This window comes from Watersipora subatra, chromosome 11, assembly GCF_963576615.1.
Source record: "Watersipora subatra chromosome 11, tzWatSuba1.1, whole genome shotgun sequence".
Taxonomy (NCBI): Eukaryota; Metazoa; Bryozoa; class Gymnolaemata; order Cheilostomatida; family Watersiporidae; genus Watersipora; species Watersipora subatra.
Window position 1 is genome coordinate 2,440,978 of NC_088718.1, and position 121,896 is coordinate 2,562,873.

Here is a 121,896-nt window from a genome sequence, read left to right on the forward strand (position 1 = left end):
AGATCAACTGATAGAGAGAGTTTCTGAGTTTTATAGCATGTGTGTATTCCGTATTTTCATGATGTACCACGCCCCGCCCCCTCCCCCGTACATGTCCCTCCTGTACTATATGTCCTCTGGCTAGCTAAGACACTAGCTCAAGAGTTTGCGAGTTTGACCAAAGCAGCAAATGACAAATGTGTGAGGTTTTATAAAGAGTCCGACAGACCAGATGAGCCACTGACACACATTAGAAGATGTTTTCTATAAAGCATTTGATACTTCATTATTGGTGTTCTGTTGGAATCGTCAAATTATTGTTTAAATTTTGGAGTCATGTTCTCTTGCAATGATTCACAACATCGTGTCAATTTAAACTACATCGAAAGCTAAAAAAGCTATTTACCAATAAATAGCTTAATGATTAGTTTATGCTGGTAATCATCTGAACACAGAACTTGACAATGCAGCAATTGATGTCAGTCTCTAAATGAACACGAAAGTTAATTTTTATTTATTGCATGCTTTTGGCAGCAATAAAAGTTATGCCGCTGATCATCCTAATTATCTCACATGAATCTAAAGTTGATTCATGTTACTATGTGCATCTTTATGCAAAATAGTATTCTCATAGATGCTTTTTCAAAAGATAAATGCTGGTCAAGCACGTATCTATATCGATTGTTTTTATATAGTGTAAAAATCACATGCACCATAATTACTTTTTGTCTGTTACTATTGTGTAACGTACTGGGAAGGTGATAGCTGTATTGTACTGAAAGTAATTACAAATTCAATAGGTTGTATTGCAGACCAGAAGTGACAATCGTTTTAGAAACCTGTGAATGGTGTCATTGAGTTTTGACTATGATGAGAAATTTCAGCTCCGTGTGTCCTCTACCTAGGCCACCTCCACCAGGGGGTTCTAATCTTTTTCTTTTCGTTCCCCCTTATGCCTTATAATAAATTTGATTCCTACCAGCACTTTTAACTCACACGACTAAAAACAACTGATACAAATTATAATCCCATTTTATTGTACAATCTAAACATATAACAACATAATATAAATTTTTATACAGTACGCATACAACACACAACAATACATGACCTTCGGCATGGTGGTGAATTGGTTTATGACTAGGTTAACTTACTATTCAAGCAAAATATGGATGGATGTATTCACATATATCTGAGTTCTGACTAGTAGCTCATTATTAGCAACTAGTGTTACAGATAAAACCGAAATGAAACCCAAACTCACACTGCACTGCAGGATATAAATTGAAAGTTTATCAAATCTGACACCTCTCTGTTCTCCCTTCTATATTCAAAATTACCCCCTAGCGGAGAATTCCTTTTTGGTTGAGGAATCCCTGACCTAGGCAGTATGTGCTTTTTAGGTTTTTTAAGAAAGTGCAAACATGGCCCTGCAAATTTAGGTTACTTGGGGCAGCATTTTTAGAAGCCTATTTGTGGTTTCACTTTAGTCCAAAAATATTATGAACAATCTTATGAATTACCTTTTATTTTAAAGAAAAGACCAAAAACAAAATTTATTATTTGTCTGGATTGTATGTCAGGTTTACAAAAAAATATGTACAACTTGACATATTTTAAAAGTTGTTAGTGTGTATAAAACACAGATAATAGCATAATCCCATTGGATTTTGGTTATTTTCAAGTTAACCAACAGGTGCAGGGTCTGGCCTACAAAGTGCAGGATTTTCATCGAGCTTAATAGTATTGTAATCCTGTTTGCAACAAGCTGGACCTAACAGGAAGTGCTGTAGCCTTGAGTAGCCGTGTCATGAATTCATGAGCTAATCATGAAGTTACGGAAAGAAAGGAGGTAGGTGGTGCTACATGGCTACATGTAACCACTACATAGCCATGTAGCCTTGCCCACCGCCTAGCCTCGCCCACTGCTCTAGCCCCGCCTACATAGGCAGGGCTAGAGCAGTTGGCGAGGCTAGGTGGTGGGGCTCTGCAGGTAGCCCCGCCTACCTAGGCGGGGCTACCTGCAGAGTGTATAGTTACAAGTCTATCTTTGACTTTGATCTTTAACTGCGACGATTAACTGAAAGGAAGTGGTTATCAGAGGCACCATTGGTTGGTTTTATATAATCATTTCATTATTTTTGTCTATGATTTTGTACAAAATGAAAAAGTTACAGCTTTGTCAAAAGAGGCCTGGCTTAACGGTCTGGTTTGCCACAGTTTAAAACTAGTTGCCAAAAGTTGAGATTAGGCAGCAAATCCTTTCCTGTTTCCTACCACCTATTTGCGACCCCTTCTCACCTTTTTTTCCCTGTTACTTAGTGCTTTAAGGTATGTTTATCTGAATAACAAAAATTTTCTGAGCAAATCTTCTGCCAGTAAGATATGTCAGCAGAGCAGAACTTCATTTCTCAAACTGTTGTTTCTACATTTTAAGTTTACATGTTAATCTATAGAGGAATAAGTAATCTATAGAGGAGTAAGTAATCTATAGATGAGTAAGTAATCTATAGAGGAGTAAATAATTTATAGAGGAGTAAGTAATCTATAGAGGAGTAAGTAATCTATAAAGGAGTAAGTGATCTATAGAGGAGTAAGGGTTGATAAGCAGTCTGCTTGTAGTTTATTACCAAAACAAGTCCAAACGCAGAGGTTATAGCTGTCCTGCAGATTCTTGTTCACTAGCTCATAAGCTGTTAAAAAAATTTAAGATTATTGGCTATAAATTTTATTTCAACCAAAAAGGTTTTTGAATTGTGCCTTTTTGTTTTAAGTTGCATTGTTAGGAAGATTAGCAGTGAGCTACACAAAGCAGTAACAGCTTTATTTGAACATTCTGGAGTTGTCATCTCAATGCCACCTTAGTGCTATGTTGAAATTTGGCAAATTTTTTTTAAATATGCGAAGATTCAACAATTTCATTATCAAGATTTATTCTCTCCCTGCTGCATGTACGGCACTTTATTCCAAACCAGAGTTATCTTGGAGTTACTTATAAGGTGACTATCTGCACATGGGATTTGGCACAGGAGCAATTGTGGCTGGATGCCCTTCCTAACACCACCAGCAGTCCTTCTGTGATTCGATCCACTGACCTACTGATTATATCCTAGCGCACTAACCACTGCACCACGGCTGCTTCAATAAGCAAAGTACTATTTGTGTTGACGGAAAAACCATTAATCTCATTAAACTCATTAACCAGCCATCTAACAAGAATGTTGGTGCATTGCTACCTTGAAATTCACAATGATATTTGAGGCATTTGTTGTAGTTTGAAGTTGTTGCTAGATTTTAGATGTAGCTTGATTTTTCCCATTAGTGTGTTAAACGATGCAAACCCTCGTCAAGCTAATTCTGACATTTCCACTAGATTTTTCAAGAATTGTGATAATAATATCATAAGATTTGTCCTCACCTGGACTTGATTTTAACTTTATTTCACCAGCCAATGCTGACAAAAAGCAAATCAAGCAGTCTTTTGAAAAAAATGTTTCTGCTGAATAATTTTTTTTCAAATTATTTAGAAAAATAAAAAAAAATATTAGCATGGTAATTAAAATTTAAGAAAATTTTTTTATGATATATGACTGCTCTCGATATAGATTATGCTTTACTGTTGTATTTTTACAGCTTTTAAAAGATTTTTCATTTATATTTTTTTGATGATGTCACTGGAGTGAAGAATATTTTAGACAGCATTAAATCATGGTTTATCTTGTAACCAGCACATTTCAATGCTTTTGCATCTAGCGTACAACAAAGACATCTTGTTAGGTGTTATACATGTATGTAAGATAGTCAATATATTGTAACCCATCATTGTTTAATGAAGCTTGTATGTGGAGACAGTCTTAGCACTTTAGAGCCTGTATTTAGACTAGAGAGTTCATAAAAGCCTCTTCTTTATGTTACATTGTTACCACTAAATGTCAAGATTACCATTTTGTTCAGTTGGGAGCTTTTGATTTATCAGCTCTTGTTGTGGGACTCATTCTTATTCTTGTTAGTCTGGGTTATTCTTTAAAAGCCACGCGTGTTAAGTCATTTTGCTTTAGCACAGTGTTTTGGTTGCTGTTGTGTAGAGCCAGTGAGCTTTAATTGAAGTGGTCATGTTGATTTGGTATGAGCTAAGCTTGTTGTCACCATATAGTGATTAGATCATTTTGGGGCAACTGCATAGCACCACACTGCTATCCACCAACTATTTTATGATTGTGACTGTCTCCTCAATACCAAGGTACTTAAAATTTGACCTTGCATTCCAAAGTATTGAAAAATGGATAGGAAAATGTGATGCAGAGGTTCAGATCATTTCGGAAAATAAAATATTTTTATTTTCTTTGCGAAACTGCTTTACTTGGAATCATTTAGTGTTATAATTTATTGAATGATATACATTAGATTAAATGATGCTGGACTTTCTTTTGCCTTTTCAAAGTTTCTTTTTTCTGCAAAATTATAAGAAACAAGCTTAACCATGCCAACATATTTGTGTTGTTAGAAGGTTGACCACATAATACACCTGCTGTACTTGCCAAGAGTCACTATGTAGGCCTTCTCTTTGCTAACTGTTTTCGAAATGGGCACCCATGCAGTTGTTGAAATCCTAATTTTTTTCTCAGCGTATTCTCCACATGCCTCTCAAAAGTATGGAAAGCCTGAGACAAATAACATATGAAACCTGACAAGCAAAATCTTTTGTGAGGTGGTTGTGTTGGTCCCTGACCCTGCTGGTAACATGGTCAGTGTACCTTGGGTTACAAGAGCAATTTATAATCTTAGTGATACCAAACTTCATGATATCTGGTTATAGGTAGTTTACGACTAACAAGAATAAAACATAAAATACGAAGTTGTCTTTTCATTTCTCAAGACTGCTTCCCATAGCCTGACACAGCCCATGCATGATTGATAGGCAAAGGCGGTATCATGCACTCTAGTTGATTTGGTGTTGAATGGCAGATACAATGTAGACCTAAAAGGTAAATCATACAATGTAGACCTAAAAGGTAAGTCATGTAATGTAGACCTAAAGGGTAAGTTATACAGTGTAGACCTAAAAGGCAAGTCATACAATGTAGACCTAAAAAGTAAGTCATACAATTTAGTCCTCAAAGGTAAGTAATGCAATGTAGACCTAAAAGGTAAGTCATGCAATGTAGACCTAAAAGGTAAGTCATGCAATGTAGACCTAAAAGGTGAGTCATGCAATGTAGACCTAAAAGGTAAGTCATGCAATGTAGGCCTAAAAGGTAAGTCATGCAATGTAGACCTAAAAGGTAAGTCATGCAATGTAGACCTAAAAGGTAAGCCATACAATGTAGTCCTAAAAGGTAAGTCATGTAATGTAGACCTAAAGGGTAAGTTATACAGTGTAGACCTAAAAGGCAAGTCATACAATGTAGACCTAAAAGGTAAGTCATACAATTTAGTCCTCAAAGGTAAGTAATTCAATGTAGACCTAAAAGGTAAGTCATGCAATGTAGACCTAAAAGGTAATTAATGCAATGTAGACCTAAAAGGTGAGTCATGCAATGTAGACCTAAAAGGTAAGTCATGCAATGAAGGCCTAAAAGGTAAGTCATGCAATGTAGACCTAAAAGGTAAGTCATGCAATGTAGACCTAAAAGGTAAATCATACAATGTAGTCCTAAAAGGTAAGTCATGTAATGTAGACCTAAAGGGTAAGTTATACAGTGTAGACCTAAAAGGCAAGTCATACAATGTAGACCTAAAAGGTAAGTCATACAATTTAGTCCTCAAAGGTAAGTAATGCAATGTAGACCTAAAAGGTAAGTCATGCAATGTAGACCTAAAAGGTAAGTCATACAATGTAGTCCTAAAAGGTAAGTCATGCAATGTAGACCTAAAAGGTAAGTCATGCAATGTAGACCTAAAAGGTTAGTCATGCAATGTAGGCCTAAAAGGTAAGTCATGCAATGTAGACCTAAAAGGTAAGTCATGCAATGTAGACCTAAAAGGTAAGCCATGGGATGTAAATCTAATTAGTAAGTTATAATAGTGTGGCACTTATAAATACATCTTTTTAGGAAGCTTCTAGTTGTTAAACTTTGTTGCCCCAATTTCAAAAATTTTTATTTTTCTTGTTACTGTTTATTTATTTGTTCTTTTAGGATGTACAGACGCTATTTTATTAAAAAATATGTATTGGGCCAGGATACCTAAATTTAACATCATAATTACCTGTAAAATAGCTTTGGGTAGTAACCAATGGCATTCTCTGAACTAGTTCGCAGAGCAAATCTCATCAAACACGCTACAACCATTTACCAAGTCAGCATGGACATTTCCCAAAAACTGTTTTTCTTTTAGGAAATGAACAAACAATAAATACAGTTTGCAATTATTTTTGTGCTTATATATACGTAGATTAAATATTTAGCAATTTTTTATTCAGGGTTGACAAACATGTCTTGGCATAAACATATATATTAGATGGAACGATGTGGACAATACTCTAAAAACTGTTCGACACCCATTCATCGTTTTTTATCGCCTACAATATAAATTTGAAAACTGCTTACTGGGTTTTACATAACTTAATAGCTATGAAGATGTTGAAAAAGGTTTTACAAAACCCACTTTTTGAAATAAAAACTGATGTAGCATTTTTAACTCACAAACCATTTCGAGTAAAGAATACCACATTCTTGACTTTGAATTTGTATTTGATGTTATCGTTGCCATATCAGCACGATAACATCAAATACATCAAATATGCTGACAACACGGGGATCCTGAAGTTCCTGACAGGAAGGCAAACATCAAACCTTTAGAATGAAGCAGATAATCTCAGTAATTGGTGCGCTGACAGTGACCTTCTGCTAAACTCTAAAAAAACGAAAGAAATAATCTTTATTAACTGTCATGATAACTCTGCCGTTCATAATCTAGTCATAAACAACTCGACTATTGAGCAGGTGTCAGAATTCACCTATCCCGGCACAGTTCTGAACCAGAAATTAGACTCTAAAGCCAGCACTGAACAGTGAGTATTCAAAGCTTGCAAAAAACTACATATTATGAGTAAACTGCGGTATCTGTGTATCAACGCTAGTCTCATCACAGCATGCTATAAATCTTTTATCGAAAGTGTTCTGACTTACCATCTGATAGTTGTCTTCTCCCATCTAACCAATGACTAAGAAGTTACTAAAAAGGGAAGTAAAATCAGCTATGAAATTTAGTGGCGTTTCAGAGTTGCAGTCTGACCAACAACTATATGACTGCCGCCTAGCCAGTAAAAGCTTAAGGTTAATAACATTAGAAGCCACACCAATCTTAGTTTTTACAAAACTACCCTCAGAACATCTGTCTGTGTGTCTGTCTGTGTGTCTATCTACAATAAAAACTAGAGTGAACCTATGCAAACACTGTTTTAGATCTAAGTGTATATCATATTTTCATCACATTTTTACCAAATAATATGATTTTTTTTGTTGTACATTTTTTTCTTCATGTATTTTTTAGTCAGCATCATTTTTTATGAGCATACATGCAAACATTTTATTTCTCTTACTGAGACAGAATACACTCAATTACTTGCTTAACCCAAGTATTTTTCCTCCAAAAGCGATACAAAAGTGTAGAATTTTTGTTTTTAACATTTTGTACTCATGAAGGTCAACAATACAAAAAGACAGTTGAAATTTAGGATAGAAACACTGTAATAATTTCATTAAATTTATGCAATAAATTCTGCTGAACATTCATTTTCAATACTTGTTCAAGCATAACTATTATTGCTTGGCAATGTGATTTTACAAAGCAAATTATTAATACAATTCAGCTGATGGCCGGGTTGGGCTTCTTTTGTATTGCTAGTATATTAATAACTCTATTCTTCGGACAAAGGGTTTGATTTAAACTGCTTAAAACAAATTATTACTAACACAAAAGATAGACAATTATTTAAAATGTCTCTTGGCAACATTAAAATTTGCTGGTGGTAGAAGACTTTTCTTTGATCGCCACATAAATATTATGTAAGCGAAGTACAAAAAGAATTTGTGAAATCCAATTTGTACAAATTACAAGAATAATTTTTCAAAAATCTCAAACCAACAACTACATGGTTTGAGATTTGAGACGTGAAAGGTTTGAGACATACCTTTCACATACACTCATATTAATGTGAAAGGTATGTCAGGCAACCTTCATCATTAATAAAGCCTGGCAATATACCCAAGTGTATTGGGTACGCTTTTAGGCAACATATACAGGCATTACTTCATATATGTTGAACATATAAATTCGTCTCTCCGTGTTACCAATAAATTTATCATTGAACTATACCATGTGAGCAACCTCTCGAAGAGACTGCAAGCAGAAGTTCTTGCAGTGTTCTTAAAAAGTTCTGTTGTACACGCAATGACTGTGATCTTGACTGGGAATGTCCGAGTCCAGTGGCAATGTAGTCTCAACAACTAAAAACATGCCCTGATGTAGGAAGCAATTTAAGGTTGCATGTCATTGCTGTCACCACTAGTGCCCCTTTTTTTGTTAATTGAACTCCAACCTGTTGTTTGCAGGTCAGGGGTTCTAGACCACTAGTCTACGGCTGCTCTTTGTTCAGTTATACTAAAACAATGAAGGGTTGCCTACACTGGTGCCTCGATCATAGCACCAGTGTTAAATTCTTCTCCCATTGTTTAGACTGCCAACGACACTGCATGACACAATGAACTACGTTACGCCAACAAGAGGACTTGCTGCTAATCAGTGCGAATTAACAACTCGGAGAGGAAGGCTGATCAGCTTTTACAAGGTAGGTGATGCTATTTCAATTTTTATTCTTTACTTGTTGTAGTGTTGATTGTGTGGCATAACAAGTCATTATAAAATATTTTATTCCTGCTAACACTAATTCTCTATTGGACAATTCGGACCATTTTTGTCAAATATTTGCCTTATCACACATATAATGCTCGCAAAAACTGTTTTGGTTACATACAGAAATATCAGCGAACACTTTTCATAGCCACCAATATAGTAAGTTCTGATATTAGCTGAAACACAAACACTAAATTTCATCAAAATGATATTACAAATACTTTTAACGTAAAATGCTTGTGATAATCATGACATAAATATTGTGATATATAATTATACATACAACTCGCTGTAGATACATAAAAGTACAAATGAACTGTAGCAATGATTATAAAAAATGTTTGAAAAGTTATATATAACCTAAAAAAGTTAGATGCATAAATTAGGAAGACAAGCTAGCCAGACCTGCCAAGCTATAATAAACAGGTATGTAAGTGAAGAGTATGATCTTGTCTTTGTGATATATAGAGGTAACAGGTAAAACAATCACCAATTTTGGCCTGTTTGTCGGAAGACAGTCGTGTATCCCAGTTTTCAATTAGGTTACGAATTGTATAACCTTCGTCCACGCAGCTCTTGTAGAGCTCATTGGTAAGCCGAGCTTTCAGTTATTCTACGCGCCTCAGACATAGGGAGCCTACTCTATATATACTCTGGATCACTGCTAACCCAGTCATACGCATCTAAGTCTATGAGTTGTCTCCCTTTCAAATGCTTGGGCAGGTCACATGTTATGTGGAGTAGGTGGGGCTCCTCTACTCCGCCATTTACCAACCAAACCCTCAGCCAGTAGAGATGTCTGCAAATAAAAGGTATACCATGTCAGGCTGCAAAGTCATGAGTAAAACTTATAAACATGTAACTGCTTACAGGTATTAGATGGTCAAGTTCTTTTGAAACAAAACGAGGCAGTTATTTGTACCAATAGCCAAAAGATAATTATTTGATTTTGCTAGTATTACAGGTTAGTAGTAGAATGACAATTGCCGAGTTGTCAGCGACTAAACCGGCTCGGCATCAGCATTCCATTATGGATGAGGAGGGGGTTTAGTTCTAGCTTTTAGTTCTGCAGAGTTCTAGCAACTCTGCAGAACTAAAAACAAAACCTCAAAAAGGGCGGAAGAGCTTCTCTGCGAGCCAATGGCCAGCTAGCTAGTGATGGTGACTCAATAAAAACACCTGACAGAAGGCAATGGCAAACCACTGTAGAAACCTGCTAAAAAAAGTCCCGGGTTTAGGAAGTAGGGGGAACAATGATCGCCTACTTAGAGAGGGAGGGTAGAATGGTTTGTGATTGATTGTATATGCTTTTGCACTGTCAAAGGTCATTTAATGCAGCGGACCTATAGCCTCGTGACCTTCTAATTCCCATCTTGAATGATTAATTATTTTATTTGGAATTTTCACCATAGCTCTTCTAGTTTCAATTATTAATATTGTTGTAATAAAAAAGGTCCTATTTGGTCCCAAACTATGTAAACACATTTGTAGACAAGGACAACATTTTTAATTTTATTTTATTAGTAAACTAGCTGTGCTACCCGGCGTTGTCCAGGTATTAAAAATCAGCTTGTAAACAATGAGAATTGGCTGCCACTTGTTATTAGCCTGGCACATTGCAAATGGATTATTTGAGCAAGCGTACTAATAAGAGCTACCTGCTTTGCACGATGTTATGTATAACCTTTTGGCATGACGCAGAGCGGTAGCATATTTGCTCCCATATAGCGACATATATCGCCTAAAGAATACATCGAGCTTGTGTGGCTTAGTTAGTGAGGTGTCTGACTGGAGAGTCCGACATCAAATCTTTTGCGATACGTATTATTTATTCCAAGACTTTAATAGCTATAAGTGGAACTACACCCATACCCACATATCTACATGCACACAAACTTTGAGAAATATATATATATATATATATATATATATATATATATATATATATATATATATATATATAGATTGAAAGGCTCTAAACGAAAACATATAGATGCAATGCTAGAAGTTTTGGGTTAGTACTGACTGGTATGCATACCTGTTGCAGTTCCATGGGTTACTTGATAGCTGTATTCTTTGAAGGTTGGGGAGGAATTGTGGGAAGGTTGCTGGAAGAGTTCGAAGATTGTTTTGCATAATATTGAGGTACTCAACAGATTTGAGGCTATACATTTGAAGGTCATTCTCTAGTAATGACCTGGTAATAGACCGAGAGTTTTGAATATTTAGTGTTCGGAGCTGGGGGCTGTCAGGCAGAAGTACTCCTTGTGTCCTCACACTCTTGTCCATGTTATCTACAGACAAGGCAGCAGAGAAACGTGAGCTTACTCTCATTCAAAAGCCAGATGATAAAAACATTTGAAAGCCAGAGAAGAGTGATAAGAGGCTGAGAGAGTGGAGCGGAGCTGAAAAGTTAAGAGAGGAGAAAGTGGCATGGTGCGGAGGTGGAGATGTAAAGTGGGAGGGTGAGAGTGGCAAGGTAGAAGGGTGAGTGGTGTGATGCAGAGATGTTGAAGGCGGGGTGTTGAAAATGGAAGGGAATGGCATGGTGCAAAGATGTCTAGGAGGGAAGTGGACAGAGATGTAGAGAGATATAGGGGCAGTGGTGTGATACCGATATGTAGGGTGGTCGATGCAAAGATGTGAAAGAGAGGAACGATGCAGAGATGTATTGAGAAAGGGCGTGATGAGAGAATCGAAGAGAGGAAAGATGAGGTGTATGTGGTAAAAAAGCCATTTTAGAGTCCAGGAAGCAATATGGATGAAGGATGCCCATAAACCACATTGGCTTTTGTGCAAAGGCTGAAGAAATCTCTCTCACCTAAACTGAGTGTATCCAGACTCCAAAGGCCATCCATAGCCCCAGAATCTATAATTAGAAGGGGGTTGTGTGAGAGGTAGAGGTCCTTCAGTCCCACCAAATCACTGAACAGGTTGCTGCTTATCCTCGTGATGACATTCGAGCTTAGATCTAGAGTTCTCAGCTCTGTGAGTCCACTGAATGTCTTTTTATGGATGTACTCTGTAAAACATTTATTATATATATGACAATATATTGACAATAATTTCATTTCAAATAGGAATTTGTTTCAAATTTTGCAATACAGCAAAAATAAAACAAAAAGTAAAATACATATCAGGTGCTTTTTAGTTGTTTAAATAAGATAAATTAGCCATTTATAGTAAAAGTCAGCCATTTGGACAACGCATTATAAAGAATTGTAGAAATATAACTTACAACTCAGTCTTAAAATTGCAAATGTTACTGCTAACGGTGCAATAATTTTACAAACGTTCTACAGCAATAAATTTAAATATATAAAACTCAATGTTTGTTTTTTTTGTTAAACTCTGTGTCTAGTTATAACAAATGATATCTAGCAATGGAAAGTCTGAATAGCACTAGATTTGATCTAGTGCCGCTCAGATTTTTTGCCACCTCCAGATCTAGATGCGGCGAAATTAACCATTACGCTACACGGAATACAATGAGTTTATTGAGTAAATAGTCATTACATCGATTAAGATACTCAGGCTTAAAGCGCTTGCTTGGGGTTAATAACTAGCATTGTTGACATTACTCGTAATGACTGTTAAGCTGGCCCAAAACATGAATAGTATTTGAGCAAAGATTTTAGTAAAGATCTAGCTTTCTAGGTAAGTTACTCAAATTCATTAAGTAATTATTACATTACGCATGCCGATATATATAGCTGATATAATATTCTATTACACGTGCCGATGTATATTTATGATATATTACATGTGGTATATATATATATATATATATATATATATATATATATATATATATATATATATAACTAGTCAAGTTCCAGGCATTTGACTAGTTATCTATATATATATCTATATATATATTGCTCAAAGTCCGTGTGTTGGAATTCCTTCCCCGTCTGTTGGAAATCCGGCTATAGCTATTATTAGAACAGCTGAGCTGGACAACAATGAAGACTCAAAGTCATGGCTTACTGTCATTGGAAGCCATGACTTATTAACTAGCTTAGGGGAGTTTTCTATTGGCAGTGTGCCAGGCCACTAGCTTGAAAGGTACAGTTGTTTGACAAAGTTTTAAAACCTTTACAGTTGTTTTCATTTGTCTCTTAATTTAGTTCAACTACAAGACACACTTCTCTCATGATATGTACTTTGAAAGTTATAATGGCAAATGTCGTTATATATTAAAGACAAATCAATTTTCTGTCCAAAGACTTTTATTACACGGGCAACGCCGGGTGGCACAGCTAGTATATATATATCAATCTCAGTTATATCATCGGTCATTTAAATTTCCAGTTAAAGCGAGGCTGGGCATTCATCTAGTCCAGCAATAAATTTTTTCATATTCTGATTTGTGTTAAAGCCACAGCTAGTTTTCTCTCTCTTGACTAACAACAGCAGCATTCCACATTCTTATATCTTTATTGCTGGGTTAACTGTACATGATATTCTACCTGTTATTCAAATGGTAACTAGCCAATCGCATGCATCGACTTGACTCAAACTTGCATTTTATTGGTAGTTGGTAGTGAAAACTAACCAATCATATTGTTTTTAAGAGTGAGTGCCTGCAGGCGTTTGACTTTAACAAATGCCTCTTTAGGAAGGTCTGAGATGCGATTGTGATCCAAAGTAATCTGTTGCAGTTCGCCTGGCAGCTTTTTTGGCACTTCCTGCAGCTGATTGGTTCCCAGGTAAAGTAACTGTAACAAGAAAAATACCGCTTTGTTTGTTTATTTTCATTTTTGCACATGGAAATAAATTTGTGAACTTGAAAACTCTGAGTTTAACCAATTATTTTATATTATCAATTATTATATTATCAATCAAAATCGTTGTTGGTGTTTCCGTTTTTAGCTTTCAACATATTTTCCTTTCTGATTTAGACTTCTAGGTGTCAGGCTAAATTTCCGATGTCCAGTTATTGCAGAAATTTGCATCATGATAGTTAAACGTATTTCATTTTTCCAGTAAAAACTATTTGATACAGTCCAGATTTACTACTGGCTTTTTTGTGGTAGTTCAACACATGCCTGAAAATTAAATAAGATTATTGACTAAACGACAAGTATATAATAAGAAAGGTTAAGTCTTATACCAAACTAAACCGAGTGGACTTGACGATGACTCATGTTAGAAAGTGGTTTGGCTGGTAAATCTGAACAAATTGCTGAAGCAAACAAAATTTACCTTTAACTTGAGCAAGGGTCTGAACGCTCTTTCTGATATGTTGGCTAGCAAGTTTCTGGAGAGGTCAAGGCTCTGTAGACTTTTAAACATCGAAATATTGTTCTCTTCAAGAAGTGTTAGCCGGTTTCCTAGAAAACATGTATTCAGAGACTACAAACACTTCGTCTGTTGGAAGCTCAGCCAGTCAAAGTACAAGTTATAGAAGGACTTTTTTATTTTTTAGGCCAAAGCTATGTTAGCTTTATATCTTTTGTGTGCTGATCACAATATGGTACCAGTGATACATTTACTACAAAACAAACAGTTTATGCAACACAAATACATGTATATAGTCATTTTTATGTAGTCAAACCTTTTCTCATGATGATCATTATTATTATTATTCACAAATGCAATTTTGAACATATGGGTGGCTCTGCATGTAGAGCAAATTCCGAAATAGAACTTTTAAATTTCCTTGTAACATTTCAGCTTTATAAGTGTACATGTACAGTACAGTGTAAGTGAAAAGGCTGGGTGAAGTTTTATAACATAAACTAGGCTAGTTTAGACTTTACACCTAGTATATGTTAGAGTGTTCAAGTGTGTATCTCTATCAACACTTATTTTTTATGTGTTGCCGAGTTTGTGCTTTTCCTTTTTTTATTATAAATCTATAATTGGTCAAGTTTATTTCATATACTTCAATTTGTGTATAGTTACATTATATATAATACATTCATATTAATTCAATGAAGTAATTGTTAACTTTTTGGACTATTAAAAAAATCAAATAGAATTCAATTTGTTTTTATAGGAATATTTGCTTCAACAATAGATAATGGTTTTGACAAAATAAGTAAAATTTGAGATGAATAAACCACATATAAAGGTTCGACTGTATCTGATCTAGCAGCAAATGAAGGTTTTTTAAATTTGTCTTGCATGATAACTAAAACTAATAATGTTTCATTGATGCATAATTAAAATGAATATAACTGATTACCAGTAAGTACAGTAGATATTATGGAATATAATTTACCTTTTAATTTAATTTAACCTTGATTTTAGTTTGAAAGTTTCGAATAAGTTAGAGAAACTATGCAGCTGATATTGATTAATTACTATTATCAATTGATTAATTTTATCAAAGTGTCAACTGTGAAAGATATTGCGGATAATCACAAATAAATAAACTATTTTGAAAAAAAGTGAAGTTGTCTACTCTCAATCAATTTTTGCTTTTGCTTTTCTTGCAAATTTATTTAACAACAATTTACCAGCAATAGTATTTTTTGTATTTATTTACTGAGTGATCTCAGGTTTATGAGATAAAGTGTACTACTTAAAATCTTCAAAATAATCGATTACCATATCAAAATTGCTCACCAATTAAATGCGGACTTTAAAAATGGGTGATAATTATGAAAATCCCTTTTGGTTGGTGAGTTGATGCGGCATTGACATACTTTTAGACTGAATAAAACAGCAAAGTTAGCCTCAGTTCACACCTCTTTTAGGCTTTCAAAGCTTTCATATCTTTTCATGCAATGTTAAGCTACAGCATACAAGTGAGATAAGCTCCATATATTTACCTGCGAGATTAAGCTGTTGAACAGTACGAGAGACTCCTGTAGGAATTTCTTTGAGCTGGCAGTTGGACAAACTCACTGACTGAAGTTTTTTGCTTGGTATTTTAAAGACTGTTACATTTTCAAGGTTGTTGTTATCAAGGAACAAGTATTTCAGCTCTGTCTGAAATTGAAAGATACATGTAAATCTCATACTAATATTTGCTTTGTCATCTAAAACAGAAGTGTTTCTGCAATGTGCAATTACTACAATGTGTATTGTAGTAATTGTACATTGTAGTATTGTATTTAGATTTTGAAATAATATTACGACCAAAAATGCATTGTTTTATGGAAAGTGCATTGTATTTATTTAATGGTCAATGATTTATTAAATAGTAAGTAATGAAAAAAGTAATGTAATGAAAAAGTAATGAAAAAGTAATGAGACTTTTATTGCAGTGCTAAATATTTACAATTTATTCACAATTTGACTCTATCTCCTTCAAAGTATTTGCCTTGGCTAGCCACACATCGCATGAATCAGAGTTTCCATTCCTCATAGCAGTGCTGGAACTCAGAAACCGTCAGCGCCTTTAGTTGCTCCGTCACAGCTGCCTTTATAGTGTTGAAGTCACCAAAATTCTGTCCCTTGAGGTGTTTCTTGACTTTGGGGAATAGAAAAAAGTCACAGGGACTTAAATCTAGAGAGTATGGAGGATGTGGTACAACTGGTATGCTTTTCTGAGCCAAGAATTCTCTTACAGAGAGTGCGGTGTGGGAAGGAACATTGTCATGTTGCAACATCCAGTTGTCCTTGATGGCTGGCCTTGCACGAGCAACTCGTTTTCGTAACCTTTCTAGGACGGTTTGGTAGAATAGGGCATTGACAGTTTGCCCTTCAGGTACAAACTCTTTATGGATGATACCTTTGCTGTCAAAGAAGCAGATGAGCATGGTCTTCACTCTTGATTTGCTCATTCTTGCTTTTTTAGGTCGAGGTAAGGCTGAAGTGTGCCATTCGAGACTGACGTTTTGTTTCAGGATCATACTCAAAAATCCATGATTCATCCCCAGTAACAACATTGGAGAAAAGATTTGGGTCAGTGTCAATTCTCTCTAGAAGATCAGAGCAAATGGCTCGTCTGTTCTCTTTCTGTTCGAAAGTCAGATTCTTGGGAACAAACTTTGCCGAAATCTTCTTCATTTCCAGATCAACAATTAAAATTTGATGGACAGTCACAGGATTTAACTGCAACTGTTCAGCAATCATCCTGACAGTTAAACAGCGGTCTGAACAAACTAATTCTCTGATTCGCTCAACATTTGCATCATTGTGAATGGATGATGGCCTCCCTGGCCGAGTGTCATCTTCGACAGAGTCACCTTCAGAAAATGCCTTGAACCACTTAAAAACCTGTGCTCTTCACAAAGTTGTGTCTCCATAAGCTTGTTGAATCTTTGTGTAGGTTTCTGTGGCACTGTGTTGAAGTTTGACGCAAAACTTAATTGCACAGCGTTGCTCAACTCTGCTGTCGCTCATTTTTGGAACGCATCTAGCAAATGTCCCTTACAAAAAACTGCTCTCAGAGCCCACCTGTTACACCTATGAGTTTCCTAATTGCACTGCTGATAGATAAGCACCTGCACCATAGTAGTATAGCAAGGGAGTCCTCGAGGAATTCTCCATTCTAATGCTATCTGACTTGTCTCATTACTTAATTAACAGACCTCGTATGTCAGCATTTAATATTTTTGTAACTTTTAAAAGGATAAAAAACCTTTTTAAATGAATTATTCATTTTGTTCTGTTATTTTGTTTGCTTTGTATGTAATAGTAATATAAGTGAAACATCATTGTGTTTAGTAATGTAGCATGTTCTAGTTACTATAATATAATTATCTCAACTTTTTTATCAATAGTGAACAATGCAAGCTATGGAGTTTTCTCCTCTACCTGTAGACAACTTCAATATTAGCTTACATACCTGTCTTTTCAAAGAATCGGGTGATATGTAGTCTATCTCATTGTCTGCAAGCTGTAAATACCGTATTTTCCTGTTTTGGAATAGAGTTTCCGCAGTCAGCAGCTAAAATCGAAAAAAAAATTCACTATCTGATGCTTTAATTTTTTCATGTTTGCTGCCTTTATACAGCACACCATATCAAAGTAATGTATAGAAAATATTGACACCAAAAACGCACAGATGTGCTCAATAATTTGATAATTTTTGTGACATCGTTCTGTAAGACTGGACTGATGGTAACAAAAACATAATATTCATCTTTATTAAACAATGAAATAAAATATATTTTAAAGACCATTTTCAAAAATAGTTTCAAACAGCTCCATTATCAGCAGCAAAGTTAACTGTACATTTTTTGTAAACACAGTTTATGTCAGAGCAAAGTACAGAAGAAATATAAAGGAAATACAAGAACAGGATATTATGCCATTTGTGTTCTGTTGATGACATGCGTCTCTATCAAGTGCTCTACATTTCTAAGTGTTCAAATCAGATGTTGATATACTAGTTAAAGCTAACGTTTACGTCTTTAATTTAGTAAAAATAGCTTAACGGAAAAATTCATAGTTTATTTTAAATTTTAATTCATCAATAGGACATGTGTGAGAATAAAATATCTGTAAGAGTGATAGATACTGTTTTCTCACCAAATGGCATGACAATTCCTAAATGCATTTATAAATTCTTTGGATTGGCCATTTTATTACATATAGAATATAAAGTGGTCTGAAAAACAAACAAACCTTCCTAGAATTTTGACCAACTACCGTAAATGTTGTTATAGTTGTTAGCCAATGCTTTGAAGTTGCGCTTATTATTTATCAATTTAATGAAGCTCAGAGTCTCACTCTCTTCAAATATGTTATTAAAAACACATTTGAATTAGTTTACCAGTCAAAATGCAGACTTGTGCTGCTTGTTAGTAGAAAAACAGAAATTTTTTTATTAAAGAACGTATTAAGTTTATTACAGTTATCATTTGTTAAATTCGTTATAATTAGCCATGAACAAACTCTGCTGAAGTTGGTGGCACTGAATTGGGGCTTTGTGGTTGGTTTAGGATGCCTTTAGACTGAAAATGTCCTTAGTGACTGATTTACAGTACGGCGATCCAAAAGTCTGACATTTTTTTAGGCTGTTTTTAGTAACATATTTGAAGAGAGGAAACTCTGAGCTTCATTTTGATATATAATAGGTGCAACTTCAAAGGATTGGCTAACAACTATAACAACATTTACGGTAATTGGTCAAAATTCTAGGAAGGTTCGTTTATTTTTTACACAACGGTGTAAATGTACCTCCAAATTATGCAAAAAATTTTGTGTTTTGAGCAATGTTGAGGCAAATAATTCTGTGTATTTTCGATTCTTTGAATTCTTACAATAAAGCTACCTGATTCGAACCACGTTCAGCATTCTGAAGCTCAAATCGTGTGCACCTTGAACTTAGTTGGTTTCCTCGCAACCAACATGGTTTAGATTGAGTTACTTGCTGAAAAAACAACACTTTTTCCCAAAACCCATTTGCAGCTGTTTTCGTCATAAACGTAAACATTTGATTCTTACCTGTATTTTATTGTCTTTGAGGTTTAAAGTTTTCAGCACCCTCATTCTCTGAAAAGTTCCCTCTATTTTAACAATAGAATTTCCTTGCAAGGTCAAATGCTCCAGTTTCTTTCTTATTGGGTCAAATGCCATGACTGGAATCTACAACAAACAGTCATATCAGAGTATACCGCAAATCTGATTAAGTAGTTTAGTTTTTAGTTACAAAGCAACAAGATAAGGGTTGTCCTTCCATACAAAGGATTCATTTCGACCCAATTTAGTTCTACTGGCTGTGCAGGTGTTTCGTAATAATGTATACTTTTGATGTTTATTTTGTTGTAAAAATTATTTTTGATTTTTAGCTTTACACACCTGTTTAGAAATGGTTACAAAATTTACCAAAATGTAATATCTATCTAACGCATTGTGAAATTGACTTGCTTTTTTCCATGAATAGTTGATAATCAGAAATTGTTCTTTGTTTTTTGGTACAATGTTCATTGCATAATTGTAATGTGTTTGCTTTTTTCTGCCTTAATCCTACCTCATGGAAGAAAGGTGGCTTAAAATAAAAACCCATTTACCGCTAGTTTCAGGAAAAAATGGCTTTATTTGTGTTTTGCTGCAAGCATATTTCTGTAAAGTTACTCATGCTACAAATATAAATGGTTTGAGTGAAAAACTTGTTAGCAAGCTAAGGTGGTGAACTATGTGTTTCCTCAAAAAAGGAAACACAAGAATATTATTGTTTCACGCAATCACCAAATTTTGTTAATGGAATGATGAAAATGCCGGCCAATATGGGGCTTGAATTAATGACATTCAGCTTATTAGGTTAACCCTCTAACTCACTGAACCAATCAGCCACTTTCCTAACCATCATAATAATTGCATTGATTCTCATTGTCTGAAGTTTATGACAAAAAAGTAAACAGATGGACAGATAATAATAATAATAATATGATTGTGTTTTTCAATCTTCTAAAAAAATCTTATTTTTACCTTGTATTTTTGATATTACCTTATGGTGAGATGGTCAAAAAATGCAAACAAATTTTAAACATAAAGCAATCTAATACACTCAGTAGGCTGTAAAAAAGTCTGTTGGTGTTTTCAACTTCACGCTTTTAATTGGTAAATATTAAGAAATATAAAACTATCTCAGTTTATGCTAAAACAGTAGCGATACTAGCAGCTCACCGTATCATAGTTATAACGTAGCCTCAAACAAGTGTAGTTTACTAGAAATATATAGATATGCTGGAATATCTAGAGATGGCCCTTTGTAATTATCATTTTAAGAAATTGGAAGAAAAGTTATAGAGCTGTTCACTCAAGGATTTAGTAACATCCCATATGTTTACTTCTGCCATCAGCCTCAAAGAGAGTACCAGACAAAATAGTAATAAAAAACTATCAGCAAAAAAAAACTATAAAAAACTATAAAAAAACCATATCAGCATTTATTAAAGTTGTAATCTATCTATATAAATCTCAGTGTTTGTCTGTCAGTCTGTCATTTGTTTGTCCAGTGATAGCGATAATGTTTTAGGAACGAAGGATTTGCTTGACACTAGATTTGAACTCGGAACCTCCAGGTCTACAGACCGGTGAGGTTATCCACTACACTATCCTTGCCATACCAAGTAATAATAGAGCGCATACTTATGCACCGCTAGCACAATTTAAGTTCATGATTCCGTTAGAAATCATTACGTGCAATGTGACGTAACGCAACGCAAGCTGGCTTCAGATGTAGGACATGGTTCTTATTATCATAAGTTACTAGCTTTACTAGCTTAAGTTACTCAAATTTATTTGGTAATTATTTTATTACGCATGCAACGATAGACATTCAACTCGTCAACATTTCAACATTTTGCTATAACAAGAGCCGTGTCCATCTGTCTGTTTGTCCAAAATCATGCTCGGTGTGTTTAGAAACAAGATTGCATCACACAGAAATCGAATCCGAATATTCAGATTCCCAGCTGAGCTACAATCTGTACCACTCGACCTCCTTTCCATACCTAAGAATAATTGTGCACAAAATTATTACACATGACGATCTCTCACGGAACTGCGAGCGTACGAGTATTAAATTTACTTTCAACTTAAATTGGACATATCCCTAATTGAGAATGAATCGTTAAAGGTTTACTTGCAACAAAATTCCCATTACAGTTATTTGGTATCAAAATGTTCCCCATGTCTTACTCTGCTGTTTTGTAGGTGCAAAATATGTGGAAATGTGATTGCAAGCTCTTGAAAGCTCAAAAACGAACAGCTAATCCCAGCCATCACGAAAATGCCATAGTTTAGATTCTTTATTTTGATGACATAGTCAAACATTGTGGTTATTGTTTTGACACGTGATGTTGTCACTTGAAATTAAAAGCCAATAAAAGACTCAATATAAAACGTCTTGTATCACTAGTTTATGACACACTTTGGGTTTTACCAGAAAGCCCGTGTCAAATATAGATGCTCGCTACTTTACAGTTTCGTTTTAGCCTGATCTTATCATCTAGTCGTAATCTGATCATGTGACCCATACTTCCTGCCAAATAGCGCGAACAATTTCTGCAGCATTTTTCGACTATCGCAGGTGACCAACAGGCTCGTCATGTTTATCAGAAGATGATATGCACTCCTTCCAGCTAAGTTTAAAAAACTAAACAAATTTTTAAGGTAGGTTTTGAGATACCAGTGTTCAAAGTGACAGCATTACAACGATGATAAAATAGACTCGTAAGGACAATAGACATGGTTTTATTGAATGCGTGAAATATATTTGTGAAAATATTTCGACGAATGAGGTTGCGTGAAAGTGTAAACAGAAGCCAACATGTTTAACTGTGTCCCATTTGAGCCGTTTTGGAAAGGGATTCCAATCTAGGGCGTTTTTATGATGACAGCGATTAACTGTTAGTTTTTTAGCTTTTAAGAGCTTGTAACACATTTCTACAGATTTTGCACCTACAACACAGCAGAGTAAGATATGGTGAATCTTTTGATACCTAATAACTGTAATGCGAATTTTGTTGCAAGTCAACCTTTAAAAAAAATCCATCTGGATTTATTGGTGGCTATTTGAGCGTGAAAAACTGATTCAATTTCCCATGATTCTCACAAGAGCTTTTTGAGACTAGTGTGTTTCATAATTTAACGATGAGAAACCATTTACAAAATTAAACAGTGCAAACAACTTATAATGACCCCATCTCAACTTCGGCACCGATTCGATTCCGTGGGCTGCTTTGTGTAGCCGAGCATCTCATACCTTAGTCTGTCCGCAAACAATAGCTTGGAGTAAAACAAAGCTTTGACTAGATTTTAATTCAATAAAATCTGTTTACAAGACTTCATAACGCGCGCAGCTGATGAATCCGTGTTATTGCAGAGCATGTAAGCATGGAGTGCCTTAATTTCTATTGTTAGACATGATTAACGATGAAACTGACTAAAAAGAAAACAAAAGCGAGACAAAACTTCAGTAGGCTACAGTTCCATTGTCGTAACTCGGCAACTTGATTCTTATCTGTCAGAGGTAAAGTCATCAGACGCATCAATGCATAATAGAGGGACATTCTGCATTGTTGTTGTTTGCTTAGGTAAAACAATGGATAAACATATGCTTAACTAAGCCTTGACTGGTGCTAGAATAAAAGTCAATTGCCGTGATTTCTCAGGCAAAGGCTGGTTCACACAACATCGCCGTATGACGGCGTTTTCTTTTTGGCAACCGTCTTATTTTGTGAACCGTTAACTGATGGCATTGACGAAACAACGTGGATACGTCGGGAAAGTTTGCATCTGCCAAAATTTCCCGATATTTCGCCGAGCATCGATGACTACCTTTTTAATGTGAACCATTTCAGCAATAGCAATTCGCGGTCGCAGATAGCGTTATTTATTTATTTCCGTTTATGATAGTTTCTGCACGAATAATATTTGATTCAAGCATGCAAAAACAAAGATGTTTCTTAAATTTAAAAAGAAAAATAGGAACACTATGTCACGGAGTATTTGCTGATGCAAATGCGGATGGGTTTGTGATAGTGTGAACATTGTTATTATAGATGATCACCTAAGTATTGTGGGATCAATGTTGAGATATGGTGATATAATGTGAACCAGCCTATAGCAAGATGAGATATACATGTATATCCAAATTTGGCAAAATGATGAGATTTAGGTAATCATAGCAACATGGTGAAATATAGGTGAATGTAGCTAGATATGACAGAGAAATAAAATATATGTAATCATAGCACAACGTATAGCAAAATAGAGAAATACAGGTAACCATAGCAACATATAGCAAGTTAGTGAAATATAGTGACAGGCTTGGTCACCTCAACTGACCGCAAGAGAGAAATTTATCGAACACAGCGAAGCATAGATTGATAGTAGTGGTATTAGCTCATAGATTTATGAATTAGGTTACAGAAAGGACGGCAGGCTTCATGATAGAAGTTTAGCGTGTCCATGCATCTAGTGCACCCGCTACAAACATGTTATGATAATTGTCTAGGTTGTTGCTATAAGGGCATTGCACTGCTATTACAAAGCACGAAATCAAATCCGCCCTTTCAGTCGATAACAGGAATGCAGTGATTGAAGCTGTTATGATGAAGGGTGCATTTTCAAAAGTTGGGGAAACATCAAAGCTTTTTATTGTCAAAGGAACTGAGGTTAGTTCAGTAGGAAAAGAGCCATTAAGGAGAACACTTTGTCAGCAAGTTGAAGAGAAAGTAGATACAGAGTTGTCTGCACCACAGAAAAATGAGTCATTTTAGCGCCCCATCATTAAGGTCGTTGGAGTGTCATACTGTGACACTACTGACTCCTATCAAATTTCTACTAAAGGCTTTTATATCAATTTGTGGTTTTGGTATCCTTGTAATAAATTTTATTAAAATTGAAGATTTTAATAATTCTCTTTTTATAGAAAACCGCGTTAAAATAATGTGTTTGTTAGCTTGAACAACTAGAATAACCACAACTTTATAACTTCAGTTTCAATAATTAAAAAAATTCGCATTTTATTAGTAAAATTTTTAATTTTTAATGATTATATAAGCTAGTAAACACTCGGTATGTCAAATATTTAGGAATACATAAAGCTATCTAATTTCAGTATCTGCACCTGCCGATAGAAACATTATACCTCATTTTTGTCGGCACCATAGTAAATTCCCCCTTCACATTAGCCTATGAATATAATGTCTTTATTTTCAAGTGTTTTGATCTTTTACAGAATACAAATCCATTGTTGGATACACGAAGACCTTCTCTATGTTGGATAATGACAAACAATTTGTTTACCTGTTACCTGAATGACTTATTCATCTCTTCGTGGCTCTAGAACAATCAACTGCCCTAGTTTATCTCAGCCATTCAGAAATAGACAACAGTCATTCGGACTCGCTAGTCAATGAAAGGTCAAGACCAAAGAAAAGCAAAATTGCTCACCCGCGAGCAGGAATACTTCAGCTGATACTTGAAAATAATAATAATAATTAAGGTTATGATGCCGGCAGCAGTAGCTACTAAGTTACTTTAGGATTGCATCTAAGTGCTCTCGAGTGGATCACTGCGGTGTGTGCTGTATCAGCACGAGGTTAATGTCTAACACAAGGGAGCAGGAGTGTAGTTCTTGATGGTTTCATGCTCATGACATTTGGTTTAAACCCTGATGACAGTCATCCAATGTAAAAAAAAACTTAATGCTCAGTTCTTTTGTATGAAAAATTAATTATAACTTTATTCTATTCATTAGTAACTTTCACTTCCCCTGTAGTTTAAACTATTGTGTTGCATCACTCTATGGTTTCATGGCTTTATGGATTCACAACTTTTTTAGATCCGAGAGTTGCAGAAATGCTTACACTGCCCTAACATGGCTGTGAAGGCGGGTTGATTACACCTTAAATTAAAATGAATTTGAATAGATTTGGTAAATTTAAGTGAACGAGAAGAAATAGCCTGCTTGCACAACACTCAATAAACCAACTCAAATAATAAATCCTATTTTCTCATTGTCTGTCTGTCAGTCCGCAAAAAACGCTATGGATTTTCACATTTTTGGCCGATTTCATCCAAACTTCGCACGGATATGCACCGTGTCTTTTGCCAAGTCGTTAAAATATTTGGTTTCAAAAATTTGTTTGGTTCCTGAAAACCAGCCCCTTAAACGCCCACCTGCCGACTATTTAATTACAACTAAAAGAAACCTTGTACTGCCTTCGCCGGTCTTAGAACTACTGCTAGTCTTGAATAAATCGCAAAAAATAACAATTTACCAAGTTTCCATATAGGGATAGTGTAGTGACACCTGTGTGCGCCAGTGCCGAAGCACTCGGCTGGGTTGACAAGCAGATCAGGTTTCCATAGGGCGCTATGGTAGAAAAATGGTTGTGTGACATATTTTAGCAAGGTTGTATCTGTAAGAGGTCAAGGACAAAACAAACCATGGAGGATCAAATGAATAAAACTGCTAGGCCTACTTCTTATGCCGTTTTACTATTCACATGACACTAGTTAATGATTTCAGGGTTGGTCCATATAGCCTCTTCTGTCATTTTCAGTTTCAAGTAAAACAGGTAGATTTTACCGTTTTAACAACAAAAATTTCAGCATATGAAGCAACAGAAAGCGAGACTTTATGTGCATGCACAAGTGCATCACTTCACCGTTTCCATGACACAAAGATAGCGCATAGTGCAGGTGTTTCGATTCCAAACAGCAATGCCAAATCATGATAGAATGAAAGTGACACGGCTGTTTCCATGATGATATTGCAGCATCATGGAAACAGCCATATAGGGGTGTGTCGCTACACTAGCGCTGTCGCTGTATGAAAACCTAGTAAATATTACAAAAAATTATTAAAAATGCAAAACGATAGAATTGCTTAAGACAGATTAGTACAAATGAATTTGCTCAATAAGCAAAGTATTGCCCTATAAGCAGTAAAAGGTAAGGCTTGACCCTTAGACAGGCTGTTGGCTGCTCAATCGTTACCATTCATGTTTAATTTAAAGGTGTCAACTGTAACTAATGAATGTTGCCTTTCTAAATTGCAAGTTTGCGTCACTGCAATATTTCCACATCACCAATGACTTTACATTTCAGTGTATCTCTCTCATTCTGGCAAATAGGCAGCGCAAAAACCCTTTAAGCAAAATGATGTTCTCATCTAAGTACCTGCTCTTGAGTTAGCTAAATGAAGGTGGGATAATTATCTTTCGTTTGCTGACGCACTTTCAGGCAACTCCAATGTTGCTCGGCATACAAACACAGTAATCTTGTTAGGAAAAATATGAGCTATCAGTGATGGCTTTCTGAAAAAAAGCCATCTTACCGGTTTTTTCTCTTTATTTTACTGCTACCTTTCTTGTTCAGCACAACATGACTTACCTTGCTGAGTCTGTTTGCACTCAAGTCTAAAGCATTCAGAAGTTTCTGTTTCCTGAAAGCACCTTCGTCGATGTTGGAGATGTTATTCCCACCAAGTAGCAGCTTCCGCAGGTCCGGAAACTTAGCTAAGGTCTCGTTGCTAATTTCCTGGAGGTTGTTATCCTAACAATGACAAGAATGTTTTAACAGACCAAAGAATATTTCACCAAACCATTGCTTAGCTTAGCAAACACTAAAGAACTTAGGCTATATCTACCATGACAATGTTTACTCACTGACTACAGTTTCATATGCTTCGTATTTTCTGATTTGAGCAATATTTAGCGTTTTTCAGACTATGAATATCTCTCACTAAATACTAAAATATTTAGTATGTAACTTTTGATATATACTTTTAATTACAAATTCGATGCCATATCATAAAAACCACATCTTGAATTAAATTTTGATAAGGGATAGAAAACACAAATAACAAATTATACATCTTACAATTGTGTTAAAATATTCATTATAAACAAGCCACTAGAACTGGTCAAGCATTTTTTATTAAATAATGAGAAATATGCAACCGCTGCTGCTGCCCAATGTGATCTGCTGTTGGTTGTTTGTTCATCAAATAGGGTCAACCCAGCTCGTTGTCAGCGGCTGTAATCCATGATTTACAGGTTTTATACTCGGTATTTCTTGCTGACTTGACCACCTCAGCACTTCCTCATGACCTAATATGATGTCTCACATGCGTAACTATGAAGTCGTACAAACCTGAAAATCTATATTTTCTACATCGCTGCCGACATCAGCTGGAATACTGTTATAGTTGTAGCCTCGGCAGAAGAGACTTTGATAGTAGCAGTGACACAGTCTGCTGCATCTACTAGTAGTCCTTGAGGTATAGCCTGAGGCAGCTGCTGTCAGCAGCAGTAGAAGGAGCAGCCAAAAGTGCCGCATGTCTCTGTGCCACTCTACAACCATGCATTTTAAGGAACAGAGGTTAAGTATGAATGGGGGTAATTTGTTGGAAAACCTAGTGGAACACCCTTCATCGTACTACTTCACATGGTGCTGAATTATGGCTCACAGGCTAATTAAGAACAAAAGTTGTCAATAACTGCTACTGGGTTCGCCCTATACTTCTGCCTGAAAAATTCAGCTTCAATGTCAATTTTTTTTAATGAAATTTAATACATGTACTTCATTGACGAATAATAAAATAAGATTTTATGTTAAATAAAAAAACATTTACCTTAAAATAAGACAAACATTTCCACATGAACTTTATCTGCAGAATTTTAACTGCGCGCAAAAGGCACGGCTTGCGTAACATCATGTTATGTTCACGCTAAGTACTGGTTCCAACCAAGAATAAACCTAAACTACTACAATATGGCTGACTGGAAAATGTTGTTGGACTAAATTAGCATTTCATAAACAGGGCAAACTAAAAGATACCTTTAAATTAGATGGTGAACTTTCACTCACATGATTTTTAGTAATGAATACAACTAATTGGCGTCATGCCAAGTACATGAAATCCCATATTATTTACTTGCCTATCTCTTGTTTGCTAATTGTTTGTGTTATTGAACTGATTGATATAAAACAGGTGTTATTACTCTTTGCTAAAAATAGCTGCTTGTTATGCTGTTTGAAATTGGACTCCTGCATATTAAGATATTAGACAGATATTCCTTGCAACGAATGCATTAAGTATTGACCTGCACAATTCGTCCGGGTAATTTCCATAAACATAAGAAAGTACTAACTTTTAATTGGAGCAAATATAAAATTTGCGGCATAAAAGCCGTGTTTATTTTTGGATTGCCGTCATGCTTGACTGTTTGATCTGCCGGGCGTAGGCGAGGGGGCACTCAAGAGTCTGGCAAACAGGCTAGAGGCTAGGAGAACTTGAAGAGAGAATTAGCCAGCCCTACAAGTACTCAAGTGGCTAAGTATTTGGGATGTAAATGTATTTATAAATTCTTTCCTTAAAGCAGTATTTGTAATGAGAATTTGCATCTAGCAACTAGCAACAGGCAATTAGCAACAGGCAACTAGCAACCGGCAACTAGCAACCAGCAACTGGTAATTATCAATAAGAATTAAACTGCTGGTTTTATACCAAATGATAGCACTAACAACTTATGATTAGCAAAATTTTACCCTGAAACCAATAATTTAGTTTTAGTTTAACAATTTGAGTTTGACTAACACCTTCGTGTATGTATTATTATTTTTTAACAATTAGCATTTAGTATCTGTAACAAGCAAACTGCCAAACTAATAACTAACAACAATGAACAAGTGGCCATCTTTAATATCTCAGTACTAGTTTGGTCATAACAGACTTGTTATATAAAAAGCAAGAAATTCAATGTGTTCCAAATCACATCTACGTACGCCAGTTTTAGGGCTGCACCCGTGCATGCCATATTACGTAAAAATCAACATATGATCCTCCAGGTAAGTCATAATTCAGTATCAAAGAATTTATCCTCATAAGTGTTTACATAACCTACATTACAAAATAATTCGTGAACAGCAAAAGTGGTCTTACAAGCAAATGGGATATCAGGTTTCCATATCTCTCGCCATTCCTCCGACTAACTCTCAAATGTATTTCGGGGGAATAGAGTTGGGACTATCTCCAGATCAAAAAAAGAGATCCTTCATACAGAACTCTATACAAAGACTCATGTACTATCGATCACTTCCACTAACCACATCACAAAATCTTGTAACATATTGCTTTATCTGGAACTTGCTTCTTTCTGCGTTTGTGTTACAGGCTTCAAAATTCTATGCCTTGAATATTTGTATTTATCCTTCCACACACGACAAACATCGCTTTCTATTCCGAGACACTAACATACTACATTTACTATTGTATGTTTCATTTCATAAACATTCTGTTACTACCTACAATTCACCATCCAGACTCCTTCACAATACTATTAGATTACCAACTTTTGTAATACTTTTGTTCAACTCACTCAATCATTCATGATTTCTGTCTTCTCATTTTTGTTTTGGCATGTTACAAAAAATATTGATGCTAATAAAAAGTTATGCATGTACACGCACATATGTACATACGTACATATGTATATACATATGTACGTATGTACATTTGTACATACATAAATACATGCGGACATACGCACATGGATCAAATGCACCTGATCATGAACTGATACAGTTTATAAGGTAATATTATAGTAAAAACAGCCTTTTTATAGACACTCGAAGTCAGACTTCTGTTCTAATATGCTTTTAGTTTTTAATCGTTTCTCTGCTGCTTCAAATTCTGATCACTTTATTTTACGGAGATAACCAGAGTAGACAACACGGAGCCGAGCTTTCTTTTGATATCTAATACTAACTTCCTGAGCAAAAAATAATTCAAAGTCAATTTAGATTCATTGACTAAGTCTAGGTTCACCAGCTAAGTTAAGGTTTATTGGCTAAGTTAAAGTTGATTGGTTAATTTTGGGTTCATCCGCCATGTCTAGATTCATCGACTAAGTTAAGGTTTATTGGCTATGTTTAGGTTTATCGGCTATGTTTAGGTTCATCGGCTATGTTTAGGTTCACCGGCTAAGTTCTATTCAATAATGAATAAAGAATTCCCTATACTATCTTTTAAAGTTCGATGAAGGAATGTGTGTGATATCGCATCAAAAACTACCTATCAAGGAATTGGGTACACTATAAGAATTCGTTTAGTCCTCGAGTTACATTCTATAATAGAAAATGAAACATACTTTAGTTTATGGTGTATGCAACTAGAAGAGTATTTGTGGATTTCCTACCCATACCTTAGGAGGCATGGGTAAAAAACATCAAATAATGTTCTGTCATGGAATGAGGTAAGCAATAAGCATTTGTGTACCCTACATATACCCATAAGTGTGGGGTTACCTCCTCCTTATTGAGCAATACGAAGCCTGTACAATAATTATTCTATCGATGACCTGCAAGGAATCTAATGAAACCATTTTGCATATACGCTGAATGTGCTTATCAAAAGGCAAAGGCTCAGCGATCATAGCTTACAAGCATGGAGTTATTTCTAGAGACCTCGGGCTATGACTACTAGTGGCGCATCAACATGCTCTCATCCATTGCCAGGGTTACTAAGTCGGTTATTATGAACCCTTGTATGCTTCAATTTAGATAAAAACTATCATAACAGTCTGGTGTGCCGTGAGAGATCATCCGGTGTAATAGCTATACGCACAATTATTCCACAACGCTGGACGATGGCTGATTAGTGTAAGTGTTAGCACGCCAGTATAGGTAATGGAAGGGTGTGAGTTTGAATGCTGTACCATGAAATCTTCTTTCTCAAACACAGCTCTTATTATAGTGAAGGTTATTCTGAAATTGTGAGGTGTACATTAGAATTCAAAAGCAGCCAAGTTTCAGTTAGCTTTCGTATAAATTATTTGAGCACAACTTTCCCTCCGTAATCCCTGAAAGATCAAAGCTAGCAAACATATATATTGTTTTAGCTTTGGTATCGTAAGCGGCTGACAAACAGAAGATCAAACAATTTCTAAATATAGATTTCAATATTCTTTAAACTGCCAAAGCAAACATTTCGACGCTGTGAGTGTTTTGCAGGCAAAACGAAATTCCATAGCGCAGATATTGACTAGCATACCCTTGAGAAAAGGATGCAGTATTGACTAACATGCCGTTGAGAAAAAGATGCAGATTTAAGTAATAAAAACTTTATTATTTGTTGTAAAAACCAGCATGACCTAAACCAGCTTGAGGATGGTTTGTGGCAGCAATGGCATACTGTAGGAACACCAGGAGGCATATAAAAACATCATGATAGTCTGTAGCTACAAAGACTGATCTCTTCGTATTATGAATACATAAAACTCATGCCTTTTATCCTTCTTGCACATTGTTCACAACCAGATAAGCCCTATCAGAAACATTTCAAAGACTTTTTTATATTGCCCTTCTAATCTACTGCATTCCAACACATGCAGACGTTTCAATGGGTCTTCTTTGAACCTGCTATAAACAATTTATTTTTTTGAAAAATGATTAATACATGATTTCATATTTTCCTCACATTTCTTTGTTGGCTGCGCCGTCATCTAAGTTAATTCCTTTTCTTCAAAACCATATCTCTGTTCGCTGACCAGTGCAAGGGCTGACCGATGGATTAGTTGCTAATTTCAGCTGCACTTTCGTGTTTCTATGGATTGCGAAAGGAGAGGTCGATGAGGACACCTGAGCTAAACACCAACATCTGACTTGTCCGATTTATTTAGATGAACAATATGGTTATATGTCTATTGGTAGTATTAACTAACTCATTTCCAGAGAATACGCTCAAATGAAGATATTTTTCAAAAAGTTCCCATAGCTGAGTGAAGGTTACCAATGATTGGAATAAAAGAATAATTTTTCAAACAAGTGTTATGCATTAAAAATTATGAAACCATTGAGTTGTCAACCCATAGAGTAATGAAACCATAGAGAAATGTCACACGATAATTTAAACAGGCAGAGTGAAAGTCACTAATGAATAGAATAAAGTTATAATTAGTTTTTCATACAAAAGAGTTACGCATGAAGTTTTTTTTTTACATTGGGCGACTGTCATCAGGGTTTAAACCAAAGGTCTTTAATATAAAAACATCAAGAACTACATCCCAGCTCTCTTGTGAAGCAAGCAAATTTCCATTGATAAATGCCAGTAGAAGCTATGCAAGTTTTTATGTTCCAATCAAATTAACAATCTTCAACAAATGTCTATAACTAGATTAAACATAATAAAAACTCATCATAAAAATTCTTCTGCATTCTGATGGAAATTTTATGAATTGCTCATCACACAAATGTCCCGCTGTTAAGATAAAAACACTCTGCAATTAAAGACTTCAACAATCTCTTCTGTTATGGGAAGAGGCCAATAATTGGCTACAGCCAAATCAAGAGCCTAGGCCCCTAAAGCAATTACAATAATTGTTAGCAATGCGTATTGTTCCTCACTCGTGAAATCATATATTTTGTATCAAGATTTTCCCATTGATTGAGGCTGTCTTATAATCCTAGCCAAGGTACAATCAATTATCAATAGTTAATTGACAATAACATGTCTGTGATGCAATGAATAGGGTATTAACTCCTCTAACACTGATACCTTGGCATGCACACCAAGTGGCCTTTACGTAAATCAGTTTTAATAAGAAGCAAAGGAAATATCACACGGCTTTAAGGCCTAATCAAATATATTGAAACGGAGCTGCCAGTAGATTCTTCCTACCCAGCGAAGTCTAATCAATGATAAGGTTGAACATTATTGGAAATTATGTTCTTCTATTAGTTATAATATTATATATTAGTTTGTTTATCAACTTGTGATTATATAGAATGCAGCATCCGGTTGGCCAATACAAATTAATAAGATGCTGCATTGTGACTGGTCAACTTATGAAGGCCTTTCCAAGTATTTCTTATTTTAAATAATTTGTTGAAAGGTATTTTTAATGAATTGCAAACCGCAGTGACTACAAGATGCAGTTATAGTAACTTTAATTTATTTGATTCGTTTCTATTTATTTTTTCGTCAACAATAGTAATTAAACAAAAGAAAAAGCTGGAGGAGTGATGAAGCCCATAATCAGCATTAGCATAGCTAGTCATGGCGTCAGGCTTGTCATTGCATGATCAAGATCAATTTTTATGAGTAATTAGGTTTTATTCACTGTATTTAAGTTGTTTTTGATGTAATTTAAGTTGTTTTTTGGAACTGACCACCTGCTCTATGTTTTTTATAGTGTTGGCTACAGGTTGAGAGACAACTTGTAACCAACATCTGCAGTAGACAGCCAATTAATTCTGTACAATCAAAAGATTATGCATTTCAACTGATCTTATCGGGGTTAAATTTTCAAGACTCTCTGCACCAGGCTTTTGAAATCAAAAATATTAACATCGCAACATCATAATTATTCCTGCTTTAAATGGTGCCACATATAGTGAATTTTGTTCAATAAAAACTTCTGTTTTGTAGTCAAGTCTACTAAAAAATAGAATTTATTGGTGTGCAGCTGAATTATTAAAGCTAACAAGTTACTTTGTGGTATTGGCCAACAGAATTCACAACGAAACGGCCAACTAATTTGGTAATTGCAACTAGGAATAGGTTGTTATTAGGGAGTGAATATGATTTCCTGTTAGAAATCAATTCTCATACGCAAAGCTGTGCGAGAACAAAATGGCTATGCTAATAAATAAAAAGTGTAGACTTCCTGAAGAGCAATTGATAGATGATTCTTTTCAATACGATGTCAGAGTTACCGAGAATTAACCAAAATGGCTGTCAATGCAATTCAAAATTTGATGTTTATGCGTTAAAATAACTAGCTGTGCAGCGAGATGGTAAACAAAAACAAACAACAAATAAGAACGGTTTTTCTCTTGTTCCTTTTGCACAAAAATAGGAGCGGTTACTATTCCAGAGTTATGGTATTTTAATTTTTGCTTGTAGATTGCGCTGTGGTGTCGCATCACTATGATTTTATGAATATGTTTCAGTACCATTTCAGTGGAATGTTTAATGGCGTCATCATTTTATGGTTTAATAACCAAAAATCAACTTACCTCCTTGTTATGGAATTTAACTTGGTACAAATAACTTGCTTATCGTAAAGTTAAGAAAGTTTACAATTGGTCAAGCTGCCAACCAAAAGTTAATGGTACTAGAAATTCAATGATTCCTTTCCATCTGAAATACTCCATTACATTTGCTTATCGTACATCAACAATATTATATATCATAGTTTTTCATGTAGTGCAATGTTGTTAGCAATTTTTAAATCATTGAAAATAAAAAGTATCTGACATACTAATGAAAGAGAAACGTAGAAAGCTATTTTCTATAGCTACACTTGCAACATTTAAAACATTTAAATTTTTTAGAAAAAACAATTCTCTGAAGTTGTTAACCAGTACTTATCATTGAAAACTAATACTCTGCCAGTCTAGCAGTCTATGAGAGATCATCAGCTGTAACAACTAATCGAGCATTTTTTTCTAAATGCAGCAAGGCAGTCGATCGGTGCAGAAGGTAGAGTGGTGGTCTGATACGCCGGAAGCTGCAGGTTCAAATCCTGATGAAAGCAACTTTTTTCAGCTTTCAATCGTGCCTATAGACACACAGATGGACACTTATGGCTCTTAATGTATTAAAGATTAAACTGTGTTTTAATAGTGATAGCCCAATAACATCAGCTCATAAAAACTGAGGCCTTTTATAGCAACCACTCATACTGCACTTTTCAACAACAGAAAATTGAGGCTATTATTTACACCCTTCTACACTGTACTGTTTCAGCTATGCATTCAGCTCTAGTAAAACAAACACACTAGTTGAATGCTTTCAAATATAAGATGTCAAATAGTGTTTAAAAGTCTAAAGTAAATATTTCATTTGTTTACATTTCAATAGAAGGAATTCAACCTAGTTTGATAGAAAAATATTCCATATTAAATTACCTGACATTTACTTTTTACTAAATAAATTTCAGGTCTGTAGCTAAGCTTTAGCTCTGGTCAAAAAGCACATGATACAGTAGTCATAAGAAGGAGGTGGTTAGATAGTAACATAAGCAGCAATTTGTGGAGTTGTCAGCACACATATAAAGCTGTATTTCAGCCAAAAGGTCTCAATACATCTCACTGCCTGAAGATTAAACCTTGGTTTACAAACCCTTCAAAATATTTTTTGTAGTTGTCTGCTCATAGACAATCATAAGAAAACAGCTTACGAGGATAGCCGATAGTAATAGGATATGGACACTGATTCAATTAAGTTTATTTAATTATTTTTAACAAAATTCTTTCCCAGTAAAATGGCTCATCTTTTTTAAAGCACACCTGGGAACATACCTCGAGTATCAGTTTGACTGCCAACTGATAGACCGGGTTTGAATTTCTTGCATCACCTTGTTTTAAACAAACTTGTAAAACAATAAAAGTTAAAAAGACAAAAGGTCCTTATCAAATGAATGCTACAAAAGAGAGTCTGAATACCCCTCTTAGTGTTGACTTCATCTTCACCTCCTTTGTTGGCGAGTTTGAAATCGGACACGGAGTCAAGCGAAAACCTCGCAACTTTAAGGTTTTACTTTATATCAAATTTTAACTTTTGCACTTCGAAGCTTTCACATATTAATTGCGAATATGACACTTCTGTCTGCTAGCAAAGTGTTTTTTGGCTAGATTATAGATATGCATTCCATCCTTTTCCTTCTGGGCATAACCTTATTATAGTAGTACATCGCATGCTTACCTAATCTTATGAATGATCTCTCAAAAATGTGTTAAGTCTGCAGCCTCGTCCTTCAACCAAGTAGGAGTTAGTTTACCTTACCACTATCCCCTTTTCTAACTACTGTTTTTTTGCAATTGTTTGTACGCATGTAGGACCTTTTGTTGGCATTGGTAATCTTAAAAAATGATGTTTTTCATTACACACCAAAAGAAGGAAAATAAATGAAGACAGAAATCAGGAATGATCGAGTGAGTTGAATGAACGTGTTTTAAAAGTTGGTAATCTAATAGTATGGCAGAGAAGTTGGGATAGTGAATTGAAAATGGTAGTAACAGAAAGTTCATTAGCTGAGACATACAATGGCGGATGTAGCATGTTGGTGTCGCAAAATAGAAAACAATGGTTGTCATATGTGGAAGGATAAATATAAATATTTTGGGCATAATTTATGCAAGATTTTGAAACCTGTAACACAACTGAGGAAATGAGAAAGTTTTGGAATAAGGCAAAAATTTCTTACATGAATTTACACTAGTGGGTAGATCTTTGGTAAAAAAACTTTCACTGGAGGATTTTTCAGAGGAGGCGAGTACATGAGCGTGGAAAATATAACAAGGTATGTTCTCTTTAGCTAGCCTTTGATGTAAACATTTAAACATTGAGATGCTCAATAGGATTTGATGAAGACTAGCCTCGGTGTCCTAAATAAGTACCAATTATCTACTTGAAACCACTCAGGCTATATTTACTTATGCTAAGGTAAAATACAGACATACACATTTGCAACTTACATTTCCAAATGAACGGTATGTTTAAAGTATTTCTCCGACAAGGATCAGCAGACGTGAAATCTTTACTATAGACACTAGCAGAAATTGGCTAGTATCTCGCAGCGTCACTCTAATCCTTCTACTGTATAGCTGTACCCAAAACTGCAAGAGATACGCTAGATTTGAGATAAGCGATGTTGATTTCTCCTCAGACACGCACGCATCAATGAGTAGTGCGTGAGATTACTTTGCTATTCAGAGCCAAAACAAATACTTGAGTCTTAGCCAATCAGATCTCGAGAAGAGACACTCATTTATTTACGATACAGCAAAACTCTCAGGTGTAATTTGTGTCTATATCCAGAGAGGAGAGACTAATAAAATATTTACAAACATAAGTGTTTAATTATTTGGTTAGACTTGGGAATGATGAGTCGTGAACTGTCTCAGTATGAGGCAGCTGACTTCACCGAAAACCATGCAACAGTACGTAATATAACAAATATAACCCTTTCATGAATAGGCCTACATACTGCGTTAATAGAATTACATTAATTAATATGGAAAGCACTTTTATAATGAATGCAATATTACCATATTAATATCATTTTGAATAACATAACACCATATAGTAATTCTATAATTGTAACATGCAATACTATAAGAAATAAAACCTGGTTCCCAGATACCCCGCAAGCACCTATGACAGTACCACAGGCTATCAGCAGTGGAATGTGAACCTACGCGCCGAGCATCGTTGGTAGTTGCCGGCGATCAACGCAAAAGTTTAGCGCTGTTCAAATTTTCCAAAGAGCCGCAAGCAAAACCTTCCCGAAATGCACTGCACAGGTGAAGGTCAGCATTATCGAAATGGCATAGCGAGCGAACATTTTTACGCAATTATTAGCGATGCAGCTTTAAGGGAACAGAAACCGCCGAGCGTAGCAAGTTTTTTGCTGCGTAAGATTACCGTTGGGGTTTCGCAATCGATGTGGGAACCAGGTTTTACATAATATAATAGCAATAATATAAATACCATAATGCAACAGTAAACAGCAAGTTATAATAATGTTCAAAAATGATCATGTGGCACCCTCAGTAGCAGTCTTAGCAAGCATACCTTGTAATTATTGATTAGTTTGATAGAAAGCTGGAAATGGACAAAGATGTTGCTGTGGATTGTGTATACTTCCAGCTCAGATTTGCAAACAGCTCTGCAGGGCACGGTTAAGTTTTGCGACAACATTACTTCAATACTTGAAAACTTTCATTTGGAAAGTGAATTTTTTCAGAAGATGTTCTAATATCTAATATCAGAAATTACACTGGTTTTATAATGATAGCCCTACAACACAAACTCAAAAAAACTGAGGTGCTTTACAGCAACCACCCGTCATGTATAATTCATTTTTTAAACTGAATCTATGAATTACAACTATCTGAACTGTTAAGCTGTAGACTTGCATCTCAAATTTATATAACTTTATTATAATAGTTATAATATATAACTTATATTATATGGTATTTATAATATATTATGAATGTTATATAATAGCCATTTCAAACTCTACAGAAATAACTTTAGGGAGAAGTTTCTTTTCTCAGATGTTCCAGTTTTTTGCTTTTCACTGTTACAGCTGGTCAGTTCAGACTTTTCCAAGATTCATATTGATAAAACCCTTTGCTAGGCTGTACCACGGGATCTCAGGCTAGATCAATTCTGATGTAATTGGTCTGCTAGGAAAGTAATTGCCATTTGCCACTAATCAACAAACCTGACTCACATAAACTCCACTTAGTACCACTGCACTAAATGACTTCTACTTTAAAGTAATATAAAAAATATAATTCAATATTTTAAAAACAACATGTAAGCTTATAAGAGAAGTCTCTCAACCTCTGAAGAACTCACTATAACCAAATAACACAAACTTAGCCAGTACCCTGGATGAAACATTCACCTACTTGACATCTGTAGAAGTTGACCTTTAGCCTTTTACATATAAAAAATTTATTTCTTACCATCAGAGGTTTAACATACCTATTTATCTGAAAGTCAGTTTGTCTCATCAGAAGGTCTAAAGAACAGGTCAGAAATATTGTCGATGAAGAAAATCACCTGCGGCTTGTTAACTAATCTTTGGTCTGCAAAAGATAAAAGCGGTGAATTGTTCAGCTTCTTTCGTAAGACTGTTGCCAAATGAATGCCAGGCTTGGTTAATTGCTTAACCTGATCTCGTCTGCACTTTTGAAAAATCATTAGAAAGTCTTCAATTGAGTGAAGGGTTGAGGACCTCTTGAAGCCTCCCTTTTATTATTAGTTTAGTAAAAGCTTGCTTAGACTTGCAAAGGGCTATATGGTTGACAGTAGAATGTGACAACAAGGAACAGGTGGTAAGACTGAACTTCCATCTCACCGCCAAGCCTCTTTATCACATGAAAACGTCATTTTGTGCCACCATAGGATAATTTTATTGATCAGTATTTTCCGTCAGCTTGCCACTTGACAACAACCTGCTGGAGGGTGTCATTTGTTGAGAACTTGCTAAGGCATGTCAGCTAGTATGTAGATGCAGTATAATCTGTTATCATTATATTTGAAGAAGACTAAAAATAAACAGCAGTGGTAATAGAGCAACAGTATTAAAGTATAAAGGAGCGTTTATAAAAACTTTTGCAAGCCTTGTAACAGTAACAGACAACTCCAACTTGTGTGGTCATTGAAGTTGCCTAAAGGTGAGTGTATTTTGTACAAAGGGCTGTTATTGAGTTTTTATGGAACGATCTCAGAATTTATAACAAACAGAAGGTGAGGCAAAGTCATTTAGGCAAACAGCCAATCACAGACTAGCAGGTGTATCGAATTACAAATTTGTCACACTCTGTTGCTCAAAAGATGTCGTTTTAATTCAACGCTGGACAAAAGTGAAGCAGATATTGCTTCATACATGGTGTGTCAAAAATATGCTGCACTTGAGTGCCTTCACCTGCAGATGCTTGTCATATAGTCTACAATGACTGCAAAAAGGTGTTCCTTGTTGTCACTGCTGACCCACAGTTGCAGGGCTCTGGAGCAAGTCTAAAGTGGACGGTGCTCGCTACAAATGTTAAATTTTCCAGTTTTTTAATATACTGGCATTATTCATGTAGTTAAAAATTATATTCTACCATCTTCGTCAAAAAATGTGTGTGCATAAAAGTAGTGTATTAGCCGATGGCGTGTAGTCACAAGTTAGCGACTATGAGACGATGCAGCATCGCTGATCCAATTTGTCAACATATGGAAATGAATCCATTAGCCAAAGAATAGTTTGGCAAAGAGCTAAAGTTTTTTTACTGGAGTGAGTCCCAGAAAGCATTTTTGATCATAATATTATTTTTATACTCTGTGTATGTAGTTACATCACTCTAGGGCTTCAATCAACTCTTGTCATTAGTTCTCCTTCTAGAAGATTCTGACAGTTCCACGTTTATGAAAATTATTTGTTCAGCATAAAATTTGAATTGAAGGCATGAACATCACCTTATGGAAGCCTACATGCAGCACATGCAAGCTTTTTTAGACTATCTCAGCTTTGCCAACGTGGATGTCAATTGTTTTTTAACTCTTCTTCTTTTTAAGGTTATTACTCATAATATTTTTGTTACAAAATAATTCATTTTTATTCTATCATAATAAGTACTCTCTACGATGGGAACAACATGAATCTTAATTATTGTCTTACCCTTAAATCAAACCCTATGGTTGGTTACTAAATATAGAAATCAGGTTCATTAAATTATCCACTGTTTATGATTAGCCAAACAATCATGAAATCTGGAAAATGCTGCAAATTTTGAATTTATCATTTTAAACTTAACTATAAATGGATGGCAACTGATAGTGAAATATTCAAGAATGCTGTCAAACAGCTCAGACAAAATTTAAACCATTACTAAACAGAAAGTTGCCATAAGTTCGCTGTAGGCTACCTTTCTTGTTTGTTTGAGATGAAATTTCAAGTGAATGCATCGGTCAGCGGGGCCTTGATTGACATTGTCTAGGGTATCGGCCATTCCTCACTCCGAAAGACTCCTCTGTAAATCGTTCTATTCCCCTTCTAGGGGTAGAGTATATCTGTTACTTTTGTTTTAATGAACACCTTTATACTTTGTACACACTGTGGTAACATTTGTAAATATGTACAGAGCAGGTACACTGAAGCGTATCACCATTCTTATTTGTCCACAGAGTAAACAAGGTGTCAGAGCTAATGACCATTTTAGAAACGTAAATCTTTGCGGAGAATTGAATTGGCCGATCAAGTATTGAGGACTAGATTGCCTTCAGCTACTCGCTGTCAGACTTTGTCGATTGTTAAAGAGATTTTACTTACTCTTTTAGTTAAAGAGCTTAGGAGGGTATAACAGATATTTGTGGATGCAAAAATGATCAAATACAAAATTTCAAAAAATTATTGTCAATTTATTTAATTTATTATTGTTAATTTATTGCAACTAGTACTCTGGCAGCTCTGTGTGCCTTGAGAGATCGTCAGATGTAATAAATATGTGCATAGTTATACCGAAATGTAGCAAGGTGGTTGAGTAGTGCAGATGGTAGTCTGCCTGGCTGTTAAGTTAAATGTCAGAGTTCAAAACCTGTACGGTACAATTATTTTTTTCACAAAGTCGACTGTGGCTCCAGGCGTACAGACAGACTTGGCTTTTATTATAGTAAAGATCTAAGTGCAGGTATTATCCTATCAAGCATATTTTGTATACAGTAAAATTCTTGTTCGAAAATCAAGATCGCCATATTTTTTAGACAATCAATTTATCAATCGATAAAAAAAGGTAAATTATTAGGCAGTCTGAATTGAAGCATGGAAGCTCAAGTCAGGGCAGATTGGCTATAAACCTGTAATTACTGACACAGCAGCAAAATATGTAATCTAATTTAAATGAATTTTGTTGCCATAAAAGTTAAAATTTAATTTTGCAATGACCAGGCATGTTGTACATTTGTCTGAATCCCTATTTGCTGCTCTAGTATCCTTGCTGACTTGCATTGACACATGGGGCAGACAAATCCAAAAATTAGATATTTTATTTTTTTCACTCTGGTTAGGTGAATGGATGGGTACACAATAAAACAAAGCAAATTTTTGTTTTTAATTTTATTTTTAAAATGCTTAAAATCCAAGTTTTAATGAAAAAAGTCAGTGAGCTTTGGCTACAAAGTTAAAGGTCAATAGGTGTTTCAGATGAAGCAGGGAATTTAATTTTTCCAAGGAAACTGCATAATCAACCTGATTTCCTCAATAGTAATCCAACCCACTTCCTGTTACTTTCTGTGATCATTTTCCCTTGAGCAGATATGTGGAATGACTGTTGCCCCAGCTCTAATATTTTTCACTATTTTGTAACTTGGGTTTTTCTTAATCTAAATCTATCGATGCAACCAAAGAACTTTTCAGAACAAAACATAGAAATCTCGAAACAAGGCGCAAAAAAGCAACTGCAAGCTGTGTGCCTAAGGGAAGACGAATACAATAGTCGTCAGTGAATACGGATTATCTTAAGTACGACAATGACTAAGGGCGACGCTTGGAAGAGTTTGGTTAAAGACAATAGACAACAGCTTTGTGGTTAGCAACTCGTCTAGCCTCTGTTCCTAGCACACAAGTCAACAAACAAACACTTGAGTAGCCCTGAGTCAGCCACAAGTCTGTTTGAACAATGAATACTTAGCAGTTGTTGTAGAGCAGATCTTCGACCAATCAGATCCAGAATGACAAAATGTTTAGATGGATGAGAAGTAAAATAGTTGTTGCCATAGTCGCAAACATAGCTTGTGAACATTAAATATTCGATTCTCAGACTATTTCAACTACTGCCTAACTACAAATTCATAAAAAGGAAGGAAGAACTGCTGACACTAAATATGGTTACCTGAGACTCATTTGTAGTCGATAGTTCATTATTCATCCGTACAAACGTCTTCAGTTATTATTAGTTATTATATTAGCTCATAAAAATTTTGACCAAAACAATTTTTATCTGTCGTTACAAATTTAGTACTTACAATAAAACGCAATTCTCTCCATTAAGTTGATCAAACTTTTAGACAAAAAATTAAAAGTTTTTTAAAATTTGTGGCAAGTTCTTACCAAAAGATAATCTAAAAATAATGAAAAATGTGGAAAATGAAAAAAATCAAAATCCTCCCAGAGTTCAAACTCAAAGCAGTAATCGGTAATTTCAGTTTTGTCTAACCACACCAATGGTTGGAAAATTACAAGTTTTCATACATAATGTGCCAAAGGAAACACTCTTACGATTAGAAGGGCTCTGCTTCTTAAATAACTTCATTTAAGATAAAAATTAGTAGAACTAACAACTTAATATGACAACTACATCATTTGGGCAAAATTTTTATAGAACGACTAACAGTAGGCAGTCTGCAACTAATGTTTACACAAAAGGCTCTCTCTGGTGTTTTCTACCATCTAGCGGAAACCAAAATCCTATACGAACCTGCAAAGTCTTACGATTTCTCCAAGACTACAAAAGCTCATCCGTCAGCCATTGAGAACCAGAGCCCAACACCGCTTGCTCTTGCAACTATAAGAGTCCAACTCTGAGTTCAAAGGCTAATTGGGCGGGTGTAGAGATATTTTTATAGCTTTTACTATGAAAGCTTACAGCTTTAGTGATTGTTGGTCATTTTAAAGTCACTGCAGTAAGTCAATGCTGTTCGGATTGCTTGGCTGAATCCAATCGCTTGTTTTTTGCACACGATTACTCGAGCGAAAGACTAATTGTTGTGATTCATTCGCTGTCGGCAGTTCAGTGAGTCGCTTTTTGTCTCTGCTAATGATCAAGTGCTATTGTGGATGTTTCTGTCGGCCTGAGTCACTGCATTAATAAAAAAAGACACCTCAGGCTATGTTTTGTAACAAAGCCTTGTTTTATGATTCGAGCGTCTACCTGCAGGCTGTTCAGACGCCCGGTTTGACTATGTTACTATGTTACCTCTCTTGTTTAACAAATTTGTGATTTACCCTTTACATAGAAAATGCTAAAAAAACTTCTCTATGTCTATGATATAAATTACACTTCCGGCTGTTGTGAATTGAATAGTTTAAACTGAAGCCTCTTCTTTGGAGAAAGGGAATGCTAATAAGGGCTAGTCAAAACCTTCACAGACATTCATCATAACGTAGAGGCTTGACTGTTTGGTGCATGTTATAACTAAACTAGTACTTTACCAAAGACATCTTTTCAAAAAAAACAAAGTTTGGCAATAGACAATCTTAAAAATTAATGCCTGGAATATCACGGATTTTGCTAGGCAATTGTTCGGTAATGGCCAAGTGTTCTTATTTCTACAATTGCAGCCAGGTTTAGTTGTTTCTTGATTGTTCAGTGATAGTAGCTTCTGATTGTGAGAGTTGATAGTCTTCACAAATCGATGACCTTCACAAATCGACATTCAAGGACATTTCTAAATGCCATTCTACCGAGCTAAGCAGCTACGCATGGGACCTCAAAGAAAGCAGCACTAACTACCACATAACCTGGAAGATTTTATCCCACGCCAAGCCTTACTCTAAAATCAGTGGAAATTGCAAATTATGTACTTTGGAAAAATATTTCATCATTTACAGACCTGAGAAGGCAACTCTAAACAAACGTAGTGAACTAATATCTACATGTAGACATTCTAAGAAACATCTTTTACGAAATAGCGTTACATGATAGACCCTATCCATCTAGCTTTTAATACCTGAGCTTTTATTTCAGTTTACCAGCTAATGCAGAGTTTTGTGTATAGTCTTCACTAAGCATTTTATCCGATGAGTGTTACACACCTCTTGTGTAATATGAAACTTTTAGTAATTTTTATGCAAATTTTAGTAATTCTTAGTCAAATTTCAATAAATTTCTTAGCAAATTTTTAGTAAGCTCTACTTTAGTATTGAGCACTTTATGCTGACTTTTAGCCTAAAATTTATTGCAGATATATTTATATATATGTTCCCTCACTTCGGTTTGGTTGAGCACTCTGTGAGAGGTGCGGCACTATTAGCCTTTGTGCAAAGCTCATCACTTTTGTGATTTGAGCACTCTGGTGTCAGCACATTGGGTTTTTTAAAGTCTGTGAGGCAACTTAGTTGTTTCATGGCAGGAAGTCAACTCTCATTGGTAATGGGATTTGTGTTCCTTGCTTGAGCTCTGAGCTGCACTGATGAGGCTTCAATAGCCGAAACAGTACTGTCTGTAGCATGAGTATATGCTCCTTTACTTCGGTTTAGCTGAGCACTCTGTGAGAGGTGCGGCACTATTAGCCTTTGTGCAAAGCTCATCACTTTTGTGATTTGAGCACTCTGGTGTCAGCACATTGAGTTTTTTAAAGTCTGCGAGGCAACTTAGTTGTTTCATGGCAGGAAGTCAACTCTCATTGGTAATGGGATTTGTGTCCCTTGCCTAAGCTCTGAGCTGCACTGATGAGGCTTCAATAGCCGAAACAGTACTGTCTGTAGTATGAGTATATATATATATATATATATATATATATATATATATATATATATATATATATATATATATATATATATATATATATATATATAGAATCTTCTACCTGAAGATTGCAACACGATTGCATGAAACTAATAGTAGTAATGATTTTAACCTGTAGTTTTTAATAAACTTCATACACAGCTCTAATTGACTCGATTATTGAGCACTTTACTTTACAGTGTAAACCACATATACTATATATATATATATATGTATATATATATATATATATATATATATATACATGTAGGCTATATATATATATATAATCTCTTCTAAAGACATTAATGTTTATATCTAGAATATTAGATATAAATATATCGGTTCTAACATCCACCTGCATCTTCTAAAAACATAAATCTATTCAGAAACAATATGTACATCAGAGCTGCTTTCAAATCATGGTGATTTGAATATTCGAATATTTGAATATTTGAAACAAATCATATTGTACTGATTTGACACAAATGGTGATTTGATTCGATTTGAAAAGTTTTGGAAGTAACTTGATTTTATTTGAAGTTTCGGGCTGATTTGAAGACTTGATTTGAAAAATAAATCAAATCACATCGTTATCGATAGCCTTGTCTTCTGTAACCGATCGGAACGTTTTTATGACGTTTGCGAAGTTAGCCCAAACCTTGGCAAAAAATGCGCACCATCGATACCGAGGCTAAGCAACCGCATGCGCGTCCCTCTACAGAACAAAGAAAAGGACCGTGTGTTGTGTGTGTAAAAGAAATCAACATGAGCAGCTCTGGTAAGCTGTGGAAAAGGCATGTTTGTAGTTGTGGTGCTGGCATTGAATACTTTAATGTCAATTATTTGATTGCTAGAAATTGGTTGTGACTATTCCACTCTAACCTCACAGTCACTAGTCAAAATAAAAATTGCTTGTGCTGTGCCTACGGCATGAATGAATGAATAGAGTTTTATAATATATAATATTCTATACAATACTATTCCATGCCGCAGACACATTCAATATTCACAGTAATGACAGTGTTCATGAATATAAATATGCATTATATTTTAATTGGGTAGAATTTAATTAATAAATTAAAATTTTATTTGTTATATCAAATTTATCAGAATAATATTAAATAAAATTTTGATTTAATTTATTATTTTAAATTATAAATGAATAGCATAACAATAACATTCTATCCAAGTAAGTATAATAAATGCAATAATTATATATCATCCATAGTTTTAACATTACCATTTATGTAGTATACGTTTTTATTATATAATTGATTATATTATATGTATAATATTATAATTAATAATAATTTATACACAGTCACTTACTTACTAAGTGAAGTAAAATACTTAAAACGGGATTTCGATTTAAAAGGACGATGTACAGAAAGAGGAAGTCACATGCACTCAGCAAATACAAATATGTGATAATGAAGCTATGTTGGCTGATTTTCTGAATAGAGCACCTTTAGCTAGTACAAGTAACCTGGATTCAGTAAATCAGGTGATCGAAAAGTATATGGCGAAAAGCAGATCTTCTGGTAACACTCTAAGCTATTGGCAAGGTGAGACACAGTTACTGAGGCTTAGCAAGCTGGCGCTGAAGGTCCTTTCAGTACCAGCTTCATCAGCTCCCATAGAACGGGTTTTTAGTAAAAGTGGCTTCATCATGAGGCCACACAGGAGCTCCTTAACATCTGAAAACTTGTGCAAGGTAGTTTTTCTAAAACGCAACAAGTGTATTTAAGTAAATGTGTTAATATCATGTAACTGTTAATTATAAGCTCAATGCTTAGTTTTGTCTCTTTCAAGTTCAAGCCTCAGTAACTGTGTTTCACTTGCCAATATTTTCAGGTTTTATCTTATATTTGTATTTTATATTTTGTAACTTTAAACAAGTATCTAAAGTTTTTTTTTACATTTGTACATTCTTGCTTAAAAGCTTCAATAAAAGCAAAGTCACAGCCATGACCATATACTGTTACATAACCCTCTACTCATTCATTGATGTATCGAGCCAATGGTATGATGTGCTCTGCAATGATGTTTTAACATACCTCGCAGAACAATTAACAAAACCGTATCTAGGGATGAATTTAGCATACATAATACATATAGTGGTACAAAGATACAGCTATACTATTCCTATCCATAGAACCCAAAACGGGCAGGGGGGGCAAACCCCTTACCCTTTCTCTCTGGTTCAGGTCCTATGAATAGGAGTACAGGCTACGCCGCCACAGCTATACTGTAGATTGATCATACTATGCAACAATTGAGCGAACAATTTGAAAGAATATTTATAATCATTCTCAAATGATTCAGGATTTGAATTCGTTATTGGGCTGAATCGATTTGATTTGATTTGCTTCGAATCTGCTGACAAGTGTGGGGGATTTGATTTGATTTGTAGTTCGCGGGATATGATTTGATTTGATTTGAGTCATAAAAAAGTCATTTGAAAGCAGCTCTGATGTACATATCCTATATATAAAGGCTAATAAAATGTATTTTATATAATAGGTAACATAATGTGCTGATAAAGATTGTTAGATACAATGCTGGCCATGCCACTCTTAGTCGCACGGGCATTCCTCTCGATCTAGCATGGGGTTTGACAATACACAAGAGTCAAGGTCTTACCATGGTTAAGGCTGTCATTGATATAAGACACCACGAAATGACCGCTGGAATATCGTTTGTTGCTCACTCTCTCTCGAGTTCGAAACATTAATGACTTACTTGTTAACAACTTCGCTAGGGAGCGCATCACTCGATTAGCTATCAATGACCAAATCCTACAACGTAAAAGAGAGGAGACTAGATTGCGTGACCTTTAACAGAATGCTGAACTTATCTAACTTTTCTATATTTGTTGAAATTGTTAGTTGCACCTTTTTAGAGTCGTGCTCCCTCAAATTTATTTTATATCATCTCAAACAACTCTCATTTACATTATACTCTGCCAATTCCTGCTGACAATTACTTTTTCAACAACCAGCACTGCCATTTATTTTTTCCATTATCACTTATTCCATTATCAGGTCGTTGGCTATATGACAGGGGAATTTCTAATATAAAATGACTTCTTAACAGCGCTGACAGCATTGTACGACTTTTCCAAGGAATAATAATAAAACTTGTTATTTTTAATAAAAGTGCGCTCTTGGTTAGAAACAGACTCCATTTTAATTAGAATGCTCAGATATATTGGAGAGGCAACTATAATAGTATAATAGAATGGCATCAGGGTTCATTTAACGTCCTACACAAAGTACCAAACAGCTGAGTGAGTAGTATTTCAACATAGCGCTAGACACAGCTTCGGGTGTGCAAGCTCATCTGTTGAACTCCGTGTCTGACCATTTATAAAGCCAACCCGCTCCTTATTATTCTCGCAGATTGATTTGAAAGAAACAAACAGGTCTTTTTTATCTTACCATCTGTTGTTATTATATTGACTTGAATACGTAGCATACTTTCACCATTCAAAGCCTCAACAAGGTAATATTCATACAACTAGAAATTCCACTGTCATACAGCCCACGACCAAAGTGATATTGGAAAAAGAAAGGGTACTGATGGTTGAGAAATGCAATATTAGCAGTCAAATAGGATAACTGCAATGGTAGCTGTAATGTACTGGATGTGGGTGTTATTATATACAACAAATAGCAATAATGAAAGGAAAAGATTATATGTTTATATCTCTCCTGCAAAAAGAGAAATGCAATATTGGCCAATATTAGAAGTAAAATGCACTGATATTATTAGAATAACCAATATTATTTGTATAGTAATAATATAAACCCAAAGCACAATTTTTTTTACATTTCAAAACGGCATAGCTAACAATATCACAAAGTTGTGATATTTATAAAGATTTTTAGAAAATCTGTACTACGTAGTCATTGTTCCGTAGTCATCCAAACTTATAATTAATTATTGTAATAATCTCATTAGAACCGTTAGAAAAAATATCATCTTCATTTGCTTTACTTATACTGCGTTGGACATCAGTTAGAATGCGAAAGTATTCAAATATGTCGGCAAATGAAATTGAAAATGAAAAAATTGAAATCAGCAAGAATGAAACGATTTCTGTACTCCTATGTTAATTGCCGAAACCTTCGGCAATTCGACAATGCTATAGATTGGTGAAAAGTGCACGTTTTTTTTGTGAAACGCGCAAGACTTTATCGTTCTATTCTCTGTCGCCCGGCGTTTCAATTTCCAGTCTTAACTTTTATTAATCCAACCTTTTCAAGCGTTTTGTGGCGACTTTTGTCCAAAAGAATTTGTCTATTTGTGTAGAATCCGATCAGATGGGTTAGTTTTAGGAATTTGCGGTAACCTTTCAAAGGCTTGATAACATATTTAAATAGGTTTATATGCGTTTTGTATCATTATTATACTTAAACGACTTTACTGAAAAATAGTTAAATTTGTTGATAGGATTTCGTTGCAAGGGTTTGGTGACGGCCGTTAACGGATAATTTTTCGGGAGTTGTGTGCACATGTGCATTTATCATAATTCTCCCAATCAGTCGTTTCACTCTTGTTTGGTCGTAGGATAATATAAAGCAATACATAATATATATTATAACACGGTTTAGTTTGAGAAAACTACAGATGGCATCAACTCCTATTGGGTGTTGATGGGATATCAGAAAAAGTGAAAGGACAGAATTAAAAACTTGAATGTTACTCGAGTTGCTGTGTCCCTGTGTTGCTGTAATACTTGAGTGCTACTTGAAAACTTTGGTACTACCGGTTAACAGAGCAAAGACAGATTATTTTTGTGCTAATGAGGTAGGTAGGTATTGGTGGGTTACGTTGGTGAAAAGTGATAAAGCTCAACGCCTGAGCGCTATGGTGTAGGAAAGATGTGGAGTGGTCAAAGAGTGGATACAGGCAGGCTACAATGGATAGAGGAAGCTGTTAGGTGTTGCCTGTGATAGGAAGGTGTTAGCTACACTGTGAGTAAGTTGTATGAGATGGAAGTGAGACCACCCATGTTGTATGCTATGAAAAGAGAGAAAGAAAGAAGACCTCAAGCAGTCATAACTGAGGATTTTAAAAAAACTAGCCATATTTATCCAGAAGAGGAGTGAATACATCAGAAATAAGAGAATTGAGAAACTGTGGGCCAAGGTGGTATGGATGAATTGCAGAGAAATGAGTAGTTTGAAAAAAGGGTTCTGAGCCTAAAATTTCTAAAGACGAAGCGAAAAAGACTGAAGCTGTCATTGGAAAATCATTAAAAAGAACATAGAAGAAATAAAAACACAGAAAGCTATGGAAAAATGCTACTTACAGTGTCAAGAAGAATTAGCTGGAAAAGCAAGAAGGTGCAATGTTAGAGAAAAAATCAACTAATCCTAGTTTCACCTTAAAGACTGATACTGGGAACAAGTTAGTTTTGGTTGTTCAATAAAGGCTTGTAATTACAGCAGATTTATTGGTATTGTTTCAAGGACCCATGGTGCACTTACAGCTTACCTAGTAGAAGGCAATAAACATTGATATGTATTTATTAGGTATAATTTTTATTTAATTTTGTATTTCGTTACATGTCAAAATAAAAATTAAGAAGACAGAAATCAGAAGTTCATGAGTAAGTTGAACAAATGTGGTTTGAAGTTGGTAATCTAACGGTTTTGTGGAGGAGTCGGGATAGTGAATTGAAGGTTGTAGTAACAGAAAGTTCATGAACTGAAACATACTATGGTGGATGTAGCATGTTGGTGTCATGGAATAAAAAGTGATGTTTGTCATATGTGTGGAAGGATAAATATAAATATTCTGACATAGTTTGCATCGACCAATTTTTACGTTATCTTTACGTTAGCGACTAAAATATGCTTATTCTTTGCCTTTTGTGTTACATGTTACGTGTTGCTGAGCAACCAATTAGCACTGGCTAAGGTTTTTTGTTATCTGGTCATATATATATACATATATATATATATTTGAAAATTTTTTTTTAGTACAATCGCGTCTGATGAGTGCTCCGCACGAAACAAATTTGTAACGCAAATACTAAAAGTTTACTTTTTCCGCAATAATTTTTCAAATATTTCATACTCCACTAATAATCTTTTAGGTTTTTAGTGTAGAGTTCTCTTTTTATATGCTTTTGCACTTTCTTTTAGTTAATATATATATATATATATCTATATATATATATATATATATAAAATTGTTTCCTCACCCCGGACACCCCGTATGGGTGGTAAATTCTGCTCTAACTCGGGTCTCCTACCAGAGACCTGGGAGTTTGAGCACTCGCCTCAAGATCTTAGCCGTTCCCAATAGCGCACTTTTATGCAACTCACCTGAGTTGATTGCTGTTGATATTTGGGCAAGCCACATTTTATGCGCCGATGTTATTGCGCCCAGTGTCCCAATGACTACTGGGATTACAGTTGTTCTTACATTCCAGCATTTTTCAATCTCTTCTCCAAGAGGGAGATATTTCTCTACCTTTTCTTTTTTTTTGCTGGCTATATTGTAGTCATTGGGTACTGCTATATCTATTATAGTAGCCCTCTTGTTCTCCTTGTCTACCACCACTATATCTGGTTGGTTTGCTAAGACACGTTTGTCAGTTCGGATGTAAAAGTCCCAGAGGATCTTAGCGCGGTCATTTTCATTGAACTTACCAGGAGCTTTCCACCAGTGTTGTGGTTTATTAAGGCCATACTCATCACATAGACTTCTATACACAACACCTGCGACATGATTATGCCGCTCAGAGAATGTGTTTCCTGCTAGCTGCTTGCATCTACTGATGATGTGTTGGATGGTCTCAGGTGCATCTTTGCACAGTCTGCATCTAGGATCGTCTCTAGTGTGATAGATTTTTGTCTGGAGTTGCCTTGTTGGGAGCACTTGCTCCTGGGCTGCCATGATTAGCGACTCTGTATTGGCCGTTAGGTTTCCTTTGTTCAGCCACATATATGTCTGGTGAAGATCGCCAACCTTAGATATTTATCGGTAGTGAGTACCATGAAGAGGTTTCGTGTGCCAGTCAATTTCCTCATCATCAGGGCGAAGGTCCATTGTAAGAGCAGCCGATTGAAATTCAGCCAGGAACTTATCTGAAGTGGCCATGGATGCTGCATAGGCTTTGATGCTTTGCTCTTCCGCTTTCACTGTCTGCTGTACACTTTTGAGTCCCCTACCGCTATCTTTTCTATCGAGATACAATCTAGTAGTATCAGATTTTTGGTGGAGTGCTCCATGCATGGTCAGTTTATGAGTTGCTATATCTGTTTCCTTGATGGCTTCCTCAGTCCACTTTATTATGCCTGTTGAATATCTTATTACTGGCAGTGTGTAGGTATTTATTGCCATGACTTGGTTCTTGGCATTGAGCTGGCTCCATAGGACCTGCCGAAGGCGTTTCTTGTATTCAGTAATGGCTTTGTGACGTACTTCGGCTTCATGGTTGATGTTGCTTTGCATAATCCCCAAGTACTTGTACCCTTCTTCTATATCTTTGATGGTACCATTTGGCATTCTTAGGCCATCTGTGAGCATAGAATGGTCTTTCTTAAGAATTAGCCTTCCACATTTCTCAATACCGAAGGTCATTCCGATGTCCTTGCTGTATACCTGAGTGAGGTGTATTAGCGAATCAATGTCCCTTTCTTTGTTAGCGTACAGCTTGATGTCATCCATGTAGAAGAGGTGGTTTATCTTGGTGCCACTCTTAAACTGGTACCCATATTGAGTCTTCTCCAGCATACTGCTTAGAGGGTTTAGGCATATGCAGAAAAGAAGCGGTGATAAGGAGTCACCTTGATAGATGCCTCGCTTAATTTTTACACTCGCCTGCTTTTTGCCATTAGCCTCCAGTTCCGTCTTCCATTTGGTCATTGACATCTTGATGAATGCCACAAGAGCAGGGTGAACATTGTACATACTGAGGCACTCAAGTATCCAACTATGAGGAATTGAGTCATAGGCCTTTTTGTAGTCAATCCAAGCCATGGCAAGATTGGTATACCTTCTCCTGCTGTCTTGACAGACTGTCCGATCCACCAGTAACTGATGTTTGGCTCTTCGGGTGTTGCGCCCAATTCTTTTCTGAGCACTGGTCATATAGTGACTCATGTGCTCTTCCAGTTTGTCTGCAACTATTCCTGAGAGCAGTTTCCAGGTGGTGGGCAAGCACGTTATTGGTCGATAGTTTTTAGGAATCGGCCCCTGCTTTGGATCTTTTATCAGAAGTACAGTTCGTCCTTTGGTCAGCCATTCCGGATGGTCGCCTTCTTCTATTAGGCATTCCATCTGCTTTGCCATTCTAGTGTGAAGTGATGTAAATTTCTTCAACCATAAGGCTTGAATCATGTCATGGCCAGGTGCGGCCCAGTTCTTCATACGCTGCACTCTGCACTTGATGTCCACTTTGCTGATGGTGAGTCCTTGCTGAGCCACAGTGTGTTGGTGGCTCTCTTTAAGCCTCTTCAGCCAATTTGCAGTGGTGTTATGAGTAGTCTCTTTCTCCCAGTTGTCCTTCCAGAACTTTGAGGTGCTGGATTGGGGAGGATGTGACATTGGTCTCCGCAGTTCACCTTTGAACTGAGAATACACTTTAGATGGATTATTGATGAACAGTTTGTTCATTCTCTTGTTATTCCACTTTTTGGTGTACCGCTTCAGTCTTGCCGAGAGTGCTACTAGCTGCTGTTTGGCAGATTCTAGAGCTTCTATTGTGGCTTCCCTTTTTGGACGCTCCAAACTGTGGTTAGATCTCTCACTGAGCCTACTAACTTTTTTGCGCAAGTCTTTGATCTTATTTTGTAGCCTCAGCTGCCAAGATGGAATGGCTTGAAGTCTTTTTGACGGTGGCTTAATACCCATCTCCTCTTTGATGGTGGCTTAATAACCGTCCTCCAAGACGACGGTTGTCGTACTGTAGATTAAGGCATTAGTCTCACTGATCGATCCAGTTGAGATCGACTCCAGTGCCAAGTTAATGTCTTTTAACAGTTTCTTGGGTATGGTCTTGCTAACTCTCCGTAGTGGTACCCTACTTCCATAATCATTAGCAGCTGGCATCTTGTTGATGATATTTTCCGCAAGCTCCTTCACCCTTGGGTCAAGATCAAAGTGCATGTCTTCTTCAACTATAACTATAACTTGTGAGTCAACACACGATCGTGTATGTGTGACGGGGTGTGATGATATGCACTCCTCATTGGTTGAGGTTACCTGGGTGAACTGTTCCCTAATTTCATCTACCTCAAGTTCTGATATGAAGTGCCGCTTGATTATGTTACTCCTCTGAGCTACAAGTTGCTTAGCGGTTAGTGGCAATTCAGGAAGCATGTTTATCCACAGTTGACGCATCCTTCCCATATAGCCCCACTTTTGAGGTTCACTCATAAAGTAGCACTGCATGAGGTCTGTGTTATCAGTCCGAGTCCATTTCATCCGTTTTGAACCAGTAGCCCATTTTCCACTGCCTTGTCTTGGTTCACCTACAGGCAGAGCGAACCTTGTTTGACCGGGCGACGTCCGAGCTGGCACGGATTTGGTTATTGCACTCATCATAGAGGTTGTAGACATTATACAAGCAAGGGTCTTGTCTAAGGACCACCAGAAGGGTGCAGTTGTTGGGGTTTGAACCTAGGACCTAATGATCACTGTCCCGACACCTTACCAACTGCACTATCCGTCCTATATATATATATACATATATGTATATATATATACATATATATACATATATGTATATATATATTTACATATATGTATATATATACATATATATACATATATGTATATATATACATATATATATATATATATATATATATATATATATATATATATATATATATATATATATATATATATATATATATATATATATATATATATATATATATATATATATATATACACACACACCTCACACACCCGCCACACATACACACTTTGTAATGAAGTGAGTGGACCAAATGCAAAATAGACCTTGACCTTTTTGTCAAGGCATCTTAGGTGTGAATGCGAGGATAAAATGAATCACTTTCTTTGCTGTCAGAAACCATTAGCCTTGGAAATGTTGAATGTTCAGGTTTTCATGGCACATTTGGGGAAAACCGATAAGCTAAAGGTCACCTATAGGCACCCAGCTTCAAGTGTCTTTTTAGCAAGTCTGTAAATATATGCAAATTTTGTTGTATTGGCTGCATTTCTCTTGTCTGGCCAATATTGAGAACTTTTGATGCCCGTTTCAATAACTCTTCAGTTCCAGAGACGGCTAAGCCTTAAGAATAACAGGCTAAGTCAATTCTGACTACAAACTCTCATACTAGCGGATACATTGAAATGCTATTATAGCTGTTAGTGAGACCGTGTACCTCGAGAGATTATAGCAAGTAATCACTACATATATGTGCATAATAAATAAGGTGCCCGAGTGGTCTAGTGGTTGATGCACTGGCCTAAAAATTGGGGTATGCGAGTTCAATCCTTATTGGAAACAATTTCTTTGGAACATTCTTAGTGTGGCTTTAGACAGACAGATACCGCTCTTATTATAGTAATAAAGATTACTAAGTCACAAAGACCTGGCCCATACAATCACTGTGAAACATGCCACAGTATCACCCAAATCACCGATATAGATAAAACAAATGCCATATATTAAGGATCAGTGACTATGTAAAGCCATCGTTAGTGGGTGAGCAAAAATATCAGAATGATAGAATATAAAGAGTTTTTTATTTCTTATCAACATAATACAGATGTCGACAACAGAACAAAAACATGAGGAGAGTGGATCAGCAGAAGTCTCAAATCCAATTATATTAATAAAATGTGAATTTGATTAGATATCAGTTATATAACAATGCGATTTATTAAAAATATAGCTATTAACAATAGTAAAACATTGCAAAAACTGACAGTAAAATGCATAAAACGATTTCAGCCTTGTCCTGTGTTACACGATGATGCCGGAGGTAACCTAACCATGGTGCCGGTATCATCATTTTGCTCATGCCGATGATATCTAAGTTGAAAATCCAGTTTACTAATCTGGCACTGCATACGACTGTCGTCTCTGCCTCGTTCTTCTACTAAACTCTGAAGCTGCTCTAATGACCGCCGAAGACGCTCGTATTCCTGCGATAGTTTTCTTTTCTAAAATATTCACAAATGAGTAGGTATTTTACTTTGATGCATAAATTTACATTCAGTGTTTTAAACTGAATAATAATGGACTAGCTACTACACATGTATGTGTTTTTTTGCTTTTGTCAGATTTACAACTTTGCAACAACTCCGTAAACTTTGATAGTTGTCTTCTCCACAATTAGAAAAAACAACTCCAATAAAAGCCAGTGCAGCAAGTTAAAATAAATACAATTATAAACTTGGTGTAACACATAAAAGCAAGAATCTCTGCTATACCAAGCAGTAAGTAACTTTATGCATGTCTAATTTATCAAATTGCAAATTAGCAAATTGGAAGTAGAGTCTTACATGAATTTGCATAATTTTTTGCTCTTTTTTTAAGTATGAAAGATTTTTAGTGCTCCAAAACATCTTCATTTAAATGCATATAATTTTGTAATATGAAAAATTTGCATAATTCAGCAGCTATCGGTATACAACCACACAATGCACAAATCACATTTGTTCGTATTTTTCACAAATTACCTTCAATTAGACCTTTTTGAGAACACATAATTTTCTCTTAAGACATCCAAAAATTGTCAACACTTAAAATGAATGATTTTTAATTATTGCATCAATAGGAGTAAAATTATTCATTAATAAAATTACCAAAAACATTTCTCTGCTTCACAGCTAAAAGGTTGTACAGCTGCTTACCTCATTATAACAAGCGCAGAACAGAAAATCCTCGTCTTCAGCCTTGGGACAATCCGGCTGAAAATCGCATACCTGAGATTCGTGGATACACATTACCTCCTTCCGTTTCTTTGGTTTTGGACACACCCACTGGCCAACTGGGCATTCTATAAAAATAATGTGACTCATGAAAATCTCTGAATATCTGCGTTAAGTTATTTAATTCTAAATTTAGCTTCAATAACAGAAGTTGATCGCCTCGCCTCGTTGAATACACAGGAATGCCAGCAAATAAATATCAATTTTCAAGGTCAATGACACTTAGTTTTTCCCAAGATGAGAAATGCTTTTTCTTAACAGTAAAACTTCTAAATTATTCAGTTTGATAATTTATGTAGCTTTTAAAAGAAACACCATCTACCTGTGTTGCAAGAGATTTTTAGGACAATGTCTAAGCTAAAAAGGATGATGTTGGCACAAAAGAACGCAATTTCACTCAACGAAATCAAAGAGCATTTTGTGACTTTTCAAACATTTCAAGCTGTTTAAACTGATTGATCTATGATTCATTAGTTAGGACAAAATTTTGCATTTGTTTGATGAGCTATGATAAATTATATTGCATAAAGAATTGTCTACTCTTTTTCAAGTGACAGAATATAAGAAAAGACAACTCTATTTTGTGATCTGTCTTTAATTTTTAGTTCCAAACTAATGTCTGTATTTGTTAAAAAGCCATTTGTCAAGCGTTCGGTGAACCAGTCGCAAATTTATTCATGTTTGAATAAAACAAAAATGTGTGCTCTTCAAACTTGCGCTTTTCAACAATGCAATCTGCATGCTACACAAGAATCGCTGGAGTTGGTAATATGACAGAAAGAGAAACAATGACATGTCATACTTTAGACAAGAATTGCAGGTGAGTATTAAAGGCCATAAATGACAAAAAAGTATGACACATGTAGGTATAACATGACAGACTGATTAGCAACAGTACTTCAGCTGCTTCCAAGAATGATGCTGCAACTATGTTTATAGAGCAATAAAGGCATTTGCCAAAAACAATTAATCTTATGGTGGTTGCAGCAAGAGCTATGCAAAAAGAACATTGTTATGCCTTAAGAGACCTCATTTTTTTACAATTTGCAAATTAATAACAAGCTGCAGAAAAATGTTAAAAATACATTTTAAATTGGACATTAAAAATGAACTTACACAAAATTTTAATAGATTTTATTAGAAAGTATCAGTATTTTTCGATCATTTGTAATTATTTTTGATGTTTGAGTTGATCTGACTGTCAAGATGTTTCAAGATTAAAATCAACAAAACTTGATCATGGTTAAAAACACTCAGAAGAAAAATATGTGCGAAATGATGTCATTAGTTGTTATCGTTGCTATAATTGATATCAGCTATTGTGTTCAAGTTGCAGTGTTGCACGTCTCTATTCTGTCAGTCTTTTTACAACTAGAGACATTATAATCACACTTTCCTTGATCAGAGTGTTTTAACTACAATCAAGTTTGATCAATTTTAATCTTGAAACATCCTGGCAGTCAAATCACCTCAAACATAAAAACAATCACAAATGATAAAAAAATACAGATACTTTCTGATAATATCTACAAATGTTTTGCTCAAGTTTATTTTAAAAGAAAACATGACATTGGTCTGAAAAAACTGCTGGATTTGCAGTTTGAGAAACTTGTTATTTTTTTCTAAAGGCACCACATTGCAATATGGATGAACAACATTGCTGTTTTTGGCTCAGTGCTGTTTCTTGGAAAGAATATTAAAGCAACGCTGGCACCTGCCCAACATGTCATTATTTTAATTACTACAGTCTCTTGATGCAGTCCACTGAACCAGCAAATGCTTAATCAATTATCAATCAGCTCTGGTTTTGCTCTAAACAAAAGTATTGTTAGCTTTGAGCTTTACAATATAAAACAAGAGAACACAACTACTGTAAGACTACTACTATAAGGTTTTATTCGATACAAATATCAGCGATGGTCAACAAATGTTAACCCTTCCATTCTATTTTAAACTCTTACAACTCTATAAATTTCTCTGATTAGTGAAACTTATATCTAAAAAGTTCTTTACAATTAAAGCACAACTCTATTTAATCAAGAGAAATGAAGAGTACTGTAAGGAAAGATAACTCCAAGTAGAGAATGCTAGCAGTTCATTCATGCCAGAAGGTTATGAGTGCTTTAACAAGATACAGTGACAAGACCGGACAATTTACAATGTTAACAGTTTGTGTTAACAACTTATCTTGTTAACAGTTTTTAACATAACTAGTTTATTATGATAGGAGTTGATAGCGAAGGGTACAAAACCATTATACCAGTGGCTAAAATAAATATCATCTATATTAATATTCAAGCATAGTTACCGCAAAACCATTCAAGTACATCTGCTTGTAGAGCCATAATACATTACATACAGCTGTAACAAACAGAAAAATAAAATGAAAAAACCAGGAGTTGTCTAACCCTTTATGACATGGGATTTCCAAACTTTTTATCATAATAATTTTTCACATGTTGATTCATGTCAAAGCCAGGTTTATCTTTGATTCTGAAATTTTTTTTAGTCCATTCTATTATTTATTGAAATACTGTATATAACAAGTAATAAGATATAAAAATTTGAAGCCTGAACACGCTTCATATGGCTTGATAAAAAAAAACAAAAAGGTCATTGTGACATTTTTGTAAATATGTTTTGTGAAAGCAAAATTTGAATTTTAATTGACCATCTAAGAATGTCTATAAACAAAGCATTAGTGGCTCATATTATATGTAACGTTTCCAGAAACTTCTAATAACATTTCTATCACCCTTGTTATTCGATTTGATTGTTTATCCTACAGAAGACTGCCAGAATTAGAATTAGAAATAGCCACAGCACAAAGAAGTGCGATGATTCAAAAGAGTTTCAAAATACAAGCAATATTATTTTAATGAATAAAGTTCCTGTTGAGACACGCTGCTACCTTTGTGATATCACTGCTGCAATCATAATATTTTGGCTAATTTTTACCCAGTGAATCAATCTTTCTAGAATTTTCAACACTGTATTTTGTCAGCAAGTGCTCGTCTTTATCACTTTTACACCAGAGCCTCAACTGTCAAGATGTGAGTTCTCTGGCTTTACATATTTCTTACATATATATTTTATATCTGACAGTGACAATCGATTACATCTTACTCATATTATTCAAGCATATTATACATATATTCTGCAAGTATTTTATATGCAAGTATACGGAGTGTCTACAAGTACGTAACTAACTCTCTTCTGGAAAGGTGCAATAAGGTATGATTATACATTTTTGTCTTTTGAATTTGTTGTAATTGCATCTTAACTATTATCATAATGTTTTTGTTGTTATTTTAAACCCAAAACTACTGTAACTGTACTTGTACCTTGCTTGAAATGCTTTATTACTTATATCATTTCATGTAGCAACATTATGTTAGCCAAATGCATATATCTTTGTAGTTTCACGGTGTTCTGTGGTGTGTATAAATAAAGCTACATATATACATCCCAACATCAGTGTATCATACGCAACAAAATCCAGGGGAGCAGTTAAAGTGAAACTTATACACCAAGTGGAGTGTAACTTATGCCAAGCCAAGTGAGACTTGAACACAGTGCTGTATGTAAGAAAGAGTCTACAAGTGCCAGAGCCAAGAGTGACAAATCTCCGGAAAGAGTCTACAAGAGCCAGGGCCAAGAGTGACAAATCTTCATCAGCTTAACAGATAAGTTGGGCGCTCTAATCGATGTAACTAGTTACCTATCAGTCATCATTGAGCAAAGTAAAATTCTAGATCTAGACAGACAACTTTAACCATTTTAGTTATTTGTCAATTTTGGTTTTTCTCGGATTTGATAACCTTTTCTTTTATCATTTCATGCTTGTTTATTTTCCTTAGCCGACTTTGCAATTGTTATTGCAACAGTGATATCACGCGCGCAGCAGCCAGTCAGCGATCTATTCATAGCATTGCACTGATTTTTGTGGGTACAAAATTCTGACCTATGACCCCATCCACTGACTTTCAAGCAAGTTTTACTTCTGTCAGCTAATTTTAGAACACTGCCAAAGTAAGTCATTTTCATTGCAGTGTTTTGTTAGGTGTGATAGACTAGGCAAAACTGAACGCAGTCATAAACCACACCATTCAAAGGGAAATTACACTAACACTTGAAATTTTCTGCATCACACCTGTGCTAAAACGAGAAACTTAAATATTTTCTTCTCATTAGTTGTAACTGACACATTAACCTTTGACACCCTTTAGCGATTGGTTTACTTATTGCTTTCAACGCCTTATTCAATGTTTACACTGTGACATAGTGGATGGTAGTGCTTTTCTGAGCAATGGCAAGTACTGATGATATTGAATCTATTACTCAAACTGATGAGCCTATAGCTGCAACTAAAGAACTTACGACTGAAACTGGTGAACTTAGTACTGAAACTGGTGAACCTATTATTGAGACTGGTGTTCCTAGTGTTGAAACTGAACAGTCAAATGTATTTGATGAAGAGCAAACAGAAATGCCAGACTCAAGCAACACTAAACAGAGATCAAACAGGCTCGAATGCCAGCAAAAAACTTCAACCTTGAAACAGGCTATTAAAAATATAAGTGTAACCCACAAATCATGTTTGACTGAGTTGCAAAAGCAGACAACAGAGCTGTCATTTAGCAAACTAAGAGCCATGCATAAAGAGCTCACTGAAGGTATAGAACATATCACTGCATTACATGATGACCTAAAGAAGTCTCTTGGTGACATCACACCTGAACTTAAGCTAACAAATGAAATAGATAGAATAGGAGCTGATAATAGAAGTATTATAGGACATGTTTTATCTACAATGAGTAGCGCGAGCGTGAAGCAACGTACAAGTGGTACAAAAGCCACGCAATCAAGTCATGGCACAGATTTGGATGTTGAGAATTTTCAGCCGAACTTAACACAGTTGGCAAAGACACATTACTCGAGTCATATCAACCAACCACAAACTGATAGCCAACTCCACCCAAACAGGGAACCGTATGAACTGCAGCATTCACACGCACCAAGCAGGTCTAGATCATCAATAACATCTTATAGGTCATCCCAAAGATCTAGGTCTAGCAAGACAAGCCAGTCGTTACGCTTAAAACAGGCCGAAGCAGCGGCCGCTGCTGCTGCAAAGCATGCTCAACTACAAGCTGAGATTGAATCTCAAAAACTAAAAGAGCAACGTCTCAAATTACAGTCTCAAATGCAGAAAAATGAGAGCCTTATTACGCAAGCAAAAATGAAGGCAGAAATTCAAGCTGAAAACCAGCGGCAGAAAATCTTTGCACAAGCAATAGCAGAAGAAGAAAATGTGTTGATGAGACCACCCTCCCCTGTTGGTTATGAGGTGGAATATCAGCATCAAGCACCTATTGCCAATGAGGCTAGCTTAGCACCTGTGGTTGAGACGGACCGAATGGCCCACCAAATAGTTGAAACTCCAATCAACCCACAACGCATCACTCAAGAGAGAACCGCTACTCTGCCTGGCAATGGTTTTACATTGGATCAGTCTCCAAGTACAACAGCTAGTTCACAAGAGCTCTTTGCCGATGCTTTAGCATCAGCAATTAACACTATCAGGATGAAGCCTGCTGAACCGCCAGTCTTTTGTGGAGACCCTCTCCAATATATCGACTGGAAGGTAGCCTTTGAGGGGCTGGTAGAAACAGCAAAGCATAGTCCTTTGCAAAGGTTGACCCTTTTGCAACAATATCTGGGAGGCAAAGCCCAAGAAACTGTTGCAGGCTACTTTCGTGTGGGTACAGCTGACGCTTACAATGACGCAAAAAGAAAATTGGACCGAAGATTTGGTCAGCCTCATATTATTTCGGAGGCCTTCCGAAGCAAGTTAGAGCAATGGCCTAGAATTCATGAAAACGACGGTGAGGGATTAGAAAGAATCTCTGACTTCCTTGATTCATGCCGTACAGCCATGAAAAATGTAAAAGAGCTAGAATGTCTGAAGGATCGACGAGAAAATGCTAAAATTATTGAAAAGCTCCCACTTTCAGTAGGAAGAAAGTGGGTAGCAAAAGCAACCCAGTTAGAAAAGCAAACTAAAGCCTTTCCTTCCTTCAATGAATTTTGCAAATTCGTGGCAGATGAGGCTGATGTTGCCACTAACCCTCTAGCACAAGCCCTAGCTACACGAGCTCGTGGAAATTCACAAGTTAAACTTCAGCCAAAATCTAACAAACCTCAAGAAAGGAAAACCAGTGCATTGCAAACTCAAGCAAACACGAACGCAATGTCAACTGATGAGAAAGTAAAACAACACAAGAAAAAACCATGCCAGAAATGTGAGAGAATCAATCACAGCACCAGTGATTGCAATGAGCTAGCAAAGCTTTCTCGAGACAAACAGATGTCTTACATTAAGGAAAATTCTTTGTGTTTCAAATGCATAAAACCACGTCATGTAGCCAATGAATGCAATAATCCAGCAAGATGTCGTTCATGTCATGAGCAGCATCCTACAATATTTCATGAGTACATCACCTCAAAAGGGTCAAGTAAACAAAGTCCACAGTCTAAGCCAACTAAAACTGTACCACTAGCGAAAGAAAACAAAGACAGTAGGGCTGATATAAAGGAAGACAATACCAGGAAAAATGAAACAAATGACAAGTCAAAACAAGAAAGTGGACCCAGCAATCGTTCAGTGAACTCAAATAATGCAAATAGCCACAAGCAAAGTGCAGCTCGTGTTATGTCTTGGACAATTCCTGTGTATGTTTCAAGTAAGCAACGACCTAATCATGAAGTGCTGGTCTATGCATTGCTGGATTCTGGGTCTAATACTAGCTTTATTACAAATAAAACTCTGGATAATCTCACAGCAAAAGTTTCAGACACAAAAGTCAAACTCAGTACACTCACAGATGTTCAAGGTTCACATGTGCATTGCAAAGAAGTAAATGAATTAGTAATCCGAGGTTTCAAACGGCAGAAGCGTTTGGAACTTCCTGCCTGCATATCTCAAACAGAAATACCAGTCAATCCTGAGCACATCCCTAATGCAATGTCCATTCAAGACTGGTCCCATCTCAGGTGCATCTCACATGAACTTATCTCGCAAGAGGAAAGCGAGTCCGTTCATCTTGGTTTGTTGATTGGCAATGATCTTACACAAGCTTTCATACCTAGAAAGGTTATATCAAGAGCAGATCACGAGCCGTTTGCCAAATTGACAGATCTTGGTTGGTGTGTCATGGGTAACACAACCCAGACAAAAAGCAATTTGATTACGGTCCACAGGGCTGTCATCGAACCGATTGAGAGACAATATGTCACCTTTCAGGCTAATTCTGGTGAGATTCAAGATGACTTGTCCAGCAGAATTTTGAAGGTTCTTGGCTCTGATTTCAAGATCAATGAACATGACAACCATCACAATGCCATATCTCTTGAAGACAAAAGGTTTCTAGAAATTATGCACAAAGAAATCTATAAAGACCAAGAAGGGTATATGACCATGCCTCTACCTTTTAAGCAATACCCACCTGTCAATAATTCCAAAGCGCTGGCAACAAACAGGTTCAAACACCTAAAGAAAAAACTCCAAGACCCGGAATATTCTGAGCACTACTATTCGTTCATGAAACAAATTTTGGAAAATGGAGACGCTGAACTAGTTCCAGATTGTGAGCTAGATGATCCCCACTCGTGGTACATGCCACACTTTGGTGTGTACCACCCAAAGAAACCTGGAAAGATACGTATAGTCTTTGATGGTAGTGCTAAAGTAGGTGGCCAAAGTCTCAATGATTTTTTGATGCAAGGTCCTGATCAGCTCAGCAGTCTGATTGGGATACTAATGAGGTTCCGAAGGGAACAGGTCGGCATAGCGTGTGATGTGGAACGTATGTTTCACCAGTTTCGAGTTCATAAAGATGACAGAAACTACCTACGCTTCCTGTGGTTTGATGAAGAGGGTAAAGTAGTTACATACAGGATGAAAGTACACCTTTTTGGAGCAAAGTCTTCTCCGGGTTGTGCTACATTTGGGTTCAGAGCCTTGTGCAAACAAAGCGCTAATACCTATACCCCAGCTAAGCAATTTATTAATGCTGATTTCTATGTTGACGATGGACTTACTAGCGTATCCACACCGCAAGAGGCTGTAAAACTAGTGAATGAAGCCATATCAATATGCAGAGAGGGAAACTTACATCTGCATAAATTTGCATCAAACTCACAAGTCTTTCTGAGATCGCTTCCTGACACAGAGAGAAATTTAAAGGAAATACAACTGCTTGATGTGGATGGTGACTTTCAGCCAAATGAAAGAACTCTTGGTCTCATTTGGTCCATCAAGGCAGATTGTTTCAAATTTACCTCACAGATCAAAGAAAACCCAAACACAAGGAGAGGAGTTCTTTCCTCGATATCTTCAATTTTTGATCCTTTGGGTTTTGTGTCACCCTACATTCTACAAGGCAAAGGGATACTACAAGACATATGTAGGACATCTGCAGGTTGGGATGATCCTTTGACTACTAACATTTTGGCACGATGGGAGGACTGGAAATCTAGTCTTGATGATCTACCACTTGTTTCCATTGCCAGGTGTTATAAACCGACTGATTTTGGAACAATTTCAAAGGCTGAAGTTCATCACTTCTCAGACGCTAGCAACAGTGGCTATGGCGCAGTCAGCTACATCCGCTTAGTAAACAGTACCAGTAAGGTTCACTGCACTCTTCTCATCAGCAAAGCAAAAGTCACTCCTTTGAAAGCTGTGACTATCCCAAGGCTTGAACTGCAAGCAGCAGTTACAGCTACACAGATGAGTGCCATTATTAGGTGTGAACTTGGCATTGATGTCACTGAAACATTTTGGACTGACTCTCAAATAGTTTTAGGCTATATCAAGAATGAGACAAAAAAGTTTCATGTTTATGTGACGAACAGGATACAACAGATCAGAGATCGAAGCAACCCTTCAAGTTGGTTCTATGTTCCAACATCTGCAAACCCTGCTGACCACGCTTCTCGTGGCTTATCAGCTGGCCAACTAGCCACCTCTAATTGGTTTACAGGACCTGACTTTTTGTGGCATGAGCCTGTCCAGTTCCCTGAACAGCCACAACCTTCTGTGCAGGTTGATGATCCAGAAGTGAAATCTCACACCCTATTTGCCCAAAAGGACTACCCCAGTCTGGCCAAGCGCTTAGAGAGATTCTCTGACTGGAAGAAAGCTGTCAAGGTGGTATCTGTTTTCCTAAACAAGCTATTCTCTATAAGAAACACAGTTGCTAGTCTAACAGTTACACATCAGAAGGCACTCATTGTAATTGTTAGACTGACCCAAGAAGATTATCTGCAAGAAATCAAACTGCTGAAGCACCGGAAGCCAATTCCTCAGAACAGCCCCCTCTTCAAACTGAACCCCTTTCTAGATAAGTCTGGACTTATGAGAGTTGGGGGTCGGTTGGTCAACGATGACACAATATGTTTTGAAGAGAAACACCCTGCAATTCTCCCACGAAAAAGTCATGTAACCAAGCTGCTTCTGCGACATTTTCACCAGGAAGTAGCACATCAAGGTAGAAGCATCACGCTATCAAAGATTAGATCTGCAGGTTTTTGGGTAGTCAATGCCCATGCTGCAGTTTCATCACTGATATACCACTGCACTACTTGCAGAGAGTTACGCCCCAAACTAATGACTCCACAGATGGCAGCTTTGCCTGAAGCCAGAGTCACTGCTCAACCTCCTTTCACAGCAGTTGGGGTGGATTGCTTCGGTCCTTTCACTGTGAAAGAGAGGCGAACAGAGCTGAAGAGATATGGCTTAATGGTAACTTGTTTAGCAAGCAGAGCCATACATATAGAAGTGCCTGATGACCTCAGTTCCTCAGCCTTTATAAATGGACTCAGAAATGTCATAGCTATTAGAGGTCCAATTAGAGTAGTACATTGTGATAGAGGAACAAACTTTGTTGGCGCCATTTCTGAGATATCTGAAAAGGGCACCCTGGAGTTCAAGCTTAATCCACCTAACGCTAGCCATATGGGAGGCGTGTGGGAGAGAATGATTAGAACTGCCAGGAACGTCCTTAAAGGCCTATTGAAGAACCATGGTGGGAGGCTAGACACCAGCGGCCTTCGAACCTTGCTATACGAGGTTATGGCTATTGTAAATTCGAGACCACTATCTCCAGTAACAGACGAGGACAAACCTCTTACACCAAACATGCTTCTGACAATGAAGTCAGATGTCGTGCTTCCCCCACCAGGTAGATATGAAGACGCAGACATCTATTGCAGGAAACGCTGGCGTGCAGTCCAGCACTTAGCTAATGTCTTTTGGCATCGTTGGAGGGGTGAATATCTGACACAACTCCAAGCTCGCCAAAAATGGGTGAAAGAAACCCCAAACTTAACAGTAGGTAGCATTGTCCTCATTAAGGATGAGGATCTAATTCGAAATAATTGGACCAAGTGTAGAGTTGTAGAGTGCATTAAGTCTCCTGACAATCGAGTTCGCTCTGTAAAGCTTTTGCTTGGAAACCAGAAGTCACCCACTAAGTCTAACAAATACCTTACAAGGCCAGTGTCAAAGGTTGTAGTGTTGGTGGAAGACTCTGATAATGCAAACAAAGGTTAAAAATGTAGTCATTGGTTGGCTAAATATTTTGTTAAAATTCTAGAGAAATTTTAGGTGGGAGTGTAACGTTTCCAGAAACTTCTAATAACATTTCTATCACCCTTGTTATTCGATTTGATTGTTTATCCTACAGAAGACTGCCAGAATTAGAATTAGAAATAGCCACAGCACAAAGAAGTGCGATGATTCAAAAGAGTTTCAAAATACAAGCAATATTATTTTAATGAATAAAGTTCCTGTTGAGACACGCTGCTACCTTTGTGATATCACTGCTGCAATCATAATATTTTGGCTAATTTTTACCCAGTGAATCAATCTTTCTAGAATTTTCAACACTGTATTTTGTCAGCAAGTGCTCGTCTTTATCACTTTTACACCAGAGCCTCAACTGTCAAGATGTGAGTTCTCTGGCTTTACATATTTCTTACATATATATTTTATATCTGACAGTGACAATCGATTACATCTTACTCATATTATTCAAGCATATTATACATATATTCTGCAAGTATTTTATATGCAAGTATACGGAGTGTCTACAAGTACGTAACTAACTCTCTTCTGGAAAGGTGCAATAAGGTATGATTATACATTTTTGTCTTTTGAATTTGTTGTAATTGCATCTTAACTATTATCATAATGTTTTTGTTGTTATTTTAAACCCAAAACTACTGTAACTGTACTTGTACCTTGCTTGAAATGCTTTATTACTTATATCATTTCATGTAGCAACATTATGTTAGCCAAATGCATATATCTTTGTAGTTTCACGGTGTTCTGTGGTGTGTATAAATAAAGCTACATATATACATCCCAACATCAGTGTATCATACGCAACAAAATCCAGGGGAGCAGTTAAATTATAAATACTGTCACAGCTACAGCAATTCGCACTTATAAAATTAGCTTCAAGAATCTAGCACACAATGAGTCAGTTACAGATATCGTTTTAATGATGAACTTACAAAGTTTTTGCAGGTTTTACCAGAAAGTATCGGTATTTTTCTATCACTTGCAATTGTTTTTGATGTTTGAGGTGATCTCATTGTTAGGATGTTTCAAGGATGTTACGATGCTCTAACAAATGCATGATGAAATAAGATAAGTTTTCTTAAAGCCAATAGTTTCCTTTTCCCTAATGGCGTTAAGAAACTGGTCAACTAGTTTTGATAAATTTAGTGCAACTACCATGTGTAGACAACTCCATGTATAATACTAGCTCTTTAGACTGTTTGCGTTTGAAACGAACCAGTGTACTACAGCTGGAGGCAAGTTGCACCAAAAGCTGTGACAGTTGCGTGGGAATTAAGCTGATAAAAGCTGCAGCTTGGAGATAGACAGTACGTCACATTAAGGCAGCAACGTCAGCATATTAACTTACAGTACATTAGCGCAACAAGAGTATGTTCCAGAATTTATCATTACCTTCTCCGGTCTTCCTATAGCTATTAAGAAATAAAGATTAGTGTTGCGATGCAAATCAAGTAGTGCTTATCGCAAATTGATCAAGGAATCATTTATTCTAATACAGTAATCCCATCTTTTCGCGATTAATGGAGATCGGCATCTCCGGCGATGAGTATTAATCCGTAAAATAGAAAGTAATTTTGTAAAGTATATGTATGAAACAAAATTTAACTTCAGAATACCTAAACTGCTTTCTAAAATCATTGTATTTATTTCCTATATAATAAGTTAATTGAAGTTATCGATTGATTGGCTGTCAGTTTATATTACAACTTCAGTCCCAGTATTTTAAGCCAGAGAATGCAGTTACATAATACAGGCGTAGTTTGGACTTTATCTGGCCCGAATATTCATACTTTTGATTGCTACTTTATGATGTAGCAAAGAAATATTGAATAAAACTTCGCAACGCTACTCAATGAACACGACTCAAGATCACATAGCTTCCCGCTTTAAAACCATCAACATTTACACCTTCTTCTGTCAAGCTTATCTATGTCTTGACAAATCAACCTTTCTTCTGCGAGACTGCGTTGTCGAACACTTCCCAAAGCATCCAACTCTGCTAGTTTATTTTTAACCTAGACTTGGCAATCATGCAAGGATTTCGTCGTTGCCAAGTCTGCGACAACAAATATTGTTTATATCAAAAGGAAATCTACTCAATGAATTGGCGCGCTTTATTTGCCATGATTCCAGGATCAGCACAAATGACCTTCAACAAAATATTCTCAGCTGTCATCATTTCACAATAGTTCATTGACTAGTTAATTTTGTTTGTAACCTTTGACAACTCGTCCTTTGAGCTAGGAGCATATTATGATAATGTAGTCATATGGAAAAGTGTTGAGCCACCCCATAATTTTTCATACATTTGAAATTTAGGACTCTATAAGCCCAATAATGTCAACTTCAATATAACGAAGTTATATTTCATTTTAAAGTTCTAAATTTATTACTTTCTGTGATGTTATTGAATCATCCTAATTACGTACTAGACTTACCAACAGATCTGCTCTCAATGAAATAAACATTAGCAAAAGTTAATAGATGTTAATTCTTTCTCTTAAGCCATTGTGTTAAATTCTTCAAAGTTTTTTGGACTTTTTGAGAATTTGATTTCCCTAGCGGTATAAATTCAGTTATTTTTAACATTTATAGGATACATTTCTCAAAATAGTATTTGAGAAAAAAACGAATAGAAATAAACTTACACAAAATGTTTGTAGGTTTTATCAGGAAGTATCAGTATTATTCTACCATTTGCGATTGTTTTTAGTGTTTGAGGTGATCTGACTACCAGGATCTATCAAGATTAAAACTAATAAAACTTGATCATGATTAAAACGCTCAGAAGAGAAATACGTCACTAGATGTTATCGTCGCTATAGTTGAAATCGGCTATTGTGGTCAAGTTGAAATGTTACGCTTATTTATTCTGTTGGTCTCTTTGCAATTATAGCCATCGTCATGGCACTTCCACTTAATCTGAGCGTTTAACACGATTAATCGCGTTTAATCGCAATTAAGTTTTATTGATTTTGATCTTAAAACATCCTGGCTATCAGATCCCCTCAAAACTCAAAAACAATCGCAAATAATAGAAAAATACCGATAATTTTTGTTCATATTATCTAAAAGTTTTGTGTAAGTTTATTTTTAGGAGTATGACTATATAGTTGGAGAAATTGGTAGATCAGCAATGTAATTATTTTAGAGAGCCGCTGACCTAAAGCTGACTTACCGTAGCGTGGCAACAGATTCGGCTCCATATAAATCGTAGCAGTTCCATTTCTGGTTGAGTTTAGTGCCGATCGTTTGTCCATCAGCTCTTGAAAGAGTCGGTGCTGACCATTGGCCAGGCGGTCATGCCGGCGATTGTCAATAGAAATGCTTACATTTTCGGACACCGTCTGTCGCCTATAACGATCTTTTACTTTATGAGATTCATACAGTCTGTGTGTTTCAAGTTTATTGTCATAGTTAGGAATGAGAATGCTAGCCAAACGCGAGTCCTCTCTATTGCGTGGCTGCAAATGATGTCGATAGTTGGAACTCGTGTGATGTATACTGGTTAGGTGGGTAGATTTGATGTCTATGTGTGAGAAGTGAGCACCTTGAATATATATGACTAGTAGGAAGAGGGCACACGGGGCTGTGGCAGTAACCTCAGCCATTAGATTGTGTTCTCTCCGAGAATGGTTTGCACCAAATATATTCCGTCGAACTTGCTAAGCATTTGCTAAGCCTGTGATGTCTTCTTTCATTATGGCCAATTGGAGTATAAAGCTTTTAAAATGTTCCCGAGCCGGATAACCTGAAAGAAAGTTATGAAACAGTTAATATTATTAGTATTTTTAATTGTTTTTATTGTTATTATAAAAATAATAATTATTATTAATACTTTATTATTATTGTTATTTTTATTATTATTAATACTATTATTTTTGCTATTAGTATTTTCATAGTTATTAGTACTTTTTTTATTATACCTATGCATGAAGCGCATGTTGGTAAGTCCTAAGTGAAGGCACCTTTATTCTTGCAAAACTAGCAAGAAAAAGCATGAAGATGAACTCAGTCTATGTTTGAGTTTCTTGGATACCCTTCTAAATAATCATGTCATTTTGACCAATCAAATGCCTTGACCTAATTCATGCACCATCAAAATCAATGATTTATGTTCAACTCAAAAAACATTGGTTTTCAGCAACTTTTAAAATAGAAAAAGTATGTTCGATGCTAACTTGGCTAATATGCCAATTAGCAGAAAATAATAATACAATATTTTACCAAAACGTTGCTCAACTTCATGTACTACAAGCACAAACCATGGTAAGAAATCAACCAATCAGAATGTAGAGCTATTTGTGTGTGTAGAATTTATGACATATCTATGGCCTTGCAGTATGTAGTACACTAGTATTTCTAATCATACATGATGTTTCAGCCGCTCAATTTTATGTTATGAAATGCTTTGTTTAACTAAACTCCACTAACATCAAAGCTAAATAATACTGTTATTGTGATCAATACCTCATCGGACACTCTATATAGGCCATGTGCCCTGTCAACCCAGTGAACTTGAGGAATGCAAAGCATATTCAGCGAATGGGCAACAACCAACAAAATGTCAATTTTATTTTTGGCTATAAAAGCCATAAAATGTTGACAAGCAGGCAGCAGCAGTAAGAAGCTGTGCAATAATGTTTGTTTTTATAGGCTGCCTGTGCTGGTAGTGATGTCATCATAACAATCACATAGCTATCATTGAGTTGCCAGCTCTGTATGATTTGACTGGCTGTAGATGGCCATGTTTTGTTATAGAAACTGTAGAGCATTGATACACGAAGTAGGGGAGGGGTGCAAGGGTCGAGCAAAAGGAAAAGAAGTGGCCACATGCATCGATGTCTTTGTTGGTTTGTGAAAAGTCATGAAATTTTTTTTTGTGATTCTTGCTCAAGTCCAACTAGCTCATTTTAAAGATAATTTAATTTTTTGTTATAATAAATCTATTGAAGTGACAATATAATTTAAAAACCCTTTAAAAGTTGGAGAAGTGTGCTCAGTAATAGCAAACCACCACGAAAAATGACTGATGGATGGTACAATTCAAGCATTCAACAATTACAGCTATAGTGTGCTGGGCTGATGATATCATAGAAAGACAATGGTGACTATTATACTAGGTCTAGAGTAAGTGCTGCCATTAACAGCTGCTATAGAGAGAATTATTATTGTTACACACATGTTTGGGAATGAGTCAACTTGGGCAAACTATTGATCGTGTCTTGTTAAAAGAAAGTTTTCAAGCTGAGCTTTTCTCATACGCCGCCCCTACCCCTGCCTTTAGAAGGGCACCACTAGTGGCCCCTTTCCTTTAGAGGGGCACCACTAGTGGCCCCTTTCCTTTAGAGGGGCACCACTAGTGGCCCCTTTCCTTTAGAGGGGCACCACTAGTGGCCCCTTTCCTTTAGAGGGGCACCACTAGTGGCCCCTTTCCTTTAGAGGGGCACCACTAGTGGTTCCTTCCCTTTAAAGGGGCACCACTAGTGGACCACTCTCGAGTTTATATAGTAATTTTGTCGTTGAACACTTGCCATTGTCAGCTGTAGTCATAGCGGAAAGAGTTGCCAGTTGCTGAGAGAAGTAGTGAATATATCAGCACTACGCTACGTTATTAGGATAAAAACAATCTAAGTGTCAACCACTAACACCTATTAATTCTATGTCCTTGACACAACTCACTAGAAGTAGGTGAGAAACCTGCACTTTCAAACATGTTTCCCAAATGCTGCTTTTTAAAAAAGTACCTATTTGTTATTTATGCACATTTCTGCTGATGTCATTAAATTATTTGCTCGCATAAACACCAAGTTTTAAGTTTTTCTAACTGTGCGACAATAGCCATGAGCACATTAATCGAAAGATAGTAGCAAAAAAGTTTTATTTTGGTATTTCATGGTGTTTCCATTGCCACACGAGGTGTGTAAGGAACAGGAATGTTTAGCACCCAACTTTCATACTTCATGCTTGTCAAACAATTTGGCTTGTTTAGGTTTCACACATCCTTGCTACTCCAAATAACTTTCGAAAAGTCTAAACATGTTTATAACTTGTTTGTCTCTGATTAAAATCAGAGTTGAATGCTAGAAAATTTTTTGATGCTTAGAGAAAGCAAAGCTGCCAGACTTTTCTAAAACTTTTTTATCAGTCTGAAGTCAGCGATAACATAAAACAGCATATCGGCTTGGAGATGTCCACAATCACTATGATTCCATTTTGCAAACGATGCAGACTTGGAGTTGTGCGCACACTTAGTTACATTGCAATAAGTGTTTCAGTGTACACTCACATGTTGTGGACCGATTTGGGTGTTTTGTTAGAAAAATATAGAATTTAGGCCAGAGGTCACAGCGGCGCACTCCTGTCTCGTTATATCGAAATAGGAATGAATGAAGAGTAAAATATGCTTAAAGTGGAATAGTTTGCGTGGAGTTTTTTTGCGCATCATTCACAAGCATCGGTTCTATCTTTTGCAAGCATGAAATATTCGATAAAACTTTGCGAGTAACAAAATTCACTCGACAGGCGAGTTTTGGACATTTCCATCTTGTAAATGCCGCAAACTTGCTGATTAAAACAGTGAATATGGCTTCACATGGAGACATGCTTCATAGAGTTACTATCCTCTCTATACCACCACAACTTGGGTGCACTATTTCTCAAGTGAACGCACTGCAAATCAAATATCATGATAATAATACGAAACAATTTCTTGTTTACCACCTTAATTTTCACAAAACGTAACTAAACTTTGTGCATACGCTTACATTTTGATCTGGCTGGCTTATTTTGTAAACATAATGATGACACCTGCCAGCAGGCTTCCCTCTCTATACGCTACATTGTCATAAGTAACAGTGAGACGAAATCATGATAATAGAATATAACTACTTATTCACAGAGTTCAGCCTTTTAAATGTGTAATTAGTATTTGTCAGAATTTCTAATTCATGTGCATAAATTTGACATCGCAAATAAAAGCGATCTTAAATAGGGAAGACAACTCTTGTTTTAGGATTGCACAGCTTGCTTTTTAAGACGTTTGCAATCTAGTGAATTGCTTTTATGCCATTTTGGTTAAAATAATTCATCTGAAATTTATAAGATTGTATTTTATATGTAATAAAAACTATGCCAGTGATTAAACACTAATTTTATCAAAAGAGTTCATAGTCGGATACAAACAAAAAAAGGATGGCGGAAACTTCCGGTAAATTGAATTTGAGTGCAAACAACTTTTTTATTGAACCAATGTAGTTCCGACAAGTAATCGCATTTCCTTGTTGCTAGTCCAAAAAGAGCGACAATTTGGCGGCAAATAAGTTTTTGCGGTTCCCCCCAGACTTTGTTATTCTTGTTTTTTATATCTACTTTCTCCACCTTTGCACTTACTTCACATGAGCGAGTCTGATAGAGTGCATCGAATACAATGGCAAAGAAAAGAAAACAAAAACAATTTTTTGGCATCGGTTATGACAGCTACATGAATCGTCAACAAAGAAAGCAGATTGTCAACTCAAGGTTTATAAATACACGAGTCTTTCAACTCCTAGCAACGATGTGTGTTAGAGAGTGTAAGATGGCACCTTTGTACCTAAACTAGCAGTAAACCTGACATTCCTCAAGATTTGTTCATTTTCAATAAGATTGCCTGCAAGTAGATGTTTAAGAGGCAGGTTATTTAGGAACCAGATGCGGTTTTGAAACTAAATATTTTAGCAACCTGGCGGAAAGCACGGAGCTCATGCGTGTGAAGTTTGGATGAAACCGACCCGAAAATATGGATATGTTTACACGGACTAACAGACAGACATGTTATATAAATACTTAAGAATAATCAGAACATTGCCATGAAAGAGCTCACCATGCTGCTCATTTTAAAACTCGTATGAGAACACTCTCCAAAGTGCCTGTTCGCTGTTAAACAGAGCTCCATAGAGTTCTAGTGAAGTGGCAAAGTGCGCAGTTCTACTTTATATCCTTGTTATAAAGGCCATGAGTAATTTCTTACATGAAAGCAGTCTAGAACACACAGTGAGAAGAATTCTTCAGAATCCTTCCGAGAATATTTTATACAAAGCTTCATTGTATGTTTTAAAACAATGATTACAAGGGTGGGTATGTGGATACCCGCAGTAGAGACCAGCAGTAGAGACACGGAGTCAGCGGCCACAGTAGTTGCCTGTACTGCATACCCCCACTGAATGTCAGCGCAGGCTGATTTCCTAAGGCCCTGATGTTCAGCCAATCATCATGCTAATCCTATAAAGCACTTGCCCACGAGTGTCAAGACATGTGAGTTGTGAACTTGTGCATTGGAGGAGGATAGAACAGTCATTTCAAGCCATGACTAGATTGACATGTTTAGGCAAAGTTAAATTACTATGTGACAACTTTTTAGTTTCGTTTAAAAATATTTCCCTATTAAAAACACAGAAAAGATATCTTAGTGTAAACTGATTAATGCTAGAAAGATGCGACAGCACTGATGGCTATGAAGAACACAGCAGTGATTGGCTGGAGAGGCGAAAGAAAGTCAGCGTGCAAGTCGGCAAGTTTGTTTAGTCAATGAAAATGGTAGCCGCATTCAGTATTTTTTAGTGTATTTCAATATTTCATTTGAGACGCGGATATCATATTCGGAGAGCAAAGACTGCTGACTTCAGTATATGCCGAGTTCAGTCAGTTAGGTATAAAAGGCTTGTCGCGACAAGGCTAAGACTAGTGATCCATTGTTTCTAATGAACAATTTAGTAAATTTGTTGAATTGTTTCCAATTAAATGTGAAGGTTTGCACAAGCTGGCTGTTTCAGGTAAACCAACTAAATATTCTAAATGGTTTCTTAAATATGGAATTGTCTGTACATGTAATATTATCTACGTGTTATGAGGTAACTGTTCATACTTTTAAACTGCTCTCAGTTTCATCACTTTCTATCAATAAGTTGACAATATCTAGAAAGATAAATGTCACTTTTAGTCTCAGAGAATTTAGTTTTGATATCCGCAGCAACTAAATTAGCTGTACCGAAACTAAGCGTAGTTTGCCACAACTGGCTATGCTGACATTAGACAAAGGGTGGTTTAGGAACCACCCTAACTGCAACACGTATATATCGCAAACTAACTAGACATGTGTAGGATCTCTCCTGTGTTATCTTGTAACACAGATGTTATGTAGATGATCATTTTTACCGGTTTTTCAATTTTAATGGTGGCTTCTCAGAGATTACATGAGATAAACTATATACCTATCAAAAGCTGATGGAAGACACCTGTTACTTTCACAGTTTATTTGTTATTCTAGTAAGTATTGCAGTCATTACAGATATCCATCTCTCTTTTTTGCTTGTAATTCCATCTCTCTTCCTCATCATCTCTCACTTTTCCTTCTCAACCTACCCTTCACACATTTTCAACTTCTCAACCAACCCTTTCCGTCATTATTTTTTGACAGAATTAAAATACAGTCATACTTCTATATACGAGTGCCCCAACATGCGAGAAACTTGAGATACAAGCTGACTTTTGAGCAAGTTTCTTCCTTGAAGTAATCAATAAGATACGAAAATATGGGCTGGCTGTCGATGCTCACAATATGGCCAAATATGAGAGAGGTCATTTCGAAAACGGCAATGCTCAGTCTTTCTCCCCGAATCAATTTGAAAAAAGTTCTTAAATAGCTGGCTAAAAGTTATAATGAACTCGAGGCAAAACGCGGCCAACCGAAAACAGATTAAAATCTCTATAAAGTAGTATACACAGTGATGTTACATTTTATTGCAAATAATAACAAATCAATATTTATGTTACTTCTGTAGCGCATGAAGTACAACAACAGAAAACATGTTTTTTGCCGTAGTGTCCTGTTGTGGTGTTTTTTCATACTATGCTAACAGATTAATTTGTACTTAATATTTTATATAGGATATAGTGCCATGAGATACGAAAAAATTAACGTACAGTCCCAAAACGCATTAAGTTTATACGCCGAGGTATGACTGTAATTGCCCAAGTAACTACAACTCCATAGCATAGTGGGGAACTCTCGCCCCCCTCCCCTCCGTACTCCCCGAAAATGGTTTGCATAACTAATTAACTATTGAATCCTCTCGTTCCTTGTTTTGGTTTAAAGCTTAACAGTAAATGCTAAATTTTTATCTCTTCTTCTCCAAGAATTCGCATTACATCAAATGTAACCAAATATTTATATAGCCAGCACACCAAATATTTATATAGTCTGCTCTCCATACATGAACATTTAAACTGGTCTTGTGATAGAATGACTAGCAGAGTTCCAAAAGACAGGGAAAGCTATTGGCTATGCAGTGGGAATGAAAGCCTTCAAATTATTGGATAGATTTCAGCAAACCACCTTCTTGCAAACTACAAGTTAGATGAGCACGTCAACAGCAGTAAAAAATTTAGCTAAAAAAGTTATTTCCTCACATAGTTAACAGTTGTCAGAACATTTTTTATCATTTTCACACCGTTTCTAGTATGTCGGGAAAATTGATTATTTGGCCATAAACTTTGTAAATTTTTTGCCGCACACACTGCACTGTAATACATAATTTTCAAGGCATAAGAAAATAAATATAAACAGTGCAGAAAGGAGATATTTAATAACAGAAACTGACTATTGTACAAACATGGTATTGACACCCATCAACAGGTGTGCAATTCAAATTGGTCACATGTCCCAACATATTGCAAATGTGTTAAAAAAAACTTGCACAAAATTTCCGTAAATTTTATCGGAAAGTGTCGGTATTTTTCTATCATTTGCGATTGTTTCTGATGTTTGAGGTAATTCGACTGCCAGGGTGTTTCGAGATTAAAATTGATCGCGGTTATAACACTCAGATCAAACAAAAGTGTGATGATGACATCTATAGTTGCAAAAAGACTGACAGAATAGAGACGCAATAGCAACTTGAACGCAATAGCTAATATCAACTATAGTAATGATAACAACTAGTGAAGGCATTTCACACATATTTTTCTTTCTTTTCTTTAACTGTGATCAAGTTTTGTCGATTTTAATCTTGAAACATTCTGCCAGTCGGATCACCTCAAATTTTAAAATAATTGTTTACTGTGTGTACTTGTGCTGATCAAATCCGGAGTTTTTTATTTCACCAATTAACAGATAGTATTAATACTTCTGTATTATTAACATAATACAACAATAACCCTATTTCTTAATTAGTGTAGTTTTTGTGAAGCCTTATCTTCATGGCGTTATGCTAAAACTTACAACTTTACGTCAGATTCAAGTCAGCAGCGACCTAGACTAACGTCATCAATATTATCAGCCTCGCTGAGTACTATCATATAATCGGCAAATATGTAAGAGGTGTGAAAACCAGCATGTTTTCATATCAAGTGTGACAAGCAGCTGTTAAATGATTTCAGATAGGAGAAATCACCTGTTTCAACTTGTCAATTTTTCTGAGATAAGAGGCTGCTGGTGAATACTTCAGAGATCATCAGTAAATGAGTTTCAACAGTTGTTAGTTGCATGTAAAGTAACAACTACTGCATTGATATATGGTGAGTTCACTCAAACAATGCAAGTGGGTGATTATCTCTCCTTCCCATTAGATCCTTAAAATTCAGCGTTTTAAAAAAGTCATGTTTTACTAAAAAATCGGAGAAAGCATGGAAAGTGTTGATGGTCAAAAATCTTCTATGGACCAAAGCTGTCGCTAGTGACAAAGCAGCTTTAGAGAAATTCAAAAATGATTATCCAATCAGACGTGATCTAGCCACTACTGTCAATGCATTTAAATACACACTTAATTTGATAGATGAAATAGTTTGAAATGTATGGCAACTTCTTAAAACTTGATTTGAGATCTCAACTAGCAGGCGAGGAAGTTTGCTAAAATGGACTGGTGTCCAATTAAAAGCTATGTTAACTCTTTTCTGCCCTCTGAGGAAGAAAATCATGCTGTAATATTGCGTGCCCTAATATAGAAACTACATTTAAGGCCTGGAAAACAAATGCCTTTCTTTGTGTTTTGGAGTCCATCTGTACCTGTTTAACCTTGCATGAGTTCAACCTATACAGAACGACCAGAAACTAATCATATATTAGGAAACATAAATATGTCATAAATTTGGGAATTTATGTTCGCCCTGACATGCGGCTCTGGGCGACTTTGCTTTCTCAGCAACCTCTTTTCTCAAACACCAAACATTGATGGCAAAATCTTTTTTATCTGTAGTAGAAATTTATGAAGTTCCTTTACTAATTTGCAAGACATTACGATTTTTTATGCTTTGAACCCCAGTTTGTAGTAAATCTATAAAAACGGCTCATATTTCTGAAAAAACAAAGATTTGTTACCCAAAAAACTAATTTCTACAGTTTTGTCTCGATACAGTCTGTTATCGTTCAACAAAGAATGTTGGTCTGAGTATTTTAGTAGGGGGATTATTGTAAATTTTACCCGTATAAACAATATAAAAATCTTACCATTAACCTTCATACAATAAAAATATATGGTGGAATCTTTTGGTAAAAATATACTTTTGCCGTATATTCTTATAAGCCTACGGTGAAAGATGTTTTGATTTTGTTACAATTAGCATGTGCTTGGCAGTATTTTTAATAAACTCTAGACAAGTCGGAAGTTGATTCTAATTACACATGTGTTTTTAAAAAAGAATTTTATAACAAATATTTTCATCAGTTTTTTAGTTATATTAAATTAAATACTAGTTATGTTAAATGAATGACCATTTTATAATATAGTATTCACAAAACAATATTTTTTACTAATAAAGACAAACTTTCTCGAAAAGATCTTTATTCTCTTCATCTCTGATGAGATTTAAATTAACGCTTTCAGTTCCAGACAATTTACAGTAAGTTTTTATGTAAGTGTACAAGTGCAGGTGATTATACTATTACTGCATATCATAACAATACTCAAGCTGGAAGCATTGGACAAGTACAAGCACGTCCATGGTTGTTTTTAACTGTGCCTGAAGATTTTTGTACTTTGTTGTTTTTGGAGTTAAACTTTTCCAAGATAAAGATATATTCTTTTCTAAGATAAACTCAGAAACATTTACTTTAAAAAGGAATCATATTATGCATTATGTAGGTTCATTCATAATATAGCCTATTATTCTTTCATTTTCAATCAAATAGCCTGTGGTTGGGCGTGAAAGAGACTGGTAGGAACCAGTCAAGTCTAGTTTTGAAACCAAATATTTTAGCGACCTGTCGAAAGGCATGGAGCATAAGCTATGCTTGAAGTTTGCATTAAATTGGCCAAAAAATTTGGATACACAGACAAACAGACAGACAGACAGACAATGGCAATGTGAGATTTATTAATACAGATTTGTATATTATATGTTTATTTATATTATATGTATTATATACATGCATGTTTTGTGTATTATATAGGTTTATTTATATATATAACGTGTATTATATCTTTTTAGTTACCATACTTTTTGGACTATAAACCGCATCTCTATATAAGCCGCATCTGCTTTGTTTTCCAAAAAACGATAATAAAACAATACATAGGCCTCATAACATACTCAGGACAGTGCATTTTAACGCGGCAGACACTTTGCTGTTTAAAACGGAATAGTGCCTAACGGCACTGTTTCGTATTAACCGATGCTTTTTAACCTATAGTGCTTAACGGAACAGTACCATTAGGCATTGTTTCATTTTTTTTTTCACCGCTAGAGGCGCACTAACCGGAGATTCTGGTTAATGCGCCTTAGCGGTCTAAGAAAAAGCCACAGAATAGCCGCACCCTTATATAAGCCGCATAGCTCAAATTTTCAGAAAAAAGTAGCGGCTAATAGTCCGAAAAGTACGGTATATACATTTTGTAGATTTTGCCGATATCAAAAATGTTACTCAAAAACAACTCACAAGCAGCAATCTGGTTTTTGACTTTGTCTGCCGTGTTCAGAAGGTTTATCAAACTTGAAAGCTAATGAACTCTACAGAAATAGTACAGTTATTCCTTTTGTCAGGATATTTAAATAGAAATTGATGACTTAAGAAAATATTCACCTCAATCGCCACCTGCTGTCACCTTTTCATCTGCAAAGTTTCTCTCAAAATCACATGATCATGTGTATTTATGATGGATTTTGCATTAAAAACTGTCAACATCAGCGATCTAGCTCGCACATCGTAAGCATATGGTTTTTAAAGCCATGACAAGACAAGACAAGCAAGTTAAAAGCCAAATAAACATCACCACTGTCTAGCGGTGTAACTAAACATCAAACAAACTCAAGTAAGCAAATCGTACAGCAACAGCCATAGAGTTAACCACAAAGTTAACAAAAGAAAATCGTAACGCAAATCTTGTTCAGATAGTTTTAAAAATTGAAAAAGTTAGTTATTTGAAGATAGGCTACATACACACAAAAACATTAGAAATGTAACATAGTATTTAAATGATCATTGCTAGTGTCAGTCATAAAGACCAATATCTACAAATTTGTTCGATATTTCTCTGGCATGCATTAGATTTAATGACTTGTCCATAGTTAATTATAATTAATTAAAATTAATTAATGGAGTTAATTCAATTTATATTCCTATTGAAAGATAGACCATGTAGTGTAGAAGCTGCATCAGAATATATTATTTTACACAAAACTTATGTCTTTTTCGTTTAAACTAGAAAATCGTCTCATAATGATCTGTTTGGAGTTATCTTTTCTACAAAGAGGAACGACTAACAGAATAAGAATGCCATGATCAGGGTCACTAAACCTAACCACATTTATGCATATTGTTGTTATTATTACTAGTGCACTAGACGACTCGAGCACCAAGGAAGACCAATGTTATGCGCCTTTCAAGTGTCAAGGTTTTACCCCACAACATGACATATTATGGTTAAGCGTAGAAGGCAAACAAGGCCTTCTCTGCCACTGGGTCTCCCTCAGTTATAGTTCTGATGGAAACAAAAGGACTTTTTCAAACACTATTTATAACAACAGCATGTGTATACATGTACGTACATACATACATATATATACATACTGTATATATATGAGGTATATATATATATCTAGAAACTGAAAGTAATTACATAATTATTTGAATAACAATTTTTAATCGTTTATTCTCATGTAAATCAATATTAGAGTTAAAAGTCTTTATGAGTGTCGTTATGGGTTAAATGTAAATGAAAATACAAACAAAATATATTTGTTTTTGCCTCCTGTCAGCATCATCAAGATTACAGTAATATTCTGCGTGTTTGATATCATGATAAGTGATCATTATTGTTTGTAGAAAATGCTAAATAAGTTTGGTATATATACCAAGTTTATTTAGCCAAGTTTTACTGTCTAAGTTTTAAGCGCTTTTACTGCCCAAGTTTCAAGTTATTTTATAAAATAACTTGAAACTTGAAAGGTAAAAGTATGTTTGTTTACGATGCACACGAATGCTCTTGACTTGTACATTTCCATGTATATAAATATAACAATAAAAAATTTTTGTTCTGTTTCAAAGTTTGTAGATAGACGACTTTGTTTACACTGGTCAATGCCATTCAAAGCAAATTAGACTTAGACCATGATACAAAAACAAAAGCAAAAATTAAATTGTGTTTACCACCCTGGTTGTCTTTTGTGAACAAAATTGTTCAAGTTAAACATTTTACTAATAATATTGTTTCACAAAAATCACGATGGTAACATATATAACTAGTTTTTAAAAAATTATTGGATAAATCATATTTTAATGGAAGGCTTTTTTCTCTCTTCTATTGTTTTAAGTACAGCATTAGAATATCTTATTACTATTAGAACAATAAACTTCATAAAATATCCAGTTTTGGAACAGGTTACATATATAAATGAAGGCTAAGCAAGAGAAACTAGGCTAAAATCAAAGCACGCCTTTCGCATCTCATTCTGTCTTCATCTAACCTCAATTTACATAATTTCCAACAAGTGGTGACAGTAAGTGCCTATCACCGCTTCAAATCTCTTGTCCAATGTAAAGAATGCACTTGGCAGCTTATGACAATGAGTGAAGCGAGAACACGGCATATGGTCGAAGATATTTGCACCTCTCCTCTTTACATAGTTTATTAATACTCGTAGCTTTGGTCATATGGTGCTGAAATGCGTTTCCTAAACTATGTTATATGGTGCTAACATATTCAGGCATGTTAGTTGACCAGAGATAGCCAGAGACGGCCAAAAAGGGCCAGACACAGTCAGAGACAGCCAAAAAAGGGCCAAAGACAGCCAAAATGGGACAGAGACAGCCAGAAAAGGGCCACAGATGGCAATATTGCTAGTATGTTTAAATACAACTCTTTCAAAGGACTCTATTGCTTTGACATTCATAGCTAATTTGTTTCACAGTATTTTGAATATAAAATAAATTTTAAAAAATTTAAGTTTTAAGTTTCTTTTTGTTTTATGAATTTATAAAAACTTGTGTCTTATTATACATATAATAACAATATTTAGTTTCATAGAGAATGCTCAATTACTGCATGTGGGCTTACACTGAATAAAGGAATGACATTTTCATCGTGATTCATAGATTGAGCATAATTATTATTTTTCAGTCATTACACACAAACAAATATAAAATCGGAAGTTTAAACAAAAATATTCAGCATGGATTACTGGAGGTGAATTCTTTTAGTCATCAATCATATGTTTTTAGTTATTCATTGACGTTAAAATTGTGAACTATCTTGAAGATTATAATAGCAATTTAGACTAGATGTCTATGATAGTCTAATAACCCTAAATTTGTGTCTATATCCCAGAAGACCAGTTAAGTTATAGACTATTTCAAAGAATTTAAAATCAATGAAACCCTTTCAGTGACATCATAATTGCCATCTGGCCCCTGGCACTATCAAGACTCTTTTGTCATTGTATTACAAACGGTTTCAAACTGATTATCAGGCCGATTGCAATTTGAATTTTAATTTAATTTTGAACACAACCTTTCATAATTGTTCATTGTGTTCGTTGAATATTATAATTACAATTTTCTATGAATCTCCTCAACGACCTTCTGGTTTCATTTATGACAACTCCAGTCAACCAATATAACCGCTATGTTTAAATTGTACAACCACATCCATTTGGGTTTAAAACACTCAAGTACCTAACATTCTATTGTAGTTCAGTGCAGACTATTTAGTAGGAAAATGAATATTTCCTCAAAATATTAATTGATATAATAATGACCTTCAGCAGAAGTCGATGACAGTCATTTGACAGATAGAAACAAAGTACCTGTTGCTACTTTCAAGTTGCTATCATAGCACCCTCAGCAGAAGTCGACGACAGTCGATGGACTGCAGAAACAAAGTACCTGATGCTACTTGCTAGTTGCTATCATAGCACCCTCAGCAGAAGTCCATGACAGTCGATGGACGGGCAAAAACAAAGTACCTGCTGCTACTTGCTAGTTGTTATCATAACAGCAAAAATATTTTATCACTGACTATGACGCAAACTTCACAGAATTTCCATATTCATAGGCATTTTGTTGCTTGTTAATAGATGCTTGATGAAGATTTGTTGAGATTTGCATGCCCCTGCCAACAAACATTATACTAGAAAATAGTTTCATTGAACCAATTACAGTATACCTGCACATGTGCGCTAATAGCTACCTCCTAACAAGTTACAAGTTGTTTACATATGTAGGGGTTGCATGTGTAGTAGTTCGTTAGCCTTGCGTCTGCATTCTCAATCAAGCAGGCTTACGAGAAGAAGAGTGGGCAACCAACCTAGCTTGGGCTTTTTAGCTACGGTGGTGTTTCAGCTTACAACCAGAGAGTTGAATGCAATTTCAAAGATGTTTAAGTTACGACAGCAATCACATCTATTGTTTGAGTTTTTCAAGAATTCATCCAAAAAGCCGTCATGACACTTGAGTTATATAAATAGATCGGCTGGCTGAAAATAATGTTTATTTCAACGCATCTTTTTAAAGTCCATTGATTAGTTTGGCTTGTGCCGTCATCCGCCTTAACAAAACACGCTTGTATACAACCGGTATCTAATGGCTTCACCTATTTAGATCAATCGATTTATACGAATATAGCTAGCTGACTTCCTATCGTTCAATTAACTTCTTGTAACACGGTTATCAGAAGGAAGTCCATACAAATCTGTTTTAGTGATAGGTCTGCATTCGACTCATTCAGTTCAGCAACCCAAGATATTTCCGCAAGAGGCAGCCAACGTCGTGATGTCATTAGATCTCGCGCCTAACATCACATGCGTGATTACCACTATGCCCATTTCAGTTTCCGATCTCAATTTACGAAGGAGGCTCATAAACGATTAGCAAATGGCATTTACTACTCATGACACACATTTCAATGATTACGCTGCCGGCATCCAGAGAGCTAAAGTAAAATTTTATATCTAGAAATAATTTCAACATTTTCATGGGTTCGATGGTGAAGTTTGCTGACGACTATCCTGACGACAATGCTGATGACAATGCTGACGACAATGCTGACGACAATGCTGACGACAATGCTGGCGACAATGCTGACGACAATGCTGACGACAATGCTGACGACAATGGTCACAAAAGTGACAGCCGCACAGCTTGTTTAGTGTGTTCTGGCAATAAAAAGAAAATGTCATAGATAGTTTCATTACTTCACAGATGTCAATAATTAATTAAGCACTTTAAATTAACCTTAGACCAAACAATCCTCAATGGTCAATGGGTACTTGGTAAACAACTTTCTTAACTTCATTGGTTTGCAGACCCAAAACGATCCTCTGTTAAACGTTTTTTACTAAGCAAAGTAGTTAGCAATGCATCATAACCGTAACTTTAATTACAAGCGATCACCATACTTAATGAACTGTACTTACCTAATTTAAAACAACCCTTGTATAGCCGATTGATCCGTAGGCAGCTGTTTTGATTGCTCCAGTTGCGCTTACCTCTATCTATCCGCTAACAGGTATAACACTCGGGGAGCTGCTACAACAGGTAATGATAGTCCAGCGTATCCTTAACACGTCTGCTTGGTATCCTAATAGCATGCGAAGTGGAGAGAGCACTTACTTTGCTTTGTCATTTACAGCGCATGATGCTATAATTGTCATATATAAACACTTTCAGACCTGCCAACTACCTCGAGGCATACGGCACGCCTACATAGTGATAGTAGCAAAACGTTGATGCTGCGTTTAATGGCGTTGTCTGTAGCGCATCTCTTGATTACTAGATAAAAATAACTTACAAACGTGTCGAGATATGCAACAATATTTTATGCTACTGCAGCTTTAATTAATTTTAGCATTTATTATAATTTTTGGTTTGTAATTTTTGTAAAACATGCAATATAATATAAAAAAAATTAACGTATATTTGGATATGAATAAATTTTTTCTTCTTGTTGGATTTTTAGAGGAGATTTTCACAGCTATCAGACAAGTTATTTGTTATGTAGTGAAGTGCTGTCTAGTAACAGCTAATAATATATTACAGGCAAATAAAAAAGATAAGCCCTTTTATTTAATAAATACAAAATAGTATACAGTCATACTTCGACATACGAGTGCCCTAACATGCGAGAGACTCAAGATACAAGCAGACTTTTGAGCAAGTTTCTTCTATGAGATACGAGTAATTTTTGAGATATGAACATATGAGTTGTCTATGGCCGCTTTATGGCTGAGAATTCAAAAAGCTGCTTTTGCAATAAGCATCGATCAGTCGTTCTTCTCGAAAAAAAGTTTAATAAGTGTTTTTAAAAAGTTTGCTAAAAGTTATAGCGAACATGAGGCAAAACGCGGCTAACCGGAAACATACTAAAGAAATAAAACGACAAAATTAATGTAAGTTTGGTGAGAGATTGAAACTTAGCTTCAAGTGTGTGTTTAGTAAACTAAAATCATCCAAGTTAAATTCAGAGTTTTTATTACGCAAGGTTACAAAATTTTAATGTACTGAACAGGTTGCCCTCAAAGTCTTTCTCAGACGGGCCGTTATCCACAAGGTCGTATTGAAGGTAAAGTTTCTATAAAGTAGTGTACAGAGTGATGTTACATTTTATTGCGGATCATAACAACTAAATAGGTATTTGTGCCTTCTTTAGCATATGTACTGAAGTACAACAATTAAAAACACATTTTTCCACCGTGATATCCAGTCTAGATGTTTTTATCATAGTACACTAACGGGTTAATATTTACTTAAAACTTATATGGGAAATAGTGCGGAACACATTAAGCTTATATTTCAAAGTATGACTGTTTATGTGGTTTTGTTTCGCCATTTCTAAGCATCTTTGTTGTCAAGGTTTTTTTAAAGATTTGATACATTTATTAAAATATATTAAATCTTGTAATTAATTTTTTTTTATTTATTTAGTTTCTATGACTTCATTGGCTTTGTCCGCTGGTTGTAAATAAAGTTTAATATTCATTCATTAAACAGACAAGTTGATAAAAAACAAACATTTCGGAATGTTCACATCATCAGACATTCACCTGGTAATCAAAATCGACAGTTAGTCAAACAAGTTCAACACTAGCATACTAAAGAAGAAGGCAGACATCTATGATCTGAGAACAGACATCTGGAAACACAAAAACCTCTTTCAAACAATCGTAAAGGTGTAAAAACTTTGTCTTAGATGTTTTAAAGAAAGAAATTCATATAGGTTGCTTATCGAGTCAGGAAATCTATATACAGTCACAGATGAAGACTAGAGCCTTCCATAAAGTGGCATCCACTCTATTGTAACTTTAGATCAGTTATTCCGTTTTAAGAGGGCTATTATTATTATCATAGTATATCATATTGTATTGTGTTGATGACATCGACTAACTTTTGAAACCTGAATTCATTTCGAACATGAACATGCTGTCAATATATTATATATAACATATGTGAACATGCTGTCAATATATTATATATAACATATGTGAACATGCTGTCAATATATTATATATAACATATGTGAACATGCTGTCAATATATTATATATAACATATGTGAACATGCTGTCAATATATTATATATAACATGCAAACATGCTGTCAATATATTATATATAACATATGTGAACATGCTGTCAATATATTATATATAACATATGTGAACATGCTTTCAATATATTATATATAACATATGTGAACATGCTGTCAATATATTATATATAAACTATAGGAACTTGCTGTCAATATATTATATATAACATGTGAACATGCTGTCAATATATTATATATAACATATGTGAACATGCTGTCAATATATTATATATAAACTATAGGAACTTGCTGGCAATATATTATATATCACATGCAAACATGCTGTCAATATATTATATATATAACATATATGAACATGCTGCCGATAGCTTGCCATAGATCAAACAAAGGAAAAACCTCAAATCCCTGAAAGCCACAACATATCGCATTACAAGCTTCCAGCAGCAACACAGCTGCCTGTGCTAATATGATAAATTGAAGCTACTGCTCAGTGCACCTTGGCATCCATTATATTTGTAGTTGACGTTCGGAATGTAGTAAGATCATTGCATTGTTGTAAAACAGGGCAATTAGTATTTTGTGTCAAAATTTGGTCATCGCGAAGAATTCCAAGAAGTTTTACACAGCCTAGAATGCAGTTTGCTACAAGATAACAGAAGACAACTCCTAAATTAGCATTCCGTTTTATTCAGAAACACACTCAAGGAAAGTGGGACAAATTAAACGTCATTTATAGTAAGAAACTATCTTAGTTTTCTAAAATCTTCTATTGAACAAAGTTTAAAAACCAAAATTTTTAGAACCACGAACAAATAGAAATATTTGGAGACCTCTAGGATCAAGATGAAACTGCGAGGTTATGTGAGAACCTCATAAAATCTTTTTCGAGAAAGAAAGAATATGCAATAATAAGAGACTCGATGCACTGACTGCGGTGATGCTAGGAAGGCTGTCTAACCATAATGTTCCTCAGGTTTCCTCGCTATTCAACAAGGTGGTGAGCTACACCACTTCATTGATAAAACTGTCAGCTGCCTTTCTTGAGGACGGCTGACCCGTGGTTAGGTTTGAGGTATTGCGTAAGTCGAGACAGTCGGAATGTCAAAGACGAGGTAATAGGTTAATGGGAAAGCAATAATCTCTGCCGTATCTGAGATTCAAACGATGAACTGTGACAGTCAACTAGTGCTGCCGAAACTGAGGTTTGTAGTAACAACACATGTTTTCCATCTTCCATGCATCTCCAGTTTTTCTGTGTAATACTGTTTTGGCACTTTGTTCTCTCTTTGATTGCAAACAGAAAATTATTATCTCTATGACCGGATGTCATTTGTTAACCTATTTTAACAAAGCATTGCTTTTATTCAATTTACAGCACTTTTGATCCCGTTTTTAATTTGCTGTATATATGTAATAATGATAATAACAGTAATAACGATATGGCTAAGAGAAAAAAGTACTTGGTTAACAGTCACAACAAATCTGTTTTGCGTAACGTCTTAACCAAGTTTAACTGAGCATTTTAGCATGATCAAGTTTTGTTGATTTCAATCTTAAAATAACCTGGCAGTCAGATCACCTCAAACATTAAAAATCCCAAATGATAGAAAAGTACCCATAATTTTTGACAAAATCTACTAAAAGTTTTTGTAAGTTCGTTTTTAAACCTGCCTGTGTTATAAAGCTTTCTTGACAATTGAGTAAGAAGATGTTTCAGTACATAAACAGTAGAGAATTGCAGTACTCGTAATTCGTAACCCGGCGCAATATATCCGAGATAGAGTTACTTTCATCCGATTGTAAATATGCCTACAGCGATATACACCTATGCCTATACACCTATGAATGACTCAACTCTCTTACCCGTGAGGTTATAAAGTTGTGTAAGAAGAATAACCAGAAACACATCCGTCGGAAGCTGATCAGCTTTTTATGTTCGAAAAGTACAAAGGCATGCGTTCAAGGAAGTTTACATCATTCCAGGAATGAGTACGGATGTTTGTACACTAATTACGCTGTGTTACAAACTATACATAAACCTACACAATGTACTCAAAAAGATAGTCAGTTTACACCTTATATCCTAGCTCTCTAAAGTAACCGAGCAACTCGTAAACCTATTAGGATAATCACAAATTATCTGTCAGATTCAACAAAACGAAGAGTTCCAGAAGCACCACTATTGATTTATCATTATAGAAGTACAAACAGAGAACGTTGTACTCAACTATCAGGGTGCCCAGGTGCACAATTCAAACTAAATGAGAAATGTCAAAACAATAATTTCAAGTTACCGCACACGTTGCATCCAAGTAAAAGAAATGAAAGAACAAAACTGGCAGCTGCTTGTTGTGCAACTTTGTTTTACATACTGTAGCCTTAGTACCTCCACATATAACTTCCTTTACATACTGTAGCCTTAGTACCTCCACATATAACCTCCTTTACATACTGTAGCCTTTGTATCTACTCATAAAACTTCCTTTCCTTTACATACTGTAGCCTTAGTACCTCCACATATAACCTCCTTTACATACTGTAGCCTTTGTATCTACTCATAAAACTTCCTTTCCTTTACATACTGTAGTCTTAGTACCTCCACATATAATCTTCTTTACATGTTGTAGCCTTAGTACCTACACATGTAACCTCCTTTACATTCTGTTGCCTTTTTATCTACACATATAACCTCATTTACATACTGTAGCCTTAGTACCTCCACATTTAAACTACTCTACATACTGTAGCCTTTGATTCTACACATATAACCTTCTTTCCTTTACATAAATTCTAGTCCACATTTGCTACATTATTTCGAGCCAGTTATGCCCGCTTTGCCAACAAAACCGCAGTAGGTTTTAGCTGCTCAACAATTGAATGTTTTGGCCACATTATGGCAGACTATTAAAGGCTCATTTTGTACGAAGTTCAGAAATGGAGGCTTTCTTTGAGCGCTGTTGAAAAAATCAAAATAATTTTAACAGATGAATTTTCAGGTCTGTTTGAGAATTTTTTTGCCATTTGTCAAAAAATCCTTGCACTATCTACATTAAATATTTTAAGAACACTTTCATATCAAGTCTGTCCATCGTAGTCTACCACAGGAAGTGTACACGCTAACATGTGTGGTCTTATTAGAACAGATCGGAATTTCTACAAACAACTAGCTTTTTATTAATAGAAAAAGTTTCGTTAATAACGGCCGAGTATATTGGACAACTTATTTTGTCATAACAGGCTACTAACATCTCAGGTTAGCCTGAGGAAACATCAACGGATTGTGTAAAGAGAAGACAACTCTATAATACTAATTAACCTTTCACCTTCAGACATCACTAATAGCTCTCATGTTTTGGTGAATCTGCATCTGAGACAGACTAATAGTTTTGGTAAACAAGAAGACAAACTTCGAACATCCGTTGAACGTGTTTCGTCAATTCACTATTTACAACAAGGAATTAGCGATTTGTTCAGCACCGTTTAAACAAACAGAATGGAGCTTGCGCAGTATTGAAGGCGTAGCACCGTTCAAACACCAACTCTTGCGCACTAGCACTATGCTATAATGTGTACACGAGTCAAGAATAAACAAAATCAATGTGCTTTGTCATCAACGCGTGATGAAGATTTGTTGTGAGAATTTATACTCCGCATTTCATCGCTTATCAGCTGCTCAATTGAAGTAGATATCTGTCAATCGACAGTTTTTTCCGTGAATTTTAGATAGCGGCATCGGTTTGTCAACAGCATCCCTTTCACTATTCTACTGGTACAAGTCAGAAAGAGTGCTGTTTTCTTTCGACTCGATGCGATTTAAATTTGAGTTGAATTGATGTAATCTCTAACATCATAAGTGAATGTTGCATCTAGCAAGATTAATCTTTGCTATAATAAGAGATATGTCAATCCGTCTGTCTGTCCTTCGGATATTACGCTCAAAGCACTAGGAAAGGAGATTGCATTGCATGGGAATTGATCCTGAGTATTCTGATTCCCAGCCAAGTACACTATCAACTGCACCACTCAATCACCTTCCTTTGTCATAGAATAATTGTGCATATAGTTATTACACATGATCTCTCATGGCACACGGAAATGCCAGGATACTAGCTGCTATAAAGTTCTTGCATGAAACGGTAAAAATGTTTTTAAAACAATTGGTTCAGCTGTTCTGGAATATGTTAAATTAAGGTGTATTAAAATGCAAGTCAGGCTTGTGAGAAAATCTTGTACATAGAATAACTATTCATAATCATTGAATTCAATTGTTTTATGCTCTAGGATTGGCTGGTTCACATCAAATACATGCTACTAATATACAACTTGTTTATTCCACGCAAATATCTCAAAGAGAACTGTCGCCAGCTATGCACCTTCCCAAATTAAACTGCGACTCGGTTTATCACCCGTGCAGGTGGCTAGACGTCACTAAGGACTTGTCAATTATCTCCCCATAGAGAGTTACTCACCCTTGACTAATGGCCACACTAAACTCAATTTCACTCTTGGGACATATTCCTGCTCAACTATTTTTGTACCACATATACGACATTTTCATTTAAAAAAACATTAGCTAAATGATAGCAAACTAAAAACTTTCCTTGTGTAAATTGCGTAAACTACATACCTGAGTGACCCGTATTGAAGACCAATAAAGTTATCACAAAATAAAACTGGTTAAAGTATACTCTCTCCGGATAAAATTTAGCAAATCACCATCTTCAACACACAGCTCCAAACTGACTATTTGGAGATGTTCTTAGACCCTATCTAAGCTCCTATCAATACAAGCTAAATAGCTAACGACTTCCGGCTTTTCAAAAGCTGTTTTAGATTTTCTACTCATCAACTTGGTCATTCTGAGAGTGCATTATAGTGGTTGTACATCACATGGGCGTAAAATCACATTCTAGTAATTCCAACTTCAACTCCCAGCATATTCTAGTTATGAAAACCTCCCTCATCCTAGTGAAAAGAACATCTGTACTACTTCAACTAGAAGCTGGTTCAGGACGATCACCTCTAAACTCTCTAAAAATTCACTCTAACATTCTCTCTGGTTGATACATTAAAAACTTGCAGAACACTGATACAGTTCAAGAGATATTGGATAAAAAGAGCTTCCAGTATATTCTAGAATACTCTAGAATATTCTAGAATACTCTAGAACATTCTAGAATACTCTAGAATATGCTAGAGTATTCTTTAGTAGCTGATGCAGACAAGCTAAATTGGATTCTATGATTAAGTATAATCATGGACAAACACTTGTCTGAGTTTAGCCATAACTTCATGATTCAATAAAACTTATAGCAATGAGTCTAAGCTGCAGTTAGAGACAGTAGAACCAGTAGGTAAAAGTAAAATAAAAGGTAAAATACTATATAAAATAAAACATGAAGTTTAAGAATTATAAAGGCTGTCTTTCATTGGTTAAAATTGTAAAAACAGTTTCTCATTGGCTATAATTGTAAAAACTCTCCCCATTGGCTAGAACTGTAAAACTGTCTTTCATTGGTTAGAATTGCAAAAGTTGTTTCTCATTGACTAGAATAGTAAAAACTGTCACTCATTGGCTAACATCAAAATGAACATAGGATAAATAACAAAAAATATTGATAAAATCTCTTAAAATATTATATTTAATAAAACTATCTATTTCCGTTTCTATTTTCGTGTACAAATCACAAAGTTATTTTGAGTTGTACCTTGTTTAGCGAAAGTTTTTAAACGGGTTGAATTTTTTGGAGACTATAATAGTCTGTATACATCCCTGTTGTTTTTGTCGTTATACCTACTCTATGTATCTATCATCTCCTGCTTTGATATACAGTCATACCTCTACATACAAGTGCCCTAATATACCAGAAACTCGAGATACAACCTGACTATCAAGCAAATTTCTTCTTTGAGTTACGAGCATGCAAGCTGGTTGTCGATGGCCACTATATGGCCAAGTATGTGAGAGACCGCTTTCAAGTACAACATCAATCAGTCTTGTTCCTCGAATCAGTTTGAAAAGAGTTTTTAAAAGGTCGGCTAAAAGTTATAGTGAACGCGTGACAAAAAGCGACAACCCGAAAATCAATAACGAAAAATTAAGATGATAAAATTGAAGTATGTTTTGTGAAAGATTAAAACCTAGCTTCGAGTGTCTATTCAGTAAGCTAAATTTATTAAAGTAAATTTTAAAGTTTCTGTTACGTAGCGTTACATAAGTTTAATGTACCAAAAGTTGTTGTCAAGTCTCTCTCAGACTGCTGTTAGACACTACCTTTGTCTCTAAGGTAAAAACTTACAGCAGTCTACATAGTAATGTTACATTTTATTGCAGATTTTAACAAATCAATAATTTTTTTAGCGTACATACTAAATTACAGCAGTTAATACACATTTGTCTACCTTAATATCTTGTTTTATGTTTTTTTCCATACTATGGTAGTGGATTAATATGTATTTAGTTATTTTATATTGGAAATAATGCCTTGATATGCGAGTAAATTGACATAGGAGCTCAAACTCAGAAAGCATTAAGCTTGTATGTTGAGGTATGAGGTATGACTGTACAGTCAAACATACTCCATACTTCAAACGTGTTACAATTTTATAACTTTCATCTTTTAAAGAAAAACCTTCCCAAAATTTTCTAAGAAAGTATCAATAATTTTTATATGCGATTGTTTTTCTTATTTGAAGTGGTTTGACTGCCAGGATGTTTTAAGATTAAAATCGATAAAACTTCATCATGATTAAAACACTCAAAAAAAATGTGCCAAATGACATCATTAGTTGACATCGGCTATTAAGTTTAAGTTGAAACATTACACGTCTCTATTCAATATTCGAGTCAGAATATGAGTAAAATGATTCATACCACATGCATAACCAAGCATACCGGATGTATATTACTGTAAATCATATCATTTGTATATTAAGGCATACTAGTTGCACATGAAAACATATTGTATGCATATAAAGGCATGCCACTTGCCAATGAGGGCATAGAGCATGCACATGAAAGCATACTATATACATATGAAAGCATACTATGTACATATACAGGCATAGCATAGAAATTAAAAGCATACCGGGCACATATGAGAGAATGTCATGTACATATGAAGGCATAACATGTACATATGAAGGCATATGATGTACAAATGAAAGCATACCGTGTGCATATAATGGTCTGTATAAATGCTGTATGCATACATAAATAAAATGACTGCAGCCACCATGCTAACTAATTAATCTGTAAAGTACACCTTTTTTATATTCATTACCCACAAAACATTATTTTAATTATAATTAATTTCCTCATGAAACAATAACATATATATGTATATAACCATCCATTATGTTGGTGGGTGCAGAGTCCATGACAAACATGAATCGTTGTTGTTAAAGTTATCATTATTTTTATAGTTATCATTATTGTTATAGTTATTATTATTGTTATAGTTATCATTATTGTTATAGTTATCATTATTGTTATAGTTATCATTATTGTTATAGTTATTATTATTGTTATAGTTATTATTATTGTTATAGTTATCATTATTGTTATAGTTATTATTATTGTTATAGTTATCATTATTGTTATAGTTATTATTATTGTTATAGTTATCATTATTGTTATAGTTATTATTATTGTTATAGTTATTATTATTGTTATAGTTGTTATTATAGTTATTATTATTGTTATAGTTATCATTATTGTTATAGTTATTATTATTGGTATAGTTATTATTATTGTTATAGTTATCATTATTGTTATAGTTATCATTATTGTTATAGTTGTTATTATAGTTATTATTATTGTTATAGTTATCATTATTGTTATAGTTATCATTATTGTTGTAGTTGTGATAGTTATTATTATTTTTACAGTTGTCATTATTGCTACAGTTAGTGTTATTGTTATAGTTATCATTATTGTTATTGTTATAGTTGTGATAGTTATTATCATTTTTACATTTGTCATTATTGCTACAGTTAGTGTTATTGTTATAGTTATCATTATTGTTATAGTTGTTATTATAGTTATTATTATTGTTATAGTTATCATTATTGTTATAGTTGTTATTATAGTTATTATTAGTGTTATAGTTATCATTATTGTTATAGTTATCATTATTGTTGTAGTTATCATTATTGTTGTAGTTGTGATAGTTATTATTATTTTTACAGTTGTCATTATTGCTACAGTTAGTGTTATTGTTATAGTTATCATAATTGTTATTGTTATAGTTGTGATAGTTATTATCATTTTTACATTTGTCATTATTGCTACAGTTAGTGTTATTGTTATAGTTATCATTATTGTTATAGTTGTTATTGTTATAGTTATTATTATTGTTATAGTTATCATTATTGTTATAGTTATTATTATTGTTATAGTTATCATTATTGTTATAGTTATCATTATTGTTATTGTTATAGTTGTTATTATAGTTATAGTTGTCATTATTGTTATAGTTATTACTATTGTTATAGTTATTATTATTGTTATTATAGTTATCATTATTGTTATAGTTATTATTGTTATTGTCATCATTACTGTTATAGTTGTTATTATTACTATGTCACTTTCTTTTATTCCATGATAGAATTACTGGATCAAATAGTGCTGTAACAGTATTTTTGCTTGTCTAAGACTTTGGTAGACCTGCGTTTAAAACTAATGGATATTTGACATGAGAAAACATCATTTTATTACAAAAATAACTATTGAAGTATCAAAAAAATTTTTGACAACGCGTTGCAAAGGAATTTAAGTATACCTTGTGCTGCCATTAGCAAAGCATTAAATCATTATTTTAATCTCTCAAATTCAAATGTTCAAATTCAATGTTATCAAGCACATCAATGTATTACAAAAACATCTGCAATAGAAATCTAAAAAATTAGTTTTTTTTTATCTTTGTTAGATATGCTGACATAAAACATTGTACAAGCAGCAGTAAAAATTTTAGTAGGTAGCATTTTTGTTTAAAAGAGAAACAACCAGAGCAAAAGAAGCTAATATCAAATCGGTTTTAATGTAAATTAAAAATGAAAAATTTGTTGTTATACATAGTAAAATAAGTAACATATAAATTTGTGTTTTAGACTGAGTTCATATTAGCAGACTGTCAATAGGGCACACAGAGTGAACAGCTTTTGGCAGCTAAAGCACACCAGTGGAAGCAAAGCTCATCTGCAGACACATAGATCAATTGCTATATTGACAAGTGAGATGCCTGTATTTTATCACCTAGATTTGTATGAAAGGTTAATATGTTTAGAGGTCAGCAAAGTTCAATGCATTTAGTGCCAACACAAATGTTGCAGCTGCTTTAGACTCAAATAATGCGCACTAAAAGTTTACAAAACCCATTTTCTAAATATACATTACACATGAAAACCTGTTTCTTGTCAGACAAGCCAGCAAATCCTGCTTATAAACTAACCATGTAACAAAGAGTTTGGAGTGGATCATTTTCCGCATACGAATAAATTTTGAAACATGTAGTTTATTATTTTATTCTCTTCTTTGAATATAGTTTATCATTTTAGAAAGAGTTCATTGGAATTTAATTGAAATACATCAGAAGAAGGATGACCATTGCATAAGCAAAGCTTGTAATCAAAGGCTTTCAACTTTACTTATGAGAAGAAACAATGACTGCAAAGCGGATGAGAGTAAGATAAAACCAAAGTTACCAACTGGCTACTGATCATAGCTACCAGGCAATGCAAACCCAAAGATTCCTGCAATAACAGGATTTACCTAGAAGGACCGATAATTAATACAATACTGAAATACTAAAACCCCAACCGATTTGTTGAATATCCGCTTTCAGTAAATCAGCAGATACATCAAGTCAGTCACATGTTTCTCACGGCTAAATAACCCATTTTTTTATTTAAAGCTGATGAAAAGAACTAAATAGCTCACCTATAGGCAGCGGCAGCCCTATGTCAACGTCAAGCTACTCTCGCTGAGATAAAAATAACTTACGAAGGCTAATAGACGAGAGGCAAACCCGTGTTTGTAGCAAACGTTTGTTTGTCAAATCGTTAGCGAGTATTGTTAGAGAGAGTGTGGGAGGGCAGAGTGTAAACAAGGACAAGCGTTTTTGAACTGCTACTTGTCAGGTTACCCAGCACGAGTTCAAATAAAACACAAATAGATGAATGCGGCTGCGAGGTTGTCGGGACATTGACTAACGGATGGCAAAAAAGTTGTGAGGTATTTTTATGCGCTAGAAAACTTTAAAATCTTTTGGTTGAGATGTATACCTACATGTATGTATAAATTTTTATTGTCATTGGTAATCATAAACAAAAAATTGTGTTCATCATCACACGCCAAAAAAAGAAAACAAATAAAAAGTCAGAAATCAAGAATAATTAAGAGAATTGAACAAAGGTATTTTAAAAGTTGGTAATCTAGTAGTATTGCAGAAGAATCGCGAAAGTGAATTGTAGGTTGTAGTAACGGGGCATTCATAAACTGAAGCATACGATGTTGGATGTAGTATGCTCACGTAACGAAATAAAAAGCAATGCTTGTCATATGTGTGGAAGGACAAATATAAATACTCTGGGTATAGTTTACACAGGATTTTGAAACCAGTACCCAACACAAATGCGGAAACCAGCAAGTTTGGGACAAAGAAATCTGTTAAAAATCCAAAAAAATGAATGGCGAAAGTTGATCGTATCAAAACCGTTGGAACTGAACCATATCAGATAGCGATAGACATGAATGTTTCAGGTCATATTTGTCTGACAGTATTGCCTTGTTTTCTCAGTCCTTTATCATATGAAATACTTCCAATAGTTTCTATTGAGCTCTAATCTAAGCTATCAGGTGAGCAGCCATATCTAAGAGATAGTCTACCAACACTATCATTTGCAAATGACTGTTAGCTGAATATATCAACTCACCTACTGTATATTTTTGCAAATGTAAACAAAAACTTTGTTATAGGTCAATAATTTATTAAAGATCAACAACATAGTTTGCCTGTTTGTGCAAATGTCAACAACCATGTGAAGATACAAGCTCTAAAATGTCTTTGCATGGAAATGCAAGCATAAACAAACTTTATCAATTTGTAGGTGAGTCCTAGATTATACCTGCTGCACTATTTATCGATCTTGTGGCAAACCCCTTTTAGTTATAGCTCTGCAATTGTATTGTTCCAAGCTGGCATAACATACAGTGACAACATACTACACACATATAACATACCGTAATATCATATCACGTAGATATAAATATAACATACATTAACATCATGTCACATAGATATAGCATACAGAAATAGCATATCGCATAAATATATCATTCAGTACCATCATACCACACAAGTATAACATGCAGTAACATCATACCACATAGATAAAGCATACAAAAATATCATATCGCATAAATACAGTCAAACATGGATAACTCGTCCACGGATAGCTCGAACACATGGTTAACTCGAACGGTTTCTTTGGTCCGTTCCCACGTAATGATAAATTGCTATAGATAACTCGAACTCAACACTGTTAACTCGAACTGTTTTTTGCCCAACGACTACCGAAACGGCTGTTATCGCTTTAGAAAATCCATAGAGGTTTATTCCATGGCTTTATGGCTTTATTCCAAGCCATAGAGGTAAACCTCAACTTTCCGTAATTCATAAGCGTCGTTATTACCACCTTCGGCAAAATATTTTTGTCAACGGCTTTTCTAAAGGTTTGGTGAAATTTGATTTATACCAAACATCCGCTTAGCGATCGCCCTTCGGAAACAAGGTTAAGTGAGGTAATCTTTGCATAAACTTCAAGAAAAATCGGCAAAATTGATCGTGGGTAAAACGCTCAAAAGAAAAAGATCTCTTTTCTTTTGAGCATTTCAACAACGATCAAGTTTTGCCAATGTCAATCTAAAAAACGTCCTGGCAATAACATCACTTCAAACAACAAACCAATCTCAAGTGATAGAAAAATCTCTATACTTTTTGATAAAAACGTTTTAAACTTTACATTAAAAGCATTTAATTTGAAACAAGCCATTTGTGCTTTTGATTTATATTATAGTTTGTATACGTACATGTATCTACTAATAAATAAGTAAATACATGGACTTGTGACAGTCCTCTGATAACTTGAACGCTCTGATAATTCGAACACTTTCGCTCGGTCCCATGAAGTTCGAGTTATCCATGTTTGTCTGCATATCTTTCAGTAATATCATACCATGTAAATATAACATGCAGTAACATCATACCACATAAATATAACATACAGTAACAACATACCACATAGATATAGCATGCAGTAACATCATACCATGTAGATATAGCATACAAAAATATCACACTGCATAAATATAGCATACAGAAATATCACACCGCATAAATATAACATGCAGTAACATCATACCACGTAGATGTAGCATACAGAAATATCACACGGCATAAATATAACATGCAGTAACATCATACCACATAGATATAGCTTACAGAAATATCACACCGCATAAATATATAATTCAGTAACACCATATCACATAAATGTAACATGCAGTAACATAATACCACATAGATAAAGCATACAATAAAATCACACTGCATAAATATAACATGCAGTATCATAATACCACGTAGATATAACATGCAGTATCATAACACCACGTAGATATATTGCACTTACACATGTCTAAATTACCACTGCTCAACATTTGTAATACTACTGATCCATAAATCTGTAAAATGCAAATAATAAAGTTATTGTAAAAAAACTTATATAAAAATTTAATAATATTTTTGCAAATTTTACTTGTGATCCGGAAAGATTGATGTAAAATGGCAGCATTGAAAATCAAGGCTAGAAGATACAGTTGAGTTCCGCTGTTTGGTAAGATAGAAAAACAAACAACTAATTGGTCTAGCAATGGCACCTTAAAAAACACTTAATTTGAAAAATTAAAAACTTGAATACTTTTTAATTTAAAAAGAAGGAACTGAAATATTGTATTTTTAATAATAAAAAATATTTAACTCTAGACGTCATCATTTTTTGCTATCTTCACCACAGCTGTCAAACAACACAAATTTTGGGGTTTCAAAACCCATCAAAATCAGTGTGAATACAAAGTAAGTTGTATTAAATGTTTTTATTTCATTGTTCATATTTGTTTGGCTAAAACACTGAATTGTTTCGCACCTGATGTGTTCCTTTTCAATGTTAGTACTCAGCTTATTTGCTACTTTCGACTGGTTTTCACTTTATTATATGTATGTGGCAGACTGTAATTAATAATTATATATAATTTTCATTATAGCTACTAAAGTTGAACATGACACTCGGGCAAATTTGATTTAGTGATTCGAATACACACAAGGTATAGCATTCCACCAAAACTATAAAAAGCTATACAAATGTTTATAATTGCTGGTTTGTTTGTAGATCTTGATATCGCGCACTTTGAATAAATTAAATTTAGACGAATACAAGTACAAAATGATATAATATAAAGTAATATAAAACAAGAAGGAAATGTCTCGACACAGTATATTTGCGCATGATGTGATGAGCCAAGAGACAATATGGCAGTATCTGTTGTGTTGTAACACATTATCTTAGATGTTCACATTTCTTCTAGCAGAGTTGGTTGTAAGGACCGACTGGGTGCAGTGTATTATTAATTTCTCTTACATACCTCGGGATTTCCGAACCTGTAATTAATCTAGCTGTAATTTGTAAAAATGTCTTTATGTGTCTTGTGGATGGCGCCAATACACTCAGACCACCATTATTATTATTATTATCCTCTTAGTAGTAGGTATTAATATTGTTTCTGTATAAAATCTCTCATTATGTTATTTAAAACTTTATAGATTCATATATCAACCCTGCATTAATTTCTTTACAGTCAGTTTGCAGTTCAAAGAGCCTTCAATTTTACTCTGCTGGAAATGCGCCTGAAATTTTAATGCTTAAATAAGATCTGAGATGTAAACCTATAAGTTTCACAATGATAAACTTATCTTTAATGTTTTTCATTCAATTTTTCAAATTAAATATATATTGATACTAGCCGGATGCCCCACATTACACGAGTATCAAAAACAGCTTATAAACAGTGGCAGATAACGTAGGTGCCCGCCACTTGCCATTAGCCTGGCACATTGCCAATGACTAATTTGAGTAAGCAACTATCGTATTGCTAAACTTACTAATCAGAGCGGTGAGAGCAAGCTTTAGTGACGTTGCGTAATGCGAAGTGCTATGCGTATTTTAACTGAAATAACGACTCATATCACTTAAGAATCCATTGCATCTCGCGTAGCTTAATTGGTTAGGTTATCACCTGATGAACAGGAGGTTCCAAGATCATATCCCGTGCGAAGCAGGTCTTTCATTTTTAGATTTTATTAGCTATAGCTAGACAGACCGAATGACAGAATTTGAAATTTATATATACAAATAACTATTATAATATATAAACATATATTATACAGTGCTGGACAAAAGTTTGGACTCATCCTCACATTTCTCAAGGCCTTACATGCATTAGTTCAAAACGTCATATACAGATCAATTTTTATCCTATCAAGGCCATTTTTGGTTCAAAATGATGCTGAATTCTTACTGATAACACAATACATATTAAATAATAATATACATATTACATAATATGATTAAAGTACTAAAAGATTAAATGACTAATTTATCCAATTTCTCACAAAAATTGGCTGTATTAAACACACCATGAAGCCGAGATCCTATCGTGATGAGATTTTTCTTTTCATTGTTTATTAAATTTGAAGAATGTCTGGCATTTTAACAAAGAATGTGCAACAGACAAAGCCTTCTATAGCTTATAAAAGTTGCATCAAACAGTGGACTTTTCATACACTAATTTTTCGTTACTTTTTACACTACATGTACACATTATGCCCGCCATGCTTTTTGAAGATAAGCAAGGAGTTATTTTGCACATGCACACACAATGATGTCTGCCAAAAAGATAGCCCAAGAAGTTGGATGAAGTGAGAAAAGTGTAAGATTAACTGTGAAGCGCTGGAATGAGACCAAACGCGCGTTCCAGATTCGGAAGACCTCGAAAATCATCTGAGCGCTATGACAGAACACGTGTCAGGCTGTCTCTTGCTGATCGCCGTAAAACCAGCCAAGAATTGGCTTAGAACTCGAAGGAGAGTACAGGTGGTAATGTTGACCCTCGAACAGTCAGGAAGCGACTTTTGGCCAGTGGTCTTAGGGGATGCAAAGCAAAGAGAAAACCTCTGCTGACACAAAACCATCAGAAAAGAGTTTGGAGTGGGCTAAGTTGCGCCTGTTCTGAACACATGCTCAGTGAAAGAGAGTTTTGTTTTCTGATGAATCAACTTTCACTACACAGAACCATGCAGGTAATGACTTTGTGCACCGCAGACCAGGAGAAGTGTACCGACCAGAATGTATCCTCCCAACAGTTAAGCGCCCAACTTCAGCGATGGTTTAGGGATGCATGAGTGCATGAGTGTATATAAACTAGTGAATGCCCAGCGTTGCACTGGTAATAAAAAAGCGTTTTGCATAGAAAATTTATCTTTTGTTGGTTAATTTTTTTACCAAATGAAGTTGAATGTTAAGCTAGTTATTCTTATTATGATAAGAGTTGTTATATATCTTAAGCTAGCGTCAGGAAAAAAATTGCATCATGCTCTTCAAGCGTGCTAGCTGAAGCGTGAGTGTTTCAACCAATCGGCATTAAAGGTTGGGAGATGTAATAAGCATGATGTGCTACTCTCTTGTATGGCAATGTGATCACATAGCCTACTGGTTTAGCACGTCTGCAAGCATACCTGTAGGTTCAAGTACAAATTCAGTGCAAAACAAATTTTTCGTTCCTAATAATTTATTTCAATAATTAGACACACGAATGACAGAAGACCAACAAATGACAAGCACTGAGAATTATCTTTATAAATATAAATTGATGTAAAATTACGAATAAAGAATGAAAATCGTTTACTGTTTAAAATTTTATAGAAGAATCTGTAAAACTTTTCATAATGTTTAGCAGCTAGTTCTTAGTACGTTATAGTTTTTTTTCTGAACATAATATGATTATGTGAGGTGACATCATATTAACCGTGCTAGCTGTTATTCAGTTCTATTGATCCTTTATCCAAATTTAACTGTCCTTGCATATTGATTTTCCAGTTGTATTGATCACTATATTTGCGTCAGTAATTTAATATGCATAAATATGTACTTTGCACAGCAGGTGCTCATAACAGCATTTCTTACCTGCATGTGCCTTTGAAGTCCTAAACAGGCTTTGTCTCAACTGCTAGCTAATGGAGCGGACAAGTTTTGGCATCTACTCCGTTCAGAGGTGTTAATTGCTTCGACAGGTTTTTGCAATCAATATTAAATTTTAAGCAAACTGACGACCTTGAACTCTAGTCAAAGTTCTCTCTGATAAGAAGGGTGAAAATTCTCCGCTCATTTTAAAAGTAAGTTTTGCACATTTGTTGAGCTGTTTACAATGGCTCAAGGTTTACAAAGCTTGTATTTTTTATGTTAATGTTGGGGGCTGTTTGAAAGATTATTTTTCAACGAGCAATTTATTATGTTTTGGACTAAGTACTACTGCAATAAGGCTGTAATGTTTTAGTGTCGATTCAAAATTAATTTCATTAAATTTTTATAATGTTAAAAAAGTTATAATGAAGTCATTATTTGTTACTACCTTGCCAGTCTGGTGCACCGTCAGAGGTCGTCAGGTGTAATAACTATGTGCACAAATATTCAAAAACTTGTGAAGAAGGTTGCTTGACACCGGAGGTAGAGTGTTTGTGTACGAAACCAAAAGTCATGAGTTCGGCTTTTGTAGAAGCAATATTTTTCGTAACCTCTAAGCATGTCTTTGGACAAACAGACAGACGAACAGACACAGTTTGTATTATAGTAAAGATTTGGTGATTCTTTGGTTTCATTGTCTTTAAGATTCTAATTACACCCTGACACGAGTGTCACTGACCTGTCACTGAGTGTCACTGAAGGTTAAAAACTCCTGCTGACAGTGACACATTAAAATCATCTATTAATAAAAACACATAGTACTAATTATTTACATCAAAAGTTTAACCTTTTGACACTACTACAAAAACTAATTTTTAGTTTTCAGTAACTGTACCTCTATTGCTGGTTTCAAAATAAAAAAAATTGCACAACAAATTTGAAATCTTCATATTGATATGAACTGAAAAACACTTTGGGAAAATATTAAGTACGTGAGAGAAGAGGGCAACTCCTCAACAAATACATGAAGACTTTTACGCTGAAATAAACTCAATAAAGATGCTACAATGTGAAAAAACGTACAGAGTCTCGAATAAAATACATGTGTTTAGTTGAAGACGAATAATAATACAGAGGTCTTCACTTATGACGTTGATCTGTTCACAAAACTCAAATTTCAGGGTAAGTCAAAACATTTTGAATAAAATACTCTGTATTCCTGTTAGTATCTAGTTTTAATTCATCAATGATGGCTCTCTTCTCTTTGATGCATTAACATTAGGAAAATTTGCTTTAATTTGCAATTTTTTAAAAATCAAACAAGTGAGAATAAATTTTGGTACAACCAAAATGATGTACATGTATCAAAACTGAGTGACACACTGGTGCCGTCTTCCTCTCTCACAAGCATATCAAAACATATTTATCTTCTGCGCGCTGAATACAAATTCACAATTTTTTGTGTCACTTATGTTGAAAGCGATGATAACACAGAACTACATTAAATATTATTTTAGACATTTTTATGGGTCCCGTTTATAACCTGAGACATTAATAATGTGACAACTCCCTGTAACCATCTATATAATACGTACAGAGTAGAGAGTATGTACTTAGAAATACAATACAATATACAATATAATACAATAATGTTATAAATTATTTAGCTTTTTTGTAGTTGGTTTGTTATAAACTAACAGTTGTCAGGTTATAAAGATGCTTGACTTGAGAATTATAGAAACTACGCGTTAACAACCGTTCGGTATTTTGCGTCTCGACAAGGTTTAGATGTGAATCCTGTGATCTGCTCCTTCAACATGTTCAAATGCTGTCAACTATGCATTTCACTACTGTCTACACAAGAATTCATATTAGTTGTATATTAAAAACAGAAAACTAAGCTGTTTTCACATCTCTCGTGCAACTAAACGCAAAATATTTGACATACCCGGTTTTGGAATATTAAAACAAGTTTGGTAAAGTTACGGATAAAAATTGATCATTGGTAGGATTTTCTGACTTAAAACTGTTAAACAATAGATTAGGATTAATTATGATTAAAAAAAATAATTAAAAAATAATTAAAAAAAAGCTGCAGAGAATATACTTAATTTTCTGAGCAATAAAAACTAGCGTTCATATCAGCGCACCCATATTTATATTGCTAGTAGGCAATGTACCCCTGAGCAGTGAGCTATTTTAAACAAAGTTGGACAAAATTCTTATACCGCATTGCTTATCACACGATGTTTCTTAGTTAGCTGAGAGGATAGATGCAGAAACATACATATAGAGGATAGAGACATATGGGGATGTCTTTACACAAGCGAGTCAAAAAAATTTCAAATTATTTCACGAGGAGATTACTCCTGTTTAAAACGGAGTTGTTCACTCCATAAACATTTTCACTAATTGAGCATACTTGACGATTGTTGCATCTTCTTTAAAATACATATCTTCAAAGAGAAGGAAATAAACAGAAATAAGTGATTAGAGTGGTAACAACTGCTCACATACACTTTGTACCAAATCCTTACTTCTAGTAAGGCAAGCAGCTTTTTTTATATAGAACCTTCGTTAGGTTAAACGCGCCAAGTTTAAAAGATAAAAAGGTCAGCTGACATGGCAGGGTCATGCTTTGTTTGAATGAGTTCTATAAAGGGCTGAACCTTGAAAATACTGTTTGCTGTGGGGGTGTGGTTGAGCTAACCCTCCTCAAATCACTGCGTTATTCTGTTTGGCAACACTACTAATTGTTTACTTGAAGCGTATGATAGCTTTTTATGATAAATCTACATACAGAAATAGTATGTAAACCCACCAACATCCTGTATATATCAATTACAGTAGACCTCCGTTGTACAACATCAATTCATTCCGGTGTTGGTATCGCAAGGTGAACATGTCATATAGAGGGCTATTATGAAACCCGTAAATGTTATCTAATGCAAACATCCCAGCTAAAAACCATCAAAATTTTATATACATTATGTACATATTAAAAAATAGTATACTAACCTTAGTAACTATAGTTACGTATTCAGTGGCTATGATCTGTAATGGCATGTACATCTGCCAACATACAGCACATTTAAAGTATACGCTTTTAGATCAATTAAATGTCAAATTGTTCGAGTCTTGCAAGAAAATTTTATTCCCAGACTGTGGCTGGTCATGGTTGATTCCACTTTATATGGTATACAATGAATTTAAAAGTTAATGACAGAGAACTTTGGCGATCATTTGTTGTAGAATATTAACAGTACGATCATCTATGAGATAACTGCAGCTTAAGGTGGGAACACTTTCAGCACGCTGCAGTCAATAGCTTCAGTTTCCTTGCTCTAGCCCAATTATTTATAAATACTCTAATTACGACATACCAGACCAGTAACTACCACTCTCATCTATATCGGAGCCCATGAAAAGTTTGTTGACTGTACTGTAATCGAGTTGGTGAAATCATATGTGAAGTACACAAATTTATTTGACAAAATGTCGATATATTAGAATATCGACAAAAATATAGCCATAGACCTACATCGCACCAGCAGAGATCAATAGAGATTCTATTCATACTGCTTGTTGCGAACACGTTTTAAATATTGCTCATGAACAAAAGTTAGCTCTAAAAAATCGAGCAGATAATTTCCAAATACAGTAAGTAGCAATATATGTAGACAATCTGTAGATACTCAAGAGTTTAGTATTTCCAGTAACAACATGTTTCGACAAACAGCAAAACTAAAAGCAGTCAGTAACTTAAAAGAGTACGATCTCTCAAACCTGCAAGCTACGCCATCGACCTGGACACAGCTCTGGCATGGCTCCTGCATCCACTACTTTAAAGCTCATCAGCTCATAGAGTGAACCGATTCAAATTGCTGATCACATTGCAACGTGCCATCCATAGATCAACTGAGAAATACTGCAAAGTTACATGCGAGCAAAACTGCTCTTTTAGAAGATTGGTGAAATTTGGGTCACGGACAATAGCAAACAATGATGCACTTCCCAATTTGCTGATCGCTTTTCGATATAATCATGACTAAACTGAATATAGATTACGGCTGAAGCACGTGGGAGAAATATCAAGTGAACTCGCTGGCGATTCCGAAGGAGTTGAAGCTACGGCTAGTGTTAGCTGTAAACGACAACATACGTGCATGTGTTCACGGTCTTTGATATTTACATCTGCCGCCTCTCTGCGATTGGTTGGATTATTGCCAATATATATGCTTTAAAGTTTTAAAAAATTCGATTTATAACAAAAATCCTGCCAGTTTAAAACAATATATTGAATTGCAGAATAAAATAAAAGTAATAAAAATGTGTACTAAAGCATACTTCTTATATTAATAGTTCCATAATATGAATTGGTATGTTTAAATGCAAGAGTTAATACTTGGCTCGTGTTGGGTGCCTCTAGTACGCTTCTCAGGGCAGTCATTACTAAGCTGACACTAGCATTTCACAACACTCCTACACTTCTTATAGTCTGCTTCAGCTTTTAACAGACAGGTCAAGGATAAAATCGGATTTGTGGCCAAACTAAAATTTAGTCTTACCTGTAATTTGGGTTTAGGCTAGAAAGTTTAAATCGTTGAGTATAGGTTCCTTCTGTGCTTTCATATACTGTCCTATATATTTATATGTATTATATAAATTATAGTAGATAATTTCTATAGTATATATAAATAGGACTATATTTTATGTCCTAAACCTTATTTTATGTGCAAAAGTACTTTTTGTGTTCAGAAACACAATTTAAACTATGGTACTTGAAATGTTTTTATGGGTGGAGTGATAACGGCAAGGCGATGAGCCTCATTATGAAGAATCAGTATAAATGTGGTCAAGTTGTCTTGAGGACAAGTTGTGATATTCTAAGATTAATAAAACAAACGGAATTGAAACGTTCATATTGGCTGTAGCAGTAGTTGACTCATAGGTTGACCCTGAGTTATTACTTTTGTACGCACAATATAATTGGTTTTGTGTTTCTGACGAAACATTAACAATGTTCCAAGTTTCCTATCCACCTGCTTCGTCTATGGATTTGGCTCCTCGAGCACTCGGACAAAGAGAACCAGTGTTCTAGTCATTAATAGCTTCACAGTCCTTAACATCTGCGTAAAGCCTGAACAAACCGACGTAGCCAGACCTTTGGTCAAACATTGCACAACCTCAGAGGATGATCGCTATGAGTATTACAAGTGTAATCACATGCATAAATATTACGGTATTAAATTATGCCAGTTAAATCATGGCCCCTCGATCAACATATTTACCGAGAGATCACCGGAATTGCTTATTAGGAGGTCTTTGACACATTTTATAGCATTCAAATAAATCATAACATGGGCTCGACTGTCAAACCATGAACAAAGCAAACGAACATCTGTGGGAAAATGCCTGATGGGACTTTAACAGCTGGTGTTTCAGCAGGGTTTCTGGAGCCAACTACCATTCAAGTTCATTTTTGATGCTGATATCATTCATCAACATTTACCACTGCCCGAAAGATTATTAAATCGCCTGCTACGACCTGTCAAAGTTACCTGCAGTTGAAAAACATAATAATAACACCTGATAAGTCACTTGCACGTGAAAATCATGTTAAAACTGTAACATATATTTCAAATTGTTACTCAGCGGTATGATTCACGACTAGTATATTCCTCTGTATCAATATTTATGCCCATTGCTAATTATATCCATGCTACGCTCTTCAAAAAGGTTCATTGACAGTACTAATTCAACAGCCACCCAGTTTCATGTTTCATAGCAAGTCAGCGCAAGGCAGCTAACAACATTTCTGTGGTTATTGACATGACAGTCGAACCAGCATTTTCCCAAACTAATACCTGTACAGACCTACCAGCCCTGCCAAACTAAAGTTGAGTGAAAATTGGCACATACTTTCCCACTCGCTAAACAACCAGTTTGCTCACTGAAAGTGTTAATTATACACAATGTTTTACTTTAGTTTTTTGTTAGAAACTCGGTCTAGTATAATGAGGACTTAATTCAATTAGAGATCGGGGAAAGACAACTTTTCAAAAGGCTGAAAGGATCACCTAGTGGTAGCAGTGAACCACAAACATATATAATGCCTATCAATTGCAGAAACAGCCAATCAGCTAACAGCAAGTGTATTTACTCTAATTGGTCGCTAAAATCATGTGTTTTAATAGTTGTGATTTACCACTAGCTAACTATCGGCAATAAAAATTTGGAATTCCCAAATTGGTAGACAGTTTGGCAAAAATGGTTGGTAGCAAAATCGTCAAAATGCAGCGAGATATTATAATCTGAAAAGAGGCTATCATTAAAATACTCATCATAGTTTAACTGCCTTTACACATTGCTATAAGTTTTTTGATTTAATGTCTTTGTTAAAAATTGTAATTGTGTGTAATATTTTTCTTCATTTCTGTTGACCAACTTATCTATGAATAGACAGTGGAGAGAATACAAAGGCTTCTTTATCAGAAGAGTGCAGCATGAAACCTACAACGGCTTGTGTAGTGATCCACACCAGCCGTTGCAGGTTCAACTGAATTCCTTTATTGAGTGGGCCTAACTTCTAAGATTTTTGGAAAGTGCAGACTTGGCCACAGACCTTGCAGGCAGCACACCAACTGCGTCTTAGGGCACAAGACACGATTTCATGAATGCCTGCATCTGATGGGGATTGAACTACTACCCTGCTGCTCAACGGACCAGAGTGCTAACCAATACACCACGGCTGAACACGTGAGAGAAACCCAAATAACTGGTATTATAGATCCCAAAATGAATGTCTATTTAGGTCTCACACCGATTGACTGAATGAAATACGAACAATTGATGACTACGTTATAAACCGACTGAAGCACAGAAGAGATCTTTTACTATGCGACTGCTCTCATTCCTAGGAGGGCAACCAACTATTAACTAAAAGTCAAGACTGGCGCACTAGTTATTGACCTACTAGTTTACACAGAGCCCCTGTCTATGACACAACATAAATCGGCAACAGTCGATACATTAGTCGATATATTAGAATGTCATGTAGATGAGATGAAAGCAATCAGCTCGGCAGTATTTAACAGATCGATTATGTAATAAATAATGCTCATGAAAAAAATTCGGTCCAGAAAGATCAACCCGAGTGTGCCAAAGCATAGTCGTAACGTCGCAAAGCAATAAAAATGGTCAACCCCTAAGGCTGAGCCATTTATTATTGCCACCAACCTTGACATACCATTAGCTTGACCTCTACAGTTATTATTTCAATGTTTATCAATGCATAGAATGTGACGTCATGGAATGGATAGAAAACGACAGGTGGGTGGCACATGGAGTATAAACTCGGTTGAAAAAGTAAATTTAGTGTAAGGTCACTAAGTCGGCCTTCGCCGGGTTCATGGTGCCTTATTTTGATAAGGCAGCATTTGTATTCTCACTTCTGTCTATTCTTACATAAGGTGGTCAACAGAACCGAAGAAAAAGAATATGAGCTATATAAAATCAGTAGGCCTATGCTTGGAACTGTACAAATTATACAAATTATTTGATATATACATATACAGTGCACCCCCAGGTTAGGATTACCCTGTTATATCATTTTTTGGCCTTACGCTGGAGAACACGATGTTTTTTTGACAATCCCATTTGACATTTTTTTCGCCATGCGATATTGAACAAAACATTTTCTCGAAATTCTAATTTGACAGTCGGTGTGCTGCATATGTCTAAATAACAAAAATTCCAATATGCTATTCGTCAAAATCTCTCTCACAACACCTGAAAAAGATACGATGCTCGGTTTCTCAGTTCAGGGTTATTCATTATAGGTTATATCAAAAACAAAGCCGAAACAGATAGGTGATAAAATTTTAAACGATGACAAAGCTGAAGTTTTGTTTAGTAAAATACACAGTAAAACCTAGCTTTAAGTATGAGTTTAGTAAGCTAAATTCATTTAAGTTAAATTCAATGTTTATGTTATACATCTGTCTGGAGGGTAAAAACTCTCTATGGTACGTATTGCACATAATACATTGGAATGTAACACTTTATTGCATATCACAACACTAAATATACTAAAGCTACTGTAGGTAACTATAGTTAATAAGGTTAATATATTATTTTGTAACTAATTTTTAATATGTACAGTTTATATATACAATTTTGATGTTTTTTACTAAAAATGTTTGCATTAAATAACTATTATTGGTATCTATAAGCCTCTATATGACATTTTTGTCTTACGATGCCAACACTGAAACGAATTAAAACCGTATGGCGAGGGTCCACTGTAATTGCAATAAGAGCATCACCTAAAGTAACCTAATTTTGGTCATTAGGATTGTTAAGTTGTTGATGGTAAAGTCAGGTGTGATAAAACCAAGTAGAATGAGCGTTCATATAATTTTAATGTTAAACATGCATGAAGTATTAGGAAGTTATACTAATGCTCACTGTTAGGCCTCGAAAATGAACTTACACAACATTTTAGTAGATTTTATCATAAAGTATCGATATTTTTCTATCAATTGCGATTGTTTTTAATGTTTGAGGTGATCTGATTGCCAGGATGCTTCAAGATTAAAATCAACAACACTTGATCATCGTTAAAACGCTCAGAAGAAAAATACGTGCAAAATGACGTCAGTAGTTGCTATCGGTGCAATAGTTGATATCGACTATTGTGTTCAAGTTACAGTGTTACACGTCTCTATCGGTTTACCAGTCTCTTTGCAACTATAGACGTCATAATCGCACTGTCGCTTGATCTGAGCATTTTAACCACAACGAAGTTTGGTCGATTTTAATCTTGAAACATCCTGGTAGTCAGATCACCTCAAACATCAACGACAATCGCAAACGATAGAAAAATCTTCGTACTTTCTCATAAAATCTACTAAAATTTTGTGCAGGCTCATCTTTAAAGATAGTGATATGGATAACTGTAGCATATAGCATGATGTACCAAAACCAGCTATCAGCGAAAGGTGCCTTGTAATTTCATCATCACGTGACTCTTTCTCTACAACATTGCTGCATTCCTCTCAACAGTGGTCATGGATTAGGCAAATCTATTTTTTAAGTTGGCATTAGATAGACATTTCTAAAATCAGCGTGTTCTATAGAAATGGAATTTTAAATGTTGATCATGTTTGTTTAAAATGATGCTACTAGTTTTTCACCTTAGAAGCATTAAAATAAAGCTTGATAGGTCCAACAGGCAAAACTACATACCGGGGTACCGTATAAACATACCTGGAAACATTAACACATGTTTAAACCGCAGTAGATGATTCTGTAAGAAATTTTACAATCTCAACTCTGCTGCTCTAGAAGTCTTACCAAAATATTAAATTGTAAGTTGCAACAATTGTAGTGGAGATAACAGCAAGCAGCCTGTGTTCAAGAGCGGAATACTGCTGCATAAACATGGTCGAACGCGAGTTGAGTAATTTGATAAGTGATTACGCATTTGTCATTTACCTTTGACACAAATTTTAATATTTCTCTCTAATAACAAACTAATTTTTAAAAATTTGAAAACTCTTTGCTAGCATTGGCTGTCTCATGTTGAATTCTATTGGTCTAATACAAAAGCAAACAAGTCGTGTATTATGATACGCTGATGGGAGCAGGTGAGTCACATGCCAACTCGCCTAAACCCGTCGATCTCTAAATTGCCTTTTGTAAACGCGGATTAGATTTTGCATCTGTAGGCCACTCAAGTTTACTAAAGGACAAGACAATAATGAATTTATGATTAAATAAAGTGGTTTGGCATTAATACCAAAGAGATGCCTGCAAAAGTTTTACTTAACGACTAACATGCCATTCTGATATCTACACGGAATACCAAGCAGATGGTTGACAGGTCTGACAAAGACTACAACCTCTTTAATATCACAGAGCTCAAAAGTCAGCGCTTCTGGTGTTTGCTATATACTGACAGATGGTCGAGAGAAGATACGGTTTTCCTTCAGTTTCAGATAAACGGGACCGACAACTTCCACAAAAAGTGAAAATCCGTGAAACAAAAACTAATAACCTTATACCTACATGAGCCACTTTTCCATTAATCATAAAAAATTTTCTCTTTCTCTTAGATTTATTAGACAATGTTTAGGGTCAAAGGCGTTTAACTCTTTTGCTACTGTAAGCCGATGTATCGGCTTCCGCAGTATTGGAAGTACAGACCGTGAGCCGATGTATCGGCGGCTTATCAATAGGGTTTCATTTTTTTTTCATTACAAACCACACACATAAGCTAGACCAATCAAAGCTTGTTTCCAGTGAAAAAAACCTTGTTGTCAATCACTTGCTATCAATAAAAAGTTTTTGGCTAAAAATTTCCAACAATTCGTGGTGATAAAAGTACCAACCGTAAAACGGTATATCGACGTATCAATAGGGTTTCACTTTTTTTCATTACGAAGCCCAAAAATTAGCTAGACCAATCAAATTTTGTGAAACAACCTTGTTGCTGATCACGTGCACCTAAAAAAAATTTTTTTGGTTTAACGATTCAATCTCTAATATTATTTCAAAACGGGAAAACCAGATCATTATCATCATGGCAAGGAAGAACACACAGCGTTCGTTCAACACAAATTAAACGTTGGAGGTTGTACGAGAGTGGAATTCATTTTATACTTATCTTGTAAAGAGATTTGTTTTGAATAAGATACATTTTACAGTAAAACGATATCTGCTTTTATTCTCAAGATAGTGCTCAAATATTAGCGGTATATAGGTTTTTTGAAAAATCATATTAATTAATTCGGGCAGAATATTCATTCGGTAAGATTTTAATGCGGTAGTGAAAGAGTTAGGAGGCATGATGAAGGGTGTCGCAAATACTTTACAGTTTTACGCTTCACAAAACATAGCAGGAAAATAGTGAGCATCTACGGCAGCTATCACAATGATGCTCAAGAAAAGATGTCACTGGAAGAAAGTATGAGCGAAATTTATATATTTTATTGAACTATTTTATTTATGCTCGTTTTCTTTAATTTTTAAGTTTTAACTCTTTCACTACTGTGATAAAATTGCTATTATGATCAAACTAACCCGAACGGATTTTCGGAAAGTCGATATACCGCTAGTATTTATGCAATATCTCGAGAATCAATGCAGAGATTTTTTACTGTAAAATGCATCTTATTCAGAACAAAATTCTCTACAAGTATAAAATTGTTTAGTGAATCCAACTCTCGCAAAGGTTCTGACGCTTCCTTTGCATTGAAAGACTGCAGTGAATTTTTTATTGCCATGATGATAGCATTCTGGTTTATCCATTTTAAAAATGATTAGAAATGGAGTTGCTTAGGTAACATTTTTTCAAGTGATTGCACATAATTGGCAACAAGGTTGTTTCGTTAGAAACAAAATTTGATTCGTCTAGCTAATGTGTAGGCTTCGTAGTAAAAAGAAAAGTGAAACCCTATTGATACATTGGCTTACGGTCTGTACCTCTATAACCGCGATAGCCGATAAATCAGCATACGGTAGCAAAAGAGTTGGGTGATTATTTTTTACCCGCAAAGTACTGAAGCCATGAAGGGTAGCGAGTAGCGAGGGTTCATTGTATCACCTTATTTCGAGCACCGCTAAAACTGAGCATGCTCAAAAGCCTTTGATAATCTACTTGGCAATATTCTGTGTCACCTTATTCTATTATTTCCGTGTTATCTCTCAAAAGGTCCGTGTTTATATGAATACGCTGGCTCAATGAGAGCTCGACAAAGAAAGCATTGTCTCTGAGAAACGTAAACAATCTGTCGCAGATGAGATTTTTAATAAATTTCTTTTCATTGTTTAACACCTACTATTGAATGATTCTGTCATCTTTGCACACAACGATTTGATTTGATATCTGGATGAGTAGGCATTAGCATCGACTAAAACTAGGCTTTTGATGCCACAATAATTAGGCACAGCTTAGGAGAGGAATAATGAAACAGAAAATTAAAGTACATTATATGGTCAGTTACAGAGATGCAAATCCTACCTTAAAGATCTACCTGGTTCAATGGATGAACTTGCCCAAAAGTTCTAGTTGATTTCATCAAAAAGTATCACTATTTTTCTATCATTTGAGATTGTTTTTGACGTTCGAAGTGACCTGACTGCCAGGATGTTTCAAGATTGAAATCGACAAAACTTGATCGCGGTAAAACGCTAAAAAGAAAAATACGTGCGAAATGACATCACTAGTTGCTATTTTTGCGTTAGTTGACACTGATATTGCATTCAAGTTGCAGGGTTACGTGTCTTTATTCTCTTTGCAGACGTCATAATCGCACTTGTGTTTGAGTGTTTCAACCATGATCAAGTTTGTTCAATTTTAATCGTTAAACATCCTGGCATTCGGATCACCTCAAACATCAAAAGCAATCGTAGACGATAGAAACATTCCAATACTTTCAGATAAAACCTACTAACATTTTGAGCAAGCTCATCTTTAAAGGAGAACGCGACATTGGCCTAAGAAAACTGCTAAATTTACCGTTTGTTAAAAAATGTTTAGAAAAAATGTAAAAAACTTTTGAAAAAATTTTTTGATGGTTGAATCTAATGAAAGGTTGTAATTGGGGTTGAATATACTTCTATGAGGATTATAGTAGCCGCAGGTAAATGGATAATGTAACACTCAAACCACTCCCACGCGCACATGCCCAGGCAGCAATCAGAGCTGTTTTTACAGTCAAAACAGACTAATAAGCCAACACATGGGTGTAGTTGCTAGTAAAGTCTACTCTTGCAAAGATAAGTGCAAAATTTATGACTTTTGGATGCCGTAATTTTCGGCTGGTATCATATTGACCATCGTTTTATTGAACCAAGCAATTCAATAGTAAGAGCACCTTCAGACGGTGTCAAAAACGCTAGCTTTATATCAGCTAGTAACCTGTCACCCATGTCATTATACAGACGGTTTTCCAGAATGAGTAGCCAGGATTGAAGATAAGCCCACCTAGAATATATCCTGAATAAGCCTCTATCAATCAGCCACTGACAAATTTTATGTAGACTCCGGAATCAGTAGTAGTATTATATGATTCATATGCTGTATTTAAATCGGTCAATGGTTGTTTAGGAGATAATATTTGCCGTCATTAACAGAAACTATTAGCCGGTCTTTCAAAAGAAATACTTTATAAAAATAAGTTCTAAATAAGAATAATATTTTCAACTTTCCTTCTGCAACAGTTGACTCTGCCTAAAACAAGCTTGAGCAAACAACAGGTTTAATAATGAAATTTTACAAAATTTTACCAAAAAGTGTCAGTTTTTTGTCTATCATTTGCGATAGTTTTTATGATTGAGGTGATCTGATTGCCAGGGTGTTTCAAGGTCGAGGTCGAGACGCTCAGAAGTAAAAGTGCCATAGTTACTATTTGCTTTCGTTAGTATAGTTGATATAAGCTATGATGGCCTTCAAGTTGCAGTGCGACGCGTCTCTATTCTGTCTGTCTCTTTACAACTATAGACGTCATAGTCGTACTTTCGTTTGATCTGAATTAACTGTGATCAAGTTTTGACTGCGATCAAGTTTTGTCGATTTTAATATGGAAACATCCTGGCAGTCAAACGACCTCAAACATAAAAAAAATTGCACATGATAAAAAAATACTGATATTTTCTGGTAAAATCAATTAAAATTTTATGTAAGCTTGTCTTTAAATCAGCACTGGAGTTTCTTAGGAGCACCAATTAAGCACGCTTTTCCTTGTTTATTGTCAAGGTTACAGTGAAAATGTTAAAAATGCTTAATGGCCATAAACTGGTGTTGTTTACAAGTGACAAAAATAGACTTAAACGTGACGGCTCTCAGAGTAGGGCGTTCGTAATAAGAGGCGATATTACAAGTAATGCTCCCACTCCTAGTGATGAGCTGATTGCTTCAAGTATATCGAACCGAAGCACCCATGACACACGCTATTCTCTCTATATAAACCCTTAGCAAACACTGCAGCAATCCGTACAATGAGGATGTTTGAAGCACTTCCGAGAATGAATCTAGCACTCCCAGTTGATCTATTTATAGCTCTTGAGTTTATAAGAATTTTATTGCTGTGAGTACAGGCTCCCGCTAGTAACTGATTACTAGAGGAATGGGGCTTGAGAAGGCAACTATAGTACTTTCAACAAATAAATTTACAAAGAATATTTACATTTTTAAACAGCATAAGCAAAGTTAATGTGCTGCCTTCTCTTAAAAGCGCGGCAGCATCATTTACACACTACGGCTTGTGTGATGATTATGAAGAGTGCTACCAAAAAACTCAGTGAAGCTTAAGGCAAATTTTCAACTAAAAAAATTTTGTTTAGTGCATTTTCAGACTTTAAATTCATTTGACACAGCGTAAAACCTGTGATGAGGTATTCACATAACAGCCGGTATTAACAAACGATTAGCTTCTTGTGATCTAGCAAATTAGCGATATGTTGATTTGCAGTCATTTGTCGGTTGTGTTTGCTCCTTCATGCAAGTGAAGAGAGCAAGGAATTCTTTTCAGCTTTATTAGCTAAAACTTACCGGCGACTGTTTCAACCTCAAAATGCCTACACAGAAGTTCGCTGTATCTTCACCGCATGCTATCGAGTGCTGCTAATAGCGCGTCAGGCTTGTTATCTAGTGTTTGCCAGAATAGTTTGCCAGTGTTTTGTCGCATGCAGGTAATTAATGATAATGCGGAGGTGACAGTGACTGACATTCCAACTCAATACGACTCAATGCGGATAGACACGCTCGATTCACAGATTTCACCACATTGGAATTCCTAAAACCATTGTTCATACAAAAATAGAATTTTTGGGCATTGTTCGCAAGGTTGTCACCAAACGCAGCAGCTGGACAATCGGATGCTGTGGCCAGCTTGTATTTTTCCCACAAACCTTTGCGATACTGATTATTTTACCTTGTATAATGAGGGTTGGGTGGTAATTATCTTGGCAGCTTATCCTGAACTCTTGTCCTAGATTATTGTTTTTATTTCCAAAACATTCACCTGATATACACTTTTCATTCTTTTTCTTTGCAGAACTAGTTTCTTGCTACCAACTTTTTACTCGCAAAGCCAGCACCTTCTTCCCGCCCGAACCCTCTTCACCTATGAATGTCTGTGGTGGTGCTCATCTTAGTGTTTTTGCTATGCACAAACTCGACCAAGGCAAAAGTTTTTCTGTCCGTTGTAGATATTATTGTCTTGGGTTATAACACTGTACATTATCTACTCTTCAAGGTCAACTTGCGCAGGATTTTTGTAGACTATCAGACAGTGTCGGTATTTTTCTATCATTTGTAATTGTTTTTGATGTTTGAGGTGGTCTGACTGCCAAGTTGTTTTAAGATCAAAATCGACAAAACTTGATCGTGGTTAAAACGCTCAGATCGAGTGAAAGTGTGATTATGACGTCTATAGTAACACTATAGTGACATTTAACACTGTATCTTGAATGCAACAGTCGATAACAACTATAGCGACAATATCAACTAGTGATGTCATTTCGCACATATTGTTCTTCCGAGCGTTTCAACTGCGAGCAAGTTTTGTTGATTTTAATCTTGAAACATCCTGGCAGTCAGATCACCTGAAACATCAAAAACAATTTAAAGTAATAGAAACATATCGATACTTTCTGATAAAATATACTAAAAGTTTGTGCACTTTAAACTCTGGTAAGGCTTTGACTTACAGACTTATCTGCTAGTCTAGACTAACGTAAACAATTCGTAGGAGGCCAAGCTGTTGATTTACATAAACAGTAAAGTTACTGATCGAAGCAAGATTCTAGGAATTCTTCAACCAAATAATGCCTGATATACAGTTTTTGTATTTCTATCGAATGTGTAAAATGTGTAAAAATGCGTAAAATCTTTCATCGATGAAATTTGACAGGAGCATCTTGCTTACTAACATTTCAAAGAAATGTTAGTAAGCAAGATGAGTTGTTCTTTGAGTTGTTACTAACATTTCAAAGAAATGTTAGTAACAACTCTCTGTTAGTACTTAGAACTAATTCTAGGTACTAAGTACTTAGTACTAAGTACTAAGTACTTAATACTAATTCTAGGTTTATGAAGAAAGCCTTAGTCTATGGAGTAAACTGACCATAGGAAGTCAGCTCTGCCACTATACCGCCTCAATCTAGTTTTCCAGGAAACTCTCTCCTACAATACACAAAGTCAATTTATCTTACCTGTTGATTTGCAGCAAGCACATGCAATCACTTGTCACAGAGTGTCGAGGCCGAATGAAGTGAGCGCTACTAGCTCTTGCAGACTAATGACACCCTTAGGCACTATTATACATGCTCGAGGCGATATAATGACCTGCCATTTTACCCCACAAACAACAAGCGTTAGTCTTGTTTTTACAACGACCACTTGTGTAATTTGGTAAAATAATATTCACTTAAATCTTTGTAATAGTGAAGCTGTTCAAAGAACAGGGTTTTAAATTACACTTGTTGATTCTGGCAAACAGCACGCGTGAAAAGGACAGCGATTGGTGCAAAGCTTAGCAGGAATATCGGAGGGAGAGCGATTAGGGGATAGCATCACAGTGATGCTGGGCATTGAAACCTTGTAACACTGTGGCGGCGAAAACTTTTGCCGCAATGTAGCACCCTTTGTGAAGGACTAGACACCCTATAGTAGTGTAGTAGATTGGCACTGCTATCAGCTCCGCTGTCGTCGTGTCATGCTTTATGTCTGACACAGTTAGTTTGGCAGTTCCTAACAGTTCAAAATGGGTAACACTAGGTTC

At 35.3% G+C, this 121,896-nt stretch overlaps 2 protein-coding genes across 4 annotated transcripts; both read right to left on the bottom strand.

The window, feature by feature from the left end:
• Positions 1–8,818: 8,818 nt before the first annotated feature.
• Positions 8,819–38,794, bottom strand: LOC137408553 (chondroadherin-like). Its single transcript, XM_068095121.1, has 12 exons — positions 38,705–38,794; positions 36,685–36,825; positions 27,355–27,554; positions 26,593–26,754; positions 19,186–19,326; positions 17,582–17,683; positions 15,618–15,777; positions 14,044–14,171; positions 13,394–13,556; positions 11,657–11,857; positions 10,874–11,129; positions 8,819–9,634 (listed from the first exon to the last, which is right to left on the bottom strand). Exons 3-12 carry the CDS (start codon positions 27,538–27,540, stop codon positions 9,478–9,480), a joined length of 1,656 nt encoding a protein of 551 aa, XP_067951222.1. The 5' UTR covers positions 27,541–27,554; positions 36,685–36,825; positions 38,705–38,794; the 3' UTR covers positions 8,819–9,477.
• A 17,151-nt stretch (positions 38,795–55,945) lies between these two features.
• Positions 55,946–121,411, bottom strand: LOC137408603 (uncharacterized). Of its 3 annotated transcripts, XM_068095184.1 has the most exons (5): positions 121,328–121,396; positions 86,681–86,792; positions 70,974–71,546; positions 57,067–57,212; positions 55,946–56,373 (listed from the first exon to the last, which is right to left on the bottom strand). In XM_068095184.1, exons 3-5 carry the CDS (start codon positions 71,404–71,406, stop codon positions 56,158–56,160), a joined length of 795 nt encoding a protein of 264 aa, XP_067951285.1. In that variant the 5' UTR covers positions 71,407–71,546; positions 86,681–86,792; positions 121,328–121,396; the 3' UTR covers positions 55,946–56,157. The 3 variants fall into 3 exon arrangements, with proteins under 3 accessions (XP_067951285.1, XP_067951287.1, XP_067951284.1); XM_068095186.1 differs by lacking the exon at positions 86,681–86,792 and having other exon boundaries at positions 121,328–121,411; XM_068095183.1 differs by lacking the exon at positions 121,328–121,396 and having other exon boundaries at positions 86,681–86,877.
• Between the last annotated feature and the right edge of the window lie 485 nt (positions 121,412–121,896).

What these genes read in the sequence shown, in the direction of transcription:
- LOC137408553 (XM_068095121.1), bottom strand. Translation starts at nt 27,540, where the DNA reads ATGCGGCACTTTTGGCTGCTCCTTCTACTGCTGCTGACAGCAGCTGCC. An exon ending in TCAAAGACAATAAAATACAG is followed by an intron (nt 17,684 to 19,185) that starts GTAAGAATCAAA and finishes TTTCGATTTTAG; the next exon opens with CTGCTGACTGCGGAAACTCT. An exon ending in TCAACAGCTTAATCTCGCAG is followed by an intron (nt 14,172 to 15,617) that starts GTAAATATATGG and finishes CATGTTTTCTAG; the next exon opens with GAAACCGGCTAACACTTCTT.
- LOC137408603 (XM_068095186.1), bottom strand. Translation starts at nt 71,406, where the DNA reads ATGGCTGAGGTTACTGCCACAGCCCCGTGTGCCCTCTTCCTACTAGTC. An exon ending in GAATCTGTTGCCACGCTACG is followed by an intron (nt 57,213 to 70,973) that starts GTAAGTCAGCTT and finishes TTATTTTTATAG; the next exon opens with AATGCCCAGTTGGCCAGTGG. An exon ending in TCTGCGCTTGTTATAATGAG is followed by an intron (nt 56,374 to 57,066) that starts GTAAGCAGCTGT and finishes TGAATATTTTAG; the next exon opens with AAAAGAAAACTATCGCAGGA.